This window comes from Lissotriton helveticus, chromosome 9 (assembly GCF_964261635.1).
Source record: "Lissotriton helveticus chromosome 9, aLisHel1.1, whole genome shotgun sequence".
Taxonomy (NCBI): Eukaryota; Metazoa; Chordata; class Amphibia; order Caudata; family Salamandridae; genus Lissotriton; species Lissotriton helveticus.
The window spans coordinates 500,576,932-500,721,110 of record NC_136070.1 but is presented as its reverse complement, the minus strand read 5'-3'; positions in this window follow the sequence as shown (position 1 = coordinate 500,721,110).

Sequence of the window (144,179 nt, the reverse complement as noted above, 5' to 3'; positions counted from 1 at the left end):
CTGTTGCGCTGTGGCTCACTTGCCTCCAACAACATTGCCTAGGGATCCTCCTGTCATGTGCACAGGTTAGGCCTGGTAGGAAATACTGCCATTTTACATGTACACAGTGCTTTCCTAAAGTTACCTCCACTTTGTCACATCGAGTTCGGACACACATTTGCTTTCGTGACACTTGAGTTAGTTTCTTGGAAACATAGACCTTGCTAACACAGAGAACTTCATTGGAACACTATCACATTGCCGCAGCATCATGTGCAAGGCCCTTAAGTGCGTTATACAAATGTGTTTATTACTACATCCATATGGCGACAAAGCTATTTGTGGAACACAAACAATAGCAGCCTGATCACAATCTCGACCCAAGGCAGGGATGCCTCTTTCTATATATAACCTTTGGTTTCAAATTATAATCAGAGGAGACACTTCTGATGGCTCCGAGGGGTCCTTGCATGCTGAAGCTTTCACCCAGCAGCTGACTGACATCTTGTTGAGGGGTGTCCAGTTCATGACCAAGATGCAGTCCTACACTGTTACACACCATGTAAGAGGGTTAGATCATCCAGAATGGGATTTCTTGGCAGAATATACATTCACACCTTAGATACGTAGGTTAGGGTTTGCATCGTAGGAATACGCTAAATTGTTATAATATTGTATATGCCTGCATATATTAGTCGTCTCACCAAGATGGTGGAATTTTCCATTTTATTCACTGTCGTGAAACTTATTATAACTTTCATCTCCTTCTGCATATTGATCGTTGCAGCACATCTTTTCTATCTAAGAATCACTGCGGTTCAATAAATATTGAAATATCACTTTATGTATTCTTTGTATATTTCTCTTAGCTAAAGACAGCACGAGTGTCTAAGCAAAAGGTTCTAGGACTTTCACCACGGTTCCTGAGGGAGCAGGGTTGTTACGTTCAGTAGCTGCCACAACTGATGCTCCCTGTCTAGGTTAGGGGGTCTAAAGGTGACACTGTGAGAAAGCCGGTCCAAAGGACCAAATACCCTGTACGGGTGCATGGAATCAATCTGTCACCATCCTAAGTTTATGTCATCTACAAACTCACAGTTTCTACTCATTAGTGGAAACTACACAGCACTCCCCTGCAAGGAGCAATGCAGACACCCCAATAATGTCACTTGCGAGGGGTGGGCTTGGCTTTGAGAGGGATGGATTAGGTTTTGGGAGGGGTGGATTTGCTTTTGGGAGGGTTTTTTTTCTCAGGGGTTAGACCTGGGTTCATGAGTGGGGGAACAGTTTTGTCAGGGGTGGGTTGGGATGTGGAAGGGGTATTTTTGGCTTTAGGAGGAGAGGTTCAGCTGTAACAGGGGTTAGGGCAAGGGCAAATAACATACTTTCATGGGGATAATTGGTAGGATGCTCAGGAGGGAGTATGGGTTGGGGAAGAAGGAGTGGAAGAGTCAGGTGTGGCGGTGTGTGTTGTTGGTGCAGGTGTCTGTGGGTCTGATGTATCTTCTGCACGTTTGGGTGATGCTTTGTAGGTGTCTGTTGTGTGGGTGAGTTTGGTTGTCTGTGTTTGTTGGGGTGTGTGATGTGGAGGTTCTGGGTTTGATGGGTGTTGTGGATGTGTCTGTGTTTTCCGGTGTGGTATCTGGAGGCATGCTGGATATTGTGAATGTGTCTGTGGTTGCAGGTGTGGTGTCTGGGGTGATGGTGAGGGGGTGACTGTCAGGTGAGTGGCTGCTTGCCGCTGTGTTTAGTTGTGTTTCTGTTTGCATGTGCTGCTTGGGGCGGTTGAAGTGGGTGCATGCATATGTGTGATTGTGCTTTGGACAGGCATGGGAATTGGGAAATAGGATAGGGAAGAGATGGAACAGAAGTTTGATATGGGTGGAAGGCTGCCATCAGTGAGGAGGCAGGAGCCCAGACATAGCACTGTGGAGGCCTTCCAGGTAGGTCACCCTCTGTTGCAGATGGCTGCCTTGCTCCAGAATGGCATTCAGTAGTGCCCTCTACCCAACAGAGATGCACCTCAGGAGGTCATTAGCCTCCTCACTCAGGGCAGCGTGGGGGAGATAGGGGCTGGGGTGCCTGGAGCAAAGGAAACGGCTCCCCACTTAGGGGAGCAGGCCCAGTCACCTGGTTCGGAAGCAACAGGGAGGTTGGAGATGGAACAGGGGGTGGTAGACAAGGATGGTGTTTGTACTGTTCCTGTGTAGTCCATCACCACTAGGGAGTGTCTACTGGACGTTGACTCTGCGGATGATGATATTGAGCCTGCGTCCTCTGTGTCACTCCCCTCACCCTCTGGGCCACTGGCTCCCTCAGTGTGTAGTGTCACGACCAGAACCACTGTGGCCAGTTGCTTTGTCAACAATGTTGGCCCTGTCTCCTCCACTTGCCTAAGATGATACTGAAATAACATTTAAAATAGGTTTATTGAATCTGAATGAACACACTGGACCAACAGCTTTTACCACAGAACATTTCAAAACATGACCTGTTGCTCACAGTGATGTTGTATCCACAGACAGCTCCAATAGCATGTGTGAACATGTCTCAACTCTATCCTTATGTATCTACTAGGATACTTGATCACCTTGTATACTTTGGGCCCTGAAGTATACCATAGTGACCTGAAGTGAATATGATGGCTAGAGCAAAATCATTTTAACAGTATCCACACAAGGCCCTGCAATCAGCAAACGATCATATACCTAAAACCACATCATGCTGAAATGATTGTCAAGTAATACATCTATGTTGCAGAAACATGTGGAGTAGCAGAAATCAGGTGACATGCAAATGCTCATTTCACACTGTTGACACTTTCTAATGGAAACTTCCTCATATATCCACTGTCAGAATAGTACAATTAAAGCTGTACAGAAATAGCTTTGCTATGTCTCAAATGTAGCACAAAAAAGTAGACTGGAGACAATTGAGTCCAAAGTTTTGGGAGATTTGTCTACAAACATCCACAGCATAAGAGTTTGCCTAGGCATAGGGCCATCCCCAATCCAGCTTGGTACTGGTGACAACACCATTCTTACATTGCATACCTAAATGCCAATAGACCATTGAAGGTTGTTGAGGCTCATGGAATCTCCGTGACATGAAGAGGTGGTTTCACTTTTGTCCTAATGGGAAGACACGTCACAGTACCTTTTTGTATGGCAAACACAAATTGCCTTGCAATACTGAGTTTAGACACTCACATACGATCCCTACATTTCTGCATGTCTTCACTCCATGATGCATGTCACCGGTCAGTGAATGAACCTTGCTAAATCAACATGTACAGTTCACATAAGTTAACACTCCCACACCTATGCCATGGAAATTCTAATGGCGACAAATTACTGTAAGTTTACCTGTCACGTCCATCATTGCTTCATCATCTGGACCTGACTAATAACATTGAGTAATGGCTTAGGGTATGTGCCACCCAATAATGTGTACACAGATCTGTCTGTAGCAACACATGAACTGTATACCTATTACAAATAACTATTTCCATATACAGATTGGCCTACACACACATTTGTTATGGAATCAGACATCAACCTATGAAGAGACTTCGATCAGGTTTGAAATAGTAGTGCAGATGATAGTACATCAGGGAAAGGTGCACATGCCGACATGTAGGCACTAAAACTGATGTCACCAGTGATGTTTACACTCTTATGTTACTGATGATTCCCAACATACCAATGGGAAGTATTACCCAGTTACTGAAATCAAAGTGTACTGTATGCTATGTCACACGTAAGGGGGCGACCATCACATGAGACACAGTAGTGAGGAAGCATCACTCCTGACACATTGAAAGCAAGTGGGTTGTTTTGGAAAACTGTCACCCAGAACAGCAAACAATTTTAGGTGATTTATGACTTTAGTCAGCCATGTGTATGCCCAAGTCAGAAAATTGATAATTGACTGGACTGTCCTTTGTTCCTGGTCAAAAAGACAATAGGCAAAGTACATCATCATGTACCTACTATCAGATCTACACATTCAACAACTCTTCTAGTGAATTGGACATGAGTCATCATCAATGTTGATGGGGAAATGGCTGCCTGTTGCCAAAAAAGAGGGCAATGTAATGTGTAGAAATCTGGTCAGGATTTACCCCCTTGTAGCTGCTGTGGGGCCCTCAACTGGCCATCCAGCTTAGGATAGGCCACCACCACTATGCAGGCCATTCTGGGTAGTCAAGGTGCAGCGATCGCCCTGCATGCATTGGGAAGACTTTCCCAGCTGGACCTCTGAAATCTTCCGGATGCAGCACCTCAGGCCCTCCCACTCTTTCGACAATGGGCGTTGCACAGCTTGGAGACCCTCAGGCTATTATTGTCCTGCTTCTGATGGACGTTGATCTGTATGAATACAAGAGATGAAAAACCAGATTGTAAATGAAACCTTTAACATATCAGTTTCGATGTGATACATTGCGAATACATCTAGCACACTCATAGCTCAAACGTTAACACACAACATGTGTAGTTTTTACAAGCTGGACACTACTAATACACTGATACACACATTTGTATCAATATTCTGATTATCCTTATACCTGGTCATGTCTTAAACTGACTAAGCCAGCCCACTAACATCATGAAGGCCAGGTCTATCTTACATGTACTGCGATGTGAGGTACTATGACACTGTAGAACACAATGTGGCCTATTGAAGGCTAAACAACTTTAGCATTATTGTACTGACACCTTTGCAGCCAGGCCCATTGACTTGATGGCTACGGTCCATAGAGACTGGTACCCTAGCACAGACTACATCCTTTGACTGAGGTCACTATAAAAAGGCTTCCATGTGTAACAGTGAGATCTTGCTCTCTGGGGATGTGTGAGCATGTTTACTCATAGATGGGATATCATACTATGGATGATGGAGTATGTGTGGCATGTACTCGCATCACTGGACGTACCTTTTGCCATATGTAGCACTGTTACAGGGATGACATCAACATTGTATGTCCTGTTGGATTGGTTGAATATAAAAAAGCTGGTGATTCACCTATAGAACACCTGTTATGAGGTAACCAACTATCTGCACTGTTAACGAGTCACATGTGAGATAGGGCTGTACAGTGCAAGCAATACTCTTGGAACAGAGAAAACAGACCTGTGGAAGTAAGGGGCCTGTCTTAGAAAATCACACACCTTGGAAATGTAGGTCAATGGACTGAAGTATCAGGTCAAGGGGTAATCCCCATTCCAAATGCAGTCCATGTGATAACAATCTGGGGTAGTATTGTTTGTGACAACTCAATTTGTGAGCAACCAAGTACCCACAGGTCAACAGGGATGTAACTCTGTGCATCAATTGTATTGCCAAAGAGACTCAACCCCAGCCTGGCACATGGTTCTGACTGTGCATAGCTTATTGTCAGGCCTTGCTCTCAGCCGGCTGCGCATACTGATGTCACATGACCAGCACATTTCCAACATTACTTAATGCAAAAGGTCAGGCTGGGGCCATCCAAAAAGTGACCTCAAAGCTGAATGGCACTCTGAAGGGGCCTGTGAGCTAGAGCTATCTCCCATACAACTGTTTTGAGAGCCATGATTTTAGCTGAGTGGTATGTGGGACTGTACACATAGCTAACAGCATTCTCATCTGCTTCATACCGAGTACATACACAGCTCATGCTGTAAAGGTTATACAATTTTCTACAGATTTAGCATTATCAGAGTTGTATCAATATCACAGATATCATGAAACTCATGAATGCACAGATGGCTACATGCACACCAAGTAGAATCTAGGGCTTTACACACACTACACATCCCAATGGTGATGTTACATTCACAATGTACAGTACTCAACATTCCCTAACACGAGTGTCCTATGTAGGGACCAACAAATTGCACAACACTAAATAGACCTAACTCTGGAACTCAGGGGCACATTGTAGCCAGCGGAAATGGCAAAGAGGGATTTACACAGAGTAATATATGTATGTCAGATAGTTACCTGTTCCTCTGGTAAGCCATAGAGCTGGCCATACAGGGAAAGGACCTCATCAATCAGCATATCCAGTTCCTCTGCAGAGAAGGCAGTGGCCCTCTCACCTTCTTTTTCTGGCACGATTGCTCCCAGACGGGGCGTACAGTACATGTACGCAACAATCAGAGAAAACTGCCACAGTCATGAGCCCTCTACTGTCACAATCACCAACGTCAGCCTATGGCTCTGTCCGACGTGGATTAAAACTCCCACCGCGTGGTCGACTACCGCTGGCAGTGGCAGGTTCATAAAGTCCAATATAAGAGGTCAAGCAGCCGCCATTTTAGAGGTTGAAATTACAGTATTGGTGACTGTTAAGCGCGTCACCACCACTCCAAATGAGGGGTTACATGTTTAAATATGGACTACTCCATTGCCAGTATGTTCCATGACACGAATCATTTGTGTAGTGTGTTACTGTACATAAACGCTATAATTGCACGGTGCACTGCACACAGCCATTGATGGTATTTGGACCGAAAATATAAAACCAATAATATTAAGGTGCAAAATAATTTTAAAAAATATGTATAATTTGCATTTTTTTTACAGATACATGTGAAGGTCACAAGGGGGATTATTGGTAGTTGATGGACAGTAGATAATTAATATGTGAACAATGTGTGATGCTTTCTGAACCAGTTATGTTTTGTCACATGAGGTTTGGCTTACTCTTCACATATGTTACTGTGGACACTGTGACCAATGTTCAAATTTGTTTTCACTCCACACATAGGTACCCTGGGAGAAGGAGGCAATGACAGCCTCCAGTTTACTGCCAATTTTCAGACCTTCAGACCTTTTAAAGAAAGGGATATCATCAAGACGTTTCTTTTGAATGGGCAAACCATACTGGATTTATGTCATCAGTTGGAACCTGAGCTCATTCCTCACAATACTAATCCCACATGTATCACACCAATTGATAAACTTATGGCAGTATTGCATTTTCTTGCCACAGGTTCCTTTCAATACACTGTGGCAATATCTGGTGGTATGTTACAAACAACGTTCAGTGGTGTACTACAAGATGTGCTTTCTGCAATAATGAGACACATTGACAGCTACATCACATTCCCCAGATGTGAGGATTTAGCCAATGTGATGGTTAACTTCTACGGATTTGCTCACCTACAACGTGTGGTTGGAGCCATTGATGGCACCCTTACTGCCTCAGTTCACCGCAAGCCAGGAAACAAGTTTAGCGTAAGGTTGAGCAGAATAGCACCATGCCCAAGCTGATGTCACATTTACTGCCGGAGAAGACCTGGCTTGTTGGTAAGTATGATCTGTCCTAACTTTGTGTGGGTAACGCCAGGAAGTGTAATCAGAAAGTGTGTAACTTACTGCTACACTTATATCTGTCTTCCATCTAGGAGACTCAGCCTACCTTAACCAGCCATGGTTGTTGGCGCTGCTGAGGACAACAATGCCAGGGGAAGTCCGTTTCAACGAGACCCATGGAAGGACACAGCTGCCAGTGGGGTGGGGTTTTAGGCTCCTGAAGGGCAGATTTAGATGTCTGGACAAAACTGGGGGAGCACTCCTCTACTCCCCCAGGAAGGTGTGGCCTGCTGCATGCTCCACAGCATTGCTCTGCAACTGAACATCTCTTATGTCGCAGAGGATGGAGACCCGGCCAGGTACGTTTTTTTTATTTTTTGTTTTTTGTTTTACCCCACCCCGTGTATTGCAAGCCGAGACTAACACTTGGGCAGGTCTTATAAAAGGCGAATTCTAAAATAGCCGGGGCAGTTCGTATATGGCATGGCCCCTTCGTGTATTACAATGGCGTTTTGTTTTTGGCAAAGCCAGTTCTTAAAGTATACGGACAGTTCTTGTAGGCTATAACACTTTATTGCGTTAAATGGACAGTATGCGTATTGTATGCACAGTTCTAATATGATGTGTACAGTTCGTATGTGACAGCATAGAGTCCTACCTAGGTCACCCCTGGCTAGTCCTTATTGATACTATATATAAACCCCTGGGGATCTGGACTAGCTATCTAGTCCTCACTCTCTCTCTTGATATACGAGCATACAGTTCGTATGTGAGATGGTCAGGTCTTATAGGACATAAACTCTTTATATGCGGCACCGTCTGTTCTACATGCTGCGGCCAGTTCACATATCACATATTCAGTTCTTATATGACAAGGAAGGCTCCTACATGATGAAGCACGCGACTACGAGGGCTCCTAGAGTTGAACCCTCTGCCTTGCAATGATCTCAAGTTCACTGTTTAGAACACGACACAATAGACTCAGCCATTCATCCTCGTAGTGTCAGCAATTCCATTACATTGGGCAATAGTAGCATCTTTGATTTGCAGCGTAACTACTCACGTTCTCTGGACTATTCACTTAAGGCATGGTCAGTTTTTATATGGCATGGTCTTTTATGGGCAGCTCACATATGACATTGGAAGCTCTTTTAGGATATAGATGCTTTACAAATGCAATGGGCAGTTCTTGCACGAGGAACAGTTCCTATGAACTCCAGCAATTATTCTCGGAGCGGGGGCAGCTCTTACGTAGCGGCCCTTGGCTCATCTAATGGAGGCATCTCATATATTTCATTCGATGTCGAACCAGTTCTGATGTTAACTTCTTTCATGCCGAGAGTCAGTGCCGAAGCCATCCTCACACTTCTGGGCCTCGAGTCACAGGTTCTCACCTTGCTGCAATTCAGCCGAAGTGACTCCGGACAGTACTTGGACTGTCCCCTCCCTCTGTGTGCCCACAGCCTACTCCTGCCTCTACAACCTCGAATCTGTCTACGTGGTGCATGTATTTCCTTTTTTCTTCATTAAAGATTGTTTTAAAGCCCCTTGTTTCTCATATCGGTTATTTCAAAGTGTAGTGTAGTTCCTATATTCCCAATAGGCTCAGCGCATTGGAATAATATAAACAGCAGTGTAGACGTAGAACTGAGGTCGACTAGATCTCTACTGACTATATTAGACTTAATTAGTTTTGCCAGCTAGCTCAGAGGTCACTAGAAACTTTCTCGAGTAAACAAGGAGGAGTTTAACTTCCCTGGATAGACAAGAAGGGATTAGCTTCCGACAACCATAAAACATGACAACTTTGCTCCCTCAGAATAAGAGTGTATCTCTAGAGTCGTGTGAAAACAATAGACAGCTATTTCACTCAGTCAATTGTGCATACTTAGTTTCACCAGAGTGCAGAGAAATAGAGAGACGGGCGTTTTCAATAAAAGGTGTTATTTATTGAGCAGTCTTCTTTCTCATGCAAGAGAAATGAATTGCCATAATTGCAATACTTATCATAAAGTAAAGTGCGTGCAGTAAAAGGAGTATTATGAAATAATACTGTTAAAGCACTGATATGGTTTCTTAGCCATATGATACTTTAAAATGGATAAAATATATACATACATAAAAACATTGACTAACGTACTCAACTCGTGCTTCTAGATACGCCTACCCCGGTGTACCTGACCTAAGCCTAATACGTGGGAAGGAGTAAGTAAGTAGCAGTTTAAGTTAAGTTGGTTTTGCCAAGGAATCTGAATCAAGAATTCTCTTTAAGGGTTTAGTCAGCTCCGTACCTGGGTAATAGAAAGCAGGAGGTCTGGTATCTCTTTCTCAGGACCCGATATCCCAGCAACCCGCGAGGGCGGCTGGAAACACCGGAGCTGGATTTTCTCGGCTGGAGAAAAAGACAGCGTCTTTCTCAGTGCGTCAAAAGGGAGGGGCGGCGTCCGTGGGCTCTCGCATCAGCTGGGCCCTCGGGGAAGTAGATAGCCGCTCTGCTCTAAACCACCGTGTGTTTGCTTAAGGCAACGTTGGTATATTTATACCTGAAAGGTGCCGGGTTTTTCGTAAGGTTGGACATAAGACGTCAATAAAGATGTCACTAAGAACGGGCCGTTCTTTCAGTGCTCGCAGGAGTTCTAGGACAAATCAAAACAGAAGCATGGGGATTTCCCAGGTTGCTGGAGGTTTGGTTTGTTTAAAGAATGTGTTGTACTTTCTAGGAGTCTCGGGATGTAGCCTTGACGTATTTGGACTGCATGGGCTATTACTAAATATGGATATGATTCTTATGCCTTTATAAGGATATTATTTATTATAGCCATATAAGGGCATAAATCGGGAATATCAAATTAGGGTCCTAGATAGAAACACAACATCCACTCCACGATCTACTGTCCATCATTACTAATACTAAGCAATAGTAAACATATAACGATGCATGTGTGTTTTCCAACCCACCCCAAAATACATAAATCGCATTTGAAATGGTATATGGTAAATACACGAAAATGAGTATTGGTACTGTACGCTTTTCAAGCAGTGGTATCATTCAGTTAAAAATGCATATATATCAGCTGAATGAATTGCGAAAATTACACATGAAATGGCTCTGAATACAGAAGAGAAGGTAGAGACCATTCCATCACATATAAATACAAAATCCTGTACATATGCTAGAGGCTGAGGTAAAATATTGTCTCTAGAGTTCCTAAATTAGAAGCTCTGTTCTCTAAGAATAGTTCTACTTTAAACAGAGTACTCTGTGCCAGAAAAAGGTAAATATTTTGGAAGAGAAAAAAAATAATTTCGCTTTCAAGGGGAAAAATAGTTCCAATTGTTTTCAGTAGCTTTTGTTTTTCAAAGCTGAAGGCCGAATTCAGAGTTCAGGGAACGCTGTGTGCTTGTTGCTTAAAAAGTTATTCCCGTTGTTCAGGGGAGAACATCATTTCAGACAGACTCGCAAAAAATTGGTCTACGACATCAGGTGAAAGTTCGACCAAGTTTAAAAAATGCTGTAACAGTGCAGTTGTGAGAATGATTGCTATCATCGATGTCAGGATCAGCAATGCTCACAGAAGATTGTACCTGTGTGATGCTGCTCTCATCTCGTACTCCACTGCCACATACTCATAGTGGTGAAGTCTCAACGAATGCCGTCATCAGAATAGGTAGCCGCTGGGGACAACACGATGCATGAGTCGTTACCGGACCTAGCAAGGTATCTGTATCCATTGGTACTGCTGATGGTAGTGTAAGACAGACGTCCAACACGCATTCTTCTCCGCATAGCATACATCGAAGCACAGGTAAGATGCAATCTTGCCAGATTGGTCTGAATGAAAGAAACCAGGTCATATTCAGATCTCTTAGCCGGGCTAATCCGAGGACTTTAGTTATGCGTCCCGGTAGCGTATTGCTAGGATCGTTTCTTCCATCGTTGCTGGAGTCTTGTCTGCGGCTTGGCTTGCCATATCGGAGCAGAAGGATCAAAAATACAATTCCTGCTACGAGTCCTAATAGTAGAGGTAGGCCGCCAAAGACAGAATGGACAAAATTGGGAAAGATGCCCAGAACTGTTTCAAAGGGTGTTAACAGTCCCAGAAAAATTGTCTTAAATACATGTGCGATGCCACTGGTATCTGACATGTTTAAGATTTGGCTCAACATTTCTACGAAATGCACGGGGCAATTTGTTGATAATAAGGAATGTATCTCTGCTGTTGTCCTTGCGACTTGCAGATCATACGTTTCTTTAGACGAGGTCAAAGGCACAGTTGTTTGTAAAAGAATGGATTTCATTCTGCTTAAAGTATCAATTCGAATAGAGGAGATATTCAAATAAGTGCTGTTTGGATACAATACTTGCATACAGCAAGTGACCATGGAACTTACGCTCACGAGATAGGCTTTTTCTGGCACCATGCCACAACAGCTGTGGTCATTTATTAGAACATAGCTACCGTTGGAAAGCTGTCTGAAAAGTGGCTCTATCTGTTTTGCAGGAGTGCCGTGTAGGTGACATGAAAGGTTATTCGAAGACCCTTCGCAGGTCCCATGCAAGTTAATACCTTGACACAGAAGTGTACCGCTTAGTGATTTTTTACAATTGTTACCACTAAGAAATATCTCCTTTTTCTTTTCATTATAACATTTGTGTGTATAAGGTAATTTCCATGTTGACTTGATGTAGCCTTTACCCAACCTTTCATACTGGCCTGCTGGTATATAATCTTGGCAATATTTAAACTGGAAAGTTGTTATCAGAATTGTAATTATCCTGTGTATTATCCATTCAATGACAGGTCTTTCTGACATTGTCAATGATAATCTCTCAAGTTTTTCAATGCTCAGAATCGTATAGTCTGCTCCTTTTTGTGCCAAACTGATTTGTTTATCAGGAAGGTTAAAGATAGAGAATAATGACGTTACATTGATTAAACGCCATGGCACATAGCCTGAACGCAGATTTTGCAACGTCCAGCCAAGCTGTACAATAGAACGTAATTGGGACTGACCATATTGTAACATTAGCAAGTCCGGCTCTATTATATCAATAGCAGATGATACAATACTGTCCAGTGAATATATTCTGGAGGACAGCAACAACAGAAAGTGATTTTTCCAAATTAATACGATCAATTTCTCGTATTTTTTCTGCTGTTTCAATTTGCATTACTTTCCAAGCCTCGTTGTACGCAGCGTATATACCGGCCGCTATGAAACGTTTTTGACACTGTTTGCGTGGTCCCAGTATGAAATCACGCAAGTCAGCACCGTCTTTAAGTAAAGTCAAGTGTTGCTTAATTTCAGCCAGTGTGGATTTTTGTAGCCATTCGAGGCGTTGTTTCCCTACACTGTATGTTGTAACTATTTCTGGATGTTGTCTCTGGGAGTATCTAGGGTCTGGCCTGGTCATTTTGAACCCCTGTATTTTGTTCAGGAATCTATCTTGACAGTTATTTGTGTCTGTGGGCCATTTCAACCATTTTTTCCAATCAGGATTTGTTCTGTTTTGGTGTAAAATATGGGATACGTCTATCTCCACTTCTGTAGTGCTATTACTATCAGGTATGGGCTTTGGAATAGACGGTTTGTTTAAGTCTTTTATCTTAGCTAGGCCAAGACAAGTAGTCTGTTGAATGGTGTCATTCAAGAATATTAATTGTTCCGGGATCATGCAGGCTCTAAATAATGCTTCTAAACCTTGGACCTGCCATTCTTTTGTACCCCAGATGGTTTTTGTTTCAATGTTGTTTTTCCAGAATTCAAAACCAAATGTAGTCATTTTTTCATAAAATGTTTCAGAATAAATCAATTTAGTATTTGTCAACATTGTTTTCATTCCTGTCTTATTTAACATTTTAAAATAAAACATTTCTGCATCACTTGTGTTAAACCGTGAGAAATATGGGAATTTCTCATAAAATGTTTTCGAGCTGCTTTTAGGTGGTGGTGCACAATGTTCCCATTGGTTAAAATTAAAAATATTTCTTGGTTGAGCAGATTTATGCAAATAGTGATGACCAAAGTGATTATAGCAATACAGTTCTTCATAATTTGATGAACCCTGTAAATAATCATGTTCTGTAAATTTTGCTGACCATACTAAATCTGACATCATATTATTAATATTTTCAAAGTCCCAATCATCAGAGAAAATACTTGGTTTTACAAAGTCACTTAACGAAACCTTAAACTGGTGTGGATATTTCGAGAGCTCAATCGGGCCAAAAATATCATACTCAGTTCTGTCCCATGCTACCCCACCGGGTATTGGATTGGCTGTGAGGTTCACTGATGATAGTTCTCTTTTCTCGATGTGAGATGACTTGTGAGGCTTTAGGACCAAGTTGATGTTCTGACTTGCTGTGTCCATTGTACTGTATTTCCCTTCAATTAATTTTCCCAAACAAAGAACCATGATGAGCCAAAGCAGGAGAAAAAGTACACCTAACACAATCCAAAATTCAATCCATGGAGAAATCAGATAGGTTTCTTTGAGTTGATGAAAGAGTTCAGTTACTTTGTCTTTGAAAGTTTTTGTTGCTGGCGTTTCTTCATGTTCACTTGGATCATCAGAAAAGTCATCGAAATTGATGAAGTAGCCAGATGCAGTTCTGTCAATTGTTGGAATTGTTTCCGGATTTTCTTTAGTGTTTGGATCTTTCTTGGAGACATTAGTATAGTCCGATGCTACATCATTGTAGACAGGTGTTTCTTGACGAACTGTTGCAATTTGGGTTTCAAGAGGCACAAGTTCCATGGCTTTCTTGCATAGTCCTTTTTTATTCACTGCAGGTTTATCAAATGTGATTAGTCTCTCAGTTTGAACCTCTTGGATTGTAGCAAATTTTGGTATTCTGCTATTTCTTGGGAGTCCACTGGGCCTACTACTTATTATTGGCCACATGATTGTGGTTTTACCAGGTCGATGGATACAACTCGGTTCTCCTTTTTACCAGCAAGGGGCGGTAGTACAACTGATCTTGTTCCGCTGACAGCTAAGACAGGTACTGCTTTTCTGTAAGAAGGCCCAAATTCCTTCTTTACCACGATCTTCTCTCTGACCAGATCCCCAATCTTTGGAATCCAGACAGGTCTTGCTGGGACAGGTGGTTTTTCTTCAGTGGCTGTTGGCTGTTGCTTTAATTTTATGTTACTGAAAAAATAACAGGGGTTCTGCCCATATTACCCTCCCATACCTGGACAAGGAGCAGAAAAAAGATGAAAAAGTAGAAAAAAATAGCATTGAGGGATTAATTCAACATTTAATTAAGAACATACAAAGATTAATTATCCTGTTCTATACAACTTAATATGTAACGAATCAATTGCATTCTGAGGACATATAAACATGTACAAAAAAGAGATGGCGCATAACAAATATATATAAAGAAGGCAAAGTCAACTATATTCACAATACAATGCAATATATACAAATCACAAATACAATATATACAATACATATACAAAGTGTACCCATAGACAGATCTCAAAAAACGACCTATCACACAATATACACTCCTAATTTCGAGTGATATATATCTACAATGGAGATCCCAACTACGCCTGAGATGCAACTTCTCTCAAAACATTCTTTTGTATAAGGCGCCTGAATATACAAACACAAATAAACTGAAAGGGGACTCCTAATCACAATGATGTCGACGCAGTCGCGCTCGCGTTTCCGCCAGTTGAATCTTTATGGCTTCATCAGGACAAGGGTACTGAAAACAGAAGCTAGTGATGTTCAATGTAGTGGTCACCCAGGGAAAAGGGGTTATATAGGTCCACTGGGCCACAGCGCCCAGAGAAAACTTTAAGGGCCAAGCCGCCGTTCCCACTTATAGGTCAGGGGCGTCAATAAAGCGAAGCAAACACATCCAATGCAAGGGTCGAGGCTGTAACACTCGCTCCAAAACGGGAGGCCAACTTCAATCCATGGTCCATCCACGTCGCTAAACCGGTAACCAACATCCGCGTTTCTAATTAATTTTATGTTACTCAGGTTTCTTCTTGTTTCATTTAATTCCTGTAAAACAGCCAAACGGTCTTTGATATCAAAGCATTTTTCTTCTACCACTGAAGTGTGACTATCAAGATCCTGAATGTACATTCTAGTACCGAACACTAGTTCGTACGGGCTGAGACCTTTTAGAGAATTTCTTGGCAGATTATTAAGACTACGTTGGACACTTGTTAAATGTTGGACCCACCCATCCCCCGAACCTAATACCCTCGCCGTTATAGATTGCTTTATGTCCCGGTTTTTTCTTTCCACTATTGCATTTCCCTCAGGATGGAAGGGACAAGAGTACCGCAATGCAATGCCCATGCTGGACATGGCCTCCTTGTAAGCCCTAGAGCTAAACGCAGGACCCTGGTCAGAATGTAGCATGCCAATTGCGTAATTCCGATAAAGACTCGCAAATCTTTTATAACAGTTCTGGCGTCAGCCGAGCGCTGGGGCCACATCCAAATGAATCTCGTGCAGGAATCCACTGCGACCATGATATATTTATAGTTGCCATCCCCTTGTAAGGGACCACAGTGGTCCAGGTAAACACACGCTAATGGTTTATCTGAGATTACACGGGGCGTCTGTGCTGGTCGTTTCACTGTTGATACTTTCATTCTTTGGCATATTTCGCATTCTAAAACATAGTTCCTATTTTGTTTTCTCATGCGCGGCCACCAATATCTCTGTTTTAATAACGATATTGTGGCGGAAACACCAGCATGTGCAGAAGCCAGCCCTTCGTGTGCCGCTGTAATTAGTCCTAACCTGTGTTCCATGTTTGGAATTGCCCTATCCCCCACTCCAGGGATTCGAGCAAAAGGAACATTATTCGCATTAGTTATGTATGAGTACTTTACTGGAAAGCCTTTCGGGAGTGTTTTTCTATCGTTTTTTACTGAGGAACTGACAGCTTGCATTATATCGCTGTCTATTTTTGTTTTTGACCGGGTGATAGCAGCTACGGAAGCCGTTTGCACAGCTGCCTTCGCGGCTTCATCAGCCAATGAATTCCCCGCAACGTGAACGCCATCACGTTGATGACTCAGTGTATGTATCACGTGAGTCTTTTGTAGTTCTTTCTGTAAAAGAACTACTTGTTCTCAAAGCGTTTTATGCTTGATTGTGCCACCTTTTGCATCTTTGAAGCCGTTTTGAACCCAGTTCTGCAAGTATTCATTAAAAGATTGAACGCAGTAATATGAATCGCACACTATTAGTGTGGGGAATTCGCGATCGGTATTTTCAAGCGCCATCTTAAATGCTAGTAGTTCAGCTCGCTGAGCTGTACAATCTCCTAGAGATTGGGTTTTAGTGACCAGTGGTCTAAATTTTCCTTTGTGCCAACGACCTTTAACAATTGCGCACGCAGCACTGTAAGCATGTTTACCCCCAACTGCGGGTTGTGCTGATCCGTCTGTATATATTATACAGCCGTAATGTTCTTGGGGCAGGATTTCGGTCGGCAGAGGACATTCATATTTATATTGGAGAAATTCTTGCGTTTTTAAATTAGGATCAAATTCGTATACTACGTCTGTTGCAGCAAGAGAATTAACCCATTGTATCCATCTCGGATGTAGCGCTTTAGCATTTGGAATGCTTGCTTTTGTTACTGCTTCTAGGGCAGGTACTGGTGTTACGATTATTATTCGTTTACCTCGTGCTAGGGCTCTTTCTTTTGCTACCGCAGTCTGAACCGCAGTTAGAATTTTTTCAGTAGAACTGAATTTCATTTCAGCTTGTGTGTACAAGTGTGATTTGTAAGCTATTGGTACCGTTTCTCCCTCATTAGAGGTCAGGTACGTGAATCCGCATCTTCCTGGGATGACTCGGATTACAAGGTTGCATACGTTTTCGCGAGTTTGTAATTTTGTTTTAGCTAACATGTCTGTTTGCAATGATCTTAAAATTTCTGTATGTTTCTGAGTCCAATTTATTGGTTTGAAATCAGGTTTTATTAATTCATAGAGAGGTTTAACCCTCTCTGCATAATTTTGAATGTATGTTCTTCCGAAATTCAGGAAACCTAGTATTGATTGTAAGATCTTAAGCGTTTTAGCTGCTTGGAGTACAGCAGACTTCTCTAAGAAGTTGTCTGCTAGGCTTTTGCCTTCACTTGATAATTCATATCCTAAAAATAGGACAGTTAGATGGGCAATTCGTGACTTTTTAAAGTTGAATTTGTAACCCTCTGCTGCGAACCCAAGTATTATGGTGTTCACTCTTTTCAAGTGAGTCTCCAGGTCATCATCTGTGAGATAGATGTCATCAACATAAGATAATGCCTCATCATCATATATTTGTAGTAACTCTGTTACTCTTGCTGAGAATAATCCTGGGCTGTTCTTGAATCCCTGTGGGAGTCGACAGAAGTGTTTTTGCGACCCCATTATTGAGAAAGCGGTCAAATACCTGCTTTCAGGTGCAATGTTTTGACAGAAGAATCCATTAGAGATGTCTAATGTCGTTTTGTATTTTTTGCGCACGATGTTATTCATTAGTACTGCACTGTGTGAGTTTTGTACTGCAAATGTTTTGCAACAGGAGTTTAAGTGTCTGTAGTCCAAAACTAGACGATATGAATCGTCTGGCTTGGAGACAGGAAACAAAGGATTGTTCATTTGTGAGGTGCATGTTTCAATCACCCCCTGGTATTCAAGTTGATCTAAGATCTCCCTGACTTGCTTTTTAGCTTCTTGTTTAACTGGGTACTGCCTTTGTGCAGTTGGTTGACATTTTAACTGGATTTTGTGAAGAGGAGAATCCTCATCCCATCCTACATGATTTTTATATAATGCAGGAGCTTGGGCTACTGCCCATTTTCTTGCATATATGGATTTTTTATTAGTTGAAATATGATTTGAGAAGGCAGGCATAATCATTTCTTCGCCATGAGGGCACTCCCTGACAAAACTCTGGTGGCCAGTCTTTCTCAGCTAGAAGGATGTCATAGCCTTTCGAAAGGTTATCCCAAAAGAGACCCCTTACTTTCCTGGTCTTGTCCCCCTCTATACGCAGTGTTATTTCGTATATTATATGAGGTTTGCTAACTCTGGTATCTGCAGTTTCCACCTGAATGTATTCATTCGTGTCCACTGTCTCCAGAAGATTCATCATGATCTTGCAAACTATGGTCACTTCTGCTGCACTGTCTAGCATTGTCTGGGCCCACTCTCCGTTTTTCAGTTGTGTCCTCAGTATCCTCTGCATGTTTTATTATTTTAATACTGGCTACCTTCTTTCTTGGAAATTGTAATTTTTTACTTTGATGAGCAGGGTCCTTGTCTTTCGACTTGACGTGCTCTTCCCTGTGTTCTGACCGTCCTATTCTTTCCGATTTCTGCGAGGAAGTCTGAAAAGATCGAGAGGGACGTGTATCAATATCTTGATATCTATCAGGTTTTTCAGATTATCCCTATTTCTAAGGTTGTATCTGTTCTCAGAGGGCTCCCTCTGGGGAGACTTGTTTCCTCGGTCTGGAGATCTTTCTCTCCGTTGAGGAGACCTTCCTCTGGACTGGAATCGTTTTTCTTTGGGAATGGATTGTTTATTACCATCCCAACTCTTTTTCGGAGTATTTAGATTATTTTTAATAAAGGTTTCAGGATTTTCAGTTAGTTGGGGTTTTACTGGTTTCCCACCCAAACTATCTCTTCCTAGTTCTTCATAGGATTTTTCTATGATTCTGGCAAGTTCAAATGGTTGTTCTGCTATATCTGTTTCTTTCAATTTCTGGCGGATCGCCACAGATGCTGCTTCTCCTTTTATGTTGGCTAATAATATAGCCGAGACCTGCTTAAAGTCTTTCAGTAATTTCATACCCAGAGTTAAAGCAAGTTCTGGACCGTATTCATTTTGAATCTGTCTTAGTACATCTGGTATACCCGCCATGGACGGAACACCATGTGTTTTTGTGTAAATCGAAGCAAAGACTGTGCCCCAAGTGTCACAGTCCTCCACATGTGGTGCGATCCCCATTGGAAGACAGATAGTCAGAATTCTGTGTTTCTCAGTAGGTGTAGTATCAGGAAATACTGCCTCTATTTGAGTTATTTTTTGTGCTATCCAGAATGGAATTTGTTCCCGTTTTGCGGGTATTTTGCCATTGGCTGATTGTATATTCTGTGGTGTAATTTTGTTTGTATTCCCCTGATGAGGGGTCAGCTGTGGAATGTTAATTGCTGGTTGGACTGTTGAAGTCCGCATTATATATTGGACCAATTGTCTATGTATTTTAATTAGTATTTTTAGCTGAGCTAAAAGTTCCCGGTCTGACATTTTATCAATGTCTGGATGTGGTGTGTAGCTGGCTAGAACCTGCCACGTTGCTCCTGGTCTACCTAGTGGACCAAGCCTGGTGATGTGATTTTGATGTTTTATGGCGCCTTTAAACCAGAGCAGGTGCTCTTGGTAATTTAGTGGGATTTCAACCTCCTTGAAAGGAGTGTATTCCTCCGGAGGTTCCTCTATTTTGTAATAGTGGAATTCTTTTGTTACAGCGTTTGCTGCTGGAAAGTGTATCCATGAATAGAATACTTCTGTCTGCCGATATTCATGGGCCTCTACCACGAATATGACTACCACCTCGTGATGTCAGTCCATTTTCTATAAGTTTAATAGTTATAGTTCTTCTTATGTTGACCGGAATGTATATAGCATTCGGGTCATTTTCTTGGAGACTCGTGTCATCCGCTTGGAGTTGAGATGCTGTAGCATCTCTTTCTTCGTCACCCATCCGGCATTTTACTGACAGAAAGTTTTTTTGTTGCAGATCAAGTTTCAAGGAAACAAAGATCAGGTGCACAATATTTTGGAACACTGTATCCTTCAATGTTGACTAAACCAAAAACTATACATAGGAATCTCTTCCTACTATGTTCCGGCGGATTTTAACCTTTTACCCACTCCAGACGTCTTTTGGAGTTTTTACGGAAAAAAGGGTCTGTGTGAAAAAGCACGACTGAGTTACTCTAGTGTCTTGCGTTAGATTATCGCCTTACCAAACGTTGGGCGCCATGTAGTGTAGTTCCTATATTCCCAATAGGCTCTGCGCATTGGAATAATATAAACAGCAGTGTAGACGTAGGACTGAGGTCGACTAGGTCTCTACTGACTATATTAGACTTAATTAGTTTTGCCAGCTAGCTCAGAGGTCACTAGAAATTTTCTTGAGTAAACAAGGAGGAGTTTAACTTCCCTGGATAGACAAGAAGGGATTAGCTTCTGACAACCATAAAACATGACAACTTTGCTCCCTCAGAATAAGAGTGTATCTCTAGAGTTGTGTGAAAACAATAGACAGCTATTTCACTCAGTCAATTGTGCATACTTAGTTTCACCAGAGTGCAGAGAAATAGAGAGACGGGCGTTTTCAATAAAAGGTGTTATTTATTGAGCAGTCTTCTTTCTCATGCAAGAGAAATGAATTGCCATAATTGCAATACTTATCATAAAGTAAAGTGCGTACAGTAAAAGGAGTATTATGAAATAATACTGTAAAAGCATTGATATGGTTTCTTAGCCATATGATACTTTAAAATGGATAAAATATATACATACATAAAAACACTGACTAACGTACTCAACTGGTGCTTCTAGATACGCCTACCCCGGTGTACCTGACCTAAGCCTAATACGTGGGAAGGAGTAAGTAAGTAGCAGTTTAAGTTAAGTTGGTTTTGCCAAGGAATCTGAATCAAGAATTCTCTTTAAGGGTTTAGTCAGCTCCGTACCTGGGTAATAGAAAGCAGGAGGTCTGGTATCTCTTTCTCAGGACCCGATATCCCAGCAACCCGCGAGGGCGGCTGGAAACACCGGATCTGGATTTTCTCGGCTGGAGAAAAAGACAGCATCTTTCTCAGTGCGTCAAAAGGGAGGGGGGGGGGCGTCCGTGGGCTCTCGCATCAGCTGGGCTCTCGGGCAAGTAGATAGCCGCTCTGCTCCAAACCACCGTGTGTTTGCTTAAGGCAACGTTGGTATATTTATACCTGAAAGGTGCCGGGTTTGACGGAAGGTTGGACATAAGACGTCAATAAAGATGTCACTAAGAACTGGCTGTTCTTTCAGTGCTCGCAGGAGTTCTAGGACAAATCAAAACAGAAGCATGGGCATTTCCCAGGTTGCTGGAGGTTTGGTTTGTTTAAAGAACGCGTTGTACTTTCTAGGAGTCTAGGGAAGTAGCCTTGCCGTATTTGGACTGCATGGCTATTACTAAATATGGATATGATTCTTATGCCTTTATAAGGATATTATTTATTATAGCCATATAAGGGCATAAATCGGGAATATCGAATTAGGGTCCTAGATAGAAACACAACAAAAGCACTCACAGAAGGAAAGAAATACACGCTCATTATTGTGAGCACCTGCCTTCACCGGACCTCAGTGCATGCCTTCTGTAGATTCAGACACTCTGAGGAGAGGTTCTGGGGGCTCTCTCCTCACCCTGCTGTCAGCAGGTGCAGGTATGGGGTCCGCCCTCTCATGTGGGGTGCAGAGTACAGGGTGGTATAGCTCCTCACTTGGTGTGCCGGCTACAGTGCCCTAGCAGGGCCATGCGTGCGTTCGTATGTGCCTCTTGGCAGGGTGGGCTCCTGGCTTCCTAGTTTCTCACACAAGCACATGAGTTATAGTGCCTGAGCAAGGCAGTGCGAGTATGTGTGTATGCGTGTGTATGTGAGGGGTGTATGGTTCCTCACGCTGGAGCACAGGTGACAGAGTTCGAGCAAGAAGGCAGTGTGTGTGGGATGGAGTTGGTATGGATTCAGACACAGCCGGACGGGTAGTTGCCTCCTGGCCGGACTGCCAGACTTGTGCCTCGGAGCTTCCCTTACATTTAAGGGGAATATGGGAAGGGGGATGTGGGAGGGAAGGGGTGATCTGTTTGACGTGTCCTGTAGAGGCTACCACCGGGGGAGCACACACCAGCTGCTCCTGGGGTTTTCAAAGGGCCTGTTTACGTTGGTTGGATGTGCTTGGCTTGGGGGTCATTTTGCAAGCAGACCAGTTTGAGGATTGGGCAAAACTTTTTATTTGATTCTAATGTTTTTTTCACACTTGTGTTTCAAAATGCTATATTTGGACCCCCCTTTTTTCAACAATTTGCAGTAAATATGTGCTGTAAAACCCACCATTTGAATCCATTTTTTTCAAAATGTTCTTGCGGGGGGAGGACCCCCCTCCTCGCTCCTTTGTTTGTTGAACAAGGTTTTGACACATGGTCACTTTATTGTGTTTCTTTGTTTTGGTCAGATTTTTGTCATGGACTATGTTCTCCAGAAGTTGACTATGTGAATTGTCTTATATGTATTGTTTGATAGCTAATGTCTTTGCTTTGGTCTGTTTTAGGTACCTTCACCATGGAATCTTTATTTGTACATTCCAGAGTTGTGACATTTGTGGGTATATGATGCTGTTTGGAAGTACAATGGGGACATGGTTGTTCCTGGGAATGACAGACACAGACTTTGGGTGTGCAGATCCTGTACCAAAACAGCATGCACAGTGATAGGATGAAAATTATGCGGAATCCATTGGACTTTTTCCTTGTAATGTAGTGGCCCTAACACAACATGTGTGTTATCATGTGCTCCAACAAAATGTTGTTGAGGAGCCAAATCATGCTATTCCCACTTCACATTGGCTAAATCCTCATTATGTGCAAAGTGTATAGCTGTTAATGTGTCTCCTCATTGTAGAGCAAAGTACTTGTAGCACACAAAAGAAATCTGTTTGTGGCATTACACTAGATACTGAAACCATGGATTAGAATGATCCAGTGATCAAAAAATGTAGTACTGCCACGCGTTTGTTAATTGGTGTTATTTATCTGGGATTCCATTTTTGAGCTAGGTGATATGGCTCCAGCTGATGATCTTGACCAATTAAATTTGCCTCTTCAATACAAAATTGTCTACTGTTTCCCCTCCTTACGGTCTGCAAGTGACCACTGGCACAGATTATTGGATTCATGTATTGTTTACTATGTTTGTGACATAATGCCAGCCTATTGTTGGAACAATGGAATAAAGATGGTATTTAAGAACACACTTGTATATACGTTTTGGTGGGGCATTTGACCGTGACCCTGAGCTAAACATTGTGTACATGCAACATACCAATGCTTACACAAGTTGAAATTTTTGCCATTATAATGTTCAGGTGCGAGTACATATATACATTGCTAGATGTGAGATATACTACAGCAGGCAATGAGTTTCAGACTAGTGGATTTATTTAAGTGAACAAGGAGAAAAGAAACATTGTGAAAAACAATCAGGAAAAGTGAAAAGTGGAGAATTTAGCTATGGTGAATGAAATCATAGTTGTAGATGCTAAATTGCTTGTAGTCCAATGTCCAAAATACTACTGCCATCAGAAAGTTAAATGTGTCTAGAAATAGTCCAGAGAGTGAATGTATTACACACACACTGGAGGAACTTAGGTTTGAGGTTTCCTGGTGCTGGTGGTGGAGGTCTTGCTATCCGCACCTCCTGGTAATTTGCATGGACGTTCCTACTAGCTAGTGTGGGGGGATCCACAGCTGTAGGGACAGGTGTCTGCATATGTGTCTTTCTATGTCATGGCCTCCATCCCTGTGGTTGCCGTAGATGTTGATGGGCCTGTGTATTGTTAGAACTCAGGAAGACGTAGATGGTGATGGACAAGCCCTGCACAGGTGTGTGTGTTTGTCCTGCAGCACCCCAATTAGGGAGCCCTTGTTGGTGTTATGGGCCTTCAACCTATGGTGTACGTCCCTCTGCAGCTGCTTCATCACCCAGATTTTGGTGAGTACCTGGCCCATCACGCCTTGGGCTCTTGATAGGCTCCCAAGACTTGGTCGATGGTGGCCTGGGTGGGAGTAGCCTCAGTGCCCTCACTCTGCCTTCCCACATTTACCCTCCCATGACCCCTACCCCACGGGCCTGTGCACTTGGCTCAGGGTGCCCTCCTCTACTAGGTCCTGGCTCCTCTCTAGCTGGAGTGCTGATTGTTACATCAGGATCCAGGGCTGGGTAGAGGGCACACAATGTTTGAAACTGTGCTAGGTACACAGGTTGTGGGAAATAAGGTTGGCTGAAGTGTTGCAGCTGAGGTGTTGTTGTGGGCCCAGTGAGACTCACTGTTGCTATCTACCCAGGCTGACCAGATAGACCAGCACCGTCTTCCATTTACAGATTACCAGGAGTGTTGTCATCACTGAGGACTTGATCCTGGGGTGGAGTGGGAGTCTCTTCTGGGGCCAAGCTCTGGGTAGGTGCTCTGCCAGATCGACCTGTTGTGAAATAGAGAACATTGTTATTGGTGCAAATGTGGTATCTACATCCAAATGTTGTGTGACACAGTAAGTAGAAGCCTTTACAATTGTGATATATTGCATGTACTTGAATTAAGCAGCCATTAGAAGTTCTGAGATGTTGCATTTTGGATGAAGGAATATCCATGATAAACCAAAAATGTAGGCTAACACAGTGGAGAGGTAACATGCGTATTTGACATTTCCAAGGCCTAGCTGTCTACAAAACAGGCAACCACACAACGTGGTTGTGTATTCAGCATTAGTAATCATGTGAGCAGTGCAGAGTCAATGGTTCACCTGCCACTTCTAATCGGCTGAGTTACAAATGGGGGTGGGGTCGCACACTACTCACACACCGGCGGGGTCGCCCCTAAGGACTCTGGTCAATGTAGTAAAGTGTTCGCGATGCATCATCTTTCGATCTTCTGCTATCTTCGCTGTCTTCGCCATCCCTGGACACGTGTTTCGGGGTATTACCCCTCATCAGCAGGGATAGGCCGTGTACTGGGGTTGCCGATGGCTGCCAATATCTGCCAGGTATAGTACCACTCAGGCGCGTAGGTGCGGGATCCCAGGCTCGTCAGCCCGCTGCTCAAGGGAGCTTTAAAGTTACAAATGGGGGTGGGGTCGCACACTACTCACACACCGGCGGGGTCGCCCCTAAGGACTCTGGTCAATGTAGTAAAGTGTTCGCGATGCATCATCTTTCGATCTTCTGCTATCTTCGCTGTCTTCGCCATCCCTGGACACGTGTTTCGGGGTATTACCTGGTAATATTTGGCAGCACGCAGCAACCCCAGAAGATAAGAAGATGGCCTAATCCCTGCTGATGAGGGGTAAATACCCCAAAACACGTGTACAGGGATGGCGAAGATTTGAAGATACGCGAGAATTCGAAAGAAGATGCATCGCAGACACCAGTACTACAGTTACCATGGTCCTTAGGGGCGATCCCGCTGGTGTATTAGCAGTGTGCGACCCCATTTTGGTGAATGTTTATGCTCCTTGGAGCTTTGAGCTGACGAGCTCGGGACCCCGCACCTGCGCGCCTTTGTGTGGTACTATACCTGGTAATATTTGGCAGCACGCAGCAACCCCAGAAGATAAGAAGATGGCCTAATCCCTGCTGATGAGGGGTAAATACCCCGAAACACGTGTACAGGGATGGCGAAGATTTGAAGATACGCGAGAATTCGAAAGAAGATGCATCGCAGAGAACAGTACTACAGTTACCATGGTCCTTAGGGGCGATCCCGCTGGTGTATTAGCAGTGTGCGACCCCATTTTGGTGAATGTTTATGCTGCTTGGAGCTTTGAGCTGACGAGCTCGGGACCCCGCACCTGCGCGCCTTTGTGTGGTACTATACCTGGTAATATTTGGCAGCACGCAGCAACCCCAGAAGATAAGAAGATGGCCTAATCCCTGCTGATGAGGGGTAAATACCCCGAAACACGTGTACAGGGATGGCGAAGATTTGAAGATACGCGAGAATTCGAAAGAAGATGCATCGCAGAGAACAGTACTACAGTTACCATGGTCCTTAGGGGCGATCCCGCTGGTGTATTAGCAGTGTGCGACCCCATTTTGGTGAATGTTTATGCTCCTTGGAGCTTTGAGCTGACGAGCTCGGGACCCCGCACATGCGCGCCTTTGTGTGGTACTATACCTGGTAATATTTGGCAGCACGCAGCAACCCCAGAAGATAAGAAGATGGCCTAATCCCTGCTGATGAGGGGTAAATACCCCGAAACACGTGTACAGGGATGGCGAAGATTTGAAGATACGCGAGAATTCGAAAGAAGATGCATCGCAGAGAACAGTACTACAGTTACCATGGTCCTTAGGGGCGATCCCGCTGGTGTATTAGCAGTGTGCGACCCCATTTTGGTGAATGTTTATGCTCCTTGGAGCTTTGAGCTGACGAGCTCGGGACCCCGCACCTGCGCACCTTTGTGTGGTACTATACCTGGTAATATTTGGCAGCACGCAGCAACCCCAGAAGATAAGAAGATGGCCTAATCCCTGCTGATGAGGGGTAAATACCCCGAAACACGTGTACAGGGATGGCGAAGATTTGAAGATACGCGAGAATTCGAAAGAAGATGCATCGCAGAGAACAGTACTACAGTTACCATGGTCCTTAGGGGCGATCCCGCTGGTGTATTAGCAGTGTGCGACCCCATTTTGGGTAATCGGCTGAGTTAACTTCATGCCTTACAAATATTTGACCTACACACTTGGTATGGTGTCACTCATGCCAACAATAGTTTCTGTTAAGGAGACCAGGAGAACATAGTTAAGGAGAACATAAAGCTAAGTAGACAGAAATGTCTCTGAGTAGGACATTGTATGTAGATAGCTCAGTCCACGAGAATTGAACATCAGTTGTAATATGTCAGACAAGTGAGAATGGGGAAAATGACAACTTCATCTTGTTTTGAATTACAGAAACTACGCCTCATCGTAGTTGTAGTCATTTCAATCTCTACTTGCCAACACCTGCAAAATGGTTAGTGTAACATACCGGTTGTCAAAATGACAAATTAACACATATTTGGGGTGTGGCCACAACTGCTGCCAAGATGGTTGCTATCTTGCGAAGCTCCGGTGGCGGCGTTCTTTATACCTGCTAAATCACCGCCATCATCACCTTCTGCCCTGAGTGATCGCCTCAACACTGCCCCTGAGGACTTGGGCCCCTGCAGAGTCTGACTTTGGCTGGGGTTCGTGCCTGTTGGCTGCCGTATCAGTGGCTGATGGCCTCAGCGGCCCGGCATAGCCTCTGAGGACCCTGTGTGCTGGGTGATGAGTGTCTGGGGACACCGCTGTATGTGCTGAGCCCCGGGCCGTCTTGCTCTCATGGAATGTGGGCTGGCTCCCGGATTTTCCTTGCTAGAGTGGCACCTGATCTGCGCAGGCCAACGTGGTGGATTTGTGACAGCAACTGGGTGTGCCGGCCGTGGCCTCGGCCTTCTGCTGTGGGTGTGCTGGGAATCCTCCCATGTTCCTGGTTGTCTGTTGCTTCCTTGGCTGCTGTGCATGGCACCGGGCCTGCTGCGACCAGCCCGGTGGGCCTAGCTGCGGCCATCAACTGATGCAGTAGGTGCTCCTCCACTCTTTGGGCCCCGTACCAGGCCATGTCGCCTCTGCCGGCCCGGGAGTGACAGATATTCTGCAACTCCCTAAACTGACACTGGACTGGCTAGCTTTCTGGCACTCCTGGATCTTGCTTCCCTGGGCCAGCTGCTGACAGGATGGTTATTCCATAGGCCCCTGGTTCCCTGTTGTTCTGGCCACGGCCTGCCTTAGCTCTCTGAAGGAAGTCACTTTAATTTGCACTCTACAGAGAAGGCAATCCCGATGTGTGCCTGCTTTTTGTGGCTGGTGGACTGGTAACGCTCTACATTATTACACTTGACTGAAGGCCATTATTCAAATATTTTTTCCATTCCCACCTTACTATTTATTAACTGGCCTTATACTTTTGGTGTTCCTTTGTTGTCTGCTACATGCTTTAGACATTGTGTGGCCCGCTCGGAGGCTCTCCTGGCACCTCAGGTATTGTTCTTCCATATTGGCACTATTATCATGTTATCACAACTACGGACCTAGTGGACGATCTGCCGCGCAGCTACTATACCCATAGCTTAGCTCCCTTTACACTAGCTACCACTGTTATTTCTTTTCATTCCACTGTAATGGGCCGCACGGATCCTAAACATCACAGGCTAACTTTTGACCAGACCAAGCCTCCTAGGGGACAAAGTTATGTCTGCCAATAGCGATATGTACGCCATCATAGTTGAGCTTACGGGGGGCAATCATGCAATGTACACTCGTTTTGATACCCTTGTGGCTCGCATGGATAGAATGGGGGAATGGCTGAACCACTTGGGGACACAAATTGATGGAGGAGAGAATATCCGGACTGGCAGATTGTGCTATTACCTTGCAGAAAAGGATGGAAAAGATGGATTATGAAACAACTTGCAATTAAGAACGAAGACCTTAAAGCAAGGTCCCATAGAAACAATATACGCATTTCTGGTACTGCGGAAACCACCAACATGGGCCACCCTGACACATTCATGGAGCAACTTCTTATTGACCTTTTCGACCTGTCCAGCTTTTCCACAACCTTGGCTGTAGTGCAGGCACATCGCTCCCTGGACCCTAGGTCCCCTGAGGGCACCCCGTTTTGCTACCTCATAGCCTGACTCCTGAACTACAAGGACAGGGATAGCACCCTTCAACTTGCTCGAGGATGGGGCCCACCTCATAGCCTGACTCCTGAACTACAAGGACAGGGATAGCACCCTTCAACTTGCTCGAGGATGGGGCCCGCTTCAATATCAAGGTGCCAGCATCTCACTTTATCTGGATTTCACCCCCCATGGTGCAGTAGGCCTGCAGGAAGGTCAATGGTGCTAAAAACTTCGTACACTGGGCCTTGATACACAATGCTTTATCCGGCCATAATGGGAAAACCTGCATCTTTGATACTCCTGCGGATGTAATTGCCTATTGCAAAAAACTGCCAACTAGACCGTCCCCTCCTAGGTGAACATTAACCAGAATATACCAGTGCAGATACAACTGAGCGTTCGTCCTCGCCTGACTCCACTGGCTCCAAGTAACAATTATACTTCTATGTCTGGGCAGATCCTTCAGGGTATTATTATTATGTTCTCCATTTCTTGTGTTGCTTATCATTTAACCATACTATTTGTGCAAGCTACTATTGTATGATCGCAATTGATTTTTATCTCCTTTGCATGCTTCTTTTCACACATAGGCGCCGCTTGCTGAGTTGTCTCCACGCCCCCAAGGTGAACACCAACTCTTTCACAATGGGATTTGTTTTGTCTTTTCCTCCTGGGATTTGCAGGATGTCTTATTATCTGGTGTGAGTGGCGGGTGGGGATCATAATGTTCTGTTCTTGTTGATGTTGAGTTGTTATTATGTGGCACATCATTCACTTTATACATAATCACCTCCTACATGTCCATTTCTGTTCTTTTTTGCCATCTTATATGACACTCTCAGATATAAACAGGTCATTTGATTACTCTTCGATTTCATGTAACATATCTGGAATAAATAACCCACGTAAAGGTAAACTAAAATTGTCTTATTTGAATCTTCATGGTATCAAAATTGCTTTTCTCCAGGAGGCACATCTACCCCCCTCCCCCCAGCACTGACCTTACGCATGCCAAAACGTGGGGAACTCAATGTTATTTTTCTTGTTACAGCTCGTATTCCCATGGCACCTGCATTCTTATCCGCAAGTGTCCCCTTCAGTCTCCATACTTGTCATTCTCTTACAGGGTCCAATTGCAGACAAGAGTGTTGTATTGTTCAATGTTTATGCTCCAAATGTGGATGACCCTGACTTCTTTCAGGACCTATTTGCTCTTATGGGATGAGTGGACGCTGATCATGTGATACTGGGTGGTGACTTTAATATTCCACAATGTTTACACACTGACTTCACCAGCATACCACCTACTGATAAACACAGAGCCAGGGATGTACTTAGACATATCATTGACACCAATGCACTGCGAGGTGCTTGTCACACCTAATATCCCTCCACTCCTGGGTTTACATTCTGTTTTGCTCCCCATTCAGTTTGGACAAGATTCGACCATTGGTATCTTTCGTCTAATGTATATCTGTGGGGTATCAGAGATCATTGTCTTTCTGCGGACTCTGTCTGACCTCAACCCTATCCATGTCCATCTATGGATTACCTATGGTTGTGGTCCCGAAGGTACCTCACGGTTCCATAGTGAAGTCCTTGACTCCGTAATGGAGTATTTTGCATTACACACTGGAACGGTCTCTACACAGGCCACCCTTTGGAAGGCCTTTAAAGCCTATATTAGCATGGTGTGCATTTCCAAACATGCTGGTATCCTTTGTGACTCAACTACAGCTTATCAAAGCAGAGTTGTACAATATGGACAGCGCCTCCGTTGCCGGTGGTGGTTTTCATTTAAATCAACGTTCTGTACTGTTGACGAAGTTTTGCTACCTTGCTGAAAGGGATGTTGCTTATTTGGGAAACATGCTCAGGCCCGTCGCTACATGGAGAGGGAGTCCCATGGTCGTACCCTTGCATGACTGTTGCACCGAAACCGCATACACAACTATGTCATTGAGTTGCGGATGGACGCCGGAGATCAAATCGTGGGCGGTGAGGGAATACTGGATGAGTTTCAACACCTCCATGCCTCTAGTCTGCCAGACATCCCTTCTGAGATCTCTTCCTATTTGAAGGAGGTTGTGATGGTCTGGCTAACAGATGATCAGCAACAGTTTCTTAGTGAACCAATTACTTTGGAAGAGGTGACCCAGGCTATTAATGCACTTGATGGCTCAAAGGTGCCGGGTTTGGATGGTCTAACAGGGACCTTCTTTAAGGCCGTCAAGCAGCAGTCGACTCCCCATCTTTTGCCGTTGTATAATGAATCCTTGACTGCTGGTGCTTTACCTCTTTCACTTCGTGAGGCCATCTTTACACTCTTGTTAAAATCGGGCAAAGATACTTGTCTGGGTCACTCCTATAGACCCCTCTCCCTATTGAATCTCAATAAAATCTTAGCTAAAGTCCTAGCTACCACATTGTCGCTACTGATGGAGCAGATCATTTCACCCATTCAATCTGGATTTGTTCCTCATCTGTCTACTTCTTGAAATTTACATATTATTTTTGCTGTACTCAATAAGGTATCCCCAGCCAAGCCTGCAATTGTAGCTTTGCTGGATGGTGATAAAGCATTTGACTCCCTCATGTGGCCCATCCTGAAAGCGTATCTAGGTAAACTTGGCATCCCTTCTTATTTCACATATTTAGTAATGCTTCTGCATTCTCATCCGGTTGCCTCTATATGAATCAATGGTTCACTTACTGAGGCATTCCCTATAATGCAGGGGACTAGGCAGGGTTGCCCCTTGTCTCCACTACTTTTCATAATTGTTATGGACCCACTGGTCCGTTACTTACAGGACCACCATGTACACCGTGGACTGCATCTCATTCATGGCCTTTTAATGTTTTTTTTATATGCTGATGGTATTTCGTTATTTTTTCGCCATCCAGCAAATAACCTCTCCCCTCTTATGCAGTAGATTGTCCGATATGGAAGTCTTTTTGGGCTCCCAATTACCTGGGCCAAGTCAGAACTTTTCCCATTAACAGACTCTGCCCAGTCACCACCTGCAGAGTATCCCTTCAAATGGGCTGCGGATGTTACTAAATATATTGATATCATACTCCACAAAGAAAAGGACCAAATTATACAGCTCAACTAGGGCCCAGCATTGGTGGATCTGGTGATCCAGGTGGACCGCTGGGTTAAGCTGCCTCTTTCTATAGCTGGGCGAGTGTCCATCATTAAAATGGTTGCACTCCCCCATTTCTTATAACTTTTCTTAAAACTCCCCATCCCCTATCACAGCATTTCGTTCTTACAGTATGCAGTCTCCTTTTGTGTCTTCTTTGGGCTGGGGGTCACCTCCGAGTCCATTGGGGTACGCTCACTCTACCTTATGACCATTGTGGTCTCGGAGTCCCTGATCTTTATCAATATTATCTGGCAGCCCAGTGCCAACACACGCATCGTTAGTACCACCCAGATGCTCGCGTTGCATATCTGAAAACTGAGCGGGATCAACTGGATGGGGTCTCACATTCTAATATATTGCGAAGGGCATCCCATGGAAACCAATGATTTCTAGACTGTGTACACAACCTGCTGGGCATGGCATACACTGTGACAGATGCTGGGCAGCGGTCTTCTTTACTCCGCTGCCCTCCCACTCCATGAGAATTTGAGGCTTCCGGTCATGCAGGAAAAATTGGTGCAATTTACACTTTATCATCATAACCTATCTACTATGGGCGATCTATTCCTTGATGGCCATGTTGAACAACCATCGCTTGACCCCCCCATCTACATGGCATGTACTATATGGATCTCTTCATCTTCTGGAGACTACATAATACTCTAGGGTCTCTACTCCCTTCATATCCATTACCCCCTGAGGACTTCCTTCCCTTGACACTTGAAATATCCGATGTGGATGGTGACCGTATGACCTCTAAACTGTACCACTTGTGTCTTACAATGAAACCTGATACTACTGTACGTGTACTGAGGGTATGGGCGGAGGAACTGGGAATTCTTCTCACAGACATGATATGGTCATATTGCTGCTCACAAATTCAGCATATTTCCATTAACCATAGGCATAAACTCTTGCATTTTAAATTTCTCCACAGTGTTCATGAATCTCCATCCAACATTGTTAAATTTGACCCTACTACGTCCGATCGTTGTTTTAAATGTCATTCTCTGGGAGCGGACTTGGCACACCTTACATGGATGTGTACAGTGATCTCCGCTTACTGGGCTGCTGTTTTTATAAATGTCTGCAATGACAGATAAAGTGCTTGAACCAGATCCATTACTCGCACTTCTGGGATATACTGGGGGCCTACCATGCTCCGCATGCAGGCTCATTTCCTTGGCCTTTTTGTTTGGCTGAAAGGGAGATTGTACTCCACTGCGATAGCAGACCGCCCACCCCCTCCAAGTGGCTTAGAAATATGTCATATTGTGACAAAGTCAGTGAGGACTATGCCCTACTTCAACCACCTACATCCCAGACTAGGGCTATTTGGCAGCCCTTTCGTGAATATCTCCGCACTCTTGAGCATGATACTACTGATTAGTGTCTTACCCCTCCTTCCTATTACTTCGACACTCTACCCGTATGTTCCATCCATATACACTATACACTATGGTTTCATATGCTATTGTATCACTACTCTCTGTGATGATATTTCATATTGCCTCTTTGTTATCATATTATAATTGGTGATATGATTCTCAACAGCCTACTACTGTTTTCTGTTTGTAACTCTTGAAAAATCAATAAAGAAAAAAAAAACACACTTCAAGGGTCCTGGAAGGATATTTTTTATAGAAATACACTTACAGACACCATTATAACCTGTAGCATGTAATGGGGTTTGATACATGTGATCTTATAATCAACAATACACATTAACACAGACATTCCAACACCTCTGATACTTTGAGTGTTGCATGTTAGGAAAGTAGATACACAACACAATGGAAAAAGTTAAGATGAAAGCAACAGGACATTGACATATTGTGACAGTTAGTGAGGTGTAATTTAGCAGACTCCACTCCCCCAGGTATTGCTGTCAAACCATCAGAATGTAGGGTCTGCAAGAGCTTCTCCTCCCATGGGAACATTTGTATTTGGCTGCTGGGTGGACCACCACCAGTCCTCTGGGCCTCCAGGTGTTACTTGGAGGCCAGGGAACGCACCTCCCCCTCAGGTTGTTGCACCTCTTCCTAAATTACTCCTGTGAGTGTGAGGTGGTACCTACAGCATTCACTCTGTCTACTATTCTGGACCACATTTTCATTTTCTGACTGAGAGCAATTTGTTGACTTGGGCTCCAAACAACTGTGGCTCTACTCTTATGATTTCATCCACCATCATTTACAACTCTGTCTTTGAAAAACGTGGATTATTTTTTGCCTTGCCATATCACCATATTAAAGTAAGTGAAATAAAAACAAAAATACACCAAGGGATGTAAAGAAAATGTGCAGAAAAAGTATGTGAAGAGTGGTAAAAAGGCAGGGGGAAAAAGGTCTGCCTTATCTCACCAAATGTTGGCTCTGAATTGCTGTGCTGCTGTGGAGTGGCAAAGGATCATGGTCTGAAATGGGGTGTGTTTTATAGTGTGATTTGCAGGTGCATCCACTTCGCCAATCGACATCAGGTGTGCTGTACTTGTATCAATCCAATGGCCACTGTTATTGTGCTTTTCTGAGAACCTACCAAAACAGACTACTGCCATCGGGAAACCGCCGCAAGGGGACTGCCAGTACAACTGTGTTTTCATAATCTGCTCGGTGGGAACCTACAGCCTTGATGGCAATGGAATACAAATTGCCAATGTTGGCGTCCACCGCGTCGCAGGTGAGACACACTCCTGTGACGCGTTCAGCGGTTCAGGCTGCATGCACAAGACAGCCAACTTTACAGTGTTCTTGGGACCCCCACTGTGGCGGTATGGCAATAAGACAGCCAAATTCGTAATCAGGTCCTAAGCACTTAATAGAGAATACATATATGTGATGCAGTCAACTCTTGGTTTCACGTCAGGAACACTGCTCATGTGGGTACTAGCACTGTACCCGATTTTTGGGGATCTGATTCCATTTATCGCATACAATGACACAATTCCACATGGCACCCAGCCATAAGGGAATTTGGCCCAGAGGTTGATCCTTCATAGGAGTGGTAGCTGCCCTGTGGGCGATGGGGGCCAACTGCATCTGAAGCTGTGGAGGCATTCTTTAAATAAGTAAGAAGTTCTTCAACCATTGTAATTGAGGTCACATTTTCACCATATTGATAGATTAACAGTCTGTGTCAACTTAAATTAGGCACTTGATTTTACAAACAGGATACTACCAACTGCAAATGATTAAAAAGGATAAAAATATGTCAGCACCACACTAGCTAAGATAAATTCACTGAAATATTCTTTGCCTTGTAGCCTTTCAATTGGTTCCCAGCAGAGGGTGGAATTTAAGCAGACCCTCCAGTATTTTTCGATTGTCACAAAAATTGCTAAATCCGTACTTTTGTGAAAAACGGGCAATTTTTAGATTAGAGGGAGGGAATTTAGGAACTTTCTAGTTTCAAATGATCCTGTATATGTAATCAATCTTTCTCATGATGTCGGTCTGAGTGCACCCACCTTTAGGGGGGTGGGATAATTTTCTATTATTGATTATAAATCTGCCCGGGGAGCCTTCTTTATTGGCTTACTAAATGTACTATACTTGAGACCCAATGGGGGATAATAATCCACTCTGCATAGAAGGGGTCTTTCCCATGGGAAAGGACAAACCGCCGGTGGTGGGTATTGAAATTAATCAACCCTCAAGAGACGGGCTTTGATTGGTATGGTCACTTCAGGACCCTAAGTCCACACTAAATTCCCTCCCCAAAAAACACTTGGCAGTATTTATGGGTGTCTAACTGAAGATACTGGAGAAGCTTTATTTGCAGCCTTTAAGCTATTATGCTCATGCATTAAGAATCACTTGTTAATACACCTTCGGCCTGCCCAAGACTGTCCTCAATGGTTTGATGGTCTGTGTTCAGCGGCTAACTGCATTTTGAGGAAGGTTCTCTACGAACGCCCAAGAGATGCTGAGGAGGTGCAGGAGGCCAGGAGGAAATAATATTGAATAATTAAAGACAGGAAGAACTTTCTGAATAACAGGGACTGGGAACAGTTGTAATTGGCAGCATCACAGAAAAATAGAAAAGTGTTTTGAGATGCCGTTAGTAGGTTTCGCCAGAGGAATGTTTCGCCCTGCTATCTTTTAGTCTGTAATATTTCTGGTGCATAGTGGGTTAAGCATTTCTTCTCAATCTATCAGCTAACTGAGGATAAGACTCAAACAAACCTATTATGGGTTCATTTGGGAAACACCCCTCCACTTCAGGCTTCCCTTGATGAAGTAGAGCCAGCTATTAAGCAGAGTTTGGGCGGTAAAGCTCCCCGTCCTGATGGAATGCTCATGGACCTCCTTAAATCCGTCATCGAGCTGTGAATCCCTCAGCTCAGCAATCTGTTTAATAATTTTCTATGCACTAGGATACCAAGCTCTTAGGCACACTCAATAATTGTACCCATTTAAAAAAAAAGGAGGCATGGGTCACCAAAGTGTTATTGCCAATTTCACTTATTGATAGTAGAATAAAAAATACAGGAAGGGTAATTCTATTCGTTTACAGACCTGGGCTAGTCTTAACAACATCCTGTCCCCTTGTCAGCATTGTTTTTGATCTGGGCTAGGCACAGTGGAATAGTGCCTAAACCTACACCTGATTGTGGGAAAGTATACCATTGCCAGGTGCTGTTCACTGTACCTGGCCTTAATGGACCTATCTACTGCATTTTATAGTGTAAACAGGACAAAGCAATAGTTGACTCTATTAGACCTGGGAGTGGAAGTCCCTTTGGTGAAGTTTTTGTATACACTCCATGAGAACTTAGGGGCTATGGTAAGATACGGCTGTGGAGGGGTAACTACAGACATTTTTCCTGTAGCTAGGGGTGTGCAGCAAGGGTGAATCTTGTCTCCTTTGCTTTTCATTATCTACATCAACAAATTAAATGCCCACTTGTCGGCAGCCACTAGCGATGTACTGAAAATAGCCAGTGTCCTGTTCTGCTGTTAATATACACTGATGACTCTGTCCTAATGACCCGCACCCCTAGTGCACTGTGTATTTGGTTGAACCCTTTATCCGATTTACGAGGAGCTTAGATCTAATTGAGATCAGTCTATGAGTTCTGTTCAGAATTTTAGCTAACTTGGTGTCTTTTATTTTTAAGAATCTTTTTATTAAACATTTTCTCAGTTACAAAAAGCAGTGACATATTTACAATCTGAGCCTCGGCTAATACAATTTACCATAAGTCTCCATTTACATCTGGCACACCTTGTACTGCAAACTAGTTATGCTGCATGTGCAGAGAGGAGAACTCAATGGGGAGGTCCCACAACTCTCCCCACCAAGCCTGCTTCCAGAGGGCCTAAAAAACCCTACATGCCACCCACTGTCGCCAGATATGAATTGTATCAGGTGAAAACAAGCGCAGACTACTATCTCCCTAGGGCTTTGTACCCCTTCCTCCCAGTTATCATCTTCTAACATCCCTATGTCCGTTTCCCATGCCTCTTGCAGCTTCTTGAGTGGGTCTGGTGCGTTATTCTGTATATTAGGGATGTGACATCATCTACTATTGGTTCCAGCAAGAGCCTACCCTCTATGGGAGCGTATTCCGGAAGCTGTTTCCTTTCAGGATATGGGCGCGTAGCTCGTCCCCAGCTTCAAAATATCACACATTTTCTGTATCAGGCATGTGGAATTCCACCTGTAGGTCGCTAAAATAAATTATAGCTTGTCCCCTCCAGACATCCCCAAGATGGTCTATGCCTAGCAATCCCCATCTATGAAATCCTCGCAGGGTCCCCACTTCTCGCAGTAGGTCACTATCCCAAAATGGTGTCCTCTCTGTCAACTTACCAGCCCAACCAAGGAATTTAGTGGCCTCTCGCCAAGCGTGGATCACCACTTGTGTATGTGGGGTTAATTGCGGCTCCACATCTTTATGGCAGAGTGCTGCAGGATATCCGCTCCGCCCCATCAAAAGTGATCTATTCTGTAGGTTGGTTCTCCCCTATATGAGTACACCCAGTCGTTGATCGTGACCAACGGGGTAGCCCAACGGGGCAGCCCAATAATACTTCTGGATATCCAGAATCGTCAGCCCCTCTCATAGACACTCTGCTGGAGTTTGCATAATGCTATCCTACCAGTACCTCCGTCCCACAAGAGCTTATGCAGTTCACTATGTACGTTATGGAAAAGATCATGTGGTATCTTGTAGAGCATACAGCATATGAGGCATACAGCATATGAGGCAGCATCATAATTTTGAAGAGAACAGCCGTCTCCATCAAGGACAGCGGCAATCTCCTCCAATGCATCACATCTATTCTCAGCCCCTCTAGCTGCAGCAGTATATTATCTGTTAGAAAGTCCTGCTTGTTCCTCGAGATATAGATACCCAGATATTTAAATTTTACTTTCTGTTTGTAGCAGTAGCCCCATGGCTCGCATAGCCAGAACCCCATCTGTAAGATTAAACATGAGTGACTTATCCCAGTGAATCTAGTACCCATAATAGCTGCTGAAGAGCTAAAATATGTGGAGCAACTTGTTTATGGTGAAACATGGGCCTGTGGCGTATAGCAGGATGTCATCAGCAATATCTCGCCTCAATATACTGTGGGGGGTATACTGATATACAGACCCCCTCGTCCAGCTGGCTTATTTCTCAAAGCCTTGGATAATGTGATCATCCCACGTGCACTTTGCTACTCTCACTTCATTATCTTCAGGGACTTTATTATTCATGCTGACAATCCCAAAGCGGGGAACACATTGGAGTTTCTTGACTCCATGAGGTTAGCCACCTGCAAAAATGTGTTTCCCTTCTCACCCACCGGGGTGACCATATTTTGGACCTGATCTTCTTCAATACACCAATCACAGTAGGGGATCCCCTACCAGTGACATGGTGTAACCACTTTCTGATCCATTTTTCATGGAAAGTTCACAATAACCAAAACAGGCAAGTTCGTTTATTGGGCAACAAGGGAGAGCTGTCCACAGATGTGACCCTGTGGAATTTAGGTTGGATCTTAAGAAGCAAATTTTGGCACCGGGGATAGCCAGCTAGTGACTATGGTTTTCTCCTTGCTAATGCCCTCTTCTACCTCCACCAAACTTACGGCCTTTGAAACTACATCTGTGAGGGATTCACTGGCAACTTAAAAACTCTGAAATCTGGTTCGCTTTCTGATCATTGCCCGGCCACATTGTTGGCCGGTGCTTCTGAGGTGATCAATCCAGTGATTAGTACTCTGATTAACCTATCCTTAGCTTCGGCCATGGTTCCTGCTTCCTGGAAACAGGGGATGATTGTTCCTCTGCTTAAAAAATCTGCACTCGATCCCGCTCTTCCCTCAAGCTACCGCCCAATTTCCCTTCTCCCTGCTGTGGCTAAGGTTCTTGAAAAATTGATCAATAAACAGCTATCTGACTTTGTGGAACAACATGATCTTCTTCACCCTGCTCAATCGGGGTTTAGATCTTCATATAGCACAGAATCGGTGCTAGTCGAAATTTCCGAGGCCATCCGTGAAACTCTAGATGCAGGGGCAGGGCTGCCCTGGTCCTTTTGGACCTGTCAGCTGCCCTGGATACTGTGCCGCATGCCCTGCTCCTGGCCCGTCTTCAGGAAATCAGGGTTGTGGGGTCAGCTTGGAATTGGCTGAAATCCTACCTCGAGGGCAGAACTCAGCAAATCTGGATTCCACCTTTTACAGCTGCCCCCCAGAATCTGACGACAGGGGTTCCCCAAGGTTCTGTATTGAGCTCTTTGTTGTTCAACATTTATGTGACTCCCTTTATTCAGCTGGCAGAAGATCTGGGTGCCAAAGTCATTGCGTATGCCAATGACACTCAACTTCTATTCACGTGGAATAAAAAAATGTCTTCCTCCTCGCATGTCAAAACATCCCTGACTGCAGTTTTCCATTGGCTTACTTTGGCTCACATGAAGTGCAATGAGGATAAAACTGAGATTCTTTTCTTTGGTAACTTCCCTCCTTTGTTCTGGCACTCTTTCTGGCCGGCGAAGTTCCCCTTGCCTACATCTCTGGGTCAACCCACTAAGAATTTAGGGATTTGGTTTGATGAAAAGCTGTGTTTTGGCCCTCAGATTAGTAAGCTGTCAGGAATCTGCTTCGGTATTTTGAAAGCACTAAAAAATTTCCTTCTCTACTCCCACTCTCAGGAAGGGAAACGGTTACCCTTGCCCTGATCACATCTCACATTGACTATGCTAATGCGTTGTAGGTTGATCTGCCTGCCTATTTATTTAATAAACTCCAGGTTGTTCAGAATGCCGCGGCCAGAACTCTTCTTAACCTCTCTAAGACGGTCAGAGTTGGGAAACACCTTTGCAGGCTCATTGGCTGCCGGTGAAAGAGAGGGTGAAATTTAAGTCCTTAATTATTGCTCATGCAGCCCTCTATAGGCTTAGCCCAGATTACTTGGGAATGAGATTTAGGTTCTATGCCCCTGCTAGGCAGTTGCACTCTTCTACAAAGCATATGGCATGCACTCCTAGGTTCCGTCAACAAAGATAGGTGGCTGCTTCCTTTCACATATGGCTGTGGTAACTTTGAACCAACTCCCAGTGGAGTTTACGTGCTCTTCAGGAACTGAAGATCTTTAATAGGAGACTGAAGACCTTCCTCTTTAACTAGCTTGATTCTCTGTCTTCCACTTCGCTGGGCATGCGCCGGGACACTCGCCGGGACACTCATTGGAGTAGCTGTGCACGATACAAATACTGTTAACATAACATGCCCCTACTTCCAGTTCTTAGTTGCCCCACACCACACATCATAGGGCCTATATCTCACCATCCTTCAGTGCTCCCCTGACATGCAGGGTTGTAGCCCACACAGGCAGCGCACACTGCCGGTGTGAGGAAGAGCCGTATGATGAAGCATGGCACTATTTGGTAGGAACGGTCTTTCGTCCTTTGAAAATAAATTTTTGGGAGGACATCATTGTTCTAGTTTCTCCTTTCTAGGTGTAGAGTATACTTGGTCATTAATTACAGAGTGGTATATACCTGTGTACATAATCCCTTACCCCCTCTATTGTTGATTTACATAATAAAATGGCAATACAATTCAGCAAGTGCAAAATGCAAGGCGAGTTATAACATACATGTGATAGTGCATAATGATATATATAAAACCATTTTGAAAATGAAGTAATAAAACTGGTAGATTAAAATGGCAGAGCGATAAAGGTGTTGCGGTCTAACTATCTAACGGAGCAGAATTTTGCATGACCAACTTTAGCTTAAATCTGTTGAGGGAAGACCCCTTAAACTGGATAAGTATTTTGTGCTATTAAAAATAACATGAAAGATGTACAGAGCTAGCTGCACTGGTGGATGAAAATAGGTTGAATTGTGGTTCAATACATCCTTTTGATGTGGGAATTTGGGACATTCAAGAATGACCAAGTCTGTAAATTCCAGACTGACCAAATGTATTTAAAGTTGCAGTATTTATGCTTCAGTTTCTTGTTAAAACTTGAAAAGTTTGAGGTTTGCATGACAGGTGCAGAGGCACATGAGCCTAAGAGTGACTGGGACCCATTACATCTCAACTGTAGCGACTCATTTTAATACTGAACCAGGGTGAGCTGGGAGGGTGGAGGGAGGTGGGGTGGTAGTGCCGGGGGGCATTAACTTGCTTTTATTAGAGCCTATGGTATGCTTGCTATGCCACTGGAGGGCATCTCTGTTATTCAAAACCTAGAATACATTTGGGAGCCGAGCATATCTGGACCTATTATATTCAATATTCAATAGCCATGCCTTTACTGTATTTTTCAGGTTATCTCTAAGTACAGTTAGTTTGGGATTCTCTGTTTTGATTACTATTTGGCTACCCTTGTGATCTATTCACTTCTTCATCTCCTTACGTGTGATTTGCGGTTTCTTCTTAAAACATTATACGACGTAGCCCACTGTGTAGTTTTGGCTTGTAATTTGTTAGGGCCCGATTCACAGAATGAATTTAAGACTAAATCCTAAACTTACTACTATTTGGTATTCACAGAATGCACTTACTACTTTCGGGATTCACAGAGTGAACTTACTACTTTTGGGGTTCACAGAATGAACTTACTACTTTCGGTATTCACAGAATAGATTTAAGACACTAACTTTACGTCCGCACTCGGGGGGAGGCGGAGCTTGCGTCCCCATAGTGTTAATGACGTCTTACACCACATGCAATAAGACTAATGACCATGCAGGGGATCTGGCAAAGTTGTATTTCCCGTTTAGCAGCTGTTCAGATGTTTTCTGTAAACACATATTTTTTCAATGAACGGTATCCCCACCTCTACATATCCAGAAAAATATGGACCGAAAGGTGTGCATTCCCCTGCCAGAAGCCTAGCAATTATTTTTCAAAATGTTTGTGACTACTCGGATAATTGATACATTTTGCATAATAACGTAATTGCATAAACATGTCACTTCCGCCATTCCCATCGCAACACTCACTCTTACATATCCCCATTCAAATTACGTGTGCAGTTTGTACGCAATTTTGTTTGGTGCGTCTTAATGTAACGTGATCGGTAAATTCTATTTGTATCTATTGCAAATAACATTGTACAGTGAGGCTTACTTACTACTACACGTGTGTATACTTTACAAATGTGTCAATCCATGTTTTTTCCAAGTGTATGTCAGGCTCCTGCACTCCAAAATCTTTACGAATCGTCCTCTTTCCGCTCTTCAATGCGGACGGCATCCCCATCATTCATCATGCGAGACAAAAGTGTGCTTAATAGGCAACGAAAGTAGACAAATCACCAGCTACCGTGCACGAGACTGCAATACCAGCACACTAGGATGACCTCAAAACACCAGGTTCTCATTAGTGTGAGGCGTGCGCCAAGCAACTCAAGGTTTCAGACAACTAGGCCTCGTTCATCATCTTAGGGAAAAATAAATTAGTGCATTAGTCAAAGGACTTCAGATGCAAATCGCTGCATTGGGCTAGTGAATTGCTCAGTGCAGCAGGGACTAAAGGTAGTCCTCTATATTCCATCACGAGGAACTCTGGCAACAAACAGCATGATGCCGAAAGGAAAAGAAATGGCAACTTCACGGACACCATCAGATAAAAAGCCCTCCTTCCTTTAGGCAAAGTATCTTGACAGAGCCATTTCTTTTTGCTGCCCCGAAAGGATTTTCTGTTTAAAAAGAAAAACAGCAACACATTCCAAATCCAAAGCCAGCAACCTCTTCACAAAGAAAATGTACCAGCAACCGGGCTTGTGCTGCTGAAGAAGCAGGCAGGAAAAAAAAAGAGAATGTGTAGCCAACTCTATCTGGAGGAAACCAAATAGAAACCTAATGTATTTATTATCTGTCAGAAGGTCTCAGGAGCAGATTTTTTTCATGTCTTCTTCTTTGTAGCTCGTTAAAATAAAGTACTTTTTTTTTTATTTGATGTATTTTTTAAATTAGATATTCTGTACCTACGAACTGTTGTAGTTGTAAAAGACTAAGGGGCAGATTTACAAGCCCCTTGCGCTACTTTGCGTCACTTTTCCCATGCTAAAAGTGACGCAAAAGTGGCGCAAGCGGCATGTAAATCTGCCCCTAAGGCCTTTGTTTAGGGTTGTTGGATGTGGGCCATGTGCTGAAAAAACGCCAGATGCCTCATGCTCAATTCTTGCTATTCCCCCACCTCATTTAGGGTCGGGGAATTGCACGGTTTCTGCCAGTGGATCTGCAGCCGACTTTACTGGTGGAAACGTTTGACACAGCAGCTCATCTGCCATAGGGCTGCCAGTTCACAGTAACGGTCATCTCACTTATGCCGGGCGACAGTCACTGCTTTCGTGCAACAACAAAACACTCATTATTATTATGCGTTCTTATATAGCGCTCGATTACCCGTAGGCATCCCGGCGCTCGTCTTGGGAACCTGTCCTGGCTTTTTTCCCTGTGAGATACCCGTACTGGGCATCCCCAAGGTGAAAGCCAGGCATCCCGCTGCGGGGGGGCCGTAGTGGAGATTAAGCAAGCTAATGCCCAGAGCTGCAGAGTGTGAACCCATGTTTCGAGTAGGCACCGAAACGAGAATTATCGAGTCCGTGGATATTTGGGCTCAAGACCCTGCCGCGTCGGGAATTGAACCCTGGTCCCGGGTCTGACCTCTGCTTCAGGGTCTGCCTCCTCTAACCAGTGAGCCACACTTCACCACTATGATCCTGGATTAGCGTAAAAGGCCATTTATTAGGACATTTTTGCAAACGTTCTGAACTTTATTCAACAATAACATCAACTTGGCGAATAAGGCACGTCCCCCATACATCTGGCACCCACTCACATCTCACACCAACTTCTATTCCCCCTGATGCAGCGGAAAACATGGGTGTAAACATATTCACTGCATATAACCAATTTAATAACCAACTTGTCTTTCCTCTTATAAAACTAAAATTTGGCACATACCTATAACTAGTCCCTGAAGATGAACCTTTTGAGAGTTGTCAGGGACTGACAACTGTTAAGACGGATGATACCCCCCATATGAGGAACTACAATAAAGGGAATATCCAGCAAATCATATATATTTATGTACAAGTCACATTAATCATATTCACCAATAATGACAGACTCAGTTTTCACTAATCACTTAGATTTATCTGTTTCTTGAAAGCATATGTAAATGGTCGTACAGTGACACAATACCAAATCATAGATCATCACACAAGAAAGTAATTCACAATAACATCACATTTAAACGAGCACAAGAGAGTGGATAGGAAGAGAGACAAAAGAGCATTGGAACAAGATCAATGCAATTACAGAATAACATACAAACTTAAGATAAATTATAGCACAGTCCTTTGTTTAGAGCCATGCGGTCATCTTCATCCTTCAGCAGAGGATATCATAATATTCTCCTTCCTAGAATTTCCCACATCTTCAGATGAATTGCAACATTTAATAGAGCAGTTATACACAAAACTAAACATTTCCCCGGACAGGAGGAAGTTCCGCACGATACCCCAACCACGTAACCATTGACAAGAAAAGAACACAATAATCATAATGAAGGACAAATTCATTTCTTTGTAGCAGCCTACGTTTAAAAAGCAAATTGATCCTAACAGTGGTTGAGGCCTTCTGGGAAAAGTGTGAAGTTTCTCTAGGAGAAATAAACAGATTTAGTTATTTGTTCACATTAAAAGCTCCATTTTATTTATTCATTTTAATTTTCATATTATTCTAATATAAACACAATTGTTTTTCAATGATTATTCTATATAATTAATGTCATTCGTATATGACTCTTTTTGTCAATGCGTTACATTCACGTTGCACATGGAAATTAGGTAACAAAGGTGCTTTTTTTATACTGAATTTGTAAAGCAGATGGTGATAAGGGCAGAGGGAGACCTGGAAAAGTAGGGAATAAGGGCCAGATGTAGGTAATCTCGATTTACCTACTCTTAAATACCGAATCATACCGATTCAGTATTTAAGAGTAGGTAAATGGGATGTAGGTAATTTCTCTTTTTAAATTACCGAATCGGTATGATTCGGTAATTACTGAATCGGTATTTACCGATTCGGTAATTGCCATTCATTCCTATGGGCCTGGAGGCCCATAGGAATGAATGTCAATTACCGAATCGGTAAATACCGATTCTGTAATTGGGGGAAACATTGAAGGGTGGCAGGGTGTCACTTTGACACCCTGTTGCACCCCTCAATCGTGTATGGGTGCACATGTTGCAGGCATACATGCCCTAAGGGCATGTATGTCTGCAACATGGCAGCGTTTGAAAAGCAAAAAAAATGCTTTTTCAAGGCTTTTTATTATTTACCACCAACTTCTAGTTGGTGGTAAATAACGAATTCTTAAAGCCCTGTAGCACTGATTACAGTGCTACCTACATCTCATAATACAGATTCGGTAATTTTACAGAATCGGTAATTTTACCGAATCTGTAAAATTACCGAATCTGTATTTTAGGTGGCCCTACATCTCAGTATCCAAATACCGGTCGGTAACGGCCGAAAATCAGTATTTTCGGCCGTTACCGACCGGTATTTGGATACCTACATCTGGCCCCAAGTCTTGTGTATGATGACCAACTTGGTAGAGATGAGAGCAAATGCGGAGACACTGGGACCCTCACCTATCACGCAGGTTTACATCAGGAGCAAATACAATATGATACACTAGGCGCTCAAAGAGGGCTAAAAGTAACGATAACAAATAGCACACAGGGACCCGCCCTGAGCAATCGATTTGATCTTTTGTCTGAATCTGCAATAAGTTGGGGGAATAGTATGGACGAAGGGTTGAGTGAGCTGGATTAGGAATTGAGGTTTTCACACAGCCTACGGACACTTTCATGGAATATAGGGGGGTACAGAAGCCAGCTAACCCAAGACACCTTTAGAGAAATGCTGGCTAGTTATGATATTTTGTGTCTTCAAAAGTCCTGGCTGTGTGAAATACCCAAACCCATTGATGGATTTTTTATGCTCACTAAAGAGGCAGTACGAATGAATCTAGGGTGACCCTCAGGGGGGTTGATAACGTTGGTATCATCAAAAAGAGCAAATAAAATAACCAATTTAAAAGTGAAATATAGGTGGCTATTAGCCTGCCGGGTAGAATGGTATAGGGGTATGCAAACAAGGGAACTAATAGTCGTGATCAATGTATATATTCCGCCAGGTGCATTAATAGACTATGAAAATCAACTGGATCTGTTAGAGAAGGATCTAGAGGCTATTAGCACAACAAAAGCAGCACATCTGATAATGATCTTAGGTGATTTTAATCATAAATTAGTTCCCTTCCATAGTGATAAACTCTTTAAAGATCTTTTAACTACCGCACAAATACCTGCAGCAAGTTTCGATGGCTTAGGTAATTCGGTACGAGACAAACATTTAGTAAAATTTCTAGGATCCATGGACGGTATAATACCGACCACCCTGCAAGGAAGACTTTCCGTATAGGAAATCAGAACTGCCCAATTGATTACGCTTTTATCAATGCATGGTACTTCAAGGAAATAGAACGATTTGAAGTACTGCAGTACGAAGGTAGTGACCACTGGCCTTTACAATTATTAATAAAGATGGAACAAGAGTTGGGAAGAGAGAAAGTGATTCCTCTACAGATTGAATGCCCCAGACGTATAACTACACGCGTAACAGAGGACAGCCTGGAATTGGTTAGTAATGTAATGATTGATTATAAGGCTGTGGGGGAAGCAGTGCAAGACGATACAATTTTAACCAAGTACGAGCACACAATAGAGCAGATCGTAAACTGCCTAAGTATACAGATAAAGGCAGGGCCAGTCTTTAAGATGAAAGCAAGAACAAATGGGTGGTTCAATAACGAGTGTAGGAAGCTAAAGTTGAGGGTACGAAAATGGGAAAGACAGTTAAGGAAAAGGCCAGATAAAGGAACGCTAGAGAGCCTTCGAGGGGCAAAACAGGAATACAAAAATAAGTTGAGGGACAGTAAATTAGAATATATGGCCAAAAATTGGAATACAATGTTAGATGTGATTAACACAAATAATATAAGATCATTCTGGCGCCTGGTAAAAGAGGGAAACATACAGGAGGAAATGCGGTGTTTAGTGGGTGAAGATGACTGGGCGAGCCATTTGAGTAAACTGTACAATGGTTCAAATAGGGAGAAGACCCTGTAAATAAGGTACGAGGAGTTAGAACTGCAAGGGTTGAACTTCTCCATTCAAAATATAAAAGAAACTATCCAGTCCTTAAAACTAACTAAAGCAGCTGAGCCAGATAACCTACCTGCAATTATTTAAAAAAAATTGTACAGATTGGTGGGCAAGGTTTCTAAATACGACCTTTCAACATATTATAACTTCGGGGGGTTTTCCAGAAAGTTGGAAGGGGGCGATTGTGAGGCCAATTTATAAAAAAGAGGATGCAACACTACCCCAGAACTACCGCCTAATAAGCTTGCTGGATGTAGGGGAAAAAGTTTTTTCTAAAATACTACTAGGTGTAGTGAAATCCTGGGCAGAGCAGTATAACCTAATACCAATAGAGCAGGGTGGGTTCCAGGAGGGCCCTTCAACCATTGACCATTGTTTTGGTCTTTGGGCAATGGCAAAGAAGGCAATTGAGGTGCGAGGTAACCTGTTTTGTTGCTTTGTAGATTTCCGAGCTGCTTTCGATTGAGTGGATCGTAGCATACTGTGGAGAATGTTAACAGAGCTCGGAATCAACAAGGCAGTACTAGCTCTAATACAGGAAATGCACTCAAGTAATTGGGCTAGGGTCATCTTGGACACCCGGGGAACCCTATCTAACAAAATCCAAATAATGAATGGTTTGCGGCAGGGCTGTGTCCTAGCCCCACTGTTATTTTCCTTATTTTTATCAGATCTACCCAATATATTGAGTAGAGCAGGTGGGGAAAGCGCTAAGATAGGCGGATCTCATATATCTTGTCTGTTATATGCAGATGACTTAGTGATAATGGACATGACAGAGCGGGGCTTGCAAAAAAAACTGGATACTTTTCACGAATATTGCCTAAAAAAACGCCTCACGGTCAACTTAGAAAAGACCAAAATAATGGTACTGGGAAAAAAAAGTCCTCCCTGTATTGGAAATTGGGAGAGGTTAGAGTAGAAGAAGTGGATAGATATAAATATTTGGGCATGTGGTTCGACAACAAGTTAAATTGGAAGGATCACATACAGGCACTCAAAACAAAGGCGCTTGATTCAGTATGGGGCCTTAAACACTTTAAGCAAAAATATGGAGGTCCTTCTCTGCAGCCAATTTTATCGGCTTTTAATGCATTGGTACGCCTGCAGTTCCAATATGGTGTAGAGGTGTTATATATGGGCGGTAAATTGGATTGGAACTTAGAAGAGGGTAAATGTGTCAAACAGCTGCTAGCGCTCCCCGCAGCAACAATGATCCAGGCTGTACGAGTGGAATGCCACCTTACATTCTGGAACTTCCGGGGGATGCAAGCAGTATTGAATTTTTGGCAGAGAATGCATGGGGAGGGGCCTGCCAAAATAGCAAAACTCTGCAAAAAAGAAATAGAGGCTAGTGAACTAAATTGGGCGTCCCAAGCTAGAACCAGGCTTGATAAGTGGTGTGTCACACTACCCTTATATTCAGACCAATGGAGGTCGGGGCAGCAGATCCCTAAGTCAGCGTTGCGTGCTATCATTAACTTGAAGCCCGAGAGGAAGATTTGGGTTATTTGAGGAGCAAATCGTCTTCCCGGTTTTTGATAAACGGGTGGACCAATGACCAAACATTCCCCTATATCGAGGCCATGCCCAATCCAAAACTTAGAAATACAAACTTGAGATTTAGAGTGGGCCTGAACCCATGCAACACGGATCGGATGATAAAATCTGCAATGACGAATGAGCAAGGTCTGTGTTCATGTGGATTACAAGTAAAATGCAATGCCCCACATATTTTGTTGGACTGCTTGTGGTTCTTAGAAGAACGAAAAACATTTTTGAAACCCCTTTTTATTGTCTATGAAATTTTTAGTAGGGATCAAGCGCTTAGCTTGTTGATAAATATGAGATTTTTAAATGTAACATGTGCAATGGGAAGATTTTTAATTGCCATACAGGAGTCACTGAAGGACCTGGTTATATAATTTATAAGGAGTGGGGTTGAAACCTGACGTTACCTATGCTAGGGGATATTCCGGGACCCTGTTTCCTAAGGCGGTTGCACAAACGTATACCCAATATAAGTGATCCCCTCGCCGATGATGAATTAGGTACCACCTACGGTTTGCATGAGATTCTTTGTTCAATTTTATCTGGGTTTTATTGTGTTTTATACTGTTTTAACGTTATAGGGCTTGTACAAAGCAGATTTTAATAGTATGTATTGTAGTTCTTTCTTTTTATGGCTATATATGCCAAATAAAAATAAAATAAACCAAACCAAACCAAACACTCTTTAACATTATTTCTCTGCTGTCTCTCATGCAAAAATCATTTGCAGCCTACAGAAACCATTTGTAATTTTTCTGCACATTTCTCGATTCTCTTCCCAAATACCCCTTATTATTATTTTCTTTGTTAATCTCACAACTTTTGTTAATAATTTCACACTATAGTAGGTTTAATCTGAGCAGGTTTTATTAATGAAAATCCTGTTCCATTACCCCAAAACGTCATACCTTGTTCCATCCTTCCCTTATCCAATCCTTATGTTCTTGCCGTCTCCCCAGGTTCTCTTTCTTTTATCTCTCAAACACTGTCCCCTCAACTCTCTCCTCACTCAACTAGGTAACGCACACTGAGTTTTCACCTGCGCACCGTTCTTCTCCCCCCCTAGGGTGTGGATAAGCCTCCATTTGACTCTCCATCCCCCAAAACTACCGCCTACGATCCCTGCAACCTGTCCTAACCTTGGCTAATAATGCTGTAACACAGAAAACAAGCCCTGCCAGCAACCCCCCTGGATGCACCAGGACTTTCCTCTGCCACGCCTCTTGTCAGGGATGCATGGAACAAAGGCAGCGGCTACACCACCTGCCGCGGACCACATCAGGTGGGCTAGCCCCATCCATGCTTCTTCCAGTACCCCAGCTGCAAAACTAGATGAAGCTTGCCGGGCCCGAACAAGTAAGGAAACACAAACCTTACCTTTCCTAACCTCCCCCGGTAATGCACAGAGTCCGGAAGAGGCAGACTATGCCTCTCCAGCCCCCTATATCTCTTTCCCCCAGTTACCAATCCCCACACATGTCCTGTTGCTCTGCCTTTCAAGGTAATTGTATTTATATAAAGCTTACTACCCTAGAAGAGGCGTTGAAGCACTTTTCAAAGAGTAGCACACTACTCCAGTACCCAAAGAATTAGTAAGTCAGTCTTAGGCAGGTTAAGATGAACAATTACCCTGATGTGTAGGCAATATACCCCCTGTGAATCATAGCCATGCCTTTTTACTTGACTCCTGCACCCCCAGCCCCTGTAGGCCCGACTGTAATGCTGATTCACTTCACTCCCACAGGTATTCCATGGCTTGTTGAAGTTTTAGATGAAGTTTGGGGCGAGCCAGTGGCTTTTGGCAGTCCCTGTGGGACTTGGCAGATATTTTGGGCGTGGTTACTATTGTAATTATGTCCAAGGTTTGCAAACCACTTGGCTTCAAGATTTGTATTTGAACTAGTCCTGTGTGTTGCGTTTTCCTTGCAGTTTTAAGAATTAATATGTACCTCTGACTCTAGCAGGTTTCAGGTGTGTCTTTCACTGTCATCTTCAGGATCCTGGCCATTTCAAGTAAATCATTTCTACTCCAACTGACGCCTCGTTTGCTTGATCAACAAACAAGAGGTTTGATTTTTTCTCACTAGTGCTGGTATCCCAAATGTTAAGCTTTTTTTAAGTGACATTACCACTTTTTTTTTTTTTTTAGAACCAAAGGTCTAGAACATTTTAAAGAGAAAGCATTGCCATTCAATATAACGCCATATGACATTTCATAGAACATTCTGTACTTTAAACATTGCACCATATTGAATAATGTGTGAGCAAACATATTAACAATTTGTCAAGGCAAGTGTCAATTAAAGGTTTGATGAAACTCCTTTGTCATACTGGAAACTCTAAGAACTTTATGTGACAGGTATCACTTTGTTAACATTCAGGTGAAAGAACATACTGAGCCCATCTTCCAACCGTTGACAGGATTGTAAAATGGCAGAACAAGGAGTGCACATTGTACCTACAAAAGAGGGATGAGGGAGAAGCTAGCACATCTCAGAAACAGCACCAACCGCAGTCTTACTAGAGCATTGGCAAAGACAATTGGTCAAATGTTTGCAACTCAGCAATTTTCTATATATATATATTTTTTGCAAACACATGCAAAATACAAAAAACTATCTAAAATATGAAAAAAATAAGTAAGGAGTGCCCAAACAGTCCAGGTACACCAGCCCTGGCAGTAAAGCACACTCATTTTCAGGCAGCTGTGCACATGTGATCATGCAAAATGCAGACCCACTGCCTCATGCTGTATGCTAAGGTGATCAGAAGCAAAAGGTTAATGGCACTTGAACAGTCCAGTGGATAAAGAGGGCTAACCGAAATCCCCTTATGTTTTATTATGATTTTTTTTGAAACTATGGAGCAGGCGAGTCAGACGTAAAAAGTTCAGATATGAGTATTGCAGCGACACAGTACCTCTGTTATCACTGCGATGCAGCACTATCTGCCATGCACATTTCTGCTCAAACTCAAGTACAGGCTGCACTCAAGCGGATGGATCTTTAGTTGGAACTGAAGCTGCCATAACAATCAATACACTTAAAAAATGCGAAGCATGATAGCCTCAAAAGGACTACAAAGAATATTCGATTTGCAAGCCATGAATGTTTATTAAAGGATTAACAATTACAAATTAAAATCTTCATATTAATTGTAAATCAATAGCCAATACATGAATGCATAAGTCAATAATATTTCGAAGCCTTTCAAAATCATAAATGCAAAGATAAACTGCTATTAAGTAGTCTAAATTAACAGAAAGCAGACTCAATTTCCCTTGGAGGGAAAATTCCACTCAGCTAAGCCATGGAAAGTCGGGAAAGTTGTGAGGAAGTCAGGCATATGGCATCAGCATGAAAGCCTCTGAAAGGCAGTATCTCTTAATCAAATAAAGATTTGTTTAGAAGGTGGGGAATGCATCTACATAAGAATAACAGAAAAATTCTTCATTTCTAAAGGAAGCTGGGAAGGCATCTTTATTTAAAACACTAACAGGCCCATGCATCAAAGCATTTTGCGATCGCAAACGGTGCAAATCGCAAAAATCGGCCGTTTGCGATCGCAAAAATTGCTTTTGGAATGCATGAAACAGGTAGCCCCTCGCAATTTAAGAAATCGCATAATTTGCGATTTCTTAAATTGCGACTGCATTTAAGGAATAGCAATTTGCGATTCCTTAAATGCAATGCAAGAAAGTAAAAAGATTTGCGGTTTCGCAATTAAGAATCGCAATTTACCATCACATGTAAGGTGATGGTAAATTGCGATTTTTTTGAAAAAAGCATCAAAGTGCATTTTTTAAAGTCCCATGTTACGCACACACATGCCCCTGGGGCATATGTGTGCGTAACATGGGTGCACATATCAATTTCAGGGGTGCAACAGGGTGTCCTTTGGACACCCCTCCACCCTTGAAATCGCAATCTCCATTTGCGAATCGCTAATTGCGATTTGCAAAATGAAAATGTCTTCCCATTCATTCCTATGGGCCTCTAGGCCCATAGGAATGAATGGGGAGGGATTCCTTCATTGCGACTCGCAAATTTGCGGGTCGCAATTAAGGAATGTTTAGAAATCGCAAATTTTTCTGCAATTTCTACATGCATAGGCATTTGCGAATTCTTAATTGCGATTCCTTAAAAATCGCAATTAAGAAATCGCAAATGACTACAATGATGCATGTACCTGTAAAACATATTCCTAAAGTGACAGAATTCTAACATTATCAGTAACATGTAAGCTAACCAATCAAGTGCAAACAAAAAAGATATAGTTTCAGTCTCTTTAAAATATACAAAACGTTCTCAAAAGCACACTTTGACTGTGACCTTCAAACTAGCAGATAAGACAATTGGGGTGCTTACAATCACAGGTGCAGCTAAAAGGCCTCCTTTCCATTAAAAAATTCTACAAAATCTTAGAAAGCAAAACATTCATGAGAAACAATACAAAGAACACATTTGCTTCAGCTTTTCGACTGAAAATAAATCTTCACGTTTCATAAAGCAAAATTACAGCTAACATGAACCATTGTAAAATAAAAGCCTACGTTAACCAGAATCAGTTTAACTTTAAACGTGGAAAATGTTCAGAAATTACTTTTGCGTGTTGCATGTTAATATCGATATATATGCAAAGCATTTAATGATGGAAAAAATCTTAATCAAATGCTTCAGAGGCAAGGACTATGGGCCATATGTATGAAGGTACCCATTGCGATTCTGAAATAGCGATGAATGGGAAGGTATTCTCAATTTTGCGCATCACAATTTGAAAATCGCAAATTGAGAATAATTTCAAGGGTGGACACCCTGTTGCACCCCTGAAATAATCATGGGTGCACATGTGGTGCACATACATGCCCTAAGGGCATGTATGTGCATCACATGTCACTTTGAAAAATGCAAACATGGGCATTTTTCAAGGAATTCGCAAATTACCACCAACTTGAAGTTGGTGGTAATTTGCAATTCCTTGGGGACAATTTGCAATTTTTTTTTTGCTCCATACATTGCATTTAAGGAATCGCACAATTTGCGATTCCTTAAATGCAATTGCAAAATAAGGAATCGCAAATTTTGCAATTCCTTATTTTGCACCAGATTTTCCTTTATACATACCATTTTGCAAATTTGTATTCTCAAATGCCGAAATCCTGCAAATTTCAGCGTTTGCAAATGCGAATTTGCTTCATACATATGGCCCTAAAAGCCCATGCAGCAACAAATCAGCTTGTGTCTACCTCGCAGCTGTTAGCACCACAGCCTGCAGAGAGTAACCCCGTTCTTTGGAGAAGGGAAGAGTGCTGTTGAACTATTGTCCAAAAGAATTTACTCCACATGTATCCACAAAGCAAACCAGCTCTGCACTGAATGTAACAGGAATCTGATGCAGTGGATTGTGAGGAGATAGAGTCCACGGGCCCGATTCACAGAACTAACAAGACAAAATCCTAAACTTACTACGTTTGGTATTCACAGAAGGCATTTAGTGGTAGTAAAGTTAGGATTTTGTCTTGAGTTTGACTTAAGACAGACTTAAGTTAGGATTTTGTCTTAAGTCTGTCTTAAGTCTGTTTTAAGTCTGTCTTAAGTTTGTCTTAAGTCAAACTTAAGACAAAATCCTAACTTTACTACTACTAAATGCCTTCTGTGAATACCAAAAGTAGTAAGTTTAGGATTTTGTCTCAAGTTAGTTCTGTGAATCGGCCCCCACATGAGTTAGAGGTTTAGTACTGAGCAGTGGCGTACAGCAGCGACCCGTGCAGGTAAGAAGGGTGGGGTGGTGGGGCCAGGTGGGGGGATTTCGACAGACAATGAGGGAAAATTGATAATTTATTTAATTTTCCCTCAAGGTCGTCTGTCGAATCCCCCCCCAGGCTGGCCCGACCACCCCACCGGCCTTACCTGTACGGGCTGCGGCTGGTGGCAAAACAAAACGTGAGGGGGCCCCCCTGCAAGATATGCTGAAGTGGCCATTCACACTCACATCAGTAAGGGCTGAGGGTCCCCCTCTAGTATGGGTAAGCCTGGGGGCCCACCGCAGGGGCTGCGGGGGGCCTTTGTTAAGCCCATGGCACTGAGGGCGGCGTTTAGTGCAAGAGTATTTTGTGTTGTTGCAGCCTAGAACCAGCACTGGTACATTATTGCTGCTAGTCAGCATAACTTCACATAATACAGGGATACCCTCGTTTAAACCCGGGTACAGTGCACAACAGTGGTGATATCCCAAGGTGACTTATTTTATGTGTCAAATGATACAATAGCAATTTCTATGACATGAAGAATAAATCACAAAAACAAGTAACCCAGAAGTCTGCCATGATATTGCAGCTTGTAAAATAAAGACAAACAACGACGGAAAGCTGGCAAAAGAAATTTAATATTTTACCCAAAAAGTTACAAAAACTTATACTGCAATATATTTAAAAAAAGATGTCCATAAAAAGGAACGATGCTGTGATTTCCATCATTCAAACCCTATTTTGACACCGTTTGCTTACTTTGCATATTCATGCATTAACGGTTTTGCTGTGGTATCAAGGGATGCAGTGAAATTCGGAATAGTTAGAAACATCTGCTTGTTATTTTTAAAATCCATTTTTGTTTGTCAGATATGGTTGTATGCCAGAACATAATTTATTGAAACATTGTCTGACATCAATATAATTAACCAAATAAATCCCATTTGTTGGACGATATCTAAGACACAATATTATTCCGAATATTCCGGAACCCCACCTCAGGGGTTTAGGAGGTCCTAGTCTATACATAGGAGAAACATAGAGAGATTTGCCAGAAACAGCTGCCAGTAGGCCACAGCCTGCTAGGGTGGCTCCAGCCTGCACCGCCTGGCCATAAAACCTCAATGGAATCATTGTTGTTTGAACTACAAGGTAATGGGCCAGTGACACAGTATTACAGCAACTCGGAGTAGCTATTCAATGCTAATATTAATAACAGCACACCAGTTCACTGTGTGTACATTTTTTTGATGGCAACACAAAAAACAAAAGTGGCACTTGGGAGATATTCGAAAAGGTGGAGTAATGGTGGCGCAAACTAGGCTTGGTGGCAGATGATAATAGCACAAACGAGATTTCTATCATACAACTTTAACGCACTCCATACTTTGCTGATGTTGCCCATCTTGTACCAACAGTTTGTAAACGAATGTGAACCCACAAAATCTACTTGCATTCCATACTTTTTTACAACTGACACAATGATCTACATGTTTTTTGGAGGGGCCAAGACGTGTCACATTGCAATGTGATTAAGTATTGTCTCAACACTGGAATTCCTGGTTGGAAATACTGGTCCACCTGTGTGAGCAATACAATGTTGCACAATTGCATCAATGATCCACCAGGGCATCAAACTGCGAATAAATCATGCTAACTCTGGGTCCAAGTCACAAACTATATTTTATAGTGTGTAGAGTAATACTACAGTAGTATTCCTTACTTACTACGAAATGCAGTTCTCAAACCTATGAGTGTAAATTTCCAACTCCACCACTCCTGTGTTTTCTTTGAGGAGATCATCACACATTTAAGTTTACTACTTAGGGCCTATCATGAGTTTGGCTTTCCGAGGACTGCCAAACTCACGGTGGCGCATTGGTGGTGGTCCGACCACCGGATTACAACTTGGGCAGTCAGACCACCAGAGCACCACCAAAACCGCTAGGGATCAGAGATCCCTGTCAATGGCGCGGCGGTCTGAGGCCCACAATATGCTTGGTGGTGCCCTGCGGAACCACCAAGTATATTACACCTTTACTCACAGCCAGAGGTTTCATGGAGTTTCATACTCCATGAAACTGCTAGCAGTGAGGAAAGAAAGCAGGCCTTACAGGGCCCCCTCTTAGACCTGTGCATGGGGGTGCAGGCAGGGGTGAACATGTATTGCCCCCTTGTGTGCATTCACCCCAGTTCCTGTATGGTGTGGACTGCAGAGTCCATGCCGGGCAGGAACTGCCTTTGGTGCTCCCATCGCGGTACCCATTTTCAGAGGCACCGTCATGAGGCCGACAAAGAAACGCCCACCAGACACGAGAAAACTCGCAATCTGGTGGGCAATGCTTACATGACTATGGCAGTGTGGGAGTGGGGCAGCGGCATGGCGGCCTGCTCCCACACCACCAAAGTCATAATCAGGCCTTTAGTAGTAAATGTGGGAGGGACCAGGGGGAGTGGCTTGAAAAAGGAGCTTACTACTAAATATGAGTGGTTTATGGAAGAAAAAGGAAGGGTTTAGAGAGTGCTAAAGAACAGTTTAAGGGGAGTCAGACACAAACACGAAATTATGTATATATATATTCACTGAAAAAACCATAGGTTATAGACCATATATAGTTAGGAATTAGCATTTAAAAAACCTTATTTTACTCACACAAAACCATTGAAATTCCATATATAGTTAATTGCACTAACTATATATCGCGCACCCGCAATCCACTGCTGATCATGTCACATATTACATCATTCATGACATGGTCAGTGACATCACTGATGACATCACTGATGACATCTCAAATGACATCACTGATGACATCACTGATGACAACATCCAGTGACTATGTTTCTGTAAAGTTAAAATATGTCTTACATATTGAAGAATGAGTGGATGTATAAGTGTCTGGATGAAGGATTTAGTAGGTGCATGCCTGACTGTATGAGTGAGTGATTAAATGTGTCTCACTGAGTGCATGGGTTAGTGACTAAACTGTCTTAATTTGTGCATCATTATGTCTGTTGTTCTGTAAACTGCTGCATGTGTTGATCAGTAGCTATATGAGTAACTATATGGGTTATTGATTGGTTGCCCAAGTATTTGTATGGGAGACTGAGTGTGTGTGTGGGTGGCTGGGAGGTGTATGACTCTGTGCATAGATGTGTGAGCAGTTGATTCACTAGATGTATGGGTTCAAAAGTGCATGTGGAAACAGCTGTATGGGCGGTTGACTGTGTGCATGAGTGTATTGGTGAGTGAATGGATATCTCAGTGCTGCATGTCAAAGTAAGTACATATGTAAAACACAGTACATGTGAGAGTCGACATATATAAATAACTGTGCATAAGAGCCAGTGAATGTGTGAGTGGCTGTATGGATCACTGTGAACTTGTATCAGGGATTGTATAATAGAGTAAATATGTGTTAGTATATGTTTGAATAAGTAAGGTGTGTATAACTGTATAGTTGAGGAAATGGAGGTGTGATTGATTCTTTGCATGACTGACTAGGTGTGTGAGTAACTCCATGGATGAGTGACAGTCTGTGAGTGTCTGTTTACACTGAGTGTATCTAAGGTTATATTAGAGTCTGAAGAGGTTCATCGTATTATCACATGAATGATGTCATCAGTGATGTGATCAGTAATGTCAAATGAGATGTCATCAGTGATGTCATCAGTGATGTCATTTGAGATGTCATCAGTGATGTCATCAGTGATGTCATTTGAGATGTCATCAGTGATGTCATCAGTGATGTCATTTGAGATGTCATCAGTGATGTCATCAGTGATGTCACTGACCATGTCATGAATGATGTAATATGTGACATGATCAGCAGTGGATTGCGGGTGCGCGATATATAGTTAGTGCAACTAACTATATATGGAATTTCAATGGTTTTGTGTGAGTAAAATAAGGTTTTTTAAATGCTAATTCCTAACTATATATGGTCTATAACCTATGGTTTTTTCAGTGAATTTTCAAGGTTTTGTAAATGCTAATTCCTAACTATATATGGTCTATAACCTATGGTTTTTTCAGTGAATTTCAATGGTTTTTTAATAGCAAATATCATAAGCTGTCGAATGTCAAGTACGTGGTAAGTGAAAACATTTTCGTGTTTATGCACACTGATCTGCTTTGAATGGTGCCCCCCCCCCCTCATTTCTATTAGGAGTACTCTCTCTTTGCAGATAGTGAAAGGTAGTTAACGCAGGCCTTTGCCCCCGTTGTAATCCGTCGTGCCTGCTTCTCTCTCCATTTGATTGATTGTTATCCAAGTATTTACTGTTTTAGAATTAGTTCTCTTTGGTTCATTCTCTATTTACAAACAAACACAGAGTCGCAATACTCTGTTTAGTCTTTGCAGATAACGAAAAATCGTGTAAAAAAAAAGAAAAGGAATCGAGTAAAATCAGTAGGCCACTAATGGGATCTCTTTTTGACCTCGCTAAAATAGAAACATTAGGAACAACCCCTCATGACAAATACAAAACTAGTGAGATGAACTGAACTCCACACAATGATGGCTGCAAAACAGCTCGGCTCCGCCACCCACCCCGCCCAAAATAACGATAAAGAGCGGCTGCCATGATTGGTTGCGGAATGGCCACAACGGAGCTACGAAATGGTGCTGCTCTCATGCTAACCCCAGCTTCAGTCTGAAACATCCAGAAACACTGTAGACTACCAATTCGATCAGTTCCGGTAGCGCCCCAATGTAACCCGGTAGAGAAGAACTAGCCCTCCCCTCTTTGACTGATGGTTCTTGTTGCCTGTCCCTTCTGTTGTCATTTAACAGAACTATTTAGCCTGCTGAAAGGGGTTGTGTTCCGACCGCTGGTTGGTGGAGACATTTTGACTATATTCTGGACCTGCGTTGTCGCGTAATGCGTCATATGACGCGCCGCGTTAGCGCATCCGGAAGTCATCCGGGGCGCGCAGCGCGTAACGTAAGCATAACAAGTCATGTGACTTGTTAATAAAACTTTTCATTGGTTCATTTTACTTTTCTTATTGTAATGATGAAAGGCTTGGTCATATCACCTAAAAATTACGCTTTTCATTACTTCCGAACATTATTTTTTCTTAAATATATGTTATAATGTTCCAGGCTAATGTACTTTCCCGGAAATTTTACAACTGTCCTGCAAGTAAAATATATTCTTTTTTCGAGAAAAAGAGCGTTTCTTCGTCCCATGACGGAGCCGTTGAGCAAAAGAGGGTCGACCTGCTGTCTTAGTCGCCGATACGCCTGAATATGAGATTCTTATCGATCACTTTATGTTGCAGGAATAGAAAACACAACAGCCCTTGACCATTTATCTTTACTGCGTTCCATCGTATTATACCTTTTACCCTTCATGTAATTGGTCTGCTTTATTTCACTTGCCTTTTAATGATTCTAAAACAGTGACTATTATTAAATACTTTACCAATGTATATACTACTACAATGTTTTCTTTTAAAAACCTTTATTGTGAAAATTTCATTATACAAATACGAGCCTATAACCACGTGGGCCTGCCACGGAGCAAACTGTAATCGTATATGATGAATAGACATTTACACTGTAGAGGAACGTAACGGGCGGGCCATTAGGTTGCAAGAACTAAGGTGTCTAACAGTTACGGAATCGGTGGACGTACATTTTATAATTAAAATACGACAGGGCCAGTTACAATAAAATTATCTAGATATACATTTGCGGGCAAGTACCATGGGTGACGTTAATTCGAACTTTCAACAGTACAGTAATCAATAACACATCAGAACTTAATATCAATAGGGATGTCGAAATATTCAATCAATTCTCGTCCCCGCCCGCCATGTGCTTCAAAACTGCATACGTATCTCGTGATTTCAAGGTTCTGCAACCAGTACACAACAAGGAGTTACGAGTCCCATTTATTCCGGCGCCATTTTGGGCGAGGACGGGCAGGTCCAGGATATAGTCAAAATGTCTCTACCAACCATCGACTATGATGATGTTCATATGCTGTATTTATTAGAGTAACACTCATCTGTCCACATGAAATTAATTTACCACAATCTAAACATGTCATTTTAATCTTTCCAAAGTTCTTCTAAATATTTGGGACCGTTTCCCTTACCTCTGAAGCTCTCAGTGCCACTTCTTTGATGAATGTACTAGCAGGTCAGGGGTTCTCCTCCAAATCTCTCTTTTATGCAGCACTATAATTAATTGGTGCCACCTCTCCATATGACGATGCATGGTATAGTTACCACAACTATATTTTTTTTTGGTTCCTCTGGAGAGTTCATCGTGGCAGATGAAGCGTGTAACGTACCGGGCATTTACCTTTTTTTGCATGTACAGGAAAGGAAAAAAAAATTGAGCGTCCGAGTTCGAAGGTGTCCCAGGGCCATTTTAGTGGACCAGGCCCAAATCCAAAGAACAGGCCGCCATTTTGAGAGTCCTCTTGCAGCCGCCTGTCGCTGTAGCATCAACAGCAGCCGAAACTCAGCTGAATGGCAACTGAAACGGTAAAGGGGCGCCCCACTACAGCAGACGAGCCTCCACCTAGGAAGGCCCATTCACGCCGGCTCCCCCCCCCCCCTTCGGGCACCCCACGCCGTTATTCGGAGCAGTATTGTAGGATGGCCACACCAGTGCGGCAACTTGCTAGACATCACCCCGGTGGTAACCGAATCTCAACGCCTTGTGGTGTCTTCTTTTCAGAAAACATTGTTATGCTGCCTTCGACCTATTCGCCGCAAGTGCGCACACAACTCAACTGCATAGCTTGCTAGACACCACCTCGATGCCATCCGGATCTTGGAATGTCAGCGCCTTTTGGTGTCTTCTCTTCAGAAAATATTGTTGCGCTGCCTTTGGCCCCATTCGCACATCGGTCCGCAACTTAGACATCACCTCGGTGCCATCCGGATCTTGGCATCTCAGCGCCTTGTGGTGTCAGTCAGAAAATATTGTTGCGCTGCCTTTGGCCCCATTCGCACATCAGTCCGCTACTGACACCATCTCACAGGCCAACAGGGCGCCCCACGCCGACTTTTACCATTGTAGGATGGCCACACCAGTGCCACAACTTGCTAGACACCACCTCGGTGCCATCTGGAACTTGGCATCTCAGCGCCTTGTGGTGTCTTCAATTCAGAATATATTGTTGCGCTGCCTTTGGCCCCATTCGCACATCGGTCCGCTACTGACGCCATCTCACAGGCCAACGGGGCGCCCCACGCCGACTATCAGCATTGTAGGATAGCCACACCAGTACAGCAACTTGCTAGACATCACCTCGGTGCCATCCGGATCTCGGCGCCCCACTGCAGATGAAGTGCCTCTCAACTATGAAACCACCACGGTGACATCCGGATCTTGGCGCGTTGTGCTGCCTTCGGCCTATTCGCACATCGGTCCGCTACTGACGCCATCTCACAGGCTAATGGGGCGACCCACGCCGAGTTTCAGCATTGTAGGATGACCACACCAGTACAGCAACTTGCTAGACATCACCTCTGTGCCATCCGAATCTTGGCATCTCAACGCCTACTGGTATCTTCCATACAAAAAATATTGTTACGCTGCCTTTGGCCCCATTCGCACATCGGTCCGCAACTTAGACATCACCTCGGTGCCATCCGGATCTTGGCATCTCAGCGCCTTGTGGTGTATTCTCTTCAGAAAATATTGTTGCGCTGCCTTTGGCCCCATTCGCACATCGGTCCGCAACTTAGACATCACCTCGGTGCCATCCGGATCTTGGCATCTCAGCGCCTTGTGGTGTCTTCTACTCCGAAAATATTGTAGAAAATATTGTTGCGCTGCCTTTGGCCCCATTCGCACATCAGTCCGCTACTGACACCATCTCACAGGCCAACAGGGCGCCCCACGCCGACTTTTACCATTGTAGGATGGCCACACCAGTGCCACAACTTGCTAGACACCACCTCGGTGCCATCCGGATCTTGGCATCTCAGCGCCTTGTGGTGTCTTCAAATCAGAAAATATTGTTGCGCTGCCTTTGGCCCCATTCGCACATCGGTCCGCTACTGACGCCATCTCACAGGCCAACGGGGCGCCCCACGCCGACTTTCAACATTGTAGGATGGCCACAGAAGTGCGACAACTTACTAGACACCACCTCGGTGCCATCCGGATCTTGGCGCGTTGTGCTGCCTTCGGCCTATTCGCACATCGGTCCGCTACTGACGCAAACTCACAGGCCAACGGGGCGCCCCACGCCGACTTTCAGCATTGTAGGATGGCCACACCAGTGCGGCAACTTGCTACACACCACCTCGGTGCCATCCGGATCTTGGCATCTCAGCGCCTAGTGGTGTCTTCTATTCCGAAAATATTGTTGCGCTGCCTTCGGCCCCATTCACACATCGGTCCGCTACTGACGCCATCTCACAGGCCAACGGGGCACCCCACGCCGACTTTCAGCATTGTAGGATGGCCACACCAGTGCGGCAACTTACTAGACACCACCTCGGTGCCATCCGGATCTTGGCGCGTTGTGCTGCCTTCGGCCTATTCGCACATCGGTCCGCTACTGACGCAAACTCACAGGCCAACGGGGCGCCCCACGCCGACTTTCAGCATTGTTGGATGGCCACACCAGTGCGGCAACTTACTAGACACCACCTCGGTGCCATCCGGATCTTGGCGCGTTGTGCTGCCTTCGGCCTATTCGCACATCGGTCCGCTACTGACGCAAACTCACAGGCCAACGGGGCGCCCCACGCCGACTTTCAGCATTGTAGGATGGCCACACCAGTGCACCTTACTAGACACCACCTCGGTGCCATCCGGATCTTGGCGCGTAGTGAAGCTGCAGCAGCTGCAAATAAGCTTCAGACAGTGTTACAACCGCTGCTCAGAACTCTCAACTATGACACCACCTCGGTGCCATCCGGATCTTGGCGCGTTGTATTGCCTTCGGCCTATTCGCACATCGGTCCGCTACTGACGCCGCCTCACGTGCCAACGTATTTTCTCCGCATTATATACCCTATGCCGCATAACAGGTCATGTGACTTGTTTATAAAACTTTTCATTGGTTCATTTTACTTTTGGTTTCCTAATGATGGAAGGCTTGATCATATGACCTAAAAACAACACTTTTCATTGGATGAAAACTTTTTTTTTTCCCCAAACGATGAAAGCCCCACCTTGTTTCTGGATGTTTCAGACTGAAGCTGGCGTCAGCATGAGAGCACCACCATCTCGTAGCTCAGTCGTGGTCATTCCGCGAGCAATCATGGCAGCCGCTCCCCACCAGAAGCCTGCAGGAGTCGGGGCCCCCAAAACTTTTGATGAATTCTCAAGGCGGAGGGGACGCTTTCGAGAATGGGGTCCAAGACCTAGCAGACAAGCGTCCGATTTCCAAGGTGTCCCAGGGCCATTTCAGTGGACCAGGCCCAAAAAGGAAACAGCCTGCCGCCATTTTGAGAGTCCTGTGACAGCCGCCTATCGCTGCACCGCAAGAGTGGGCGCAACTCAGCTGAATTGCGGCTTTTGACACAGTGGACCAAAAACGGACGGAATGGCAACTGAAACGGTAAAGGGGCGCCCCACTACAACAGATGACACTCCACCTGGAGAGGCCCGTTCACACCGCCTCCCCCGGGGCGCCCCACGCCGTTATTCGGAGCAGCATTGTAGGATACCAAAACCAGTGCGGCAACTTACTGGACATCACCTTGGTGCCATCGTTCTGCTGCCTTGGAACTATTCGCACAACAGTTTGCTACTGATGACCCACCCCCGCGACGCCCCACGCCGTTATTTGCTGGGTGGCAACTTACTAGACATCACTTTCGTGTCATCTAGATTTCAGCGCGTTCTGCTGCCTTGAAACTATTCGCACAACAGTTTGCTACTGATGACCCACCCCCCGCGACGCCCCACGCCGGAAATCTGGACGTTGTGCTGCGTTGGGACTATTCGCACAGCCGACCGCTACTTCGTTGTTTTTCCCTAAAAATGTTTATATGTTATTACTATTTTTGTTTTCTTGTATATATTTATAAATTATTAAAGTTTTATAATCTTACTACTTTGCCGGAGTGCTATATATTTTTAATGTGACACATAATTGTAAAAACTTTGATGTACAAAGAGTCATCCCTGGAATCTTCCGCTTCAGGCTCGGTCCCCTCCCCAATCACAATACAGGATGGTTTTCAGCTAATAGCAACGCTTCTGCTGTGATGGATCTCATCGAGTGTGGGCCTTGATCTACTATAACTCCTTTGAAGAGGGGTGATTCTTTACAGCTGTGGCCATAAACTACATCTGCAGGGCTAGCTGATACCCTAGGACCAGCCTGGACAATCGGACACAGAGGAAAAGGAGTGTCAGAGGGTGCGGTAGTGAATAGGGCGAAAGGGAGGTGTCGGGCGGGCACAGGGTGTGATTCTCAGGGAAGAGCAGCGCAGATGGCGGGAGGTTTATTACCCATGCATAAGACAGAGAGCGGGGGTGACCACTGCCTGGGGGAGATGCTTGCGAGGGTGGGGAGCCATGCTAAGGATCGACAGCGTGCACAGAGTGGGTCTGGTCAAGGCATCTAAAATGGCTGCCGTGCACGACAAAAGTGTGGCATTTGAAAAAAGACAAGATGGCGCAGACAATGTTTTTCAACACTTCCTGATTTCCTTCGAATCGAACGTTAACAGACGTTGGGGCATATTACCAAAGTTAAGCGATATTTATCCCTAACGATGCTTAGCAACGATTTTTTTACCGTCAGAAATTATCGCAGATAAACCTTGCTATTATCAAGGTTTATCGCAAATACGATAAAAAACGACCCCAATGCATTAATATCGCTGAAAACTCCGCGATATTCATGCATTACCGAGCTAATGCTCTTAGCCATGTTATCCACCTCCCATTGGATAACATGGCTAAGAACTGCTCAGGGCAGGTGGTAGCTTTTGGAGATATTCGCGCTTATCTCGAATATTTCCAAAAGTTGATAATAGGAGATAGCGATGTTAGCGACTGTTTCCAGTCGCTAACATCTTGGCATGCCCACTTTGCATGTCATTAGTGATAAATATCACTCACATGCAAAGTGGGGCCCAAGATGGTCGCTATCTTCTACTAGCCGTCGCTAACTGGTGTTAGCAACAGCTAGGTAATACACATATAATTTTATCTCCGCGAAGCGGAGCGCTGTTACAGATATATATCTTGTTTTTGAACGTTAATTTCTCAAAATGCACTGAAGCACATATATTGAGACCTAGCAAAGGCACATCGGGCTACCAGTCCCTACAATTTTGCCAAGTTTCGTGCAAATCCATTCAGCTGTTCGATCCTACCGAGAGACAAGATGGCGGCCGCTACGGACTGTTTGGAATGTTTACAGACACCGGAGAGCCAATCAGCTTCGCTTCGCAAAGCTCCGTAACGCGAAAAGTACGCGAAGCGGTGCGCTGTTACAGATATATATCTTTTTTTGAACGTTAATTTCTCAAAATCCACTGGAGCACATATATTGAGATCTAGCAAAGGCACATCGGGCTACCAGTCCCTACAATTTTGCCAAGTTTCGTGCAAATCCATTCAGCTGTTCGATTATTATTATTATTATTTTTTTTTGCCCCGCGGGGCCCTTTTAAAACCTCCACATCAAACCTAAACGGTCAGGGAGGATCTACTATGCCCCCTTATGGTCATTTGCCCCTTCGGTTTGGCCTCCGCTTGTCTCTCGATCCTACCGAGAGACAAGATGGCGGCCGCTACGGACTGTTTGGAATGTTTACAGACGCCGGAGAACCAATCAGCTTCGCTTCACAAAGCTCCGTTGCGCGAAAAGTACGCGTCCTGGAGCGCTGCCCGGTCCGCTGTTACAGATATATATCTTTTTTTAAACGTTAATTTCTCAAAATCCACTGTAGCACATATATTGAGACCTACAAAAGGCACATCGGGCTACCAGTCCCTACAATTTTGCCAAGTTTCGTGCAAATCCATTCAGCCGTTCGGGCTAAAAGTGAGGCCAACCGCCCTATGGAAAACTCAATGTTAAAAACACGTTTTGGGACCCCCCTTTTTTCTCGGCCCCCCCTTGACGAACCCCCCCAAATTTTCAAGGGCTACTCAGAAACAAAATGTGCCATTTTCCTGAAAATTTCAGCCAATTCCGTCCACAAACGCCAAAGTTATTAGACATAGAATTTTCAAAAATCCCATAGAGAAAAAATCCTAACTATATATACCTACTGGCGACCGCCAGTAGGTAATATATATATGAAGAGCTCCAAAAATGAAAGCCAGCACTCGCCGGTGGTTTAAATCCCAGTAGGATTTATTCGGCACAAAGAAATATGTACAACCGCGTTTCAGCGGTATGCCTTCTTCAGTGTAAGGGGGCCGCCATGACGCTGCTCATTAAATACACAAAACAAACATCTTAGAGTCACGTGGGAGATGTCATTGCAAAACGCCATCTTAATGTCAGGCATAACGTGTGTTTCACACGAACAATTAAATAAAGCATTGTTTTAGATAAAAAAGTGTCGTAGTGTGTCAGCGTTAATGCACAGCTTAAACCATAATTCATTTAACATAATCAAGGCACAGAAATGAATTATTGCTGAATGTAGAAAATAATTGTCTGTTTCAGTCACATGGTAAAATTTGTAACCTGATTTCAAAAATTAAATTGGTTCAAAAATTAATTAAGACACAACATATTACAAACTGGGTGCTCTAACCAAATTCATGATTGTCACAGTGGGTCTGTCATTGGATTTCATAATATAGCCCTGAATGGGCACACCTTCTCGCAGAGATAATTGGTGGCTACCCTAGCTATGACCATGTATACTATAGAGCCCTTAGATGGGCAATGTTGCGGAAAAGAAGGAAAACCACATAGTTGTGAAAATCACACACTAGGACTGTACAGACATGTAAATCATAAGCTGGAAACACTGCCAAAATTAATGCAAAGTGACCTCAGATCCCACAACTGACTACAGAGCCCAAAAAGTGATATATACAATATTTACAGGTGTACCCTCAGTTCCTCCCCCACGTTCAGTCCCAAAGGTGTTTTCGTGGCCAGATCTATAATATAACGAGACTCTAGTCTCCTCAGGCTTTGCTCCCTATCGCCGCCTCTCGGGTCTCGGGCCACGTGATCTAAACAAAAATATCTCAGAAGTTTGCGGTTGCTATTGTGATGAGCTTGGAAATGGTGTGCTATGGGATAGTTACTGTCATTATTTTGGATGGCCCTCTGATGTTCCAAAATGCGTATTTTGGCTGAATGAATCGTGCTGCCTACATACCTACGGCCACATGGGCAACTTAGGCAGTAGACAACATGGGGCGTCAGGCAATTCATGAACTTTTTGATAGCTATCGGATCTGTTCTCCCTGGTATGGAATAGGAGGTAGTTTTTTTGCTGTCGGCACACGCCTTGCATTTTCTGCATGGATAAAATCCTGTTAGTCCCTGTATGCCTCTACTCATGGATGGTAAGTGGCTTTGTACCAGATGGTCCTTGAGTGATATGGTTTTGCGGAAGGTCACAGATGGGTGTGCAGGGATATCTCGGCCAATGATTGGATCGGATTTCAATATACTCCAATTGGAATACATTATTTTCTTTAAACTCTTGGCCGCATTGGAGAAATTTGTGATGAGTCTAAGATTATTAGTGCTCATGCTCCTCTCTTTAGGGACATATTTTATCAAGTCAGTTCTATTTTTTGACTGAGTTTTTTTCCATGCCTCACTCAAGACCTTTCTTTTTACCCACGCTACCGGAATCTGTGGAGACACTCCGCCCCAGCCTCCAAGAAATCTTCACATCTAGAGCTATTGCGTTTTATATTTTTTAGACTGGTTGGGTGGCTACTACGTGCATGAAGCACTGAGTTGCCTGATGTGGGCTTCCTAAACAGTGATGTTTGCATCCTGCCATCGGCTACAAAGACCCTGAGTAGTTGACCTCAACAGCACTGATATCACCAGAAAACCATTAGATTCAAGTTATTGCTATTCAGGTGTCTGATATATTCTAGGACTGACTCTTTGTTGCCTCGCCAGACAAGAAGGAGATTGTCAATGTACCGTCTCCAAATAATGGTTTTCTCAACCCAGTGGTCACAGGAGTCCGACCATGCTGCCCGCTTCTCCCACCAGTCAACGAACAAGTTTGCATAGCTGGGGGCGAAGCAGGCTCCCATGGCCGTCCCCCGTTTTTGTCGGTAAATCTGATCCTGAAAAATAAAAATATTATTAAACAGGCAGAAACGTAAAAAGTCAATCAGCATCTCACTGTGATCGGGTGAGTCTCGACGGTCGTTGTTGTAGAACTTGGTGAATAGCATTGATGCCTTGTTCATGTGAAATGCTAGTATATAGACTAGCTATATCTAGAGTGACCATAAGGAAGTCAGGCTCCCATGGACTTCCTTCAATGTACCATAGAAAATCTTTTGTGTATCTAGTATAGGATGGGTAATTCTTCGACGAACGGAAAGAGATAAAAGTCGATGAACCTAGACATGTTCTCCAGTAGGTCACCAATGGAGGAGATTATCGGGCGCCCTGGAGGTTTCTCTGCATCCTTATGCACCTTAGGCAGATGATAAAAGGTGGGTAATCTTGGGTGGGGAACTTGAAGAAATCTGTACTCTTCCACAGAAAGCATTCCTTTATTGTGCCATTTTAGAATCAATGCCTCGTACTGGGTGATGCTCTCCAGATAATCTTTCATAGTGATTGGCACATAGTTGTCCCGATTGCTTAGTTGGGAAAGGGCTTCATTGCAATAATTGGTGCGTGTTTGTAAGACCACATTTCCGCCCTTGTCAGAGGGTTTGATTATTATACTCTTGTCTGATTCAAGGTCTTTCACTGCCTTCCTTTGTTTATTAGAGAGATTCCACGTAGGTTTGTTGTGCCTCCTTCATTCTCTCTTAGTTGCCGAAGATCTAGCATCACTTTCTCATGGAAAACATCTATCATATCCAGAGGTGTCTGCGGTACAAATTTGGACACTGGTCTAAATGGACTAGCCTCTCTGCTTTGTGGAGTCATGGGACTCATTCCAGTAGCTGTAATTCCTGGATCATGAACATCAACTGTGGAACCTTCCATGTATTGCTAGTAGTTCCAATTGTTGATCGTTAATTGGACTACTGTCTGATGGTTGCGGGGGAAAAACCGGACTGCTGCCTTTCAATTTAAAGAACTTGAAAAGTTAGATTTTTCGTACCAGTTTGAAGACATCAATGCGCGTCTGAACAAATTCAAAGTTGCTGGTTGGGCAAAAAGTTAGTCCCAGCTGCAGGACTGATTTCTCTGAGGGTGTTAGCGTTTTGGGTGTCAGGTTTATGATTGTCAGGTTTTCGGTGTTAGTGGCTTGTGTGTTCTGCATTACTTGTAATGTGTGGTTCTCTTTGGTCTGGTGTAGGTGCCTGCCCCTCTTTTTGGGCGGGTGCCCCCACCTCTCCTGGTGCGTCTGTGGCTGATGGTTCCGGCGGTCTTCCCTTCCCCCCTCGTAGCCACGACTGTCTGATAAGATCAAATTCCTCGTGAAAATGGGGAGGTGTTGGTCCACTTGCTCCTGCCCCTCCACCTGTTTCTCCCTCTGAAAGTTCTGCCCCTGAGACCTCGGATTCTGAGGTGTCCCGAGATGCTGCTGGTTGCTGGGATCTATTTCTCCTCAAGTCTCGTCTCGGGGCGTCGTATTTTCGAGTGAAGGTAAGGATTCTGCCTTGCTCGTAATCTCTGGTATCCTTTTCAAACTTCTGCTGTTTTCTCAGTCTGATTTTGCCCTCATATGCTTCCAGTCTTTTTTTTTATTGCGCACGCAGTGCGTCATGCTCAGATTTGTCCCCTTCTTCAGTGATCTTCTTTTCGAGTTCACTGATACTTTCCAGTGTCTCTTGTCTGTCAGTCCATGTGAATTTCACCAAAATCACCAGCATTCCCTTGGATGATGCGGCGGTATACTCTGCCCATTCATCCAGAAGTTTGGGGTTTGGGCTCTCATAAGCTGGTATGGTGTAGATTCTAAGCCCCCTGGGCACTCTGTCTACGTCAATGTAGTGTTGTAGGGAGGTAGCCTCCCACCACTTCCTGGTTTCCTGTTCGTACAACCTTTCCAGTCACTGACCATGTCATGCATGAAGTAATATGTGACGTCATCAGCAGTGCATTGCAGGCACGCAAGATATAGTTAGCTGAATTAACTATACCGGGGGAATTTCTATGGTTTTGTACGAGCGAAATGTCCAACTAACTATAACGCCCCTGAAACCTAAGGTTTTTTCATTGACTTTCTAAGGTTTTTTAAATGCTAATTCCTAACTATAACGTGCCTGAAACCTATGGTTTTTAAATGAATTTCAAAGGTTTTTTAAATGCTAGTTTGTAACTATAATGTTCCTGAAACCTATGTTTTTTTTCAGTGAATTTCTACTGCTAGTTTCTATCAATTCCTACAGAGGTATGACATGTGAAGAAAGAAGAAAAAAACTCAGAACGAAGCAAAAGAAATGCAGAAAGAAGCAACAGAATCCCTCAAAGACAAAGAAAAGTGCAGGAAGAATGAAGACGTGCAGAATGAACAAACAGAGGAGCAGAAAGAGGCCTTGTTGCAAAATCATCCTGTACCCTCAACTTTTTCAGATGGGTACTGGTGGTAACTGACTCTGACTAACCAGTTCTAGAGTCATTCATCAGAAAGGAGGGATGAGGAATTTATGTCCAATTCAGTTCCATTAGAATGTCCAATTCTAATGGTTATAGTAGATACCAGTGTCCTTTTCTTCTTGATTATCATAGTATCGTTCCCGGGGAACTGAATTGGACATAAATTCCTCATCCCTCCTTTCTGATGAATGAATTTAAGCAGCGTGCAGCTGCGGGAAGAGTACATCCGTGCTATAATTCCAGATAGCATTGTGATATCGTTTGTTCTTTCCAAGCTTTGAGTGGGGAATGATGGAGGGTAATAGTGGTCTGAGTTTTACCGGCAGTGACATTGATGAAATCTTAGCGGCGCAGCCTTTGCTCCATAATACGGATTTATCTGAAGCAATCGCACAGATTGATGATTGGGACACTTTGACCAACAAAAAAAGGGAACAGATACGAACTGCAATTCATGGTATAATCATGACCGAGTATTTGCGATCAAAATCGGCACCGAGAGGTCTATGGGTATCAAACGCCCCTAGAATTTTTCTTCATGACCTAGCGTTTCGTCGTGATTGGTCATCCATATCTTGGAACTGCACTCTCGACTACCTAGTCCTCATAGTCAAGACAGCGAAAAGATTATCGGAGGCCTTACTCGCAGAGATACAAACCTGTGAAAATGAACTGAAAAGAAACATTAATCCTCTAATCTACAAAAAAGATTGGAAGAGATCACGAAAGAAATGGACGAAACTCAGGAGTTCCTCATGCAAAATAAACTACAGAAATTGGCTAAAGATCTGAAAAAGTTTAGCCAAGAACGGATGCACCCATACTCAAAAGAGGAATATACGACAACAGACATTGGGTCTGATGCAGAATCGACAGGCTGGTCCTCAGATGGATCAGAAGGCAACTCAGAGCAATCACTGACGAGAAGGGGCCGCAACAACCCCAGGTATCGAGGACCGCGGCGAGGCAATAGAGGCAACAGATGGCAAAGACCTCCCTTTTTTCATGGGAACCCAATGCCCTTCTTTCAACCTTTTATGCCCCCTTTTGGTGGATGGATGAATCCCTATAATCCAGGAACTGATCAACAGCCACAAATGGGAAATCAGATGATGCCTATTGCTGTCAACTCGCATCAAACACAACAACCTTTTTTAGGACGAGGCCAAAACCAATCGAGAGGCAAAAAGAAAAACCTGACCTGGCAGGACCATCCTCCAAACATACAAACACGGAGCATGTCATCAGCTCAGACGGAGGCGAACAAAAAAACTCTTTGATTGTCAATCTCTCTGAAATGACCCTGACCAACGAACAAGTGATCATCCTGAATAAAGGCCTCGGGTTCGTACCAACCCCCCCTTTGGACCCATTTAAACTCAAATGTGAGCTGTCTGAATTTTGTCGAACTTTAAAGCTGAAAGCTTTCTTTGATGGATCATCAATCCAACTCAATGAGGGAGACACGACTTTGAGGAGAAAGTCTAAATTTACACCACCTACCAATGCGGTTCCCTTGGAAATATTAGCATTTGAACAGGCTATTCTAAAAGGCATCGACAATTTGGATTACAATAAGAAAACCTATCAAAACCTCACCAACCATGAACGCCATGCCCTCACAGAGTTGAGAGACAATGACAATATAGTCATAAAACCTGCCGACAAGGGGGGAGGTGTCGTCATTTTAACCAAGGAAGGATATAACCAACAATGCCTGTCTTTACTTTCTAATGAAAAGTTCTACAAACGCCTTGACTCTGATCCCACTGAGAGGATTGCTAACACCATTGCCATAATGATACACGAAGCGGAGGTGAATGGGTGGATTTCTAAGAAGGAAGCAGACTTTCTGACACCAAGAACACCTAAAGTCCCTTTCTTCTATTCATTACCGAAAACTCATAAAAACAAGTCACCATCTCCAGGACGCCCGATAGTTTCGGGCATTGGTTCCCTCCTTGAGCCTTTGTCAAAGTTTGCTGATGAATACCTAAAACCCTTAGTACAAAGGACACCGACGTATTTGAAAGACACCCGGGATCTTCTTTTTTTTTTTTTTTTTTTTTTTTTTTTTTTTTATTGAGATGGATCAGACTTTCAATAAAACAGACATACAACTTTACAAATATCAGTCAGAGAGAAAATTACAGTTTAGACATAAGGATTAAAACAGGTATACAAATATAGATGGTTTTATACAGCTCAATGGTTATCAAAGTTCAAATAGCTTGCCTTGCCGAATTAAAAACCAGACAATGCCGGGACCCTCTAAGATCTATCAGCCAGTTATTTTCCTCCAGTTACTAAGGGGAGCCCAGATCTTTTTACCATAGTCTTTCTTCTTTTTACCCTTAAAATTATATAGACATTCTTCGATGTTATGTGTCCCAAGCAATCTCGAGAGCCACATCTGAAATGTAGGGGCTACCGGATCTTTCCAGGCTGCCGCAATTAAAATTCTAAAAACGGCGACGGACAGAAAAATAAAAGCTTCAGCTTCCGGTCCAACTCTATGATTGCCATCCCTGCCAATCAAAACAGTGGTTGGGGATAGAGGAATTTGACACTCTAGCAGCCCCGATAAAAACTTCTCAATTTCTCTTAAAACGGGTTTAAGACTCTGGCAGGAGTAAAACATATGCATTAAATCTGCAGGACCTTGGCTGCATCTTGGGCATCCATCTGTATCCCTTTTCCCCCATTGATACAGCTTAGCGGGGGTATAGTAAAGATTAAAGACCATCTTATAATGTTGTGCTTTCAGATTAGTCGCTCTTAGTACTTTCTTGTTTAATGCCAACGCATAGTCCACATCCACGTCTGGATCCCCTATTTTCCGAGCCCATGCGCCTTCAACTTTTCCAATATCCTCCTCCAGACCTTGTAAAAGATAATTATAGCCTATTTTAATCTTCTTACCCCCTTTAATTAAGTAATGCACAATCGGATTTACCTCCTGAATAGACACCCTAGGTCTAAGTGCCTTCACCGTTTGTTCTAGCTGATTATATAGCAGCCAATGATTGGATGGGATACCAAATTTTTGTTGCAAAGCCTCAAACCCTAAGAGATCATCCTTACACATAACATCCCCCAAAGACCGGATGCCCAAGCTCTTCCACAATTCACTATTTCTATTCTGTCCAAGATGTTGGAACGGACTTGAATTCCAGATGTCTATTGTACCATTGATTTTAGGGATCTTAAGAAATTTCAACAGCGCCTTCCATACACCCCATGCACTTAACATTACTTTACTTTTACTCTTCTTAAAATACAACACATTAATTTCACGTATTAGGACCCCTCTAGCTTTTTCACCCATTACTAATTCATAAATTGTAGGGATTCTGTGGGTACCAAATGATACTTCAGGAGCATCATAGTGCAGTAGATGGTTCATGTGCAGCAGTAAGCAAACCCAATGATATAGCCTTAAATTAGGAGCAGATAATCCGCCTCCCTCCAAAGGTGAAGAAAGACGAGCTAATGATCTTCTAACTTTGCCATATTGCCATACAAATTGTGAAAACACTGCTTCCATTTTTTTCATTAAGCCTTCATCAATTAACAACGGTATGGCACGAAACAAATACAATATTTTTGGGAACATCGACATTTTCAGAACATTCACCCTCCCAATCAAAGACAGCTGTAGTACATCAATCCTCCTCAGATCTTTATCAATTCTAGCAAGTAGGGGGCCAAAGTTTTCCTGAACAATCTTAACTACATTTGAATTAATGTTTACCCCTAAGTAGACTGCGGAGTCCACATATCTTTGATCCCTTTTCTGAATGTTCTTAGTACATATTATTATTGTTTTATCTGAATTGAGTTTGTATCCCGAACTGTTCCCAAACTCCTGAGCCAGACTACTTAGTTCCTGCATTGCCGCCTGCGGGTTGGTGGTAACAATTGCCAGGTCATCCGCATACGCCAATAACTTAGTAGTATGCCCATGGGATATCACCGGGGATATTCTATCGGATGCGAGAATCTTCCTAATTAGCGGGTCTATATATAACGAGAAAAGTATAGGTGAGCAGGGGCAGCCCTGGCGAGTGCCTCTCCTGATCACTACCTCATCTGATTGAAAACCCATTGTGGTAATTCTGGCTACTGGATCCATATACAAAGCTTTAATAGCTCTCCTGCACTTTTCTCCGAAGCCCCTTCTAAACAACACCTGCCACATGAAGTCCCAAACCACACGGTCAAAAGCCTTCTCGGCATCCAACAAAATCATGGCCATATCTCCACCCGTTGCAGCTGCCGCATCGAATAATGAGATTGCCCTTGCTGTATGCTCGGTAGTACCTCTCCCTGGGACAAACCCATGCTGCCAGGGTGAGACAAGTTGGCCAATGATCTTCGCTAACCTTTTCGCCCATACTTTCGAGTATAGTTTGGCGTCTGTATTTATTAACGAGATAGGACGATATGACCCTGGGTTCTCCTCTGGTTTTCCCTTTTTATGGAAGATGACAATATTGGTCTGTTTCCACGAATCCGGGATATTACCCGAACAGACTATTCCATTAAAAAGGTCTTCGAGCAAGGGGAGAATTTCATCTCCCAGGGCCCTATACACCTCGATTGGAAGACCATCTGGGCCTGCAGCTTTACCTGCTGCTAGTTCATTCAAAGCGATTTTAATCTCCTCTGATGTTATATCCATTTCTAATCGGGCCCTATCTTCCTCCTCCAGCCTTGGAGTTAGGGGAGACTGATCTTCCATAAATGGTACGACCCCTGGCTCCTGATCATACAGCTTTTGATAAAATTTCTGAAACACATCCATTATAGATTTTGGGTCTGTATATTCACTCCCATTATATTTAATCCTCCCAATTTTATTACGATTTAAATCCTGCCTAATGCGGAGCGCTAATACTCTACCAGCTTGTTCTCCAGTCTCGTATCTCCTTGCTCTTTGGGTTTGGTATTCACAAATCTCCTTTTGTGTAATTATTTTTAAAATTTCACCCTTAACCCGAGCCATGTTCCCGACCGTCTCCCCACTATCTCTACCTGAAGCTATTTCCTCAATGTGGCACCTTTCTATTTCTGCTAGATCTGAGGTGAGTCTCCCCACCTTACTTTTATCCTCTTTCCTTAGTTTTGCTGCAAAACTAATCGTCTCACCCCTGAATGCGGCCTTAAAGGATTCCCACACTCCATTTCTGGAAGCGCTATATCTATTACACTCGAAGAATTCCTTTGCCCAGTTTTTAATATGTTTAACAAACCTTTCATCATTTAATAATTTCCTTTCGAATGTCCATCTAGAAGTTTTCCTCTGTACATTAGGGACCCTATATGTCAGAATTACGGGATTGTGATCAGAAATTATTCTCGGTAATCTATCAATTTTTACCCTGCCAATTTCGCCAGTTGTGACAAAGAAGTAATCCAATTTGAAATACTTCTGTGCCGGGTGTGAAAAATATGTATACCCTCGGTCTCCGGGGACTTTTTCTCCCCATACCTCCACCAAACCATGAGACTGGATCAGAGAGCTTATGGCCCTATTAACTTTACGTTTGCGGCCCGTATAGATACTGCCCCTCTGCCAGTCCGCCGAGATGTTCATATCACCGCACACTACCAGCGGGGCAGTCCAACTGGCCAGCTCCTCTTCTAATTTATCATATACCCCTGGATCATCCTCATTCGGACCATATATTGCACACAGCGTGAAACCCAGATTCAACTCCACCAGTACCCATCTCCCAGAACCATCTGTTTTACTACGTTTCACACCACCCAAGTTACTTTTAGCTAAAATAGCCACCCCTCTGATCATTGATGACTGCGATGAACATCCGACCAACGTATACCCATACATCTCCAACATCCTTCTTTTATTCCAGGGGATATGGGTTTCCTGGATACAGACTATATCTATATTATTTGATCTAATCAGATGACTCAATCTCTGCCGCTTCTTCCAATCATTTAACCCCCCAGCGTTGATAGTACAAATCCTAATGTCCGACATTATTAAAGTATTTGCAATTCCTACCTTGACTGATTACCATGTGTCTAATATCTGCCCAGTTCCACTTCCTTTCCATCTCATTATTTTTCAAAGATTTTACCCCCCCTTCCCTCCCCTCCCCCACCCCTTCCTCCCTCTGCACTCTCTCCCTCCCCTTGACCAGCTCCAAGTTGGAGCTCCCCCTTACCCAACCCCCTAGTTCTGAGGCGCTCAGACCGATGGTCTGTGCACGTGATGGTTTGCAGCTCGGATTGAGGAGAAGAATCTGTGCCCATTCACCAAAATATCTATATATATATATATATATTTTTTTTTTTAACCCAATTTTGTTTTAATACTATAACCCCTTACCTACTTTCACACCACCCCACTATCTGTGTTCCTGTGTCACCGTTTTATACTTTGCATGAATTGACAGGACAGAGTTACGCCTATGTTATATCACTATTTCCACCTCATTTGAACATTTGAACATTTTAACAATTTTAACATTTTAGCCAGTTCACCCCGTCTCTAAGCAGCCTATGACAATGACAACAGGAATTCTTTTGCCTTAATTTCAGAAGAGAAATATAGTGTTTTCCCATCTTTGATTATCTTCAGCTGGGCAGGATTAATCAGGTAGGCCTGCATGCCCTTATCCTGAGCCGGTTTGATCAGCTGCCTTAATCTCCAACGTCTCTCGACTGTAATATGGCAATAGTCTGGGCGAACGAAAAAAGTATAGCCATCAACAATCTTTTTCTTGTCTGGCCTTGCCCTCTCAGAGATAGCTTGCCTCAAATTAAAGTTGCCCAGGAAAATTAATATCGCTCTGGGTTTGTCGTCCTCTTTCGTGTTCTTATGAGGATTAGCAGGGGTGCGATGTGCTCTCTGAACCTCTCTGCCAAAATCCCAATCCTTCAAGTCAGTAAACGCATGTTCAAAGAGTTTTACAACAAATGACTTCATATCTGTACCCTCTGATCCTTCAGGGATTCCCAGGATGCGTAGGTTGTTCTGACGCGATCTGTTTTCCAAAGATTCCAACTTCCACTGTATATCAGTTAACTGCTTAGTATGCCCATCCACCTTATTGGAGGCGGCCTCTGATTCCGCTTCAGTAGAAACAATTCTGTCTTCCAGATTGGAGACCCGCTCCCCCAGATTCACACAAGCCTTAGTCAGCTTCCTGACCGCCCCTTGTATTTTCCTGACAGCGGCCTGAGATTTACGGCTCTCCTGTCTTGCTTCCTCACGATGTGCTAGGATCTCCTGATGAATAACTTCAAGAAGGGACATTTGTGCAGATTCCCCAGCTGGGCTAGCTGAAGCAGTATTTGTCAGTGGCTGCTGTTCTCTCTTCTGACCTTGCGTTTTCGTTCTCAACATAGTTTTCACCGCTGTGCTCGGGGGGCTACCTTCATCCTGTTCCAGATCGCTACCAGTCTCTAAGTCGCTACCTTCTTGCTCCAAGCTGTCCTCCTCATCTTCCGACCATTCTCCACCCTCTGAAACTGAGAAGAATGCCTCGCTTGGGGCTTCCTTTTTGCTGCAGGGGTTCCCACCAGAATCTTCCTCCAGGATCTCTTCTAACGCTTGAGGTATTAACACAACATTGACAATGGGATCCACTTCCTGGACCTCTCCCTGCTGTTCTACCTCCTCTATACTCCCAGCAGTATCAGGCTGCCCCTCTTCCAAATTATCCAGGAGCCCCTCAGCCAGCTTTGGTGTTATCTGTGACTGAATCTGGTTAACATCACCCTTAATATCCATGGAGTGTTTGTTCTTACTCACTTTTTGGAAAATGACAGAGATTGGGGTGGTGCCCTGGGAATCAGAGTTCAATTTGCCGCTCCCTTGTTGTTGTACCTGTTTTTTAGCTGAGGGAGAGCCTTTCTTGTTGCCAGCTAGATCTACCGATAATTCCGCTGCAGCGGCTGCCTTCCTCCTTGCTGCAGCTTTAGCGGTAGCGCTCATTTTCGGAGCCATTATTTCCCTCCTCCTCTCCTTGAGCCCAAACTGCCCTTTACTGCCTGGGCTTCCCGGGCTTCTAAAGCAGTCTGTATGCTCCACTTTCCCCACCCACGGAACCAACGGAGCCTCCAGTGCGTTAGCTTTCACTCGAGCCTCACCTTGCGAAGAGCTCACTTGTCCGTGTGGGCATGTATCAACCGAGCGGGGTTTTCTGCTCCGATGCAGACTCCGTTTGAACAGGAGTCCCAGCGCTGCTTGTCTAGCGAGGGCAGACACCACAAACACCTCCGCCTCCGCCTCTGCGAGCAGCCCAGCGGCCCCGCCTCTCCGTCTCCTAATCACCTGCAATACCTCCAGCAACAGCCGCTTCAGCGGCTGACGGCAGGTCAGTTTCATGCGGCGAGATTTTTCCCAGCGGCGATCAATCCCCTGCTTGTGTTTTCTGCCGCCGATCAGTCTTTCAGTTCCCAGCGGGTATTGCTATCGTTGCGGGCATTCAGGCAGCAAAGGCAGCAAGGGGGTTTACAGAGATCTACGGTTCTTCATTATTTTCTATGCACCTCCTCAATCGAGCTGCTTTCCCGGCCGTCTACACGGCCGCCATCTTGCCTCGAGGAATCAAAGGGTGTCAGTGAGAGAGATCACCCGGGATCTTCTTATACAAATTGCCAACAGAGATTTTGACCCAGATACCATGATCCTAGTGGGATTAGACGTCGAATCTTTATACACCAGTTTACCACAAGATGAAACAATGCAAATGCTTGAAGATCTACTCTTTCAGGAGGAATGGTTGCATCGGACCCCTCGACATTTCATCTTGGAATGCTGCCACATGGCATTAAAAGAGAATTATTTTGAATATAATGACCAACTCTTTTTACAGTGCCAAGGAACCTCTATGGGCAGCGCCTTTGCGCCATCGGTAGCTGGATTGTACCTCAGCAAATTCGAACAGCAATTTGTCCTACATAATGACAACCCATTCGTTTCCAGTATATTATACTGGAAACGATATATTGATGACGTTTTGCTAATTTGGGATATCAGAAAAGATTTGAAAATGTTCATCGATTGGCTCAATGATCAAGATCGTTGGCTTAAATTCACGTTCTCTGCGAGTAATCAGAGTATAGCCTTTCTGGACCTGACAATTTTCTGTGAGAATGGCAAATTAGAGACCAAGACCTACACTAAACCGACTGCTAAGAATAGCCTATTGTCGTACCTGAGCTATCACCCACAACCCTTAAGAGACAATCTTCCGTATAGCCAGTTTTTAAGACACAAACGTAACTGTAGCAAAAACAGTGATTATGAACATCAGGCACTAGTCTTAAGCAAAAAATTACGAGCCAGAGACTATACACCACGGGTTATTTCCAAGTGCAGAAAAAGGGCGCATAATCAACCCAGTGACTGCCTCTTACAAACTCACAAAAAAGAACCAATTAAAGATCTTGTGACCTGCATTACGACCTTTTGCCCAGCAACCTATGAGGTTCAAAAATTGATAAGAAAAAATTGGCCAATTATCACATCGGGCGCATTCAATTGGCCTAAGCCGAGATTTGCCAACAGGAGGACCAAGAACCTCAGAGATGTTCTAGTCCATACACGTCCAAAAAGTAAATTCATACCAACAACCATCAGAGATGTAAATATGGCCCCAGTGACTGGCCATTACCCTTGTGGAATGTGTGGGGTTTGTAAATTTACTAGCAGCCCTAAATCATTACAACTTACGGAACAATTACTTTGGACTCAACGACAGCATACAAACTGTAATTCCACACATGTGGTATATCTAATAACCTGTCCTTGCCAACAGCAATATATAGGTATGACCTGCAGAAAGGTCAAAACCCGTATAGGTGAGCACAGAAGTAATGTTAGATTAAAAAAGAGCACAACGAAACTTTGCACACACTTTGTGGAAGCAGGACACACTTGTGACGATCTCAGATGGACTGTGCTTGAGATGCTTTATGATAAAAACAACAATGCTGAACAAATTTTGTTCGAAAAGGAACAAAGATGGGTGAATCGTCTTAAAACACACGTGACAGGAATGAACGATAACATCCCCTGGCACCATTTCTATTAATTCTCCATTTATCCTATTTTTATCCACGTAGTATGGTTACTATTATCTGTACATTGGAAGACGATCATTATAACCAAATGGGCCCATTTGTATTATGATTAACAACTTCTTCTAGTGTTCATTTCGAAAAGAATACTTCGGCCATTTGATCTGTGTCTGGAGGATAACTATGTGTATTTACTCCATACATAATAGCCCTGTAATATCAGCATTCGTTCATTTCAAAATGAAAATTATTTGTATTTATGCATAATAGCCCTGTAATATCTGCATTTGTTCCTTTCAAAATTAAATTGTTTGTATTTAGTACTTTCCAAAAGCTTTGGGTACCACGTTCAAATCTACTTCACAATAGTCTTTTCTCTTCAAGAACGACCTCTTCTATGTCTACGTGTGAGACTATAGACGAGGCGAACTGACCGTGCCCTTGTATCTAGGGGCAGAGTCAGCACAGGATCACAAAGACTCCTCGTGGGTAAGAATGGCGTCTCGGACTCCTTACTGGAGCCGCGCCTTACTGCTTTCTGAAGGTATTTACATATCGTTTTACTTTTCCTCTGCTGCAGTATGTACTACCATTATAGCGACTCTTCGCACCCTGAAGAGGAGAATTTTCCAGACACGAAGGTATTTTAGCGTTTTTACAAACACTAAGGTATTTAAAGCGTGTTAATACGATCACGATATGCTTGGTAGGAGTTATGATAATGTTAATTATTATGTATGTACCTTAATTCTGTTGCACGATAGCGCGTTCAACTGTAGCCTTCCATGTGAATTATAGGTGTCGAACCAAGAAGTTCGAATCCATTATAACACACTGTGGATTTTTATCACAAACTATACTGCTCTGTCATATTTGGAGTGTTTACTTTCGGTATAGACCTTGACCCTGTTGCCCCTATCTTTACTGCCCTGTTCAGCTTGAGTGCACTTATTGTCGTGCGCCATAAAATAAGCATCTATCTAACATAATGATTGCTTATGGTTCTGAGAATCATTAATAATGATTTATATGTGATGTATGCCTAAGTGAATGGTGTTATGTTCTGTTCTTATTTCCAATATACAGGAATACTAGTATGTGAATTCCATTACGTACAAGAATACTACACAAGTTGTGTAAGTACCATTTTTTGTTTTGTCCTGACGAAAGCTCTTTAGACCCGGCTGGGCCCATACGAGCTGAAACATGTCGACCGTTCTATAAAGTCACATATGATAATCTAGTAACACGATTATCGAATATACCGAATCATTTTACTAACAGGATCCACCTTTTTTAATAAAATCCCTTATTCGGTGAGAAACTGTTTTTTAACCCACCCTCTAAGTTTGCTTCAGACATCATACCTCTGTAGGTGTCACAATATTTCTGGACACTTCTACTTTTGCCAGAGGTTGCCTCGGGGAGGCAGGCATACTACACTTTTGACGACCCAATGACTATGCCATGACGCTAGATGAGGGGCGGAGAAACAAATACACCGCATCGTTATAATCTTAAGCGCCTATGAGGGTTGTCAAAATATAACCAATGGTTATAGTAGATACCAGTGTCTTTTTCTTCTTGATTATCATAGTATCGTTCCCGGGGAACTGAATTGGACATAAATTCCTCATCCCTCCTTTCTGATGAATGACTTTAAGCAGCGTGCAGCTGCGGGAAGAGTACATCCGTGCTATAATTCCAGATAGCATTGTGATATCGTTTGTTCTTTCCAAGCTTTGAGTGGTGAATGATGGAGGGTAAAGTAAAGGCAAAGTAAAGTCCACATTTGTAAAGCGCACAATCACCCGTAAGGGTCTCTAGGCGCTGGGGGCCGTCGGGAAGATTAAGCGAGCTATTGCCCAGAGTCACATGGTGCTGGGCTAACCTGCCGCCGGAGCCGGGGATCGAACCGTGGTCCCCAGATTCCAGCGTCAGTCGCCCTGGCCGCGGCGCCACACCTCTCCATAGTGGTCTGAGTTTTACCGGCAGTGACATTGATGAAATCTTAGCGGCGCAGCCTTTGCTCCATAATACGGATTTATCTGAAGCAATCGCACAGATTGATGATTGGGACACTTTGACCAACAAAAAAAGGGAACAGATACGAACTGCAATTAATGGTATAATCATGACTGAGTATTTGCGATCAAAATCGGCACCGAGAGGTCTATGGGTATCAAACGCCCCTAGAATTTTTCTTCATGACCTAGCGTTTCGTCGCGATTGGTCGTCCATATCTTGGAAGTGCACTCTCGACTACCTAGTCCTCATAGTCAAGACAGCGAAAAGATTATCGGAGGCCTTACTCGCAGAGATACAAACCTGTGAAAATGAACTGAAAAGAAACATTAATCCTCTAATCTACAAAAAAAGATTTGAAGAGATCACGAAAGAAATGGACGAAACTCAGGAGTTCCTCATGCAAAATAAACTACAGAAATTGGCTAAAGATCTGAAAAAGTTTAGCCAAGAACGGATGCACCCATACTCAAAAGAGGAATATACGACAACAGACATTGGGTCTGATGCAGAATCGACAGGCTGGTCCTCAGATGGATCGGAAGTCAACTCAGACCAATCACTGATGAGAAGGGGCTGCAACAACCCCAGGTATCGAGGACCGCGGCGAGGCAATAGAGGCAACAGATGGCAAAGACCTCCCTTTTTTCATGGGAACCCAATGCCTTTCTTTCAACCTTTTATGCCCCCTTTTGGTGGATGGATGAATCCCTATAATCCAGGAACTGATCAACAGCCACAAATGGGAAATCAGATGATGCCTATTGCTGTCAACTCGCATCAAACACAACAACCTTTTTTAGGACGAGGCCAAAACCAATCGAGAGGCAAAAAGGAAAACCTGACCTGGCAGGACCATCTTCCAAACGTACAAACACGGAGCATGTCATCAGCTCAGACGGAGGCGAACAAAAAAACTCTTTGATTGTCACTCTCTCTGAAATGACCCTGACCAACGAACAAGTGATCATCCTGAATAAAGGCCTCGAGTTCGTACCAACCCCCCCTTTGGACCCATTTAAACTCAAATGTGAGCTGTCTGAATTTTGTCGAACTTTAAAGCTGAAAGCTTTCTTTGATGGATCATCAATCCAACTCAATGAGGGAGACACGACTTTGAGGAGAAAGTCTAAATTTACACCACCTACCAATGCGGTTCCCTTGGAAATATTAGCATTTGAACAGGCTATTCTAAAAGGCATCGACAATTTGGATTACAATAAGAAAACCTATCAAAACCTCACCAACCATGAACGCCGTGCCCTCACAGAGTTGAGAGACAATGACAATATAGTCATAAAACCTGCCGACAAGGGGGGAGGTGTCGTCATTTTAACCAAGGAAGGATATAACCAACAATGCCTGTCCTTACTTTCTAATGAAAACTTCTACAAACGCCTTGACTCTGATCCCACTGAGAGGATTGCTAACACCATTGCCATAATGATACACGAAGCGGAGGTGAATGGGTGGATTTCTAAGAAGGAAGCAGACTTTCTGACACCAAGAACACCTAAAGTCCCTTTCTTCTATTCATTACCGAAAACTCATAAAAACAAGTCACCACCTCCAGGACGCCCGATAGTTTCGGGCATTGGTTCCCTCCTTGAGCCTTTGTCGAAGTTTGCTGATGAATACCTAAAACCCTTAGTACAAAGGACACCGACGTATTTGAAAGATACCCGGGATCTTCTTATACAAATTGCCAACAGAGATTTTGACCCAGATACCATGATCCTAGTGGGATTAGACTTCGAATCTTTATACACCAGTTTACCACAAGATGAAACAATGCAAATGCTTGAAAATCTACTCTTTCAGGAGGAATGGTTGCATCGGACCCCTCAACATTTCATCTTGGAATGCTGCCACATGGCATTAAAAGAGAATTATTTTGAATATAATGACCAACTCTTTTTACAGTGCCACGGAACCTCTATGGGCAGCGCCTTTGCGCCATCGGTAGCTGGATTGTACGTCAGCAAATTCGAACAGCAATTTGTCCTACATAATGACAACCCATTCGTTTCCAGTATATTATACTGGAAACGATATATTGATGACGTTTTGCTAATTTGGGATATCAGAAAAGATTTGAAAATGTTCATCGATTGGCTCAATGATCAAGATCGTTGGCTTAAATTCACGTTCTCTGCGAGTAATCAGAGTATAGACTTTCTGGACCTGACAATTTTCTGTGAGAATGGCAAATTAGAGACCAAGACCTACACTAAACCGACTGCTAAGAATAGCCTATTGTCGTACCTGAGCTATCACCCACAACCCTTAAGAGACAATCTTCCGTAGAGCCAGTTTTTAAGACATAAACGTAACTGTAGCAAAAACAGTGATTATGAACATCAGGCATCTTAAGCAAAAAATTACGAGCCAGAGACTATACACCACGGGTTATTTCCAAGTGCAGAAAAAGGGCGCATAATCAACCCCGTGACTGCCTCTTACAAACTCACAAAAAAGAACCAATTAAAGATCTTGTGACCTGCATTACGACCTTTTGCCCAGCAACCTATGAGGTTCAAAAATTGATAAGAAAAAATTGGCCAATTATCACATCGGGCGCATTCAATTGGCCTAAGCCGAGATTTGCCAACAGGAGGACCAAGAACCTCAGAGATGTTCTAGTCCATACACGTCCAAAAAGTAAATTCATACCAACAACCATCAGAGATGTAAATATGGCCCCAGTGACTGGCCATTACCCTTGTGGAATGTGTGGGGTTTGTAAATTTACTAGCAGCACCAAATCATTACAACTTACGGAACAATTACTTTGGACTCAACGACAGCATACAAACTGTAATTCCACACATGTGGTATATCTAATAACCTGTCCTTGCCAACAGCAATATATAGGTATGACCTGCAGAAAGGTCAAAACCCGTATAGGTGAGCACAGAAGTAATGTTAGATTAAAAAAGAGCACAACAAAACTTTGCACACACTTTGTGGAAGCAGGACACACTTGTGACGATCTCAGATGGACTGTGCTTGAGATGCTTTATGATAAAAACAACAATGCTGAACAAATTTTGTTCGAAAAGGAACAAAGATGGGTGAATCGTCTTAAAACACACGTGACAGGAATGAACGATAACATCCCCTGGCACCATTTCTATTAATTCTCCATTTACCCTATTTTTATCCACGTAGTATGGTTACTATTATCTGTACATTGGAAGACGATCATTATCACCAAATGGGCCCATTTGTATTATGATTAACAACTTCTTCTAGTGTTCATTTCGAAAAGAATACTTCGGCCATTTGATCTGTGTCTGGAGGATAACTATGTGTATTTACTCCATACATAATAGCCCTGTAATATCAGCATTCGTTCCTTTGAAAATGAAAATTATTTGTATTTATGCATAATAGCCCTGTAATATCTGCATTTGTTCCTTTCAAAATTAAATTGTTTGTATTTAGTACTTTCCAAAAGCTTTGGGTACCACGTTCAAATCTACTTCACAATAGTCTTTTCTCTTCAAGAACGACCTCTTCTATGTCTACGTGTGAGACTATAGACGAGGCGAACTGACCGCGCCCTTGTATCCAGGGGCAGAGTCAGCACAGGATCACAAAGACTCCTCGTGGGTAAGAATGGCGTCTGGGACTCCTTACTGGAGCCGCGCCTTACTGCTTTCTGAAGGTATTTACATATCGTTTTACTTTTCCTCTGCTGCAGTATGTACTACCATTATAGCGACTCTTCGCACCCTGAAGAGGAGAATTTTCCAGACACGAAGGTATTTTAGCGTTTTTACAAACACTAAGGTATTTAAAGCGTGTTAATACGATCACGATATGCTTGGTAGGAGTTATGATAATGTTAATTATTATGTATGTACCTTAATTCTGTTGCACGATAGCGCGTTCAACTGTAGCCTTCCATGTGAATTATAGGTGTCGAACCAAGAAGTTTGAATCCATTATAACACACTGTGGATTTTTATCACAAACTATACTGCTCTGTAATATTTGGAGTGTTTACTTTCGGTATAGACCTTGACCCTGTTGCCCCTCTCTTTACTGCCCTGTTCAGCTTGAGTGCACTCATTGTCGTGCGCCATAAAATAAGCATCCATCTAACATAATGATTGCTTATGGTTCTGAGAATCATTAATAATGATTTATATGTGATGTATACCTAAGTGAATGGTATTATGTTCTGTTCTTATTTCCAATATACAGGAATACTAGTATGTGAATTCCATTACGTACAAGAATACTACACAAGTTGTGTAAGTACCATTTTTTGTTTTGTCCTGACGAAAGCTCTTTAGACCCGGCTGGGCCCATACGAGCTGAAACATGTAGACCGTTCTATAAAGTCACATATGATAATCTAGTAACACGATTATCGAATATACCGAATCATTTTACTAACAGGATCCACCTTTTCTTAATAAAATCCCTTATTCGGTGAGAAACTGTTTTTTAACCCACCCTCTAAGTTTGCTTCAGACATCATACCTCTGTAGGTGTCACAATATTTCTGGACACTTCTACTTTTGCCAGAGGTTGCCTCGGGGAGGCAGGCATACTACACTTTTGACGACCCAATGACTATGCCAGCACGCTAGATGAGGGGCGAAGAAACAAATACACCGCATCGTTATAATCTTAAGCGCCTATGAGGGTTGTCAAAATATAACCAATGGTTATAGTAGATACCAGTGTCCTTTTCTTCTTGATTATCATAACCAGTTCTAGAGCCAGTGCTATGCTAAAAGACACTTAGAATACAGTTAAAACACCTACATACATTAGGGAACACTATACGTTGGGGTACCCCTGTGATTAGCATGACCTCCTCTGTAAGCCCTTAGTATATAATAGGGCAGGGGGATTAAAACTATCTCACAAAATGTGCCACAGGTTACGTTTGCACGCTGGTGGAGGGAGCGGGGGGCCCCATCCCCTCCCTTCCCCACTGTATAAACACGCCCTGTGGCCATTTTAAGTTGGGAAATTAAGTCCCCTTGAATGCTGAGGGTCCCTAGGGTAAAATTAGCCTACTAGGTACCTCCAATAAGCACCATTGCAGAGAGGTGTAAAGAAGGGCACGGCCAGCACCACCTTTCTGCAACGCAGCGCAGTGGCGCTTTCTGGAAGCACTTGGCGGGCTAGTTGGCCCACAGGGTCCCTCTGGATTGAAGGGACATTATTTCCCCAACTTAAAACGTGCCACAGGGCGTGTTTCCACACGTCACCTGTGGCTCAGCACCCTCCCTTCACCACTGTGCAAACGTGCCCCATGGCACGTTTTAAGTTGGGGGACTAACTGCCCTGGAATCCTGACGGTCCCTGGGGGCCAACTAGCCCACCAGGTACCTCCTTTAAGCATCACGAAGCTGCGTTGCAGAGAGGGGTAAAAAGGTGCGTGGCCTCTGAACACCTGTCTGCAACGCAGCTCCCTGGCGCATACTGGAGATACCTGTGTGTCTAGTTGGCCCTCAGGGACCCTCAGTATTGAAAGAGAATTAATTCCCCAACTTACAACTCGCCACGGGGCACGTTTGCACAATGGTGAAGGAAGGGGGCGTGGCCTGAGGTGACATGTGTGCAAACTCACCCTGTGGCGCATTTTAAGTTGGAGAATTAATTCCTCCTCAATCCTGAGGGTCCCTGGGGGCCAACTAGCCCACCAGGGCCTGAATAACTTCTGACCAATCACTACCACCCCTACTCTGGCAACGCTCATTGAGAAATGTGTACAGGCTCAACTATGTAACCACATTGAGGAATTCCAGCTACTAGATCAATTTCAATCGGGTTTCCGTCAAGGTCACAGCACCGAAACAGCCATCACTCACATAGTTGATGACGCGCTTACCCTACTTGACCGGAACGAATCCTGCCTACTAATCCTACTCGACCTCTCATCAGCCTTCGATACGGTCAAACATGACAACCTCCTGAGCTTCTCGAACATAGGATGGGGCTCTCTGGTGCAGTACTAAAATGGTTTGCCTCCTTTCTACATGACAGAACACAGATAATTAAATCCAACCAATCCCTCTCCCATCCCAGTCCTTGCACCCTGGGGGTCCCCCAAGACTCCTCGCTCTCACCCACACTTTTTAACCTATTCATTGAACCCCTCACTGAAATCCTCAAAACATCTAACATCCAATACCACATTTATGCAGATGACACCCAGCCGTACATGAAAATCTCTCTGCCTGACGATATCAAGACACTCAACGGAACCTTACACAAACCCTTAACTGTCCTACCCTCAACCATCTCAAACTAAACGCCCTCAAAATGGAATTCCTTCTTATTTCCACGCCCAAGCAAGCACTCATCATTGAGGAATACATAAAAAATGTGTCTGCTCTCAACTGCACACCACATATCATTGACTCTGCGAAATCCCTGGGTATAGTGCTGAATAGGAACTTGAGCATGAAGGATCACATTAGTGCCTCTACCAAAGGAGCAAACTTCAAACTGAGCATCCTAAGGAAACTAAAACCTTACCTCCCCCGATGACCTCAAGTCCGCCGTACAAGCTTAGGGGCCAGATGTAGGTCGGACGGTAACAGCCGAAAATCTGTATTTTCGGCCGTTACCGACCGGTATATGGGTGACAGGTATGTAGGGGGCATTATTTTAACGAATCGGTAAAATTACCGAATCGGTAATTTTACCGATTCTGAGGCACCGAGATGTAGGTGGGACTCTTCAGAGTCCCAGAGGCCTTACAGAATCGGTATTTTACCATCAAATCCAATTTGATGGTAAAATACCGATTCCGGTGTGCATGCACACCTATGCCATGTGACAGGCAGACCTGCCCTTAGGGCATGTATGCCTGCCACATGGCACCCGAGCCTGTTTTGGGGGTGCCAGAGGGTGTCAAAGTGACACCCCCTGCACCCTTGTGCAAATCGGTAAAAGCCCATAGGAATGAATGGGCATTACCGATTCGGTATTTACCGAATCGGAAAAAAACGAATTCTTCAGAATCGGTATTCCAGCACATCTGGAATACCTACATATCCACCCCTTAGATTTACCGATTTTTAATTACCGAATCGGTAAAATCCGGTAATTAAAAATCGGTAAATCTATTTTACCTACATCTGGGCCCTAGTCATCTCGCTTTTGGAATATGGCAATGCAACACTCAGTGGTCTGCCTAAATACAGACTGGCCTCCCTCAGAGCTTTATTGAATGCGCCCGCCACAAGCTCCAGAAGTACAACCACATCTCCCCGGATCTGAAAACTCTCAACTGGCTACCTTTCGAAGGATACACCTCAAACTTGCCTGCATGAACCCACAAGGCCCTTCACTTCAAAACGCCTCTCTACCTTACAAAGTAACTTGAGCTGCTGGGTGGCGCCTGTACTTCCAAGACCTCCAGCACCCTCCTACTTAAACCAAAGAAATAAAAAAATTTAAAACCTACAACTGCTGCTTCTCAGGAATCGCACCAAGAATCTGGAACTCCCTTCCAACGGAAATTAGACTGATTCCATCAACACTGTCCTTCAAAAAGGAAATGAAAGCGCTACTGATGAACACTTGCCTATCCTGAAGTCCAGTGGGGGCCTGAGTCACCACATCTACTATCACACTGATGACTCTCTCGCCTTCGCCTACTGACTATTTCTTGTGCACACCATTAAGTCGTTATGTAACTATTGCTATTTTCTTGACTATAATGTCGTCACATAACTATTGTTTTTTTTTTCTATTGCTATGATTGTGCCACGATTGCCCCCCTCATATGTGTCACATCCCTCTGCAAAGCACTCTGATACCCTCTAAGGTCATGTTCGCGGTATACAAAAATTCCCAAATAAATAAATAATATACACCCAAATGGCACACACAATTTTATATACAGCAGTATTTGGTAATAATGTAGTCTTCGAACAATGTTTTTCTCTCAGTCTTGCTCTTTACGAGTGCTTTATTTATTTCCAAAGTATTTTTCACAGTAGCCAACACATGTTTCATTGTAATCACAACTTCCACAGGACCCCATATCTATGTTCTCAGTAAAGGGACATCAATGCTCCAATTTTTACACAAGTCACAAATCCACGCTATTATAGAATGGATAAACTGAACAATGTAAATATATCGGTTTCAAATATAAGTCAAAGTGAATCCACATACTTTGAAAATGCAACCATAGCTGTGGGTTGCAGTTTATGTATCAAGGTCTGGGTCCAAGTAAAACCCAAATTCTCCGGCTTATCCCCTGTGGTGAGTACGCCCAACCACAAAAGAGTAAGCCCATTGCTATTCACAAACTGCACTTCTAATTTTGCTGCTGCCAAAAGTATCATAAACAGTATTAAATGTACTCTAGCTCAGACCTGGAGGAAGTCCAGCACCACGTATGGCCAACCATTGATACTGCAACACTGACTTAAAATAGAACACAACAGAAATTAATCTCAGAGATCTCTCCATTGTGAAATATAGGGACAATTCAAAAGGTTTATTGAACTTGAAAAACACAGTGAAAATATTTTTATGTTAAATATTAATGTAAACTAATTTTATATATTTAATGAATTTATTTTATCAAAATGAATTAACATTATTTTTTAAAGATTTATTAAAAAACAACTAGGAAAATGTTTATATTGATTTATTATGTATTAAAAATTACAAAGGTTATGTATTCAATACATTTAATTTAATTCTATTATTTTTTTATAAATAAAAGTCACTTCGATTTTTAAAATAAAAAGGTTATTAAAATATTTCGGTACCTCACACAAAATATTGGGTAGTAATGTACTCTCCTGTATAGACAGAGGACAAGGGAGTGAAGAAACGGGCACAACCTATATGTGGACGAAAACCCTCACTCACCCGAGGGTGACATGCTTCATCATTGGGTTTCTCCAACACACGGGGACCGCAAGGTATCCCGTGTAGGCTACGACTTAACCCAAGAGGGAAGGAGCTGGAGTGCAAAGCACTTGTTGGTTCTACCAACTCGACACGGTGAGGAGGGGCAGAGTGCAAAAAATGTGTAGAACGGGTGTATTAAAAACTACCTATTTTGGGGTTACAACTTTTTTCTTCCATCCTAAGTGGTAGTGATTAAAATGCGAGTGAATGTAGGGTTATGGATGTATACCCTAACTGTAGATCAACATGTTTCTGCCATGATGACAAAAAAGTTCAAGGCATTCATCAGGATCAAATAACAGTCACTTTGCTCTATCAAAAGTGTAAATGAAAGTGATACTTAGCCCTCTATTTCTTGACTGTATTCTCGACTACTCGAGAGGGAGGCTCCCTCTCGAGTAGTCGAGAATACACCTGGAGTTGCGATAAGATCAACGAGCAGGTGTGACATTCGATAGAAGGTTGAGTTGGCAAGTCCATACCTCACGTAGAGCCCCCTGACTGATCATCTTCCACTTTAATGTTTGACAGTCAAGAAATAGAGGGCTAAGTATCACTTTCATTTTCATTATTTAGTTTTTTCTTTTTTTTTAAGTCCTCATCTCACTACTAACGAGTGCAAATTATCTCCCAAAGCCCATTCTTGACCTGGACGCCTCGGGCCGGAGTTCTTGATTTCACCTGGGGCCAGCCCGGCCTGCCTTTTTATACCAAGGCATGGTGTAATCATTGGACCTTTCGTGTTTTATCCCAACCTCATTGCTGTTCCCCATTCCATAAAAGGTTTCCACACCGTGATATTTACATTGTGAGTTAGTAGTGATTCTAATCGTGCGATTCTCAATGTTGCTCGAAGTCAATTTTCATAGAGTGGAGGGCTGGCATCCTTCCTGATCTTACAAATTTCTCTTCGAGCAATTAAAATAAAACAAAAAAACAAAGCAACTTGTGTCTCCCTCAATCCAGCAATAAGGTCTGCGTCCAGGCCAAACACAACTCTAGCTATGTTCAGGCTTAATTTTGTTTTAAAAATACTCTCAGTAGCCCGCTCCACTCTACCCCAGAAGGGTCCCACTGCCGGACAGTCATAACAAAATGTGGATATCATCAGCTTCAATGAGTCCACATCTTGGACAAAGAGGAGATGGGTTTACAAACTTCTCTAACTTTTTTAGTGTATAGTAAAGCCTATTTATAGTGTAGAGGTGATTTTTTTAAGCAAAGCTGACCTGACATATTTATAGAGTACTCGGAGGGAGGTGTCATACAGAGTAGCTGAGCCTGCCTCCAGCCTAGAAGAATTCCAAACACGGTATAATGGGGAGGACTGTAGTTCCTCTGCCTCCAGCATTTTCCTATACCAGAGTCCAACTTCCTTCTTCCTAGGCCCTGGCGGTAAGAGAGCACACTCGATTTCCCAGTTACCGCCAATGTTCTCTTTCTCGGCGGAAAACCAGGAACAGAGTTGGATATATTTGAATCTGGAGAGGGAGTCCCCAATCTTAGATCTCACGACTTCCCACGGAAGGACCCCCTCTGATGTTACTAGGTCAGACCAAATACTTATTCCTACTCTCCTAATGGGAAGGGACAAACTATCCCTAAGGCATGGGGGCAGACCCGGAGAGTCCCAGATTGGGGCACAATCAGAATAATATTTGATGCCCCACCTTCCTTTGACTCTGTTCCATATAAAGAGAGCTAATTTTAACACCTTAAGGCGTACCTTTTTGTAGAATTTTACTGCCCCAAATTTATACAGAAACCCAGCCCCCCCTCCCTCCTGATCTACCATTATGTTCAAAATCCTCCCCCAGTTAGAATCATCAGGGCTTGAGAGAAGACATCGGATATTTTTCAACTGAAAGGATAGAGCATACCAATTTACATCTGGAAGCGCAAGCCCCCCCTTTAACAATCTTCTTTTCAGCTTTTTCCAAGATAGCCTGGAATTTTTATTGGCCCAAATGAAGCTGCCGATTTTTCCCTGAATATTCGCCAAGATTTTATCTGGAAAAATGAGGGGTATCGAATTAAACAAATAGGTTAACTTGGGCAGAATTATCATCCTGACCAGGTTGACTCGGCCATAGATTGTGAGGGAAAGGTTCTGCCATCTAGAGAAAAGCTGATCAATATCCTTGCATAGCTTCTTTATGTTGGTTTGGACTATGTTATTAATATCGGAAGTAATAATTATACCCAGATATCTAAACTGGCTACTGTGAGGACCTTCCCAATTGTCTATCCCCCAGCACATAATTTCAGTTTTCAAGTTATTAATTTGATATCCCGAGTGGAGGCCGAAATCAGCCATTATCTTCTCCACTCTAGGGAGAACTTCCGCAGGGTTACTGGTATAAATCAAAAGATCATCAGCATATAAAGACAGCTTACAGCTGTAATCCCTGATTTTAAAAGGTGTAATTGTCTCATCGATCCTCAATGCTTGTGCCAGCGGCTCAATATAGATGTCAAACAGGAGGGGCGAGATGGGGCACCCCTGCCTGGTACCCCTCTTTATATTGAAGCTTGGTGTTGAAAGGCGTTCAATAATATTGCAGCAGAGGCACCCTCCTAACACCCTCTCAAGGTTTGGATAAAGGTCTCGCCAAAGCCCATTACATTAAGTACATTCCACAGGAATCCCCAGTTGACACGGTCGAAGGCCTTCGCCGCATCATAAGCAGCTACCGCCAAGGGCTCCGACCGTGCCACCGCTAGATCAATGCTGCCAATCAGCTGCAGGCTCAACTCATGGATGTACCTTCCAGGCACAAAACCTTTCTGGTCCGAGCTGATAAGTTGTGCGGCCAGTTTAGCCAATCTCCCTGCCAAAACACTGGTGAAGATTTTATAATCAGCGTTTAGCAGGGAGATGGGCCTTTGTGAGTCTGCTTTGAGGGTATCCTTCCCTGGCTTTAGGATGAGTACTATAATAGACTCCTTCCACGATGCTGGTGCCCTACCCTTCGAACTATAAACAAAATTAAATAGCTCACATAGCCTTGGCACCAGACTCTCTTGGAAAACTTTGTACATTTTGTCGGGAAGGGCATCCGGCCTGCTGCTTTGTTATTTTCTATTTTTTTGATATGGTCCCTAACCTCTTCCTCAGTAAAGGGGCTGTTAAGGATGATTCTACCTTCATCAGTCATGCTAGACAGGGCCTTACTCTCCAACCACCGTGCTGTGTTCTCGTGTGTTGGAGATGGTTCTTCCTCGTAAAGTTTAGAGAACATAGAAAGCAAGTGCTCTTCCATGTCTTTCTGTTGGCAAGCTATATTCCCCTGGTCGTTGAGCATTATTCTGTCTATATTGTTCCGCACCCGGTCCGCTCTAATCTTACTTGCCAGGACTGCGCCAGCTCTCTCACCGTACTCATAATTATCCATGGCATGAACATCCCATTGGGCCTTTATTTTTAAGTCTAGTAGCCCTCTGTACTCTGATCTGAGGAGTTCCAACTCGTCTAGTACCCGTGATAAATGTTGTTGTTGGGTTCACAGTCACGCGTTCTCTAGCGAGGTTACTTTATTCTCTAAAGTTTTGAATTTCCTCGCCTCCTCCCTATTTTTCGAACAGATCAGACTATGAAGAAGACCTCTAGTGTGAGCTTTCCAGGCGTCCCAAACGTAATCGGGAAGAGTAGAACCGACATTATCGGAAAAATAATTGGCTATAGATGTTCTGACGGTGGTGACTATATCTTGGTTATTCAGTGCCGACCTTTTTAGGGTCCACCTGAATGATGCTGTAGCTGCGGCCCTACTAGTCGAAACCGAAAGCGTAATGGGTGCATGGTCAGATATAATAGTAGGTAATATTCTTATATCCTCCAGGAGCTCTAAACATGACCTGTCCACCAAGATATAGTCCAATCTTGACGCGTGGCCATGTTTTTTACTGAAGTATGTATATCCAGGTACTGACCCTCCCTTAACCTTCCAGGCGTCTATTAAACCAAGCTTGTGCATCATGTTGACCATAGCACGCCGAGATCGTGGTGCTGCCGCATGCTGACAATAATTGGAGCGATCCTGCCTGGGGTCAAGCAGGACATTAAAGTCCCCCCCGAAGATAATAGGTGATCTAACCTCCACCAGATTGGACTGTACTTTAAGTAGGTGGGTGGGATCGTCTATGTTGGGACCATAATAAGAAATAATAGTCTGCAAATTTCCACTAAAATCTAACTGCGCCATGACCCACCTTCCTGAATGATCTGTTGATGTTGACCTGATGGAGACTCCTGCCCCTGTCTTTATCAAAATTGCTACCCCCTTACTTGCAGCCGACTGCCCAGAACAACAAAAAGCCCCTATCCATCTTAGTTTACCAAAAATCTCATTGCCCTCACTGAGACTTAAATGGGTTTCTTGGAGAAGAACTATTTTGGCTTGGGATTGTTCTATATACTTCAGGACCAACCTTCGTCTTCTGGGACAGCGGAGCCCGTTGACATTCCAGGAGATATAAGAAACCTTGTTACTAGTCATTAAATACTCCCCTTACCCTACGTCCAAAACCCCATATAGTCAGTAGGGGCCTCCAACAAGCTAGAGTGGGATGAGTACTTAATTGTCGTTTCCCCCCACCCCCCTACACCCCTCCCCTTCCCCCGTGACCCTTGAACCCCCTTCCTTCCCTGGAGAACCCTCCCTTTCTTCCTGAGCATACGCCCTTAGACGGTAGGCCCACCTCTAGTGTATGGTTCAAATAAAATGCATGTAGATTAAACTAAGATTTTCAAAAACATTGGTGGTTTATACTCTAAAGTGTATATATTTTATGTGAAATATAAGCTAAGAGGAAAATAGAATATTTCTGCTATAGGGCCTGTGGTTCTCTGGCAAAGAATACAAAGAAAACTCTTAAACTACACCCCAGATCCTACTTACAGCCAGCTACTTGCCTGGATATTCTACTTCCCCCCTTCGCTGCCAGCCCTGATTTTCTTAATCAGGATATCTGCGTCCTCCACCTGACGTATGATGTGCATATGGTTGCTCCACATTACACGGAGCGAAGCGGGAAACTTCAGCTGGGCGCGAGCCCCCAAAGAATTACATCTTGCCGCTCTCTTGCTCAACTCCCATTGTCTTGTGGCTGTTATGTGTGAAACATCCGAACGAATCATATATCTGAATGCGCTGGACAAGGAAGATGATTTTATATGGCCTGTTTTAAGGGCCAGTGATAAGATCCTTTCTTTCGTGGCATAGGTAAGGAAGTTCGCCAGTATTTTTCTAGGGCGCTCTTTCCATGGGTTTCTCCTGTATGCGTCACGGTGGACCCTCTGGATATCGACTAATAAGTCCAAGTCTACGTCAGGGGATTCCTTTAACACTGTTGTTTTTAGGAGCACCACTATGAATGCCTTGATGTCACTGCCTTCAATGTCTTCGGGAACATTCAAAAATGTTAAATTGTTCTTTCTTGAATGGTTTTCTAACCTCTCAATGTCCTTCCGCATCTCCCGGTTCTGCTGGGCAAGTTTATCGAATGCCGCTGTAGAGGCGCCTAGAGCCTCCTTGATTTTTGGCAGCTCCGCTTCTAATGCATCTGTCCTTGATGCATCCTCCTCCACCGTCCGGGTGAGTGTCTCACAGGAAGCCTGAATCGCATTCTGGTTTGCTTCCGAGATAGTAAACCGTTTTCCGATGTCCTCCTTTAGCCCTAATAATAAATCAGTCAACGTTCCAGGAGCTGACATTGCAGCTGGCATTATAGAAATATTTTCTGTGCGTGTCTCTACAGATATATTATCCGTAGGTGTGACTATGGCTGCAGGTGAGTCTTCCTCTCCTAATTTGCCACCCCCAGCCTTCCGGCTGTCCTGCTCTACCTGCTCTACCGCATCGTCTTGCGCAATGTCTTGAATGGCCAAAGCGGAAAAACTATTCGACAATTCTACTGTTGGATGTACTGTATCCTGTATAGGGGATGAAGTGAGATGAGGTGGTGCATCGGTTGAACTAGATGGGCTGAGTATAGGAAGCAAAAGTGCACCAGCTATATGTCCCCCCGCAGAGGTCACCTCCACTACATTGCCTGTCGTATTTATAGCGCTTATAGTACTTATAGTGCTTATAGGCATATTACTTGCGGTGTTGCTTCTCGGTGCTTGCGGTGTTTATAGTACTTGTGGCGCATATGGTACCAGTTGCTACCATCTTTTTATCTTTATCTACGCTCCCGGAGGATAAGACCTTATAGTAAGACTTTAGTGATGGTGTGACCTTGGGGAGGCCAGATACCCCACCAGATATACCAGCTCTTACTTTCTTAATTTTCCCCTTACCCGGAGGAGTATCCACCCCGCCAAGGTTTGTCTTGCCTCTCCTAGCTCTGGCCTTGAGTTGTATCACAGGTGGGGAGATGGATAGTTTTGGAGGTATTGTTACAACATTCGCATTCGTAGCCCGATTTCGCAGTGTGTAGCGAGTTACCCCTGTCTGGGAAGCGGAAATATCAAACTTACAGCCACGATTACCTGTGCAGTTTTTTGGCTGTACACTGACAACACTGTGGCCGCCCTCCTCCATGCAGGAAACCCAATCCTGATACCGGTTCTTGCTGCTGATAGCTTGTTTTTTGCTAATATGGGCAGAATTATAAAGGTCTGAGCCCAGAGCCCCCCGTTGTTGCCAGCCCCGTTCCCCTGCTGACTGATATGTAAAAGGGGAAGGATGTATATCGTGTCTTTCGGCCCGGTACTGCTACTGAAGTGCCTTATTGCATCAAACGCGTGAAACGAGAATCAAAAGGACTGGGCACAAGCCTGTACCAAGTCAAGGAGAACAAACAATAAGGGGAAAGAATAAGGAAGGTTTAAGCAGGCAAAATAGTTGGAGCAAGTGGCGGCTTACAATACAATGCGATCTTGTGCAAGCACAGACCAACAATAACTGCAATACATATATACAAATGAGACATGCAGTTCTGTTAAAACAGCCGACGTGACGTTTCGATCCCTAGCTCCTAATATTAAACTGGGATCATCTGCAGGACTAATGTTAAAGCTAATGCCTGGAATATTAAAAGCCTTAAAGCAATGTTTTAGACCTTGAAGGAAGGATGTGCCTCCGAGAAAACGATAATAGAGCGCGGCTGCTCGAGCAAGACCCCCGAGACCAAGCTCAACACGTGATCTCATTAAGGATCGGTACGAGGCGGACTGCTCCATCCGGCAGCCGCGCTCCCTTATCTTCAACCCCGAGGTACAACCTACCCCCAGGGTCGCAAAAACATCACTCCAAGGACCAGCACGAAGCGGACTGTTTTACCCGACAGCCGCTCTCTATTATCGTTTTCTCGGAGGCGCATCCTTCCTTCAAGGTCTAAAACATTGCTTTAAGGCTTTTAATATTCCAGGCATTAGCTTTAACATTAGTCCTGAAGATGCTCCCAGTTTAATATTAGGAGCAAGGGATCGAAACGTCACGTCGACTGTTTTAACAGTACTGCATGTCTCATTTGTATATATGTATTGCAGTTATTGTTGGTCTGTGCTTGCACAAGATCGCATTGTATTGTAAGCCGCCACTTGCTCCAACTCTTTTGCCTGCTTAAACCTTCCTTATTCTTTCCCCTTATAGTTTGTTCTCCTTGACTTGGTACAGGCTTGTGCCCAGTCCTTTTGATTCTCGTTTCACGTATTCGCAAATCCTTGTATAACTTTGAAAATAAATACTCCCTTGTCCGGCTGGACTTTGGAGAAAACCAAGCCTTAGCACTTATTTAAGTCTATGGTTGCTATTTACATTTTGATTCTGTCAAGCTAAGGACCGTTGTTCCTGTTAAAATGACTAATTACCCGAGGTCCTTTGCTACCTAAAACGGGTTCCCTTGTTTAGTATACTTCTTATTGCATCAAACGGCTTACCGGGGGTAGGGACAAACCTTACGATACCGACAGCCTGGTACACTTCCCGTCCAGCAGACCTGGGCCCTCCAATTCTGGTAATCAGCCTCCTGGGAGCCCGCCGCCAAAACCTAGCAGCTCCTAGTTCCCTACACCACGCCGGCACAGCCGGCTCGCCGCCGTATCCACCTGGGACCATCCGCTCTGCTCCACAGATACGCTGACGCTGACGGAGGGGCGATAATCGCGGACTCGCGAACAAGCTTCCCTCGAAGCTCTCTTCACCGCTCAATCCTGCCTCAGTCCATCGTGATCCGAAGCCCGTATTTTTCGCTGACCAAATCAAGAAAGAAACCGCTGATTCACCACCAAGAGCAAACGTGATGTGTGCTAGCTCTTCGCAGACGCCATACGCCGAGGGAGGAGCTCCGTCACAGCCGTTAGCTTCAGGCCGTCATGTCCTCCTCTAATTCAGAGCAGAGTGACTGTTATAGAATAGAAGAAAGAAGGAAGTAGGAAAACAAAACACACCAGAAGAGGGGGTAGGAAACATAAGAACAGGGGTACAGACAAGGGAACAAGCCAAGAAAGGACAAGAAAAACAGACTTAGGGCCAGAGAAGAATAAAAGGCGTACTGCAAACCTTGAATGACACAACAAATGATGTGGGGCTTAATAAATCGAGGATCCTCAATTTGTCTTCAATGACTTTACATGAAGATGAAATTGTGGTCTTAAGCAAGGGCTTAATTAGTGTCCTACTATGTCATGTAACTTTGTGGATGTGCATACTGACCTGTTTAAATTTAAAAGGAAGATCAAATTAAAGAAATCTTTCAGCAAACAAATGATCTCTCAGTCTCAGGACTGTGTCTTACATAACAGACTTAAATGACGTTCAAGCCCTTGTATCATTAGAAGAGGACATGGATTTGGCTGAATTAGATCTACTATGGGAAAACTTGAATATCCATGAGGACACCCCCATGAGGGGCGTGGCTAAGCACGCAATGGCGGAGGTCGCAATAGGGTAGAGCTCCGTGCTGAGCTCCCCTTCCCTGGGCCGATTCTCCGCCATAATTAACTGCTGCCGGCCGAAATTGCAGGCAGACCTTCCAGGCACCGTATTCGGCATTCTCACCGACCGGAGGCCCGGAGCGGCAAGCACCGGCCTGTCCTACGGCCTTCCTGCGGGCCCTGGCGCTTCCTGCGCGGCGGGCGAATTCACGCGAGGCCGCGGATTTGGCCCGGCGCCCAGGCCACATCCTGATCGCACGCCCTGACAGACGCGGCCGGCTGGCCAGCCAGTGCCAACCTACGGGAGACCTCTAGCAATCCTGCACCCCTCTCCTCCACGATACTGACCGTCGGTGAGGGGCCTGACGTGGAAGACGCGCTGCTGTTGCCCGAGCGGGGAACACGACTATCTGGCCCTCTGACGCAGCGCCTGGGGACGAAGCAGCTCCTGGGCCGACGACACACCGGCGGAGCGGTGGGGCCGGATGGCGGACCCCCCTCCTGAACTTTGCCGGGAGATCGGGCCTGCCTGGTAGGACCCCTCCTTGATAGTCCGCGCTGCTGCGGCGGGTGCTCCCAGGGACGCACGGATAGCACGGACACCATGTGCGAGGAGCCCGCTCGCTGCCCGCTGGTGCTGTTGGCACATCTCATGCCTCCCACCCGGCCTGCGGCGGTGCTGCCCGGATGGCAGGGCTGACCGGCCCACAGGCGCACGTGGCAGATTGGCCGCTCCTTGTGCCGAAGACCTGCGACAACCCACTCTGCACCAGACTCTTTCATGTGCCACCCACGGAGCCGGCTGCCGCCCGCCCAACGACACACGGCCGGCAAAGCCGCGGGTCGGGCCTGCCGCCTGGGCCCTCAGCTGCGGCCTACAGATGACGTTGCCCTGCCTCCTTACCTCCATACCTTTTCGAACGCGGGCCCGGAGAGACTGCATACTGTCTTGGCCCTAGCTCCTTGCTACAGCCTACGCAGCGCGGAGGCCCTGCGCTGAAGAGAGACGAGGTCCTACTTGACAGCCCTCACTAGTCGCGTCGACGGCGGGCACTACTGCTCCGCCCTACCTACAGACCGGGAAAGCGCAGCGCAGGCGGCGCGAATTGGCAGTTGGCGTGGGACCTGGAGATAACGTGGAAAGACCTATCGATTGCGGCCATTGTCTACATCGCCAGTTGGTCGTAGTGTTCCTAAACAGCTGCGCAGATTGTACTGTCCATCAGGCGATCCCGCACATGTCCGGAGGGGTACGAACCCGCACTGGGACTGGAGGTGCCCCGCCAAAGGGTAAATCAGAAAAATCAAAGGGCAAGATGGCTGCCGATCAAGTGGCCGCGAGATTGGACAGCGTACTAGCGGCCATGGAACGCATGGAGCAGTCCCTCCAGCTGACCAGAACATCGCTGGAGTCCAAAATAGACAGCGTCGCCATCGATCTCACCCACCTACGAGACGACCACAGGAAGCTGGCTGATCGAACTAAGACATTGGAGGAGACAGTCAGGGACCTTGAACCCACAGTCACCCAGACAGATAAGCAGGTACAAGACCTCCTGAACAGAGTTGAATTTTTGGAGGACCGAGCTGAGGACGCGGAAGGGAGGGCGAGACGCAACAACATCAGACTCGTGGGGGTCCCGGAAAAATGGGAAGGGAATCATCCCGCCCAACATGTGGAGGAATGGCTCAGAAACTTGCTACCTGAAGGCACGCTTTCGCCATACTTTGTGGTGGAGAGGGCACACCGAGTTCCTACAAGACCCCGAGCCACGGGCGCTAACCCACGGCCACTCTTTTTCCGGATATTGAACTACAGAGACAGGGACACGGTGTTGCGGGAAACTAGACGACTTGGAGAAATCCGTATAGACAATGCTACCATAATGTTCTTTCCGGATTACACCATTCAAGTGCAACGTCAAAGGCACGATTTCTTGGAGGTAAAACGACGTCTCCGCACCGCTGGCCTGAAATATTCTCTTCTCTTTCCTGCGAAACTGAGAGTGGTGGCACGGGACAAAACCTATTTCTTTGACACCCCCGAGGAAGTCCGCGAGTGGCTGGACGGCGGCACGGACACGACGCCCAGGCAGGCACAAGGGAGCGAGACGCGGCCACGCACACGAGGGCCGCGCCGCCGCCGTAGAAACAGAGGCCAGCAGACCCGCCGCCCGGAGGACGTGTCAAGGCACTCCCCACCAGCGGATCAAATGCTCCAAGAACAGCGAGATGCGCTCCGGAGAGTCACTCAACTGAGCAATTCACCCTCGTCAGAAGTTATGCTAGAGGACGGCCCACAGACAATCCCCAGCGATGATGACGCCATCTATGGCCTGCCAGACTCCCAGGTATCCGTGGAACTGCCGGACGTCACGCCACAAATGGCGGACATGCTTCATTAAAGACATTTCATCATCGAGACCGGACCCTGCCGAGCTGCAGGGGATGGAACAGAGGACGTGACGGCTGCTGGACACTTTGACTACTGGCTGTCACACTGGACGATCCACCCTGCTCTGGTGCTAGATGGAGAGACCTTCCTACAATGGGTGTGCCTCCTGGACTAGTGGACACTGAGCAGGTAAGGAGGTGGTGAGGATGTGTTATACTACGCTTTCCCTCCCCGCCTCTCTTCCGTGATTACAGCCCCTCCCGTCTTGAGGCTGGTCCCTGCCGGTCAAATGGGGGCTAAGGACTGCTTGCACTCCCCCTACATTGTTGGCCCAGTGGAGGTCCGAGCGCTGCAGAGTCAGCAATGGTTCCCCGGATACAGACTCTGTACACACGGCACACTTGACATAGGGCCCAGGGAAGGGCCACTAACCCTCATTCTCTACTTTTATCTATTTACACCGCAGATACTGTGATTAGCGCATGACACCCCCTAGACTTGATTATTGAACTTTTCCCCTTTTGGTGTGTTTGGACGGCGACATGTTCCGTGGCCGACCTTATGGTATTTGTAATGGTTTTACATTGTTTGAACATTCTGTATTTTCCCCTACCCTTGCACTTGGAAGCTTACCCACCCTATTCCTTTATGAACGGGTGCTTACGTTTGGAATGAGTGAAGGGGGAGGGCTAGGGGGCCTAGGGAATTGTGCACCAGAGGGGTGGAGGGCGGATGGGGCGGACGCTCCATGTCTACACTGTGATTATGGCTGAAATCAAGATTTGCACCTGGAACGTTAGGGGTATGCACACACCATCAAGGCGCTACCAAATCTATTCCTACTTGAGACGTCACAAGTTTCACGTAGCGTTATTGCAGGAAACACATTTAAACGCACCAGAAATACTTGCGCTGCGCCGCAGATGGCGTGGGCAGCTTTACGCTACTGGGTATTCCTCCTTTGCTAGAGGGACACTCATATGGGTTCGGCCAGGCACCCCATGGGCGGTTATGGACACGCAGGTTGACACAGAGGGCAGATATGTGATTGCCAGGGGCAGACTAGATGGACGCCCAATCGTAATCGCCTTAATATACTCCCCCAACATTGACCAGGGTAAATTCTTTGACAGCCTCTCCTTGAAACTGGCGCCTTGGCATGGGATCCCGTGGATACTTGGGGGTGACTACAACAGCATCCTGGATGTTGACCTGGACAGATCCACCGCACCCACGGCCACAGCTCTGACACACACCACAACGAAAGCACTCCTAACCTGGGCCATGCAATGGGACCTCCGTGATGCTTGGAGAGCTCGCAACCCCACTACACGGACGTACTCCTACTGGTCTGGGGCCCACGCGCTACATGTCAGGTTAGACAGGTACATGATCTCTACTGAACTTCTCCCACTAGTCACGGATACCCAATATATGGGCCGAACGCACTCGGACCATAACCCACATACGCTAGCGATAGCTTGGGAGAACCCGCACCCGCCTGTCCCCACATGGCGCCTGCAACCAGACCTCTTGCTAGATTCGACCTTTCGTGAATCCCTACTCACACAAACAGCCCAATACTTTGAACTTAATGCTAACACAGCGTCCTCCCCCCAGATCGAGTGGGACGCCTTCAAGGTAGTGACCCGGGGAATCTGTTTGGGTACACAGGGACACATTAAGAGACAACTGGAAACCGAACTGACACGTATTGAGACGGAGTTGCTGGCCCTTGAGAGTGCAGCGGGGGGGGACGCAGACGCCAGACTAACAGAGGCCAGGACGGACCATGATCGCCTCCTAGAACGTTTGCGCACCATTAACTTTGCGGCACATTCTGCCCGCATGCATCGTCAGGGTGACAGACCTGGTAAACTGTTAACCTGGCTGATCGCGCAGGAGACCCGCTCGTCTCCCATCTCGGCAATACAGGCGGAGGGAGGTGGCTTACTCTACACCCAACGTCACATACATGAGGCGTTCACCAGTCATTACTCGGGACTATAACGTTCCCGTCTGCGCGCCTCGTTGTCTGACATAACTGAATATCTCCTGCCGATACCTCTGCCCGTGTTAACAGCTACGCAGCAGGATGACCTAGGGGCGTCCTTAGACCCCGAGGAGCTCCGTGACGCCATATTCAACCTTTCGAATGGCAAGTCTCCGGGGCCAGATGGCTTGCCGGCCGAATTTTACAAGGCTGCTTCGGACATCCTTATTCCCCAGCTGGTGAAGATGTACGCGGCAGCGACAGACGATTTTCACCTGCCCCTGACACTTAATGAGGCCACCCTGGTGTCACTGCTCAAACCCGGCAAGGATGGTGAGCTGATGGGATCCTACCGCCCTCTAGCTCTCCTAAACACGGACTATAAAATACTGGCCTCCTCGCTCGCTCGTAGACTGGCCCCTTTCGTGCCCACGCTGGTACATCGGGTTTGTACCGACACGCCACACCTCCCACAATATCCGCCGACTTTTCCGACTTCAGGAATATGCTTCACGACAATGGCCGCGCGCTGGATGTCTGGTGCTAGATCTGGAAAAGGCGTTTGATTCCGTGGAATGGCCCTACCTCCGAGCAGTCATGGATAAATTCGGACTAGGCGACGACTTCCTGACCATGGTAGGCCTCTTGTACCGCAGACCCACTGTTAGAGTCCACACTGGTGCTCTCCTTTCTGACCCAATCCCTGTGCGGAGAGGCACCAGGCAGGGCTGCCCCCTGTCACCCCTGCTGTTCTCATTAGCTGTGGAACCCCTGGCCGAAATTCTTAGATCCCATGGGGAGGGATGGGGTATACCGATGGCAGATGGCCTACATGTGGTATCGCTATATGCCGACGATCTTCTCCTTTATGTGAAAGACCTTAGTGATGTTCCAGAGTCCCTTACTGCCATCTTTGGCGCTTTCGAGGCGATGTCGGGCTTGAGAGTCAACTGGGCTAAATCAGGAGCTTACTCCTTTGATCCAGAAAGTGAGATAACCATCAGCGGTGTGCCCCTGCAGTGGTACCCCACGACGTTCCGGTATCTGGGGATACATATCTACCGGGAACCTGCGGATATCCTAGACGGGAATCTGCTGCGGGCGATTGCATCCATCCGCTCGCAGATTGGATTCTGGAAAACACTGCCGCTAAACGTTCCCAGTCATGTAGCCCTGACGAAAATGATCGTATTGCCGCGCCTCCTATACTACTTTGCCAATATTCCTATGTACGTCCCTAACCGGGTGTTTCGGGACCTCGAGGCATTAATACGGGACCTCCTCTGGAACAAGGGCCGCCCACGCATCGCACTGGCGAAACTATACATGCCAACCGAAGCGGGAGGCCTAGCTGTCCCCCATCTGGAGCTGTACTATCTGGCAGCGCAAATGCAGTGGGTGTCGGGATGGCTGGGCGGGAAAGACTTGGGAGACACGGCCACGGATATTGCGGTCTGGACTCAGTTACAGGTCCAGGTACTATTCCACCCACTAACCAAGACCCCGCGTCCGTCGCAGCTACATCTCGCGGTAGCGCGCAGATGCTTCCTTCGCTGTCTGCGCCTAACGCGGGCGACAACACCATATGCCCCGGTGCTCCCCTTACTGGGCACCCCGACTGCAACAGGGACACTCACAGCTGCACAGCTTGATAGCTGGACCACGGCAGGAGTGGAAACGTTGGGCGACCTTTACTCCGACGGCGCTCTCCTCCCCTTCGCCACCCTCGCCGACGACACATCTTTACCGGCTGGGCAATTCCTATTACACGCGACCCTCACACACACACTGACCACGGCCTGGGGAGACATCACTGATGAATTACCCACCCACAACTTCCTACAATACCTACACGTCATGAGTAATGGCACACACATAATTCACTGGCTAGCGCAAGCTCTCCTTCTCCATACGCATCCTGCCACAGCGCAATTGAGGGAGAAATGGGCAACTGACAGAGGACAAGACTGGACAGATAAGGAATGGGCAATGATTTTGGCTGGTCCGGTTAATGTCCCCCGTAACCCCCGCTTTAAAATTATACAACTATACATACTACACCGCGCCTACCTCACTCCGGACAAGATTAACAGGTACTTCTCAGTCGGGGATACGGCCTGCAATCGCTGTTCCCAGACCGGAGTGGACCTTTTACACATGCTCTGGCACTGTCCCACCCTTCAACAGTATTGGGATAGGGTGACCATGATACTGACGCATTGTACAGACGAACGAGTACCGAAAACGTGGGAGGCCTGCTTGCTGGGGTTGTACAAACGTACGCGCCTTAATAAAGTTCAGGCCCGGTACTGGGATCTTGGACTCATCACGGCGAAACGGCTACTCACCAAGCGGTGGAAAGCTGATGCGCCTCCACACATCCGGCACTGGAGCCTTTCATTGGCAAACTGGGCCCGGGCGGAGAGCGCAGCTTTGCGGCGTGAGGAAACAGCTGGCCTAAGAAAATTCCCAATTGCACAACACTGGGACACTATCCTCCAGTCCTTTCAACAGAAATGTATAGAGCAAGGTATCACATGACGGAATACGGACCATCCCTATATCCCCACGCAGCGATGAACAACACGCGCTGTGCTCACTTCTAGTGAGCCTCTTCCGTATACCTTTCCCCCCCCCTCCCAGGCCCTGCTGTGATACTGAGACATGACTGCTGCTACACTACTTACAACTCCCCTAGGGACCCTGGGTCACAGTCACTACACACTACGCACAAGGCTGTCTAGTATTGACAGATATGCAGTCTTTCCCACACCAGTGCCCCCACGCACACTACCACAGATAGGGGTCTTCCTGCTGCCTACGGGCGGAATAACACTATCCGAATATACCTGCCCCCACGGATCTGATGCGCGAGCGAACCCCCCCTCCCGCTCACCCCGCTGAATTGCTATTTGCATATAGATGATACCTCCCCCCACCACATGACTACCTCTATCTCACCCCCCCTCTTCCTTCCATACATGCTTCCCTAGTTACTGTTACAACTGTTTTTCGAACTTTTGGTCCCCCAAACCCCTAGACCACACTCTTCCTTGCTGCTTATCATACGCACCGCGCCTTGGGACCTCAGAGGTCACCTGTCAGAGCTGAAGCTCGACTACCTAGCTTAGACAATGGATGCCTGGCATCACCGACGAGCTGACCATGTTATCTACTCCCCAATGACTGCCACGCTTGCGGCACTGTGCAACTACTACATCTCTCCTTCATGCAATCCCGCGCCCTTCTAGGGAGCGAGATATCTTACTATCCTTTATGTGCCTCACAAGTGTTCTGGCGAGCCATGGCAAGCAAACGGTCACTGATGAGTACTCCCAAAGCACTGAGTTCTTCTTCAAGTTTGATTATGAGCATAAAAGAGAAAATGAAGACCTGCAGACTTACAGTCGTTATTTCTCACGTTGTATCCTTTCATTGCTGAATGCACGCATGATCACGAATTACAGAATTAATCACTTCAACGCCGCCGGGCCTCCGGGTTGTCGGCCATGTGGCTGTGTTATTTCTTTTCTTTCCATGCAAGTGCTGCGAATTTAAGGTTGTGCGGCTGGCCCGGATGGGTTGTCAGCAGAACGCTGTGTACTGTATATTTCCAACAATAAAGGTCTTTTTTAATAAAAAAAAATCCATGAGGACACCCCCATTATTAGTGGTTTAAGACCATGTTCAAAGTTCATATCGTCTGGTCCAACAGATTATGTAGTAGAAGAATTCTTGAAAAGGGTAACGACTTTCCTTTATAGGTTGGTAGATAAAGATGCTGCTTTTGGATTGCATCCCTTGAATAGTAATCTTACAAAAAAGAAGGCAGCATTAAATAAACTACAAGAAGACAACACAATTGTTATAGAGAAGCGGACAAAGGTGGCAATGTAGTCATCATGGGCAAGTAGACTATAATGGGGAGATCTTGAGACAGCTACGGGACAAACAGTCCTATGAGCAGCTGAAGGGGAACCCCTTACCATAAATAAGGAAACACATCAATGCAAAGCTGACTAAATGGAAGGAATATGGATTATTGCCAGAATTAGAGTTTAGCTTTCTAAAAAATGTTTTCCCTAGAAGTCCATGTATTTACAATTTACCAAAGGTGCATATGACGTAGGGATTTCCACCCATTATTTCTGGCTTTATTTAATCAGACTTCTTTGAAGAACAACACTTTTGCTAGTGTTGTTTATTTTTCATAGTTGCTATGTTTTTAATATTGTGTAGTATTTAATGTTTATATTGTTTTCGTGAAATATGTTACATTTTTATATAACTTTTATTTTTTATATTCTTTAATTTTTTTAATATTGTGATATATGTTATTGTCAATATATGTTTGACAATAGTAATGTTCCTTATTTTTAATATTATTAATGTGATTTTTTTTATTGTTTACATGTTTCCATTTTTTAAAATATATATACTTAGGGTCATACTTATGAGAAAGTAATGCAACGCAGCGCAGCGCAGCAAGTCACCTGGCTGTCCTGCATTAAAAAGAAAGGGCAGGAATGTGTATTTATTACAATATGGTGCACTCCTGTCCTTTCCCCAGTGCTGGCACACAATGGGCTGTCTTGGGCGAATGTCTGACATAATATCGATGTCGAAAATATTGACGTCAAAAATATCGGAGACGGAACATTGATGTCAAGAATATCGAAGTCCTATCTACATTAAGGTAAGTACAAAAATATCGAAAAAAATATAAAGTTGTAAACAATATTTAAAAATAAAATAAAATTAAATAAATAATACATATAATTAAAATAAACATAGTTAGAAATATGTTTAAAATTATAAGTAACATATAATGTAAAAAAAATTAAACATATACATATAAAATATAATATATGTACTTACTTAATAATATTTACAATTAATTACTCTAATAACTTATACATTGTTAAAAAATATTTTATAAATTATAAATACATACATACACATACAACAATAATATCAATAAAAATATTAAAACTATACAGATCAAATTATAAAAAATAATTATTTAATAAATTATACACTACATTAACTAAAACACTAAGGGGTCGATTCCGATTCGGTAAAATGCCCTCCGAATAGCCGTACGGAGCTTTGTTCTCGTACGAATCGTATGCAGAACCGTACCCGTACATACGATGTAGTACGATGTGTACCCAAAGTAGTTCTCCATACGAATCGTACCGAAGATCGTACAACTCACTAATCCGTACAAATCGCATTCGGAACGCGCAGTACGCGATGTCCGTAGCTGCATTTTCTGACCCAGCAAGTACGAATCGTATCGACAACACTCTGTACGACTCTTTTTCTACGGGAGCTTAAAACGTCCATAAAAGCAGATTTCGCCTCGAAATGCGTACGAAGCGGCCCCTCCTGGGTACGGTGCGTACCCCCCATTATTGCAGGAATACGGTGCATCAGGGTACGGTGCGTACACCCCTGGATTTCAGTAGTACGGTGCATATGTCTCTGTGCGTACACCCCATGATCGTAGGTGTACAGACCGTAGGGGTAAGGTTCGTACACCCCAAGGTCATAGGTTTACGGTGCATACAACCCGTGCGTACACCCCTTGATCTTAGGGGTACGGTGCGTATGTGATAGTGTTGTCCTCCATACGAATTGCTCATACGCGATGTTTACCATACGAATTGCGTACTCATTCCCCGGTCCGGATCGTACTTGGCGGGTTGTACAACATTTTTACGAATTGTGCGGTTCACTGTGCGGGTCGATGTCATACGAATTTACCCTTCATTTTCGTACGGTTCGCAATGATTCAGACGTATTTTCTCGCAACGGATCGTACTACGCAATTCGGACGGATTTGTACGATTCGTAAGGAAACGTCTACGAATACGAATTGTCGTACGGATTCGTTTCCTGAATTGGAATCGACCCTTAAACATTAGACAGCGTAGAGGTAAAAATTACTGTTCCAACTCCAGGGAGTGCAACAGTAGAGAAAGTGTTGGATAGCGTAGGGGTTAGAATTACTATTCCAACTCCAGAGGGTGCAACAGTAGGAAAAGTGTTAAATAGCGTAGGGGTAAAAATTACTGTTCCAACTCCAGAGGGTGCAACAGTAGGGAAAGTGTTGGATAGCGTAGGGGTAAAACATTACTATTCCAACTCCAAAGGGTGCAACAGTAGGGAAAGTGTTGGATAGCGTAGGGGTAAAAATTACTATTCTAACTCCAGAGAGGGCAACAGTAGGGAAAGTGTTGGATAGCGTTGGGATTAAAATTACTATTCCAACACCAGAGGGTGCAACAGTAGGAAAAGTGTGGATAGCATATGGGTAAAAATTACTACTCCAACTCCAGAGGGTGCAACAGTAGGGAAAGTGTTGGATAGCATAGGGGTTAAAATTACTACTCCATCTCCAGAGGGTGCAACAGTAGGGAATGTGTTGGATAGCGTAGGGGTTAAAATTACTATTCCAACTCCAGAGGGTGTAACAGTAGGGAAAGTGTTGGAAAGCGTAGGGGTAAAAATTACTATTCCAACTCCAGACGGTGCAACAGTAGGGAAAGTGTTGGATAGCGTAGGGGTCAAGAATTACTATTCCAACTCCAGAGGGTGCAACAGTAGGGAAATTGTTGGATAGCGTAGGGGTAAAAATTACTATTCCAACTCCAGAGAGTGCAACAGTAGGGAAAGTGTTGGATAGCGTAGGGATTAAAACTACTATTTCAACTCCAGAGGGTGCAACAGTAGGGAAAGTGTTGGATCGCGTAGGGGTTATAAAATTACTATTCCAACTCCAGAGGGTTCAACAGTAGGAAAAGTGTTGGATAGCGTATGGGTTAAAACTACTACTACAACTCCAGAGGGTGCAACAGTAGGGAAAGTGTTGGATAGCGTAGGGGTTAAAATTACTATTCCAACTCCAGAGGGTGCAACAGTAGGGAAAGGGTTGGATAGCATAGGGGTAAAAATTACTACTCCAACTCCAGAGGGTGCAACATTAGGGAAAGTGTTGGATAGCGTAGGGGTTCAAATTACTACTCCAACTCCAGAGGGTGCAACAGTAGGGAAAGTGTTGGCTAGCATAGGGGTTAAAATTACTATTCCAACTCCAGAGGGTGCAACAGTAGAAAAAGTGTTGGATAGCGTAGGGTTAAAAATTACTTTTCAAACTCCAGAGGATGCAACAGTAGGGAAAGTGTTGGATAGCGTAGGGGTAAAAAATTACTATTCCAACTCCAGAGGGTGGAACAGTAGGGAAAGTGTTGGATAGCGTAGGGGTAAAAATTACTATTCCAACTCCAGAGAGTGCAACAGTAGGGAAAGTGTTGGATAGCGTAGGGATTAAAATTACTATTCCAACTACAGAGGGTGCAACAGTAGGGAAAGTGTTAAATAGCGTATGGGTTATAATATTACTATTCCAACTCCAGAGGGTGCAACAGTAGGAAAAGTGTTGGATAGCGTATGGGTTAAAACTACTATTCCAACTCCAGAGGGTGCAACAGTAGGGAAAGTGTTGGATAGCGTAGGGTTAAAAATGATTTCTTCAACTCCAGAGGGTGCAACAGTAGGGAAAGTGTTAGATAGCGTAGGGGTTAAAATTACTACTCCAACTCCAGAGGGTGCAACAGTAGGGAAAGTGTTGGATACCATAGGCATTAAAATTACTATTCCAACTTCAGAGATTGCAACAGTAGGGAAAGTGTTGGAAAGCGTAGGGGTTAAAATTACTATTCCAACTCCAGAGGGTGCAACAGTAGGGAAAGTGTTGGATAGCGTAGGGGTTAAAAATACTATTCCAACTCCAGAGGGTGCAACAGGAGAGAAAGTGTTGGATAGCTCAGGGGTCAAAATAACTTACTAATAATTAAAATATTTTTTTGTAAAAAATAATAATTTAATTATTAAATTACAGTAAATTAATTAACAATACCAATAAATAATTATTTAAAAATAATTACCAAATAATAAATAATTAACAATTAAAATAAATACAATTAAATAATAATTATTAAAGCTTTATTACCAAATAGTAATAAAATAAAAGTAAATTAATTTTCAATACCAAAAAACAATAATTCTTCAAAAACGTTTAGCAATTAATAATTAATTAACAATAATTTATTGACAAATACCAATGAATTATAAATATTCAAATTTAAATACCAATTAATAACTAATGAACAATATATTAATTTCCCCCAAAAATATTAACTATTACAAATGTATTACCAATTAATAATTGATTAACAATAATGTAATTATCAATACTCAACATTAAAATAAATAATTACAATTAAATTACTTCCCACCCTATTGCCCTATAACCTCACAACACACTTCAATAATAAAGTGATACTCTTAATATAGTTACCAATTAATCAATTAATAAAAATGAATTACCAATTAATAATTATTTAACATAGAATTAATTATCAATACCAATAAATAAAAATGTAATGATTACTTAATTACAATTAGATTACTTCCCACCCTATTCCCCTATAAACCCACAACCCGCTACTGTACTAAAACACATAATTTACCTACAAATATTTAATAATTCCTAAAAAATATTTAATTAATTTACTATAATTAGATTACTTCCCACCCTATTCCCCTATAAACCGACAACCTGCTACGGTACTAAAACACATCATTTACTGAAATCAATTATTACTAAAAATGTAATACATATATTTTAAAACAAGTACAATAATTAACAAAAATTATAAAAACAAACATAAAATACATAATAAAATCCATAACACCAATATTAATATCTATATTAATAACATCGATATTTTTGCTATCGATATTACTAACTTCGATATTAAAAAAAACAATATTTCTTACCTTCAGGTCGATATTCTGGTCGTCAATATTCTTGATTTCGATTTTCTGTCCCTCCGATATTTCCAACTCGATATTCTTGTAGGTCAAAAACAATTCTGATATTTAGACTGTTTACCGTCTAAGGCACGAGGGTGCAAGAGTGCCTATGTTGCATGCCGGATTATTGTTGTGCATGAAGGGGCACCTTCCTGCACGAAAACAATCCCCTGAGGCATATTCCTCAATTTGTGCTGCTTTTCTATCAAAGTCATTAAGGGTAGGATTAGGACAGTGCTATCTACGCAGAGATAGAAAGGGACATTAGAGCTCTTCAGAGAGGTATAGCTTTGTTCAGACACAAGGGAGCCCCAGTATAAGTCAAAACAATTCCCTTTCAGGCATAAATTATGCACAAAAAAAGCAGATAACTCGGGGTAGTTCTCAGGTTTAAGTGGAAAGCAGCTCCAGTATAGAGCATTCTCAACACCAGCGACACTCTAAATTTGCTCACCTCAAATGTCTGCTTTTCTATCAAAGTCTTTAAACATAGGATTAGGACAGTGCCATCCACGCCGAGATAGAAAGGGACAACGTCTTTTACCATTTCTACAGCAAAGTTTTTAAGCATAGAATTAGCACAGTGCTTTCCTTGCCGAGCTGTAGAATGGCCAAAGCCTTTTACTACTCCATTCACAGTATTATACCATCCAAGTCAACCTGGGATGAATACAAGCCACCCTGACACATGTTTTCTCTAGTTATAAGCTCTTCAGAGAGGTATAGCTGTGTCCAGACACAAGGGAGCACCCAGTATAGGTCGAAACAATACCCTTTCAGGCTCAGAGTGGTGCATAAATTATGCAATAAAGAAGCAAGGAACTCTGGGTAGTCCCCAAGTTTAGGTGGAGAGCAGCTCCTATATAGAGCACCCTGCAACACCAGCGACACTGTGAATCTGCTCACCTGAAATGTCTGTTTTTCCAGCAAAGTTTTCAGGCATAGGATTAGCACAGTGCCATCCATGCAGAGCTAGAAAACAAGAACATATTTTGCCATTTTTACAACAATGTCTTTAAGTATATATACATATACATACATATACATGAATAATCACATCTCACTGCTTTCTCTGCCCCGCCCTCACAGGGCTGTCACATTTCACTGGGTGCAATAGCTGGCCTGAAAAAATGCACCACTTGGCTCCAGAAGATTTCCAGTACGTAAAACTCGAACTCAGGACTGGCAAGATTCAATGTGAGTTTATTCCATCCAAAGCAGTCAGCGTGAGCTTGACCGTGGTGATGAAATGCATCACTGAGCTGCCGTTCTTATTTTGAAAGTTTTGAAATAATACTGGGACCGGGGGGCGTGCGGCCCCAAGCCTTTATAGGCCCTCGGGACCCCCTCACTCAGCCATATTTTTTTTAAGTAGAGGGGGTGCATGGCCTCTCTCTCCGAGACAAATACTGCACCTGGGGGAGTCCATCCCTGGGGGGCTTAGGCGGTTGCTCTAGTGCCCACTCGGGGCACCCCCAACAAATAATGTATGGGGCTGAGGGGAAAGCCCCAGAGCCCCAGTCAGCTCCTTGCATGCACCCATCCTGAGTGCAGCAGGAGCAAGCATTGCTACCGTCTGGCATGAGCAGGCTTTTTTTCTGGAGCAATGTCAGTCTCCCTGCCTTGGAAGAAGGCCCTACACACCCGCTCCTCAAATAAATATATATGCATTGACCCCCCTGTCCCTGGCCCAACCCGAGGGTCATTTTAATTATAAATGAAATGATGGGTGCCCTTTGATTCTTTTTCTGAGATTCCGCTGTAGAACAGGGGGATTGCGGCTAGAAAACATTTTTTTTTATTTTAGCTCCGGGGTTGTCACTCCGGGACCACCCCACAAGGGCTAGGGTGGCAGGTTTTCCTTACCCTACCCCCTTATATTGATTTTTTAAAACATTTTCATGGCAGGAGACCAAGTCCCCAAGTCCTGTAATGGCTACTGCAACATTTGCTTTCATGTTGCGGTAGCCAATCAGAGCACTCGCTCCCACTCGCTCCCACAGAACCGTCAATCACAATGCTCGAATATTTTAAGTTGTGCTAGCGGGACCCTCAAAACCGACCATTCATATATTTGAATATTTCTCAACCTTAATTTCCTAAAAACTACTGGATGGATTTACACCAAATCACAAAAAGCACGTGTTATTGAACAAGATCTAGCTTCCTGACACATTTGGTGTAATTCTGTTCAGCCACTTTGTCTGTAGCCCATTCCAAAAATCCCTTTGGAAATTTCAAGGGGATTTTGCATTTTGTGACCCCTCTCTTTTTGCGGCCCCGGCTAGTCAGATCACACCCAAGCTTTCCATGAAGTAGATGAGAAAAAAGGAGCACTTCTTTGCAAATTTTCAGGAAGATTCGTCAAACGGCGCTAAAGTAATTAGCAAACCAAACAATTTATTCCCTATGGAAACACCACCCTAACTATAACTACTGCCACTGGGATGGATATGTATATATATATATGTATATGTATATGTATATGTATATGTATATGTATATGTATATGTATGTATGGGGAATAGCAAAGCACTTGAGCATTTTGGAAGGGCTCACCACGAATCTCCCACCATCCGGTTTTCTTAGCCCCATTGTAGCCTTCATCACCTTTCTTTAAAACATTATCACTGGGTCCGACGCATTTCGGGGCCAAAACGCCCCCTCCTCATGGACTGAAACAAAGAGGCGTGCATGCATCACTCGCCTTCGTGTTTCAACCGTATTTATTTGGAACGATCCACCATAAATGGGCCTGGTTAACATCATTTCATTCGCCAGGATTGCTGGTTAATGTAGTGTCATGAAGGTGAGTAGTCGTTTCGCCCTTAAGTAGGTTGCATGTCCCTGTGTGAATTAAGTTTTTTATTCCACCTTTGAGTAAGGAAAAGAACAGGTTCTGAGGCTACTTTTTATAACGGAGTTTCGTGCTTCTGGCAGGAAAGAGTAATCCCGCCGAGGTCTTCTATATATATGTATGTATGTATGTATATATATATATATATATATATATATATATATATATATATATATATATATGTGTATATATATGTATGTATGTATGTATATTACCTACTGGCGGTCGCCAGTAGGTATATATAGTTAGGATTTTTTCCCTATGGGATTTTTGAAAATTCTATGTCTAATAACTTTGGCGTTTGTGGACGGAATTGGCTGAAATTTTCTGGAAAATGGAACATTTTGTTTCTGAGCAGCCCCTGGAAATTTGGGGGGGGTTCGTCAAGGGGGGGCCGAGAAAAAGTTTTTTTCATAGGGCGGTTGGCCTCACTTTTAGCCCGAACGGCTGAATGGATTTCCACAAAACTTGGCAAAATTGTAGGGACTGGTAGCCCGATGTGCCTTTTCTAGGTCTCAATATATGTTCTTCAGTGGATTTTGAGAAATTAACGTTCAAAAAAAGATATATATCTGTAACAGCGGACCGGGCAGCGCTCCGGTTCGCGGACTTTACGCGTAACGGAACTTCGCGTAGCGAAGCTGATTGGCTCTCCTGTGTCTGTCAACATTCTAAACAGTCCAGAGCGGCCGCCATCTTGTCTCTCGGTAGGATTGAGAGACAAGAGGAGGCCAAAACAAAGGGGGAAATGACCATAAGGGGGCATAGTAGATCCTCCCTGACCCCCTAGGTTTAATGTGGAGGCTTTAAAAGGGCCCCGCGGGGCAAAAAAAAAAAAATGTTTTTGTTTTTTTGCGTGGGTAGCGCCCGGTTCGCGAACCGGGAAGCGTTCTGGGCAGCGTACTATAAGGAAAAAAGAATGATAGACTTTTCAAATACTGTATGTTAATTGATTGTTGGTTTTGTTGATTATTTTTTATTTTTTTTATTTTTTAAGCAATTATTTATTATTGTGATTGTGTTTGAAAATTTAATAACATTTCTAACATTTAACTAGTTTATGAATTACATATAAAAATGATTAAAGACTCAAACAATTTTTTAATATTACATACAATTTTATTTTTTGGATTGTTTTTCAAAATTTAATAGAACGTCTAGCATTTGACTGTCCGATATGTCCTCTTGTTGAGTGAACATAAGTTCCCACATTTGACCGTCATCATAATGAAGTAAATGATCCACAGATTCTACACATTGAACTAATTCATGGTCCCGTGATTCATCCATGAAATCTGAGTCATCATTGTCCTCAATATCTTTTTCTGTGTTGTTCTCCAGAACAATTTCGAAGGAAACATTCTGCTCACCTTCCATTTTATTGCTGTAATTTGCATAAAAAATAAATATATCAGTAGAGATAGGGCACTGTTGGGTTTAAGTTCAGACAGGTACTTGTGAGGCGTGAAGTAGTACTATTAAAAAGTGCCTGTGAAGAAGCCTAAGTAAATTCATAATTATACCACAGAAACCTAAATCAATCCATAATTATAATAAACAAGACTTTCTCAATGTCTAACTCTTACAGAGGGATAGTATATAACTATCTGAAAATGTTTTCAAATTTATAAAATAATATCTCACCTTCTAAAAACAAGTTTAAGTTGTGAGTGAAAATGATCTTGCAATGTAGTTCAGGAAGTAGTAGTCAAAATGGCTGTGTTTCTCTCTCTTCCTTTATATATATTCAGGTACATAGCCAATCAAATGTCAGGTAAAAAAAGTAGAAAATTAAAGTAACATTTTAATTGGTTGTCAATTCCAACACTTCAGATGTGTTTTGTGAAGTAATTTACCTCAGGGTATTTAGAGAGGTCTACAGGCTAAATGGTTAAATGGAATTTCAATCAAATTTGTGAAAATGGTAGGCATTGGTATGTAGTATGAGGTAATCTATATTTGGTGAAATTGTCTCCAGTCGCTTTTCTGTAAACTACTTTCCCACCTTTTTTGATGGTGCGCTTCCCAGGGAGCGACCCGGTACGCGAACTGGCGAGCGCCCCAGTTCGCGAACCTTAAGCGTTACGGGAGTCCACCATTTTGTGTTTCGGTCGAATTAAGATACAAGATGGAGGGCAAATAATGTTCAGAATGGGTAGAAGGGGGCATGGTAGACTTATCTTGACCCCCTAGGTTTTCTGAGGGTGGCTGAGGAGGCCCATATGTGCGAAAAAAAACCATTTTTTAAAAAATTTAGCGAGGTTAGCTTCCGGTTCGCGTACCGGGTAGCGCCCCGGGGAGCGTACTTTGTTGAAAATTAGTGAAAAAAGTTAAAGTAAAATAATAATTGTGAGTGATCAGATGTAGGGTAGCTCTGAGAAGAGCTTTTGGGTTTATGGTACATTTAGGTACTTATAAGTAGGTACCAATGCACAGTCTTAAATTCAGAATGAAAATTCTGTTGCCCTCATCTGAGAAGTGAACTCCATCTCCTCTGTAGATATCTTGCATGTAGTAACGCAAGTTATTGTTGTACAGGGAGCCCATTCCATGGTCTCTCATGTAAGCTGAAACAGATTTGTTTACATGCTTCCTCGACTTCTCAATTTGTGGACAAAATTGGTTTGACCACCTCCATTTCTGTCTTTGGCATATATTTGAATATACCAAGGCAGTCTGAGGAAAGGGTGCCATCAATTGCTCAAAGGTGTCCTTTAAAAGCATTTCCAGACCTACCCCAGTCAAAGTGCCCAAATCATTACCTCCACAGTGCACAATTAACAGGTCAGGTTTTGGCAAATGCATAAAGGTTTTCACCAATGGTATCAATTGGTGACATTTTAATCCTCTGTGGCCAAACCACTTAATTTCCACATCTTGTAAATTGAGGTTAGGTAAATTCCTGTTCTCAGCATACCTCTGAGCCCAATAGATGTAACTATGTCCAACAATCCAGACAGAAAACATGGTGAGAGAAGGTTCTCCTGCAGTCAGATGAAGTGTGGCAATGAAATGGCAGTTGAAAAAATAAGAGTTTAAAATGAAAAAAACTGTGGAGTTTCTGTGTTAATGAAGCAGTAACAGTGATTGGTGAATTTTGATTGCTGAAAACAGAAAGTTAGGGTGCATGGATGAGTTGTTTGAAAGATGTATTTTGAGTGGTCAAGAAAAAATCATTAAATGAAAGAATGCACTGGATATGAGGTGCACTGAGAGTTCAGAGTTCAATTGCAACATTGTTGTGTGAACTTGCAAACACCAGAGGTCTTCCAAGACGTGGTTGCCATGCAGAAAAGGCAGAAAGGGCAGAGGGGGGAAGGGTTTTCATTTGAAAAAAAGTGAGGGAAGAGTTTTGATTGGGTGACATGAGAGATATGTGTGAAGAATTACAGCATTTCTGTGCTTTTGATAGCTGCAGACTCTGGAGTGCATACCTTTTGCTCTGCTGAAGACAAATTGGTGTGTTTCTGAGACTGTTTTGAAACTCAAAGTATTTGCTAAGGTGAGAAAAGATTTCTTTAATTTAGATAGAGAATAGTGTGCGTTAAGGAGAAAATTATGAAGAAAGTTGTGTTCTTCAAATGTTGCTTTGTCTCAAGTGTTTTACAAATAGATTTTGTTTCTTTGAGAAAATGTAATTGGAGAAAATGTGAAGTATTAGTACTGACAGGGTGTTAGTGTGCATAGGAGCTGTGGAGTCTTTTCAAATTATGACTTGAAAATCGTTTTTGAGGAAAATGAATGGTTATAATATTTATGACAAGGACATAATGGTGTATGCTTCATTATAAGGCAATTGAGTGTCTCTGATGTTATTTTTCCCATTTTAATGTAAGACCTTTCTCTGTGGAGCAAATTGCTTGTAAATATGCTCCCACCTGTGCATGGCAAATTTAGATTTTGAATGTTTGCGTTACATAGCCATGTTAAAAGTGACACAAACATGCTGCAAAGGCAATCAAAAAACGCTTTTATGTGTCTTAAGGACATTTTAAGTCATTTCTCCATGTGCAGTGTTTTGAAATTATGATTTGAAAATCGTTTTTGGGGAAAAGGAATGGTTTTTAAATTTATGACAAGGACATAATGGTGTATGCTTCTTTATAAGGCATTTCAGTGTCTCTGATGTCATTTTTCCCATATTACATTAAAAGACCTTTCTCCGTGGGGCACATTCCTTGTAAATATGCTCCCACCTGTGCATGGCAAATTTAGATTTTGAATGTTTGTGTTACATAGCCATGTTAAAAGTGACCCAACCATGCTGGAAAGGCAATCAAAAAACGCTTTCATGTGTCTTAAGGACATTTTAAGTCATTTCCCCATGTGCAGTGTTTTCAAATTATGATTTGAAAATCGTTTTTGGGGAAAAGGAATGGTTTGTAAATTTATGACAAGGATATAATGGTGTATGCTTCTTTATAAGGCATTTCAGTGTCTCTGATGTCATTTTTCCCATATTACATTAAAAGACCTTTCCCCGTGGGGCACATTCCTTGTAAATATGGTCCCACCTGTGCATGGTAAATTTAGATTTTGACTGTTTGAGTTACATAGCCATGTTAAAAATGACCCAAAAACTTGCAAAGGCTTTAAAAAAACACTTTCATGTGTCTTAAGGACATTTTAAGTCATTTCCCCGTGGGCAGTGTTTTCAAATTATGACTTGAAAATCGTTTTTGAGGTAAAGGAATGTGCGCCATATGCCCCCAAATTTCTTTTTCAGGGGTGCAGCAGGGTGTTCTTGAGACACCCCTGCACCTTTGGAAAAATTCCTAATTTGCGATGAGCTAATTGCTAATCGCAAATTGCACCTTCATTCCTATGGGCCTCCTGGCCCATGGAAATGAATGGGTAATTTGCAATTAGCAATTTGCTCATCGCAAATTAGGAATGGTAAAGAATCGCTATTTATTCCTTAAAATTCGCTATTTTGGAAATGCAAAATAGTTTGATGATACATATGGCGGTTCATCTCTAACAAGATAAGAAGCTTAGGGATACATTTATGATGACTGGCGCAATGAAGTGGACATCACTTACTTCATTGGTAGAGCTTTACATGTATTATCTCCTCTGTATTCTTCATCAAGCGTAACTTTCATCTGCAATCCTGAGTAGGCCTCACCTTAAACAAACCTCTGGATAGGGCACACCTTATCGTCATCCTGAATTAATCATTTAAAATGCTAGGGACAGATTTATGATAGGTGTATGCCTCTTTTGCGCCACTGTGTGTCACTTTTGTGATGCAGCGGCGGTGCAAAAGATTTGCTATGAGGCGACAAAATTACAAATTGATGCATTTAGGCAGATGTGTCATGGTGTAAAAAACACTGTGCCACATGAAACTGATGCAGCAGTGATGCAAAAGATGCACCATGTTGCAAGACAGGCCTCACTTGGGGCCATATGTATGAAGCTAATTAGCATTTGCAAAGGCTGAAGTTCTGTGAATTTCGGCCTTTGCGAATGCTAATTAGACAAATGGTATGTATCAAACAAGTTTGATGCAAAATAAGGAATAGCAAAATTTGCTATTCTTTATTTTGCGATTGCACTGAAGGATTTGCAAATTTTGTGATTTCTTAAATGCAATGTATCAAACAAAAAATATGCAAAAAATGCCATTAAGGATTTGCAAATTACCACCAACTTCTAGTAGCTGGTAATTCGTGAATTCTTTTCAAAAAGCTTTTTTTCCAAAAAACAAAAGGTGACATATGACGCCCATACATGCCCTTAGGGCATGTATGTGCGCCATATGCCCCCAAATTTCTTTTTCAGGGGGTGCAGCAGGGTGTTCTTGAGACACCCATGCACCCTTGGAAAAATTCCTAATTTGCGATGAGCTAATTGCTAATCGCAAATTGCACCTTCATTCCTATGGGCCTCCTGGCCCATGGAAATGAATGAGTAATTTGCAATTAGCAATTTGTTCATTGCAAATTAGGAATGGTAAAGAATCGCTATTTATTCCTTAAAATTCGCTATTTAGGAAATGCAAAATAGTTTGATGATACATATGGCAGTTCATCTCTAACAAGATAAGAAGCATAGGGATAGATTTATGATGACTGGCACAATGAAGTGGACATAACTTACTTCATTGGTAGGCCTTTACATGTATTATCTGCTCTGTATTGTTCATCAAGTGTAACTTTGATCTGCAATCCTGAGTAGGCCTCACCTTAAACAAACCTCTGGATAGGCCACACCTTATCGTCATCCTGAATTAATCATTTAAAATGCTAGGGACAGATTTATGATAGGTGTATGACTCTTTTGCGCCACTGTGCGTCACTTTTCTGATGCAGCGGCGGTGCAAAAGATTTGCTATGATGCGACAAAATTACAAATTGATGCATTTAGGCAGATGTGTCATGGTGTAAAAAAACCGTGCCACATGAAACCGATGCAGCAGTGATGCAAAAGATGCACCATGTTGCAAGACAGGCCTCACTTGGGGTCATATGTATCAAGCTAATTAGCATTCGCAAAGGCCAAAATTCTGTGAATTTCAGCCTTTGCGAATGCTAATTAGACAAATGGTATGTATCAAACAAGTTTGATGCAAAATAAGGAATAGCAAAATTTGCTATTCCTTATTTTGCGATTGCACTGAAGGATTTGCAAATTTTGCGATTCCTTAAATGCAATGTATCAAACAAAAAATATGCAAAAAATGCCATTAAGGATTTGCAAATTACCACCAACTGCTAGTTGGTGGTAATTTGCGAATTCTTTTCAAAAAGCTTTTTTTCCAAAAAACAAAAGGTGCCATATGACGCCCATACATGCCCTTAGGGCATGTATGTGCACCATATGCCCCCAAATTTCTTTTTCAGGGGCTGCAGCAGGGTGTTCTTAAAACACCCCTGCACCCTTGGAAAAATTCCTAATTTGCGATGAGCTAATTGCTAATCGCAAATTGCACCTTCATTCCTATGGGCCTCCTGGCCCATGGAAATGAATGGGTAATTTGCAATTAGCAATTTGCTCATTGCAAATTAGGAATGGTAAAGAATCGCTATTTATTCCTTAAAATTCGCTATTTAGGAAATGCAAAATAGTTTGATGATACATATGGCGGTTCATCTGTAACAAGATAAGAAGCTTAGGGATACATTTATGATGACTGGCGCAATAAAGTGGACATTACTTACTTCATTGGTAGGCCTTTACATGTATTATCTCCTCTGTATTCTTCATCAAGCGTAACTTTAATCTGCAATCCTGAGTAGGCCTCACCTTAAACAAACCTCTGGATAGGCCACACCTTATCGTCATCCTGAATTAATCATTTAAAATGCTAGGGACAGATTTATGATAGGTGTATGCCTCTTTTGCGCCACTGTGCGTCACTTTTCTGATGCAGCGGCGGTGCAAAAGATTTGCTATGAGGCGACAAAATTACAAATTGATGCATTTAGGCAGATGTGTCATGGTGTAAAAAAAACGTGCCACATGAAACCGATGCAGCAGTGATGCAAAAGATGCACCATGTTGCAAGACAGGCCTCACTTGGGGCCATATGTATCAAGCTAATTAGCATTCGCAAAGGTCAAAATTCTGCGAATTTCGGCCTTTGCGAATGCTAATTAGACAAATGGTATGTATCAAACAAGTTTGATGCAAAATAAGGAATAGCAAAAATTGCTATTCCTTATTTTGCGATTGTACTGAAGGATTTGCAAATTTTGTGATTCCTTAAATGCAATGTATCAAACAAAAAATATGCAAAAAATGCCATTAAGGATTTGCAAATTACCACCAACTTCTAGTTGGTGGTAATTTGCAAATTCTTTTCAAAAAGCTTTTTTTCCAAAAAACAAAAGGTGCCATATGACGCCCATACATGCCCTTAGGGCATGTATGTGCGCCATATGCCCCCAAATTTCTTTTTCAGGGGTGCAGCAGTGTGTTCTTGAGACACCCCTGCCCCTTTGGAAAAATTCCTAATTTGTGATGAGCTAATTGCTTATCGCAAATTGAACCTTCATTCCTATGGGCCTCCTGGCCCATGGAAATGAATGGGTAATTTGCAATTAGCAATTTGCTCATCGCAAATTAGGAATGGTAAAGAATCGCTATTTATCCCTTAAAATTTGCTATTTAGGAAATGCTAAATAGTTTGATGATACATATGGCGGTTGATCTGTAACAAGATAAGAAGCTTAGGGATAGATTTATGATGACTGGCGCATCACCAGGGATGTGCCAGTCATCCTGCGCCGCTGTTCCGCCACCCATGGTGTGCTGCATTTACAATGCGGCGCAGCATGGGGCAAAAATGGCACAGATGCGTGACGCATCTGTGCCGTAAAGGTGGCGCATTGCTGGAGTTGTATCGCAAGTGCGATGCAGCTCCAGCAAGGCTCAGGGGTGCCCCATCTCCACAATGTTGCGTCAAGACCTATGCCTGCTTAAAGCAGGCGCAGGGTTTTGACGCAGCTTTCTCCTATCTGATTGTAAATGCGGCACACCATAGGTGGCAGAGCAGCGGTGTATGTTAACTGGTGCATGCCTGGGGATGTGCCATTTAACATAAATCTGCCCCTTTACATTTAAGTATGTGCAGGGGACACAGAGTCGGTGAGGCTTATCCAAGGTTAAGAAGAGATGAGTCCTGTTCACTGAAAAATTAGACATAGGCTTCACCTGCTCAGCATCGCTGGACATGGCTAAATAATAGCTGCAAAATGTTACTCTTGTTAAACAATTTTACTATTATAATCTCTGAGATTTGTCTCTTACTCTGCAACATCTCATTGTTGTTATCTTTCTTTAAAGATAAACACAACATCAACATGAGCGACAATCAGCAATCAGTTGATTTTGACCTCATCATTGAACTCGTAATTGAAACATCAGTGGATGTTGATCCCTTGGATGATTTAAATCCTGAGGATGAAGAAGAACGTGATGAGGATGCAGATTTGTCCGAATTATATGACATAGGGTGGGAAGCTGACCTGCTTGAGCCTATGGAACTATAAACATTTATTTTTAAAATTTATAATAAATAAAAAGTAAAAATGTAAACCATTTAATTTAAAAATAAAGACACCTTCAAAAACAGGTTATGTGTAGTGTCTTCAATAAAATATTAAAATATGCTCATAAAATTAGATCAGATTCACATATAAAATAGCACAGGTAACATGAATATAAATTCCATTTCTTTTCTGCTATTTCTGTATTCTAAATTTGCCAAGCACTAAAAAATCTTCTGTGTAAAAATGTCAAGTAGTGTTTTAAGTTTTTGATTACTGTTATTGATGTACTGTTGGGTAATAGTGGTTAATAACATTTTTTAATATATTTTACCACAGATTCAACTGCAGATCATTTCAACATTTCACCATGCCAACGAAAGAAAGACTGAGAAAGGCTGCAAAACGTCAAAGACAGCAGGTGAATGAAAAAAAGCAGCAGTCCTCTAACAAAAAGATTTGTCAAGTCACCAAGAAAGCACCGGGTAAGAGTACAAAAACATTCATAAGAAATATTTGTAGTAAAAAAAATATTACTACAGAAAATGTTTCAGTCCAGAAAAAGAGAAGCAATTCAAACGGAAAGGAAAGGCCAATCAAAAATGTTACTGCTAGAGCAAGAGATAACTCTGTGCATGATAGTAGAAGGAAACAACAGTTTAGGGACATTCGTAAACGAATGTTCCGCAACAGGATAATTGGCAATTTGTCAAAAAATATTAAGAAAGGTCAACAGAAAGTTGTTTTTTATAAGAGAAAAAAAAAAGTTGAGAAACTTATTGATCAGGCATTTGAAATTAAACGTAAGTTATTTATTTTGATAATCAATAGAATTAGGAAGCTAAACAAGGCAATTTATGATTTCAAAAGAAATAGTAGATGGAAGAGAATAGTTAATCGTAGTAATTTTTGTGAAGTTTTTTCTGGAGAACGGATGCATAGTTCAAGCTGTGAGGCATTTTTTAATGAGGAGAGTTATTTCCAGGATAATGATTTGGTGCATGCAGTTGACACCAGTGGTCGTGCTTATGAAGTGAAAGATGGTTGTCCAGTTGAAAAAGAAAAACTTGTGACAACAGAGGCAGAAGAGGTGTTAGGTAATGAGGTTTTAGGAAGACGTGCTAAGGGTCCTGTGTACACCTGGAAGTGTAGTAGTATTTGCAGTGTACGACAGGATTCCATCAATTTGCTTTGTGATTTTGTACGGTCATTTAATAAGAAAAGTTTGAAGCAGAAAATAAGGTTGTTGCAAGAATTAGATCCTTGCAGAGTGAGAGAAGTGACAGGTTTGCATGGTCATTCACTGGCTTGTCTTTCCAGGAGAGTATGCCAGAGTGTTTTTCATCATTTCAGGATGCTAGCAGTGCATCATAACAAAGTGAGGAAATTAGTTAGAATGTTGTATTATCCTAAGAGTCCAGCAATTATGCTTAAACAATTATGCGCTGCTCTTTTGCATGGTTCTGAAATAGATGTGAAGAATATATGTGAAGAAATTGAGTTTTGTTACTTTGGAAGTAAAGAGGAGAATGTTGAAATTGACCAAGAAGAAGCGGGTAATGTGGAAGATAGTGTACAGGTTTCCAGTACAGATAATTTCCAGAGGGAAATTGCGACGTTTCAGGTCAAATCAAGTGAGATGCCAAATTTCACTTGTGTGTGTTGTCGACGCACTTATTATAAGAATCAGACTAAGTTAGTGGATTTATATGCAAAAAGTGAAAGGGAAAATAATAGTGAATGGAAGGATTTCGCAACATACTTGATGGTAGAAAATTGTTTTGATTTGGGATTGGATCAACGTGTGTGTACTTATTGTTGTTGCAAATTAAATCAAAACCAGATGCCTGCTAGAGCAGTTCATAATAATCTGGAATTGGTTGAGATTCCTTCTGAATTGAAGGATTTAAATACTTATGAATCTATTTTGATTCAAAGTATCCATCCCTTTCAGGCTATTGTAAGAATGGAGCCAAAGACAGGGAAATTGCCTCCATCAGATTTACAGAGAGGATTAATGGGAAGAGTTGTTTATTTGCCTCTAGATTTGAAGAGAAATATTAACACAATTGGAGTAGAAAAAGTGGAAGAGGAACCTCTGGTTATCTTAGTTAATGGGGTTCCGACAAAGAATAAGAAAATATGGCAAGATTTAGCAGATGTTAGGAAAGTTAAAAAGGCAACATTGTATTTGAAAAAAAATAATAAATACTATAAGAATGTATATGTTGCAGAAGAGGAAGTAAGTGAGGAAGAGGATAGCGATTTGTGTGCTGGTCAAATTGAGAAAGTAGAAACCTCTACTAGTGAAGAAATATATGAACATTATAGTGTTCATCCTTTGCATTCCAAGGAAGTCATGGGGAATGCTATTGAGTTGTTTCAAATGAAACAAGCCAAAGGGAGTCCGATTAGTGTTTGGGAGGAAAGTTTGGAAGCTCGGTGCTTCCCACAGCTTTTTCCAACAGGTCAGGGAGGAAGATATGATGAGCGACCTCATCAAATTCCTGCTTCTGAATACCGGACTTTGCGATTGTATGCAGGAGATGCTAGGTTTCGACAATGCATTCCTTATTTGTTTCATCTCCTGTTTGAAAGCGATCTGTCTGGACTGTCATATGCAGTGAACCACATCTTGAAAAGTGGTATACACATGCAAAACATCTCGGCAAGTGACTTTATGGATAAAGTCAATGTCCAAGACAGTATTTTGGATTCTCACCTGATTAATCTCATGGCGTGTCAGCGTGGTACTAATGAGTACTGGTACCGTCGTCATGGTGATTTAAAATGTATGCTGAGGAACTTAGGTACTCCCACATGGTTCCTCACTCTGAGCTGTGCCGAATATGGCTGGGAAGACTTACTTGAATTTCTACGAGAGGCAAATGCTAACGTAGAAAACATCGAATTCAAGACACCCGGAGAACTGTGCTCTTTGGATCCAGTCAATGTATGTAGGTACTTCAATCATAGATTTGAAGCTATGATGTCTTTCATCATGAATAAGAAGAATCCACCTCTTGGAGAGGTGTTGGATTTCTTCTGGAGAAAGGAGTACCAAGCAAGAGGTGCTCCTCATATATATATGTTGCAGTGGATCAAGGATGCACCTAAATTTGGAACGGATCCAGAAGACTCAGTGATGAGTTTTATACAACAGTATTCTACGTGTGCTGTTCCAAACGCAAAGGAGAAGAAAAGCTTAAGAGAAAAAGTTCTGCGTTTCCAAAGCCATCGATGTGGAAAGTACTGTCGTCGTAAATTCCGAAACAAGGACAAGTTCTACACCAAATGTCGTTTTGGCTTTCCACGACCGGTGATTTCTAAAGGAAGAGTAAACAGTTTGATGTCTTCGCTGCGACATAATGTGATGAAGAAATCACCTAAAAACACATACAATTTGAAGAGGAACGAAGAGTCCAAGTACATCAACGACTACAACCCGGTGATTTTGTCCATGTGGAATGCTAACATGGATATACAGTTTGTGGCTGATAACTGTATGGCTGTGGCTCGGTATGTGACGTCTTACATCACCAAAAAAGAGAAGACAGAATTGAAGGATATGTGGGAGGACATTTCCCATGAAAAGAGCCTCAGCAAGAAGTTGTACAGTTTCAGTCTGAAGATGTTGTCGCATCGAGAAATCGGAGCGTACGAATGTTCTGACCGGTTGTCTTCAGCAAGTCTCTATGCCAAGTCCAGGAGTATCGTTTGGGCGAGTCTTGGTCTTGCTGCAACGCGTAATCGAGTTCTCAAACCTGTGCGGGAAATTGAGTATTTGGCGGAAAAGGAGCCAAACAGTACCGACATTTTGAAGACCAACATGTTGGATACATATTATCCAAATCGAAGCATTCACCTCGAGAATGTTTGTCTGTATGAGGTTCTTCAAAATTACATATTCAATAGGAACATCAAAGAAGAAACTGAGAAAGGAGTGTATGCTGTAATAGGAAGTGAGGGATGTCTGGTCAAGCAAAGAAAATGCCACTTGGTAAACCATCGAAAATTGAGTGGCGAATCTCCTGAAAAAAAGGAGTTTTTCTATTTAGCACTTTTGCAACTTTTCAAGCCTTGGCGTGCAGAAGAGGAACTGCTTGGAGATTTTCTCTGTTACGAAGACTCTTTCAATGCCGCCAAGGAGACCATAGAATGTCCTGCTTTTCCCAAATATGTACAAATGTTGAATGCGGAAATTGAGCAGGAAGCAATGATTGCAGCCGAGATTGCCAGAGACAGTTCTCAGGACAATCAGAGTTCTGCTTCATTGAGTCAGGATCCACTAGGAGGACCTGTTATCGAAAATGAAGCTGCCACTGCTATGAATGAAGTGGAAAGAGCCATGGCACATGCTCAGGAGGATGCGGTTAACTTAGAAGAGTTGGAAAGACAACTCAACGTTGAGCAGAGGAAAATATATGATGAAGTTACCATGCAAATTGATCATGGATTAAGTCATGACAAGAAAGAGTGCTCATGTACGTCGTTGACGCCTGTCCGACTGTACGTGAGTGGAGAAGCGGGAACTGGAAAAAGTTTCCTCATTAAAGCAATTTCATGTTATTTGCAGGAAAGGACAGAGTCATCGCTGTCTTGTGTTGTCACCGCTCCAACTGGACTGGCAGCACATAACATTAAAGGGATTACTTTACATCGTTTACTGATGCTGCCAGTGGAGCATGACAACAAATTACAATATCACAAGCTATCTGGAGATGCTTGTTTTGAAGTTTCAAGAATCTTGAGAGGAAAATGAAACTTCTTATCATTGACGAAGTAAGCATGGTTTCCAATGTCATGCTTGCCTTTGTGCATTTGAGAATGCAAGAAGTTCTCAAAACAGAGTATGATGTGTTATTTGGTGGCAAACACATCATTGTTTTTGGAGATCTTCTGCAGCTGACACCAGTGAAAGGGCAACCTGTGTTCAAAATGCTCACGCATGAAGATACCAGGAAGTGCCTAGGCAGCATTGGCAACGTCAATATAGGGTTAAACTTCAATTATGCTGAACTGCATGAAAATATGCGTCAGGCGAAGGATGAAGTTTACAAGACTATTCTACAAGATGTTAGAATTGGAAAAGTGACCGAGCATGGGAAAGAAGCTTTACATGCACGATTACTGTCAAATTTATATCCAGAACAAGATGTTGTGCCTGAGAATATTTTTCAGAAAATTACTGAGAAGAAATCTGGAATATGTTTGATGCCAACTCTTGCAGAATGTGCCAAATTCAACAACAAAATGTTGCATTTAGAAAAGCAAGAGATTGTGAAACTGGAAGCTATTGACAGAGTAGAGCATATGGGATCAATAATTATTTTGTCTGAGAATCTGAAAACAAAATTGGATTCATTAGAGAAGAGTATATCTAAAACTGCAGGTTTTGAAAAGACTCTGAATGTGTGCTTGAACTGCCGTATAATTTTAAGAAGGAATTTACATGTTGAAAGCGGTCTGGTAAATGGATCAATGGGTAATGTTGTTGATTTTGTAAAATACAGAAATAGAGATGGAATTGAATTTTTAAAAATTAAATTTGATGGCATTGAGGAAGTACAGCTAATTGGTCGTTGTTCTGCTAGATTTTTGCTTGTAAAAGACTTATATGTTCGCCGTAAGCAGTTTCCTGTTTGCTTGGCATATGCGGTGACAATCCATAAATCGCAAGGTTTAAGTGTAGACAGTGCATTGGTGAATATTGGCAGTTCTGTGTTCAAGGAGGGTATGGCATATGTGGCATTGTCACGAGTTAGAACTTTATCGGGATTGTACTTGATTGAGTGTGATGTCACAAGCATTTGTGCGAATCTAGATTGTGTTAAGGAATACAATAGGTTAAGAAGAGAGTATGCGCCACATTTGCCTCAATATCCTTTGTTTGAGAAACGTGTGGTAGGCCGGAAACGAAGAAATGTGACCAATACTGGGGAGGTTGTAGCAAAAAGACGAAAAGTCGATGAACCTGAAATTATAAGCAGAAACAAAAAGGATTCTGTTGAAGATGTTGTTGGTTTTCAATTTGAAAACAGTTCTGGTGTCAACTGCTATGCTAATGTAGTGGTTAATGTTTTGTTTTCTCTAGAAAATGTAAAAGAAGAGATTGTGGTCAATTGTGATCAAAGATTTTGCAGTTTGTTAAATTCTGTGTTAGAGAAATGTAGCACTGATAGAACAAACATAGAAAGTGTGTCTGAAATTCGAAATCTGTTAGACAGATGTTCAGGCCAAACACAATTCTCTCAAAATATTCAGCAAGATTGTCAGGAGTTTTTAATGTATATGCTTGATGTATTGCATGCTGAAGGTGTAGATGTAGATCAGCTGTTTGGGCTTTCTTATCAATGGCAGCATGACTGCGAGAACTGTATGGTATCAAGTACTACTAGTGTAGACTCAGAAAGATTTATATATTTAACTTTGCCAGACAGTAAATCAGTCTCCTTTAATAAGCTAGTAAAAGCAGCTGATCACAACATGGAGTGTAGCCAATGTAAATCTGAAATGATGTCCACATTATTTATACGAACATATGGCCAGTATGTCATTTTAATGTTCCAACGATGTAGGCCTGATGGAACAAAATTGACAATTTTATTTAAAAATTTTGTGGCTTCGCAGTTGTCAATATCAGGAAGGACTTTTGTAACTGCAGCAATTATATATCATGACGGTCCTTCAATAACATCAGGACATTACACAGCTTATTTAAAGTCTAGAAATGGCTGGTCATTCTGCAATGATTCTGTTTTAATTTTCACAAAAAAATTGCCGTATGACCTTAAAAACTCTTACCTGGTGTTTTTAAAACCAAAATTTTAGGGAAAGAATCTCGGGATGTGCTCTGTGGAATTTCAAGAAGTTCTAATGGCTCCTACACGATTTGGCCTTGAGGATAAGTGCAGTTCAGAGACATAACTTCTAACCATAAGACTGGACGTCATGGAGAAATAAGTGCACTTTGAATGAGTTCAGAAAAACTATTTCTTTTTATAAGCTAATTGAAGCAGCCAATCAAAACATAGAGTAGAGGGAATGTAAGTCTGCAATGCTGTCTACTGTTTTACATTGCTTTGTGATTAAAAGTGATGTAGAGAATTAAATAATTGTAGTAGTCATAGAGGTAGTGTAAGTCTGCTTCATAGTAAGCAGTATCAGTGTCATAGGAAATGTAGAACATGACTGAGCAAGAAGGGGAAGATATTACTAGTCCAGGATTGTGAAAATGATCTTCAACATTTTAATTCTGAAAGTTGCGGAAATGCCAAATGACGGGATTGGCTTACAAGAAATCCAAGAGTTATAAATGGCTCTGACAAGATTTGGCCTTGTGGAAACTTGTGGTAGAGAGCAAGAAGTCATTTATTGTATGTAACATGTTTTTCAAAACGATGGAGGTTTTCTTTCAGAAAGTGGCGGGCTGAAAGTAATAACAGCACAACAGAGTGTAAGCTGTTCATAGGACATCCTTTGACGTCATGGAAAGTAAGTTAACTTTAAGGAGTTCTGAATTCTGATTTGTTATGTTGTATGGGTTTTTTAAACACAATCATTTTGATTGTGTTTTTTTTTCCCCGCTGTTATATGATGAATACCTTCAAGTCACTGTTTTTAGTGAATTTTGATACATTCTGAGAACAGCAAAAATAAACCATTTAACATGTATAATTAATTCTGTACTGTTTGCATTTATGATGTATATGTAGAACTGTGTAGGAGGCATGGAGAAGGTGAGGCTTCTGTAAGTGTCAAAGTTGTTGCATGCAGTGCTGCACTCTGCATACTCTTTCATATGCTGGACTACATCTGCACAATGAGATACCTAAGCAAAGGAAACACAAGTGATGTGATTGTGAAATGAGCAAAAGAAATTGCACGTATTTCAATTACATCACCTGTGTTTCCTATCATTACGAATCACATTGTGCAGATCAAGTTTAGGTCTGTCCAGGGAAACAGAGGAGGTTTGGCCTTTGTTCAAGAGTGCAGTGGACATGACTCACTTCATTGGTAGACCTGCAAATGTATTATCTCCTCTGTACTCTTCAACAACTCTAAATTTCATCTGCAACCCTGAGTAGGCCTCACCTCAAACAAACCTCTGGATAGGACACATCTTATTGGCATCCTGAAGCAATCATTTAAAATGTTAGTGTCTTGCGACACTTTTCTGAGACAACAGCAGTGCAAAAGATGCACCATGTTTTAAGATAGGCCTCACTTCATCTGCATCAAGATACTGTTAGTTTAAAATGTATATCTTTAGGACTGTGTAGGGGGCCTGGAGAAGCAGAAGCTTCTGTAAGTGTCAAAGTTGTTGAAAAACTGTTTGTCCTTCAATCTTTTCCCTTGTCTTTTGTAATTTTTAAATACATGTTTTAATATTTTTCAAATGTTTGTTCTCTCTTTCACAGATTGAAAGTATAAAAACAAAAAGTGAGTAATTTAACGACAATTATAAGGTAAATGTTTTGTATTCTTTTCGTTACATTTCTATCACATTCACCTACTATTAGTTCCACAGCTTCATTTCTTTAACCCTCAGTTTCCTGCCTTTGCTACTTTCCTCATTCCTTTCTCTATTACCTACTTACTCAACTCCTTCCACTCTTTTTCTCAGTCCCTCTCTTCTCATAGTTCCTCACTCTTGTTCAGTCACTCCGTCTCTATTACTCTTAGTGTCTTTGAGTGATCACTCTATCACTACTTGTTCATAATGCTTTCTCTGTGTAGTTGAAGCACACTAAGGGGCATATTATGAACACAGCCAATAAAATTATTGCTGTTTTTATTGGCAGAAAACTGGTGCAAAAGTGGTTTTAGCGGCAGTTTTCTGCCGCAAAAGCGGCTTTAGCGACACATTTCTGCCGATAAAAGCTGCAAAACTTTTATTGCCTATGTTGATGATATGGCTCTATGTTATTTACATTTCTTTGCTGTTTCAATTAATCTTTTTCTGTTATTTTTTGTTTTCTGTTTTCTATTTTTTCTCTCTGTTATTCCCCATGTTTTAATCTTATTTTGAACATTCACTCACATTCTCCAAGAAACTCTTCTTTGTTATTGTTCTACTCTCTTTTTTTTCTTTCACTTCCTTATCTATTTTGTTTTTCACAATTATACCCTCTTCCGTCTTTTCTTCGGTAAATAGATCTATTAAACAGTATCTCTGGTTTACTCCCTATACCTGTCTTTCTTTTAACATCACTCTCTGTTTACTTTCCTTATACTTACTCTTTTTTTTTTTTTTTTTTTTTTTTGGTTAGCTCCCGGTCCGCGTACCGGGAAGCTAACCGGGAAGCGAACCAAAAGAAATAGAGCTTGCCAGAGTGCTAAACATTCTAGCAATTTTTTTTGAAAGGGGAGGTAGTTCTGAAAAGAACTTTTTTTTTAATCTTTTTGTTGTTTTATATTTTTTTTTATTTTTGGAACATTTTTGTTTTTTTGTATTTTTTGAACAATTTTATATTTTTTTTGTTTTTTTTGGGGGGGGGAAACAACAAAAAACAGGCATTGAAAAGGGCTCAACAGGAGCAAAAAAAAAATTACTGGGGGCGGTTAGGGCAATTATGATTGTCATAAGCCAGGTTGATGGCATTAATACTCATGTTACCACATGATATCAACGCACCACAGTGCATACAAGTATGTTTCATGTGGCCAAAATTCTCTTGGATGTTTGGCACAGTTTCCCGTGCCTCTGCTGGTGTCAATGATATTGACGATGTTGACCTGGCCACAGGAGTTGCTGTTGGGTTTTGTTGCATATCCCGTATTTCCGCCCGGCTGTAATTAAGTGGATGCTTCCTGGTCATGTGCCTATGCATGGTATAGTTCCCATAACTATACTTTTTATCAGTCCCTCTTGATAATTTGTCTTTGCAGATGAGGCAGGTGACATACCTCGCATTCACTTTCTTTTGCCCTGGAGGGATTGAATAAAACTGCCAGATGAAACTGGCTTTCCTATGCGAAACCCGGGGCACCTCTTCCAAGAACTGTGGTTCTTCTCTCTCCTCTTCCTCTAGTTCTTCCTCTTCCTCCTCTGTGTTGGTGATGACCTGGGGAGGTGGTCCTCTCTTCCCATGAGGAGGTGGAGGTGGTGGTGGGGGTGCACCAGCTGCAGCAAGTACTGAAGTCATTTCTCAAGTATTAATAAAGGTCTTCCTCTCAGAATGATGAAAGTCAGAGTGAGGAAAGAAGGAAGGGTTTTCATCATTTGGGAAAAACAATAGTTCTCAACCAATGAAAAGTGTTATTTTTAGGTCACCTGACCTAGCCTTACATGATTATGAAACCAAAAGTGAAATGAACCAATGAAAAGTGTTATTAACAAGTCACATGACCTCTCATGCTTATGTTACGCGCTGCGGAACGCGCCCCGGATAGCTTCCGGGTCGCTGCGCTTCGCGCCTCGGTCCGCGCCCCGGAGCACTTCCGGGTGCGCTAACGTGGTACGTCATAAGACGCATTACGCGGCAACGCGATACGTCGTGCTTTCGCGACGCGCCGCGGATCGCTTCCGGGGAGCTGCGTTTCGCGCCTCGGTTCGCGCCCCGGAGCACTTCCGGGTGCGCTAACGCGTAGCGTCATAAGACGCATTACGCGACAACGCGATACGTCACGCTTCCGCGACGCGTCACGATGTTGATTTCTAACGCGGCAGTTGTGCAAACGGAACGTTTACCGGTTCGCGGACCGGGTCGCGGCATCAATTTGAGCTAACGGAAAGCTTTCCGGTTCGCGGACCGGGAGCGAAACAAAAAAAATATTTAAAAAAAATTATTAATAAACATATAAAATATATTTTTGGATTTAAAGAAGAATACATTTTACAGCTATAGATATTAGCTTTTAAAAAAACAATGAAATTCACTGAAAAAACCATAGGTTATAGACCATATATAGTTAGGAATTAGCATTTACAAAACCTTGAAAGTTCACTGAAAAAACCATAGGTTATAGACCATATATAGTTAGGAATTAGCATTTAAAAAACCTTATTTTACTCACACAAAACCATTGAAATTCCATATATAGTTAGTTGTACTAACTATATATCGCGCACCCGCAATCCACTGCTGATCATGTCACATATTACATCATTCATGACATGGTCAGTGACATCACTGATGACATCACTGATGACATCTCAAATGACATCACTGATGACATCACTGATGACATCTCAAATGACATCACTGATGACATCACTGATGACATCTCATTTGACATTACTGATCACATCACTGATGACATCATTCATGTGATAATACGATGAACCTCTTCAGACTCTAATATAACCTTAGATACACTCAGTGTAAACACAGACTCACAGATTGTCACACATCCATGAAGTTACACACATACCTAGTCAGTCATGCAAACAATCAATCACACCTCCATTTTCTCAACTATACAGTTATACACACCTTACTTATTCAAACATATACTAAAACATATTTACTCTCTTATACAATCCTGGATACAAGTTCACAATGATGCATACAGCCACTCACACATTCACTGGTTCTTATGGACAGTTATTTATATATGTCAAGTCTCACATGTACTGTATTTTACATATGTACTTACTTTGACATGTAGCACTGAGATATCCATTCACTCACCAATACACTGATGCACACAGTCAACCGCCCATACAGCTGTTTCCACATGCACTTTTGAACCCATACATCTAGTGAATCAACTGCTCACACATCTATGCACAGAGTCATACACCTCCCAGCCACACACACTCAGTCTCCCATACAAATACTTGGGCAACCAATCAATAACCCATATAGTTACTCATAAAGCTAATGATCAACACATGCAGCAGTTTACAGAACAACAGACATAATGATGCACAAATTAAGACAGTTTAGTCACTAACCCATGCACTCAGTGAGACACATTTAATCACTCACTCATACAGTCAGTCACGCACCTACTAAATCCTTCATCCAGACACTTATACATCCACTCATTCTTCAATATGTAAGACATATTTTAACTTTACAGAAATACACAGTCACTAGATGTTGTCATCAGTGATGTCATCAGTGATGTCATTTGAGATGTCATCAGTGATGTCATCAGTGATGTCATTTGAGATGTCATCAGTGATGTCATCAGTGATGTCACTGACCATGTCATGAATGATGTAATATGTGACATGATCAGCAGTGGATTGCGGGTGCGCGATATATATTTAGTACAACTAACTATATATGGAATTTCAATGGTTTTGTGTGAGTAAAATAAGGTTTTTTAAATGCTAGTTCCTAACTATATATGGTCTATAACCTATGGTTTTTTCAGTGAATATATATATATATATATATATATATATATATATATATATATATATATATATATATATATATATATATATATATAACAGCACTCCGTCCTTCAACAGCTTCCACGCTTAAGATGGAGACGGACCACTTAAATTGTGCCAAGAAATTTGTATTTGTCTGCTCGGTCCTGACGTGTTTCGGCTCGGGGTGAGCCTTGATCACATGACATGGTACAACAGACTTTTTTTACTTTTAATGTGCAAGTGCTGACATTTGGTGCTCACGTGCTAGTGCTCAGCAATGGACACAGTGGAAAGACTATTGACCACAGTTATATAATTTCTAATGCCCATCCTTAATAAAGACTTCAGTATCAAGGAACGTAATGGAGTGATCACTAATGCTGGCTGTGAACTGCAGATTCAACTCGTTACTGTTTATATCAGTTACAAACTGTGCAGCAGATTCATTTGGTCCATCCCATATGGCAAACACATCGTCTATATACTGTAGCCACGATATAATTCTGCTGTTGTTTAGCATGAGAGGCAAGAGGACCAACTCCTCCCATCTGCCCATGTGTAGGCAGGCATAGCTTGGGGAGAAGCTGGCCCCCATTGCCACCCCTCTAATCTGCTGATATAAACATAAACACGTTGTTTGTAAGGCAGTAAAAAATCATATCCATCAACATTTTCTTATGTTCCACATTGTGACTTGTCTCTTTGTTAAGGTAGTGTTCAATTGCACTCATACCATCACAGTGTCTGATGCTCGTATAGATCGATGATACATCAAGAGCCATTAGTAGATATGAGTCTTTCCACTGTATCTTTTGTAGTTTGTTTAAAATGTCACTCGTGTCTCGTACATACAATGGTAATGCCTTAACATGTCATGAGTGATTTAATATGTGACGTCATCAGCAGTGCATTGTGGGGTCACGAGTTATAGTTAGTCAACTAACTATAATGGCCAAATTTCTCTAGTTTTGTACGAGTGAAATGTTCAACTAACTATAATGTCCCTGAAATGTATGGTTTTTCAGTGAATTGCTAAGATTTTTTAAATGCTGATTTCTAAATATAACGTCCCTGAAACCTATGTTTTTTTCAGTGAATTTCAAAGGTTTTTTAAATGCTAAGTTCTAACTATAACATCCCTGAAACCTATGGTTGTTTCAGTGAATTTTAAAGGTTTTTTAAATGCTAATTTGTAACTATAATGTTCCTGAAACCTATATTTTTTTCAGTGAATTTCTACTGCTAGTTTCTATCAATTCCTACAGAGGTATGACATGTGAAGAAAGAAGAAAAAAACTCAGAACTAAGCAAAAGAAATGCAGAAAGAGGCAACAGAAAAGTGCAGGAAGAAGGAAGACGTGCAGAATGAACAAACAGAGGAGCAGAAAGAGGCTAACTATAATGTCCCTGATACCTGCGTTTTTTTCAGTGAATTTCAAAGGTTTTTTAAATGCTAATTTCTAACTATAACGTCCCTGAAAACCTATGGTTGTTTCAGTGAATTTCAAAGGATTTTTAAGTGATATTTTGGGTGACTAATATCGAAGAAAAAAAAAGTCGTTTTTCTAAAAAAGAATATAATGTTTTCTCTTTTCTAATATATAAATATATTTTTTTTGTTGTCGCAAAAAAGTGGAGTCACGTACCGATCGTGTACCTATCTCGGTGGGTGTGTGGATTCAAGCTGCCATATTGGTAAAGTCATGGAGGATGTGCGTTTGGTATGCGGTGGGTGCACGGTGTGCGGCCCCACATAACGTCACACACGTATTTTTAAAAAGTATATGTTTATATCTTTTATTATGTATATTAAAACAAGAGATTATGGGAACTAATTAGAAAAATCAAATATTTGTAATTGCAATAAAGTTATATTATTCTTAAATATATTTTCCGGAAGTCGCATCGGGTGCATGCAAGTTGCGCGCCAGTGCACGAATCCATTGTGAATTCAAAAGAAAGCATTTCATTGGTTTACAAGGTTTTGTTTCTAGAACTTGAAGAACCCCACCCATTTTTTTTCATTCCTTCAACACCATCACAGGAGACATACCTGCTGTGTTTTGTTAGCTGTTTGGTGCATTTTCTTGGTGTTTTTTTTAAAACATCTTTCAAAATGGCTTCTTCAATTACTCAAGTGAATTTACCATCAGATGAAGAACATTTGGAGGAACCAGTCAAAAAACTGAAAGAATCTATCGTGTGGACATTCTTCACAATACCTGATGGGGAGAAGAAAGTAAACCAGAGGAAAGTGAGCTGTACACTATCTCCTAGAGTGCTGTCACGCGGAAGTGACAAAAAATATTTGTGCGAAAACTTCCAGTATGATGAAGCATCTGCAAATAATCAATCCTCGTCATCTGGCCCGCGAGCAACATCGTCACGCGCAATAACTTTGCACCTCCGGAGCCTCTCGTGGACCTGACATTCATCCCAAATTTGCTAACTTAGAGCAGCACTGCATCAAATGTAAGACTGTCCTCTGTTATGGAGAGCAGGTTGTGGTTTCTGCCGCTAGAAATCACACTTGCTCATTTTTTTTATTGCAATAACAATTTAATTGCAAAGTTTTATAGTTTGTTCTGTTGTTTTCCTGTTATTTTTTAACAACACACCAAAAATAATATATACAATAATTTTTTTTAAAACAAAAAAAGAAGACAAAAAAACGGTTCTCTTTAGAACCACCTATTCTGTTAAAAAGAGAAATAAGTGCATGGCAATGCCTGGATGATTGCATGAGTACATGTGTAGAGCTTGAGTGATTGCAAGAGTGCATGGGTAGTGCGTGGGTGATTGCATGAGTGCATCAGTAGTATGTAGGTGCTTGCATGAGGTCACGGGTAGTGCCTGCATGATTGGACAACTAAATGGGTAATGCCTGGGTGATTGCATGAGTGCATGGGTAGTGCCTGTGTGATTGGATGAGTGCATGGGTAATGCCTGGGTGATTGCATGAGTGCATAGTTAGTGCCTGAGTGATTGGACGAGTGCATGGGTAATGCCTGGGTGATTGCATGAGTGCATGGTTAGTGCCTGAGTGACTGCATGACTGCATGGGTAGTGCCTGGGTGAATGCATAACTGCATGGGTAGTACCTGTGTGATTGGATGAGTGCATGGGTAATGCCTGGCTGATTTCATGAGTGCATGGGTAGTGCCTGAGTGATTGCATGAGTGCATGGGTAATGCATGTGTGATTGGATAAGTGCAAGGGTAATGTCTGAGTGATTGCATGAGTTTATGGGTAGTGCCTGAATGATTGCATGAGTGCATGGGTAATGCCTGGGTGATTGCACGAGTGCATAGGCAGTGCCTTCATAATTGGAAGAGTGCATAGGTAATGCCTGGGTGATTGCATGAGTGCACGGGTAGTGCCTGAGTGATTGCATGAGTGGATGGGTAATGCCTGGGTAATTGTATAAGTGCATGAGTAGTGTCTGGGTGATTGCATAAGTACATGAATAGTGCTATGCAGCATAATGACGAGACTTCCGTTGAGTCTGAATTTAATTTAAGATCCCAGGGAGGAGTGAAGCACCTTCCTGGTGGACTTTAACTCTGGCTTAAACTTTTCAAAGCTCAAGTTAACAAATGCCCACCTTACAGACACAGTTACAAGTGGAACTCTGAGCCCCCTCTCGCTGGAACTGTATCCACACAGTCCTCCCTCCATGCTTTAACTAAGGCACACTCAACCCCGACCTCACAAACAGCTTTAATCAAGTCCCAGCATTAGTTTGGACCTACATGCCATGGTACTACATCTAGACGGTAGTAGATCCTGTATCTGTGCATTCATTCATACTTCAATTGGAACAGCCTTACTCACGCAAGCTGTACCTCCTAAATCCCTGTTGAGACGTCCTCTCCTTGATCAGTACCGCCGTTACAACATTAGAGATTTGAGACTGCTCACTATATGCCGTGAAGATGATCCTAAGTTCCTAAGATCGAAACAACGTCGACCCCTACAATAGGAACTCCCCCATTGTATACCTTCATGTGGAGTTCAAATGTGTGTTGTCAATGCGATGTTGTGTTTTTAATGCATTATCACCTTGTCACATCACGCCCACTTTTCACTTTGTGTGAGCACTTGAATACCATTTAAAGTACTAACTTAAAACTTGTGTAAAATAAATTGTCTATTTTACACTACAAAGTTCCCCTACTTTTGTGTTCCCAGTATGATTAATTGCCCAGTTTAAACTTGAATCTCAGTGTCCCCCTTGGGGATCAACCTTTTGCCCTGGACCCACTGTGGCCAACATTGAACCACTGTCTTTTCCTAATATGTCAACCCCAGGTTCACATATCCGGGGACACTTGTTCTCCCATACTAGTTTTCCGAACTTTGGCATCAAAAATATTAGATATGAATTTGGTAATTCATAAGGCAAACAACATTTGAATTCTAAATGGGCGTCATTACAGTAAGTCCATCCTTTATTGCAGCTTAAATACACAGTATAGTGTCCAGATGTTGTACTAGGTCCGTCGTGGAAAATAATAGCCACTGCTTTAAAAGTTCTTCCTGAAATTGACACTTGACTTACCACAACAATTTTAATTTTTGATACCAATTTTGTTCCACCTGCGCTACAACGTTGTAGCATTAAAATGACATATTGTCCAAATCTTCCTATAAATAATGTTGACAACATTTATGATTTGCAGTGAGTGAATTCCATATTTTGATTAGCTGATTTTACTAATTTGTTAAAAGACACTGTTTTACAATCTGGTATTGTCAAATATATGAATCGTTCAGTGTCTATTTCAGTGGTAGAAGAAAATGAACAGTCATCACATGTATGTTCCCATCTGTAACATAGTCTAAACAGATTTTCAATTTGTATTCTTTCACATTCCAATACTGCAAGCATAAACATAAGAAATTCTTGAGAATCTTGTTCTACATTAAGTGTAAATTGTGAAGAACCAGAAAATATGTCCAAAAGTTGCCGAATGCCAGAAGCAGTTGGGATTTTATTTTTATCAGTTGTAAATGTTTCAAAAATATAATGCAACAAAGAACAAAGTCTTTCTTCTCGATTCTCCATAATTTGATAATGAAGATTTTCTAGAAAAAACACAACTTTCTCAATTACATTAGCATAGCAGTTGATAACTAAACTACTTTCAAACTGGAATCCTACAATATCATCAACAGTATCCATTTTCATTTTCTTTACACCCTGAACATTCTCTTGAATT